Below are 144,179 nucleotides of genomic sequence, written 5' to 3' on the forward strand. Positions count from 1 at the left end.
ATTCTATTAACATCTCCTGATGTTGCGGAGACCTTGCTCTTCACCCTCCCAACCAATGACTTCAGTCATGCAATTTAGATTTCTTGCTGAAGTCCCTGTTACGCTACACCCAGTTATTAGTTGTTCACACCCGGTAAGAACTAAGGTACAGACTTACATATTCATTTTTAAATTCAAATTATATTTCCATAAATCTTTTCTCGACAAAACATTTTACAAGGGGAATATTAAAGTTCATTAACTTAAAGAATAATTGCAGATAAATACATAATTCATCAATGAATTGTCTATTTGATATAAACTAATGTCAAATATGGAGTATACCTATCAATTCAGAGTAGCGTATTCACTTATGTTAAATGAGAAACTATGAATGTATAACAAAATTATTGAAAGAATGCGCAAACGAGTTTACAATAAGATCGACATAATGATCATAAACATTCATTCATTCATAGTTATATTGTATCAAATTTCAACTTACTATGATAGAATGAAAGAATAAAAAAAACAACAATGCAAAGCAATACGTTATATGAATGGACAAACTCACCACTTACATGAAATTGCTGCCGCTGCTAGATGAGGCCTCGTCTGCTGCTGACGCTAATAGATGATGAAGTTCAGTAAGATGTTGCTTTGCAATGCCTATGACCGCTTATTACTTAATTATTATGTACACTTTAGAAATATTAAGGAAGGGATTAAATTATAGTATTTAAAATATTTAGTAATATGAATAGTATGGAATCTAATGCATTTTATATAAATACCACATTGAATGGATCTTGATGAAATTTTTATAAGTAGTCTGGAGTGATATAAGTCCGGAATTTATGTCACAGGTTAGAATAGGTCGCTAGCGATAGTTCGTTGAAATGCTGGCATGACCAGTATGTAGAATGAAAACAGGTTGAAACCATCTCAATTTGGGGGATTCTAATGTTGCCGCTTCTTTCCACACTTTAAAATATTTTGTGCCTGTGGAATTTGGAATTCTGGGACTTGCTCTGGAATTATTATAATATTTTAATTCAGAGTAGCGACACCTGAAACCGCTTCCGATGGTATAAATTGCTTTATGAGTTTAAGTATTTCGTTTTCCCAAATTGTCATGTACTTCGAGTTTCTTTAGACTTGGACACTGTGGAAAGCAAGTCACACAATTAGGCGGTGGATAGCGTTGGGACCCACGTGTCCTGGACTCGTCTCATGGAATAAGCAAATGAATCCAAAGAGCACGCCAAAAAGCGCCGTGTTCTTCAAATCAACCAATTTAGAAGTATTTTAAGCTATTCTACTCAGTAGAACTTCCAAATAAAGGAAATAGCTCAAATTCTATAACACGCGGGTCGCTGATCACTATGAGGTTAAGATTTCTGTATGGGCCAAAAATTACACATTTCACTGTTTTATCAAAATTTTGCACACTTTCACAAAAAATATATTTTACCTGTACAAATATTTGGGGAATTTGATTTTATTTAATTTGGTAAAGAAACTAAGTTTTTCTTTTTTTTTTTTATTATTTTTTTAACTTTCCTTTGCAAACTGTCTAGTTTGTTAAATTTAGTAGTGATTCAGTCTTCACTATTGGATGGTTGACAGAGAAAAGAACGTTGAAAGTCAGCGGTACCAAATTGAAGCCTACGGACAAGTACATTTGCTGCGAGCATATGCTTGTTGAGTGTGCGGTATTTGCTTGTGATTGTCGGTAATCTTAATTAAGGATTAGCGTGTACAGTACCCCTTACAATAGATTTCGGTTAAAATAATATCAATTCAAAAAATAAAAATTAGCTACTTTCAAATGTACGACACCTTCCAAAACAGTCATTACAAACCGCATAATGCTTCCATATTATGGTAAAGTATTATGAGGAGAGATATGAATTATGGCCGAATATCTTTTGCGTGATATGTACCTGTGTTGTTGCTATCTAGATCCTGTAGTATATAATAATGACTACCAATTTTCTCTTTAACCTTCGCCTTAATATATATAGGAGCTAGTTTGGCATTGAATTTCTTTTCTTGTGAGCTCTGAGCGAAGTTTCTGCGAAAAACTTCGTCGCCAACATTATAAGATATTGGGCGGGTTCTTAAATTATATTGCTTGGCATTGGACTCATATGCATGAGCTATATGCTCTTTTAATTTTGCTCGCATTACTTGCAAATCATCCTCTCGGCAAAGTTTAACAACTGGTTCGTTTAGACTTTCTAAATTTTTAAGAAGCTTATACGAGCTACCATGGGTGATCATTTCTAATCCAAACATAGCCTTGTATGGGGAGCATTTAATAGCCTGGTGTATGGTGTTGCGTAGAGAACAGCTTATGAAGCTTAGATGCTGATCCCACAAAGTATGGTCCTTACTCAAATAGCTTCGAATTCCGGCAATAATTGAGCGGTTAACACGCTCCGAAGCATTTGATTGCGGGGAGTATAAAGCCGTGTATATGTGAGTAATACCTAACGAGGTTAAAAATGCGTTGAAATCGTTGGCTTTAAACTGAGAACCGTTGTCACTAATGAGCATCTCTGGAACGCCATATATATGAAAAACTTGTTTTAATAATAGATCAGAAATGCATGTGGATGTAAATTTCTTTAAGGGAAACAGCCAATGAAATTTAGTTAGGTGGTCTAACACTATCAACAGCCCAATATGACCTTGGCGGCTGCGTGGATAGGGACCCAAAATATCTACATACATACGCTGGAAAGGTCTTGAAGTTTCTGTGGGTTTTCCCATATCTGGCTTCAATATAAAATTAGGGGCTTTGATTGATTTGCATGTGTCACACTGCTGGATGTGTTTTCTTACGTCTTGCAAAAGACCAGGCCAAAAAAAAACATCGTCGAATTAAGCTTAAAGTTTTAACAATGCCGCAGTGGGCGGATATGAGAGAATTATGAGCTCGAATGATGACACCCTGCCTCAAATCCTTTGGAACCCAGAGTTTCCAACAGGTTTCTTCTGCATCTTTATTGCCATTGTAATGGTCGGTACGTATATAAACGTACTGGTCTATAGTCTTTATGTCAGGGTATTTTGCGGGATCTTTTAGGATTTTTGAACGCAAGCTTTTATATTCTTCGCTTTGGAAAGATGGAGATTCCAAGTCGATTTCCGGTTCAGTGAGATCTATCGCTCCAATTTCTGGGATACGCGAAAGTGCATCTGGGACTATGTGATCCTTACCTTTCCGGTGTGTGATGCTAAATTTGAATCCTTGTAATTTAAAGACCCACCGTGCCAAGCGTCCTGTCAAGTCTGGTTGCTTCATTAACCACAACAATGATGAATGGTCCGTCACTACCTCGAATTCTTGAAGCTCAAGATAGCATCGAAATTTCTGAATGGCTTCAACGGCGGCTAAACATTCGCGTTCGGTCACGCTATAATTTCTTTGCGCTGAGGTAAGTTTACGCGACATAAACGCTATAGGCTTCTCGTTACCCTGTTCGTCCATTTGTAATAACACTGCCCCAATACCAAAATCGCTTGCATCACAATGCAGAAAGAACTTTTTGGAGAAGTCTGGATTGGATAATACAGGGGCGCTTGTGAGCAATTGTTTTAGGTGATCGTAAGCTTTTTGCGCTTCGTCTGTCCACTTAAATTTTCGTTTAGTAGACAAAATCTCAGTAATCGGAAACACAATATTTGAAAAATTTGCAACAAACCGTCGATACCAACCAGCTAAGCCTAAGAAACCACGCACCTGTTTGATATTTTTCGGCACTGGCCAATTCAAAATAGCTTCTACTTTTTGAGGATCTGTTTTGATTCCACCATTTCCGATTATGTAGCCTAAATAATTTGCTTCAGTTACACAAAAGCTGGATTTGGCAATGTTCAGCGTCAGGTTTGCTTTTCTCAGCTGTTCTGCCAATCTTACTAAAACCGTCAAATGTGTTGCGAAGTCTTCGGAAACCACAATCAGGTCATCAAGATACCCGAAAACGCAATTTCTTAAATCTGGTGGTATGAGCTGGTCAACTAGGCGGCACATTGTGGCAGGTGCATTGCAAAGCCCGAAAGGCATTACAACAAACTGATAGAGAGGTCTACCGGGAATGGTGAAGGCCGTTAAAGCTTTCGATTCCTCGGTTAGGCCAATCTGCCAGTATGCGTCCTTTAAATCTAGTTTTGAGATAATCTCGGCTTTGGGGAGCCTAGAGAAAATTCCCTCAATACTGGGTAAGGGGTAGGCGTCTTTCTTCGTTACCTGGTTTAACCTTCTTGCGTCAAGACAAAGGCGAACTTTATTAGGTTTCAAAACCAAACGCATGGGTGAGCTCCAAGATGATTTTGATGGTTCTATAACTCCCAGAGATAACATCCGGTCCACCTCCTGGTACATAAGTTTTTCTACGGCTGGGGACACCGGGTAATGCCTCTGTTTGACTGGAGTAGCACAATCAATATCAATATGGTGCTTTATTAGCTCGGTCCTACCTAGTCCATGTTTTTCGGAGTTCGGAAACAATTGTATGATAGTTTCTAACTGCTGACGTTGGAAGGGAGTAAGGGGATATTCCTTATTTGTGTTATCTTGTATAATTTCTGTAATTTCGGTCATACCGTTCACGGTGTCTCTGGTGGAGGAAGCAATAACATTGCCGAACAAATCGGGCGCTAGATTGAATTTTGTCCAGAAATCTAGGCCGAGAATCAATCTTTGACTTATCGATGGAATTATGAGAATTTTCAGTTTCTGACTTTGATTTTTAAAATACAATTGGACATTTAAATATCCCTTAACTTTTTGCATTACTCCGTCCGCAGTTTTGACGAAGGACTTAAGGGGTCTAAATTCATTACAACTGCTGAAATCCATATTGGCCAACTCCGATCCAATACAGGATATGTTAGCTCCTGTATCTAACAACCCTAATTCGGAAAATGACAAAAATTTAACTGATGCATAATATCGCCGATCGGTTGCATTATTTATTATGGTAGATAGGTGAAATTTCGAGGTAAATTTCCTTTGCCTGAAATATTGCCTAAATCTCAAGGTGGATCGTTTAATCGTCTTTTTTGGAACTACAGATAAATCAGCTGTTTCAAATATCGCCTTTTTCTTTGCTTGGTACTGTTCCCATCTTTTATGATATGGAAATGCGGGTGAAAGTAAGCTATCAGGGATTTTAGTATTATCACTTATAATATAATGAGTTGGTCGTGGAAGTATAGAGATTTTAGTACTTAAATCCAAGACATTGGAATTATTTGACCGTTCGATCACTTTATGTGGGGGTTTTGAAAAAATGTGGGATCTTGGATTTAAGGAGTTTTCTAGTTTTTTGACTTCCACAGTTTCCTTGAGGAACATTTGGCACATTGGGGCTTGTAGGTGTTTTTCTCACCGCACCCATAACAAAATATGTTACGTTCAGCCTCACAATCCTCCCAACAATGTCCAAATTCATTACAGTTCCAGCACTTTACGGGACGTGGAGGCTGTTGAACTGCATCAACTAATTGAACTTTATCCTCAGTGAAACTATCATTACAACCATCAAAGTCTATATCTGCTATTTTCCTAATGCCTTGATTTGGTATAATCTTTGCTGATATGCCTCTACGAAATTGGTCTTCTGATAGTAATGACTCTCTCATTTGTACCAGTTTTCGTAAGTGAGCAAGAGAAAAAATCGGCACATATAACAACTCATGCCTAATTTCAGGACGTAAGTTGCGAGTTAATATCTCTATAACCTCCTGCTCCTCCATCGGCTGATCTAATCTATCGAGCATCGATAAAATCGAGTCATAGAACGCCTCAAAAGTTTCGGTTGGTTTCATTTTTCGGCTTCTAATTTCCTCCTTTATATCATAGGAAGATCGAAACTCTTTATATTGATATTTTAGGGCTGCACAGAATGGGGACCAATCAATCTGAGGAACTTGCTTATGGTACCTCCAATACCAGTCCTGTGCTTTTCCCGATAATAACAAAGGTAGGTTTTTACAGAGCACTGAAAAATCATTATTCAAATTTTCTTTAGTTAACGTTCTAACCCTATAAAGAAATTCGTCTACATTGACTCCATTGTGTGATCCGTCAAAGCGGATGTTCCAGTCCTTGATGATGGCTGTTACCTTCTCAGGTCTTATGTTGAAGTTGTCAGTTGTAGCAGCCGAATTCCTATTGTTAATATTCGGATGATCAACTAACGTGTAATTATTAGATGCGGTCTGATTAGCATTGGTGTTGTAATGTGAAGATCTTTGATTTGGATTTTGAGAGTTATTCTGATCTAAGAATGTGGGTCTGGAATTCCTGTTCGAATTGGAATTCCGGGGAGGACTATTTCCTCGCTCTATGAACATAGGACCCAAATTTAGATTCTCTAACATTCTTGTCACCGCATTTTCCACTATAAAGCCTATTTGATCATAATCTATTTGAGATTGAGGTGCATTGGCCTTTTGGCGCGAATTATCGTGACTTGTGTTGGGTAAGGGAGAATTTGTGGGAGTGTCTAGGATACCAACTTCGGTCACATCTTCCCTACCGGGTTCCAAATCAACTGAAGTGTTCGGAAAACGACCTTGAAAAAGATTTCGTACCTGACTACGGGTTTTGTATGTCTTTGACATGGCCCCTCTGGGTCTACCACGATTACTACATAAGTTCTTCACTTTCCTAATTTCTGCCAGGGAACATTGTCTCTTGCAGGATGGACATTCTGGTGAAGTACATAGATGATTATCAATGCAGTTTCTGTGAAAGCTATGGTTGCACTCTGATAATGTTACAACATCTTGTTCCACCAGAATACAATCTCCACAAATTATACATTTATTAAAATTCTCTGTAGCTGAAAAATTAGCGTCCACAGTCGTTGCTAGAGTCTGCACTTGAGGAGGAGTTCGCTCCATTATGAAGGTTATGAAAATTATACAATTTCGCAGCGAAATTAAAGTTTAACTATTCGAAATACAACATGTTCTACCATGGGGTGTGAAACAATAATAATAACTGGTGAAATAAGAATGATGAAATTGACAATAAAACAAACCAATCTATTGTATGATATTCACTAACGACTTGTCTGTAACAAACCAGCTATACTGTACCCATTCCTCTAATTTCCTTGGACAATAATTCACAATCAGCAAATCTATTGTAATCCTAAGCTAAATTAGGTGCTGATAACTTAGTTACGAAACAAAAGCTTTGTGTATACCAATGGGACTTTAATCTAGTAGAATATATCGAAAATGTTAAGACAAACAATCAGAAAGAAATATAGTTGTCCTTCTAGTTGGTAGTCCAAAAATCATCAGACAACCAATAATCCAAGAGGCACTAAATTTTATCTAGCTTGAAAGTTCTTAAAGTCCACGAAATACCACTAAATTAAGTTTTGAAATAATTAAAGTTAAAAGGATGGAATTAAGAGGGCAAGAAACTATATTGGATTTTAATCGAATACAATGTCTTGGCCCCACGTTGGGCGCCAAATTTATGTAATGAACCATTTACTGGAATTAACGTTTAATGTCCAAACAGACAATAATCAGAGTAGGGCGAACCAACGGGAGTCATTAATATGCTAGCTTAGTCGGCTTGGGGGGTTCGTGTTCTCCCAAACTCTAATATAATACAAATGGTCATACACAAATAAATTTAGAGACTCCCTCAAAACAATTTTACTATTGAAGAAAACTCAGAACAAATCAAAATAAATTATAAAATGAAACAAATTGATCCCCTACCTTTCTGGTGACAGTTGAAATACCCCGGGAGATCAAATAAACCTGTAGAAACACAAATTATCAATCATCATTCTATTAACATCTCCTGATGTTGCGGAGACCTTGCTCTTCACCCTCCCAACCAATGACTTCAGTCATGCAATTTAGATTTCTTGCTGAAGTCCCTGTTACGCTACACCCAGTTATTAGTTGTTCACACCCGGTAAGAACTAAGGTACAGACTTACATATTCATTTTTAAATTCAAATTATATTTCCATAAATCTTTTCTCGACAAAACATTTTACAAGGGGAATATTAAAGTTCATTAACTTAAAGAATAATTGCAGATAAATACATAATTCATCAATGAATTGTCTATTTGATATAAACTAATGTCAAATATGGAGTATACCTATCAATTCAGAGTAGCGTATTCACTTATGTTAAATGAGAAACTATGAATGTATAACAAAATTATTGAAAGAATGCGCAAACGAGTTTACAATAAGATCGACATAATGATCATAAACATTCATTCATTCATAGTTATATTGTATCAAATTTCAACTTACTATGATAGAATGAAAGAATAAAAAAAACAACAATGCAAAGCAATACGTTATATGAATGGACAAACTCACCACTTACATGAAATTGCTGCCGCTGCTAGATGAGGCCTCGTCTGCTGCTGACGCTAATAGATGATGAAGTTCAGTAAGATGTTGCTTTGCAATGCCTATGACCGCTTATTACTTAATTATTATGTACACTTTAGAAATATTAAGGAAGGGATTAAATTATAGTATTTAAAATATTTAGTAATATGAATAGTATGGAATCTAATGCATTTTATATAAATACCACATTGAATGGATCTTGATGAAATTTTTATAAGTAGTCTGGAGTGATATAAGTCCGGAATTTATGTCACAGGTTAGAATAGGTCGCTAGCGATAGTTCGTTGAAATGCTGGCATGACCAGTATGTAGAATGAAAACAGGTTGAAACCATCTCAATTTGGGGGATTCTAATGTTGCCGCTTCTTTCCACACTTTAAAATATTTTGTGCCTGTGGAATTTGGAATTCTGGGACTTGCTCTGGAATTATTATAATATTTTAATTCAGAGTAGCGACACCTGAAACCGCTTCCGATGGTATAAATTGCTTTATGAGTTTAAGTATTTCGTTTTCCCAAATTGTCATGTACTTCGAGTTTCTTTAGACTTGGACACTGTGGAAAGCAAGTCACACAATTAGGCGGTGGATAGCGTTGGGACCCACGTGTCCTGGACTCGTCTCATGGAATAAGCAAATGAATCCAAAGAGCACGCCAAAAAGCGCCGTGTTCTTCAAATCAACCAATTTAGAAGTATTTTAAGCTATTCTACTCAGTAGAACTTCCAAATAAAGGAAATAGCTCAAATTCTATAACACGCGGGTCGCTGATCACTATGAGGTTAAGATTTCTGTATGGGCCAAAAATTACACATTTCACTGTTTTATCAAAATTTTGCACACTTTCACAAAAAATATATTTTACCTGTACAAATATTTGGGGAATTTGATTTTATTTAATTTGGTAAAGAAACTAAGTTTTTCTTTTTTTTTTTTATTATTTTTTTAACTTTCCTTTGCAAACTGTCTAGTTTGTTAAATTTAGTAGTGATTCAGTCTTCACTATTGGATGGTTGACAGAGAAAAGAACGTTGAAAGTCAGCGGTACCAAATTGAAGCCTACGGACAAGTACATTTGCTGCGAGCATATGCTTGTTGAGTGTGCGGTATTTGCTTGTGATTGTCGGTAATCTTAATTAAGGATTAGCGTGTACAGTACCCCTTACAATAGATTTCGGTTAAAATAATATCAATTCAAAAAATAAAAATTAGCTACTTTCAAATGTACGACACCTTCCAAAACAGTCATTACAACAACGAAGTGGAAACGGATACCTAATATATCTGCTTTTCTTCATATCAGCATATCCAACAGAACTGAAGCATTCCAGAGGGACAAAATATTTTGGCAATAAAAAGGAGCAAAACAAACGGCAATAGAAAAAAGATATATGGTAAACTTTTCAAATTGATCCGAGAGTTTTGAATCATAGGCAATAAAACTGTTTGGATTCAATACACGTAACAAATATTTTGAAAACACAAATGTTCGTTCCACGAGAACCCGAAATATTTGCTTAAAAGCTAATGCCATGTTTACGTTAGAACTTTTTTTGGGTAAACCTACTTTGAGCGGATTTATTTGAAGTAAAAGTAATGGGTATGACAATTTAAAACCAAATCCAGTGGGTTAACCCTCATATATATAAACGTACTATAAGTCCTCCAAATGGTAAAATTAATCTATAGATAGTTTTTTCCAGTCGGAATGACAAAATTATACTATTTTCTATATCATAAAAGAAAAAGCAGTAATCGTAGTAAAAACTTGTACATTCCTGCAGTTCTGGAACAGATCATTAATAAAGCAAGATGCTTTTCCTTGTGTGAACCTACCCTGAAATCAGTTCTTATTCGATGAGATTGATAAATCGTGATATCGTTACCTCATTTCGATTTTCAGATGACTAGTATTTGCCTGCTTATGCAGAAAAAAGCTTGTGTTATTTCACAAAATAAAACTTCAAAACTTACTAAACATCTCTGAGTGTAGCACCAGGTTTTATTAACAATTTCATAAAATTGTTACTATTGATTCTATCACACATTGTTGTGAAATAGTGTGAATAGGAGTACATACAATATAAACATTGAGTTGCGATTAGCATTTTTTCTTTTGTTCGCAATCGATTTTGCCCAAATGAGTAATTTTCATTTGGCTTTTTCGCTATAAATCTATAAATGTGTGCTTGTGAAAGTTTATAGAAAAATATCTAACGAACAAAAAGAGACAGCAAGAGAAAGAAGAAACAAAAATCCAAATATTATTTTGTTGCAATTAATCATGAAATTTGCTTCAACGACGACAATACTCGATAATAATACAACAATAAGCGAAATTAATCTGTCGAGTTTGCAAGAATTTTTCAATATAAAAAGGGACAGCCACAAAATCGAGTCACATCACAAACTGTGTTTGCAAAGACCCTCACCCTCCAACAGAACTGGAGTAGTTCTTAAAAGAAATAAAAAGCAAAAACAACAGCAACATTTGAATAGAAATTTTTCGACGATTAAAAATTGGAAAAATCAAAACTTTTGCAATTGCACGTCTTGATTCTAAACATAATCAGTGAAAAATAATAAGGAATTAATTTGTGTATAAAATTAAGTGCTGAAAACGAAAACCAAAGTGAACTTTTAATTGGCATACCTCCACCACAAAACAAAAAGAAAAAACAGAAACAAAGAAAAACAAATTTAAATACAACCCAAGAGATACCACAAAGTGAAGTAGACAATTGAACCTCGTGCTTTTGCTGTCACTGTTCTTTTTTTGTTCGTGTCAACCAGCCTTTACAAAAAAGCGCGCGCGTGTCTCCCTTTTTCCTGACAAGGAAATAATACATTTGTGTAGAAAACCTAAACCTATAAGAAAGACGGGAGTGCTACACAAACGTCGTCAGTAAGTCGGAATCCCAGAAACATTTCATCCTCCACCACGGAATCCTTATATTCCGTTAAAATTTCAAGAAACCAAGAGAAGTCGAAAGGCAAACAGAAATCAGCCAACAACATGCCACCGCGACGTAATAAGAAAGGAGGAAAAGGTAAGTGAGAGAAATAAATAGGGAGAGTGAGAGCTTGTATTAAGATATATAAAAACATATGTGTGTACATATTTATTACTACTAAACTGTTCCGCGATCTCAAATAATGATAAGTCAACATATATTTTAAATATAATGAAATCTTCGACAAACACGTCGAAGAACGATTGCATCATTCTTTTTTTTTAATCCATGCACAATTTTCCAATTTATTACCTTGTGCCTAAATGTGCGAGCTACATTTGAGGGGGGAGTTGTCATTGAAATGTACCCTATTACAAAATATGTATGTACCTAATCTTGTAATAGTAATGAATGACCATGAATATGTGATAAGGAAATAACACAAACATACTAATTCACACTACTGTTCAAATGTGCTTAGGCGATTTGCCTAAGATGATATGAGATGATATGTGTATCTTTGAAAATGTTCCAATATGAAATTATTATTGTCTTGTTCTTGTACCAAGGGCTGAAGTTTACGCTAGATATATGGAAGGACGCGGAAATTCCTTGACTTTTGAAGACCCAACAATTCAATATGAAGCCCATGAGGTCGGTCCACGGTGAAAATCGTTTCGAAGGAATATTTTAATTCTTACAAGTACACGATATTAGATGGTTTAAAACTTGAAAAGGAAAGAAAAAAAGTGTTTTTTCCTCAGGTATAGGCGGCAAAGCCCATAATGGAACTCGGTTGAAATCCTATATTTACTCAATAATTTGAGCTAGTTGTTACTGGAGGAAACAAAAATTGTTAGTGGAATAAGAATATAAAAAACACTGTTCAATAGCTCACTTTTTAGCTACCGATCTCTTATAGTCGCTGATTCGTGTACAAATACATAAAAAGCTTACTCATGACTACTACCGTAATAATAGTGTTGGCTGGGGCTTTCAAGGTCTTAAATTGTAAACGCTTTTTATGTTTATGCTCTTTAACTTGTTTCTTATAATAAATAACATTTTCTGTTTTAAAACAATTAGTTACTCTGTATGAATGTTTAAGGGGATATTTCTTATTTAGATTTAGAATAAATATTAATTTTAATTTCTTTATGAATGATTTTTCGTCATTCTTAGATTTATTTGGTGTGTTTGTGAACTCATAGACCTAATGTGTTTTTGGTCGTTTAACGATCAGACTCACCGTTGGCGACCTTGAAATGTCTTAAAATAATCAGAGCAACAACATTTTGTGTTGACAAGCTCTCGCACAAACACACTACGTGTTAGCTTCGAATAAAATTAATTTCAATATTTAATGAGAACGCGATTTTAGACAACAAAGAGATAGTAACGAAATAAAAAAAAAACGTAATTCGAATTGGTCTAAAGAAATATGTTTCTTTGTTCAAACTTTATACTAATTTATATTTTATTCAAAATTTGTAACAAATTATTGTTTCTTTTCTCATTACATTACAGGTCGCCAAGGCGATTCTAACTCTGAAGATGAGTCGTTCAATGAGAATGCCTCGGTTTATTCGTACATGTCGGAGAATGGCGGTGCCTCTTCTGTCAACGATTCGGATGAATTGTCTTCCAATGAACGTTATGAGGAGAAATTCATGCAGGCTTTGGAAAACGCCACTGAAAAATCGGCACAAACTCGTGTAATGGCACTGCAAAGCATCTGTGAAATATTGATGCATCGTTATATGCCAGACTTTGTTGATGATCGTAAAGTCACTCTCATCGACTGCATTGAGAAGAGTATTCGACGTGGCAAAGGTTTGGAGCAAGTCTGGGGTGCTAGATTGGCACCCTTGTTGGTTATCCAATTGGGAGGTGATGACGGCATTTCAAAGGCTCTTAATCAGTTTTTGCTTACCACTGTTCAAGACAAGTCAGTGTCATATGATGCCCGAGCAAAATGTTGCACAGCATTGGGTCTTTTGAATTTCTTTGGTGGCGAGGATATAGGTGACGTGGTCACATTGATGCAGTTTTTTGAAGCCATATTTTCTGCTAGTTATCTCAAGGGCGATGACAAGACACCGGTTACGGTCAGCCCTGAAGCCGGGGCTTTACATGCTGAAGCACTGTCAGCCTGGGGTTTATTGCTGACAATGATACCATCTGGAGACTTTGTTTCATGGATGACTGGCGGACAATCAATGTTGCCGTAATTTAATTAAAAATACAAACATGAATGTTTTATATTAAAATTTGTCCACATTAAAAACAGATCTTTCAAGAAGCTGATGGGACTACTGCAATCACCACATTTGGATGTACGCATGGCTGCTGGTGAGACCCTGGCCTTGATACTAGAGTGTGGTCGTTCACATGACGAAGACTTTTTGGAGGAGTACTTAAATGATTTAATTGATGCAGTCAAGCAATTGGCCACAGATTCTCATAAATACAGGGCTAAACGTGATCGCAAAGCCCAGAGAGCAACATTTAGAGACGTGCTACGTTATCTAGAGGTAAGCAAATATTTCCCTTAAAGCGGAAGTTTATTTTCTTAAATTGTTTTTTACACATTTTTGTTTACATATTTTTTGTACAAGTATGAACAAGCTGATGCCGACAATGCTTACCGCTACACTTGCGGTGATCGTGCAAATTATTTTTCATAATGACACATCCAATTTTGTTTATGGTATCCATATATTCTGTAAAGTTTGCTTTTTTCTTGAAAACATCTCCACCTCGCCAATGGGAATTGTTACCCGAGTTAATAAAGCGGTTTGAATCCGCAAATGATATTTTAAATGGCTTATATGCTTTAACACATTGATCGGAACTGTTCATCTGCTTGTTTAATTCCTCCATCACATTAGTTCTGAACTCGGAGCAAGGTTCTTTCTTTGTCAACAATTTTCTAGCATTCAATTTGCTTGTTTCATCTTCCTCTTTAAGAGATTTATATATACCTTCTGGATATTCTTGTATATTACAAAAATCTATTTGATAGGTCGTGTATAAGCGGTTCTCTTCCAGGCGCCTATTTAGCTCATCTTTGGGCATATTTTGCAATCTTTCGTAGAGGTCAGGGTATACAGTTCGCAATATTTTCAAAAAACGATTGGGTTGTTGTTTATTGCAATCATCTTGCTGGTCATTTGCTATGGCCTGAACTTGATCAGGTGCGAACTTTGTTGGTATAATTCGGGGATCAATCAAACGCCCCATGGGAGCTATCCCAGTCCATTCAACTGTTCCGTGCTTTGCAGTAGTATTTTGATCCTTTTCGGTGGTAGTTACACTATCACAAATACATTCCAAATTTTCTCGAGAATTTGTGCGGTTTTCTTTCAGGAAATCATAACGTTTATTGTTAGGTTTTATGAAATCGTGCTGATACGTCGTCAAATGCATTTTAGGGGAATCCAAAAATTTCACAAAAAATTTAAAATACTAATTATAACAAAATAAAATATTAAATTGTAAATATTTTTGATTGTAGATTCAATACAAAGTTGATTTTATATTTACAGTTTATAATTTTCCACAATGTTTATTTTTTTTTAAATAGGAGGATATATCCCCCGAAATAACTATACGTTTCGGTTCTGAGTCATTAGTTTTGGATTCATGGGCTGTACATCTTCAATACTCAGCACTGTGTACAATAATGGGCCCTGGAATGACATCACAACTACAAGAAAATGACTTTATACGTGATATCTTTGGTTTGGGTACTAAAGTCGACACAGCCAATGGTGCTACGAAACTTAAAGCGTCGAAACTTGAGAGAGTAAGTATTACTACTTGAAAACCTATGCATTTTACATTTCTAATCATTGTGTTATTTATTTCAGCACCTTGTAAACGCTGCTGCATTCAAAGCACGCACCATCAGCCGGGGCAAGAATCGTGATAAGCGTTCTGCAGTTTTTACGTAAACGGTTAGACAAGTAATAGCTAGACGATAGCAACATTGCAAAAATTATTATTAAAAAAAATATATCTTTACTCATTCGAAAAATAATTAAAAATTAATTTTAGTTTAAATTTGAATTGGTTTTTTTATTTTTTTTTTTAGTTTCCTGTTGGACTTTTTGTTATATTATTCTATTAAAAACTGAACACTGAATTAATTTTAATAAAACATATATATTGTTCTCAATATAAAACGTAACGTAGTACCGTATAAGCGTATAGATATTTATTGCAAACAGCAAATTATAAGTAGAATAAAACATATTTAAATATAATTGATGTATATAAATCATACAGTCAATGAAAAACACAAAGAAGTTTTTAAGTATTGAAAATATTTGTGAATAAAAATATTTTATAATTTTTATTGCTCACGTCCTCAAAATGAAAAACCACGTAGATCATAAGTTTAGCATAATATTATGGAATGTAAAACAACAAAGATTAAATTTAGCATTAAATATGTGTGGATTGTGCTTTTGAACGTACATGTGTATTGTATTTTCAAAAGTATAAACAAAAATGGAATATTTACTATCTCTCAATTTTGAAAGTCATACCCCATACCGACTTGCTAAGAATTGAGTTTTGATTTTTTAATAAAATATAATTTTAGTTGGTAGTTAAAAATGCGACACCTTAACTGTTTTGTTTTATTTATGCCCAAATAGTAACAAAAATATGTTTCCACAAAACACAAATGAAACACCCTATCTACCTAGCATCTGCGATTCACAATTAAAAATAAAATACGTGAGGAAAAGTTAAATTCTGTAAAATGGAACAAATAATTTGTCGATCTAAGTACATCCCCATAAAAGCGACTAAAACCAACAGGATTTAGCAAATGAAATATTTCGACGCCGACACCGTGGTCACGTTTGGGATGGCATCACTTGTTGTCGACATCTACACTAATTTGGTACTCCATAATTTGTGTCGACTACGACCAACAGAAAAAGGGTGATTGCGTTTAAACTTTTTTAAAAAAAGTAGTAAAATTTAAAAAAAAAATTACTACTTTGAAAATTCCAAAATCTCTTGGTTTACTTTTCCAACCCAATTTCTTAACATACAATTTTTTGATGAGCCGAGCTCAGCTCGGGGCTTTACATGCTGAAGCACTGTCAAGCCAATTGTTTGAACAAAATATTTTCTGTTTTCATTTTGTGGCAAAAAAAAAAAATAAAAAAAAATTATAGATGTGTAGCGAATGAAGAATATGAAACACAGCTTTCGGTATTCAAGGGCGATCTTGTCGAGTAGAAAGATTTTGTAAAGTCTAAAATACCTGTAGGTTAGATCGAACAATAAGGAATGTCCATCATGTTTGATGATATGCTCGATTTTCCAAAAAGGGTTTTACTTTATTGGGAACTTAATCTCGGTCCAAGATACTGCGATGGTGACTATTATAATACCAAGAAATCAATTTGAATCATGTTTAAGGGACGGCTATGGATTATTACCCAACTTCAGTTGTGTTGGCAAAAACTACATTGTTTATTATGTTTTTCCTTTGCTATGAAAGAACAAAATCGACCATAAGGATATTGGCCAATTAAAAAGTGTTCCAGAATAAAATATAAGTGTAAATTACGAAAACACTTTCGAGTAAGCGAGTAGGTCGACTGGCAAAATCAGCATATTGACTATTAAAGAGTGTGCTGTCATAATCCGTTATTAACCAGTATTTCTGTTATAAATTTAAAAGATACCTAGGGCGTCTCATTCCCTGTACGACAAGATCGAAAACAAAAAAATAAAAGATGAAAAAACTGCAGCCAACTTCAGACTGTTGTCATTTCTAAGCCACTCGTCCCAGTGAAATTTTTCCAGAAAAATTATACGTGATGGAATTCAAGCGTGACAGTGTGAATTCTTTATATTTGGCTGGAAACCACAAGTGGCTATCGTTAGAGCACTTCAACATTTAAATGTGAATAAATCTTTTGTGTCTCGTACCATCGCTCGTTACCGTGATACTGGTAGCGTAGCCCGACGTCAAGGAAGTGGACGGAAGAAAACAGCAACATCAACAGAAATGGTTCGAAAAGTAAAGAAGCGACTTGATCAAAACACCCGTCGCAGTGGCCGAAAAATGCCTCATGAGCTGAACATATCGCAATATTCAATTCGCAAAATATTGAAAAATTAGCTCGGGGTAAAGCCATTGAAATTCCAAAAAGTGCAATAATTCAAAAGAGCTAAAAATTTGCTTCGCTTGGCCGAAAGTGGTAAACTGCCGAATTTGGTTTTCTACGATGAGAAAACATTTGTTGTCCAGCAGTTTGTAAACAAACAAAATGATCGTGTTTACTTGCCAAAGAGGTCAGCTGAAAATGTGTACCTTCGGTTGGCCACCAGAACCCAACCGCCGGCCATGGTGATTGGGTGGGCCACCATAACAGCCGATGGTCGCTCTCCGCTCGTATTAATCCACGTGGCATCAGAATAAATGCCGAATATAATCTCGAAAAAATTCTGGAAAAGTAAAGAAGCGACTTTATCGAAACCCGCGTACCAGTGGCCAAAAAAGTGGCTCGTGAGCTGAACATATCGCAATATTCCATTCGGCAAATATTGAAAAATGAGCTCTGGGTAAAGCCATTGAAATTCCAAAAAGTGCAAGAACTTACACCTCAACAGAAAGAAAATAGACTCAAAAGAGCTAAAGAGTTGCTTCGCTTGGCCGAAAGTGGTGAACTGCCGAATTTGGTTTTCTCCAAATAAAATGATCGTGTTTACTTGCCAAAGAGGTCAGCTGAAAATGTGTACCTTCGGTTGGCCACCAGAACCCAACCGCCGGCCATGGTGATTGGGTGGGCCACCATAACAGCCGATGGTCGCTCTCCGCTCGTATTAATCGACGTGGCATCAGAATAAATGCCGAATATAATCTCGAAAAAATTCTGGAGGGTGTATTAAAGCCTTGGGCACGCAAATATTTTGGCCGCAGACCTTGGACATTCCAACAGGGCTCAGCACCATCGCACTCAGCACGCGCACTCAAGAATGATGGCAGAATGAGGTTCCTCACTTCATTTCCAGCGCACAATGGCCACCAAAATCTCCTGATACCAATCCGTTGGTTTACTGTGTCTGGAGTATTTTGGAAAGCAAGGTTGGTACTAAAAAATAAAAAAGTATCGTTTGACTTTGTTGCAGTTTTTTTATCTCACCCTTTATGTGAACATTTTATTTAAAATTGTGCACTTCTTAGGAGAGAGTGGATGTAAAGGACATCATCCATCCTCTCATTCATAAATTTGGTCGTTTGGATTTGTAGTAGTTTGAAGTGAAAAATTAAAAGAAATATTTGGAATATTAATTACAAGCTTTGTCATACTCTATTCAATCTCATAGATACTAGAAAGAGTTCATTGGCTGCACAGTATATTTCACACTGAATTGTTTTCAAAGTGGATGCAAAGGAATACTTTGTCGAAAATTTCATAATAAAATTTGTTGAATACCCACAATTAATTTTGATCCGGCTAGGTCCTCACAACATTCAGAGGATGTTCTAAGTCAAAGTAACTCTATATTTCTTAAAATATTTTTAGTGTGTTATGAAGAGCTACAAGGGAAACACAGACAACATTTTAAATATTTTTAAATTTTATTTTTAAATTTGTATCACAATAATTTATATTTTCTTATATTTAAAATTAATGGGAAATGTTTTTCATCGGGTTTTGTAAATTTGTTTAATCCTACTAGCAAATAGGTTTACTTTATCAATGATATCGTTACCAAAAAAAGTCTTATTGAAATACAAGAGGTTACTTAACTAAATACTTAATTAATATTCGTTTTCTGAATGACATGAATAACTATGAGATATGGGAAAAACACAAAATTTATAACATTCGCAATATTGTTTAATGCTTGTTTCGTACAAACCCTAATTTATATATATCTTTTATGTACTTGCCTAAGTATGAACTGCAAAATATATACTTTTGTGGGATTAGGCTCTATTATTGATATACATATTTGTAAAAAGTAAAAATTGAAAGCTTCCAAAGTTAAGTAATAATTGCATTATTTGATTTAAAATCTCCTTTCATTTTTGGCGATATTGACAAATGTGTGTTTTTTGTTTATTTCAAATGGGAGTGATGGGTGAGAGATGATGTACACGTTTTATCATTTATTAATATTTATTTGGTAGTTGTTATTTTTGAGAGTTTTTCTTGTATACTTTTTAGCATTTTAAGGAAGATTTGTTCTTTAGAGAATTTCTTATTTCTACGAAAGGTGATGATGGACCTACACTACATCTAGACAGATAGAGCACATTACTGCATCAATTGAGCAATATTTAGTATAAACGTGCATTCAACTTTTGTTACTTTTGTTTTTGTATGGACTAAAGTTATTAAGGTAAACATAAAATATGACATGAGTTGTGTATATAAAAGTTTTTAATTAGGCGGTTATTTGAAAAAAACTTTTAATGTAATCAAGGTGATTATCGTGATGTTTGGAAAATATAAAAGACATTCAGATTTTAAAATGTATACAAAGACGAAGACGCAAGATTAACATATACTAAATATATGACATCCGATGTCGTCAGTCACAAACATTTTGTTTAACTGCGTTTTTACGAGGACGAAGAGGGTGTATCGGCCGAGGTGACATCTTCACAGATGGTGTGTAATTTCTCCATTTCGGATTTTGTGACAATATTAATGCTGCTTACTTTGGCACGTTGGTAGGCTACTACGGTGTTTTCGCCCAAACACTTGATGCATACATATCCAATAAGGACGGCAATGCCAACGGTCATAACACGAATCAAGGGATCGACATACATTTGAATAACCACCCAGGCGGAGGCCCCCGCAATACACATTAGAGTTATTAAAATTACCGTTTTTGACCAGTGTTGTATGGTGAAACCTTTTTCCCAATCGAGTCTAATGCAAAAAAATAATCGCAATTAATTGTTTGGCATGGCATGGCAAAAAGCTAATGAAAATTTAAACTTACTTCTTGGATTTCTCTATTTCATAGGGAAAACCACACACTTTACACGATAGCTGAGCTTCGGAAGCACTACAACTTTCGACTAGCCAACGTTTCAGGCATTCATGGTGCACTGAGGAAACATCTCCGGTACAACGGCAGGGCTGAATAAGTGGTTCTGGCTTATCGCTGTCATAGCATATCCAGCAATCTTTCTTGTTTAGAAAAGATTGACCCTCCTCGGGCGAAAGATTTTTCGTTTCCGCTGACATTGTAGGTATCGACGGATCAATTTGGCGAGATATCAGTTTGCGAGGGTTTAAAATCCATAATTGTTCGGGAGCCATGGAATTCCACAGACAACAGGGGAACCATAAAGCAACACCAATTTCTACAATGCGAAAGACTATGTCATGCCAGTTTCTCGAATACACTGGGACTCTGCATAGGCAAATAAAAGGTCATAAAAAAAGCCCAAAACAAAAAAATGGTTTAAATATTTACTTTGTTTTCCAAAAATCTCCTAAGGTCTCAGACGTCAAAAATCCCACAATAACAATTAGCATAATGGCTTGTGATAAAAGACCCAAGCGAGACTGATGCAATTGAGATGCGTTGACAATGGCTTCACTAGGACCCAAAATCTTTCCCGTCTGGTCGTACACAAAACCACCACGAAGCTTGAAGAATACCTCCACACCATAGATAAGAAAGAAGACCACAACTATCAGCAGCAATGCAGCATAACAACCATTGAATATATGGGCATATGTTTGACGCTTCGAATTGATGAGAGATGAAAACACTTCTACACCAAATAGACTGTACAGCAGGAAATTGAAGGCTATAAATCCCAGAAAGCTTTTCGACAGAAATTGTGATTTCTCCCAGCGAATATCACGCAAATGGAAAATCTGAAAATTAGGAGACAGTTGATTAATTCGATTACAGGACAGGACTTAAAACATTTAACCGTAACGGGCAGCAATCCCCTACGAACACTATATGATTGTTATTTAAAAATGATTTAGCCATACCTGTTTGGCGTCTTGAAATACTACGCTTGTGGTATTTACTAATACCAAATAATAATAAAATATTAATTAGCCAAAAAGAAGTGATTAGATTACAGCAATGGTGAATTTTAAATATGATATGCCCACGGAGTGTGTATTATATATTTGATATCCATGTATGTACATACACAAAATATTTTTCAATAACTTCAGGTGCAATAGCACTTGAATACGTTTTTAGAACAAATAGAAACAAATTGCATTTCCTTCCTTAGTGAAAGCGAAAACTCTTGGAAAACTTATGGGTACATGTCAACGACATATAACAAATTACCAGCGACATCATTGATTGCCAATAAAAATAAAAAAAATCATGTACACATTAATAACAGAAAAGTCAATAAGTACAATAGCACTTGGACGAATACAAAACGTCCAACTGATAAACAAAAATTAAGCAACGACTTATATATGACAATGGACATAGGCGATACTTTGTGGACAAAAAGATATGTAATGGTCGATAAAAGACCGCGCCACAAATACCAGTATATGGAATTATTCATATTTTTTAATATTTATATCAATGGTTTTTAATATCTCTCTGAACTTACCTCAGCCCACATACAAACAATCAATGAAGCACAGGACATCAACAGGGGATAGTACGCCGACATTAGGGTCACTGCCCATTGGGGCTGCAAATCCAACTGTAAAATAAGAGAGGAAAGCAAGCGTCCTATTAATTGTGAAACCTTTGAAAGTAATTGCAAAATACATGTACATACCGGTGTTGTAAAATATGCACCCCGCAAAGACGCCGCCACGAAAACCATGAAATACAACATTTTCTGTGTGGTTATACGACATGCTCTTAATACCGATGGCTGTTTCAACCGTTGGTATTCCGCTACAATACATATGAACAATTGTATAACAGAGACCAATGCCACAAAATAGAATACACCCGATATGCCGGCATAGTAGGGCAAATTGAATCCGCTACACTCATCACCTGCATAGCGAATTTCACATAGGCATGTGCCATTCAAGCAGTCACCTCTGCCGGAACAAGTGGCCGAATTGAGATCGTCATGTTTATTGGTGAACGGTTGTGGTACCCCATTGCTGGATGTACCAGCGGTAGTTTGATGCTGTAGTACGCTCGTAGAGCACCTCATTAAGTTGTGAAAGCTAGGTAACATGCTCTATGAGGAAAATTGCCTGAAAATATACAAATTTAAATATCTATTAATATGTTTATAATATGATTGCTAAGGCGAAAGAGTTATTGTTAACATGCCAAAATAGTAATATGTTATTTTTTCATTGTCAAATTTTAACGATGAAAACAAAATTAAGTATACACATCAGAAATTCATAGCAGTTAAATAATAATACATATTTGAGGCGTTTTCATATTCAATATTTTTGGTATATGTATTTGGCACAACTAAAGAAAATATGTTATATTTTTTTAAAATCCACCCTAATATAATTATCATTCACCGGTGACTAACCCATTAACAGAAGGTTCCTATACACATTGTACTACAGAAATTAAGTACGCCTTTTTAAAATCCACCCTAATATAATTATCATTCACCGGTGACTAACCCATTAACAGAAGGTTCCTATACACATTGTACTACAGAAATTAAGTACGCCATGCATGACAATTAATATTGATAAAACACTATACGCTTTACAATATTCTCAATTTCATTCTTTATATAGTAACACACACACACACAGGCTCTTGAAGTGTTATGAGTTGTATGTGTGTACGATTCCATCATCTTCGAAGAGTGGGGCTTGCCTTTAACTAATATGCAAGTTATGGAATATTCATGTCAAAATTCGCAAATTAAAACATCTGTTATATTTTAATTAATAATAATTAATTTTAAGTGTAATAATGGTACAGTAAAAATTGTTTATTTCCTATGACTTTCGTTATAGAATGCTAAAAATGCAAAATTTTTAATGCCAATTCTATAATACAACATAAAGTGGAAAGTTAATAAAAAAGTATAGAGCGACGGCACAAAAAAACTAAATTAAAATCAACCAGGAAAGAAAGACCAAAATCGAGAAGGCCGACTATATGATACCCTACACCATTATGCATATTTAGTAGGGTTACCCGTAACAAATGAACTTTTATAATAGGAATTTATGTGAAGTAGATCATACCGACGATGAATGTGTATGATGGCTTTAGAGCGAAGAGAGAAAACTAATATAGGGAAGGAACATCCAACTCTGAGTCGATTTCTACCAATTTTGACGGAGACATTTGTACCTATCATACCAAATAGCATTGATATATAGTTAATGATATAACTTCAGGAAGGATTATATTAAAAAAAATATGTATCGATACATGGGAACCGAGTTTCACCAAATACTACATATTTGGTGTACAGGGTGAGATAAAAAAAACTGCAACCAACTTCAGACTGCTGTCATTTCTAAGCCAATAGTACGACAGTTGTTAAAATTCTTCCAGTGACAGCTCATTATATTGTTTACAAGCGTACAAAAGCATTTTGGTGGGAATTTTTCAGAAAAAAAGTTATTCGTAATGGAATTCAATCGTGATTGTATGATTTCTTCATATTTGGCTTGAAAACCACAAGTGGGTATCGCATTTAAATGTGAATAAATCTTTTGTGTCTCGTACCATCGTTCTTTACCGTGATACTGGTAGCGTAACCCTACGTCAAGGAAGTTCACGGAAGAAAACAGCAACATCAGCAGAAATGGTTCGAAAAGTAAAGAAGCGACTTGATCGAAACCCGCGTCGCATTGGCCGAAAAATGGCTCGTGAGCGGAAAATTTCACAATATTCTATTCGACAAATATTGAAATATGAGCTCGGGGTCCTTTGGACTATTGTGCCTGGAGTATTTTGGAAAGCAAGGTTGTCACTAAAAATACCAAAGTTTCGATCACCTCAAGCAAGCGCTTCGCCGGAATGGGCCAAAATACCGCAGAGCAGTGTGTGACGGTTTCATTGGCCGTTTGAAGGCCATAATTCGTGCTAAAGGTGACCCATTCGAACAAATCTAAACTTATTCTAAAATTTGATGCTATTTCTGACATTTTTGCTTTCATTCAATAAAATTTAAAAAATATGGAGTTTGACTTTGTTGCAGCTTTTTTTTATCTCTTTATGTACTATAACCCCGAAATTGGGTCGGAAACATATTATACATAGGAGATATATTTATATCTGAGCCGATTTTCACCAAGTTTGAAGTACTTGTTTCTAGGCAGAGTTCGATGGGATGTGCCAAAATACATTATAATTGGACGAATATTACACATATGACGTAGAATAATCGGGCGTAGATTTCAATAGGGTTCGTTCTGGTCCAAACAATTTTTTTCTGAAAAATAAACTATGAACCGTTCCTTCTTCATTATACAAGCAAGCAATAAAAATCCAGACAGTAAATATTCCATTTCTGTCTATTTATTTGTATTCCTTTTCCCCTTTTTCTACCTCTCCAACTAATTAGTCACCAACTACTACATTATAGAGAAGGTCCACTGTATTATAAATCAATTATTGAATATAGGCATCACGTACATTGCATTATAACAAAAATGGAGATAACTCAATAGGAAATAAAAAATACGATTTCAAGAATAATGTCATTCATCGAAACGTATATATATATAGTAGATTTATTAAGAAATTTCAATTACAAATCGTAAACAAAGAACATATGTGCGTCTGTGAAATTCATTAAGCAGATACAGGTGTCTTCTATTTATTTCAGTTAAAGCTATATTGGTATATAATGATCTCCATAGATTTGGAAACAAATTCAACTTAAGGAATTATCTCAAATGGTTGTCTAGGATATATCAGAAATGGTCAAGAACAAATCCAGTAGAGGAGGACAAGCCGCAGGTGTTTGGGTGATTTGTTTAATATAGATTTGATTTTCCACTCAGTGATAAGAACAAATTGTTTCACAGTTTTGGTGAAACAAAGTATTCAATTTCAAAAGTGTTTTATATTATCATTCGAAAATCGATATTGTTGACATACTAACAAAATACTAGAAAAGTCTCAAGCAATAAACGTCGAATATATTTAATTTGAGATTGATTTTAATTTAAAATTTCTCAATAACAATTTAAAAGAACTAAAAAGCCTTGCTATGGAAAATTTAATTTTGCAACGGAGTTTGCTTTTTCTCCAGAGCAGCACAAGTTAGAATATATCTTAGGTATTTATTTAATGTCGCAGTTTAAAGCCAACGTATATTTTTGTTTTCAACACATGTCTTCATTTGTTCTGGAATACTTTGATAGTAAATAATCCACAATCAGAAAATTACCTCATTTTTAAAATCTGTTTTGGTACGCTATGTCAAAGGTTTTTGACGTTCGTTTTTATTTTTGTTATCGCTTCTTTTTCGAAAACATTAATTATGGAAGAAATTTTAAATATTTTAAAAGACAACGTCCAGCGATATTCACTTTGGTTTCGTGTTCGATTTTCACGAGTTTACTTTAACTTTTATTCACTTGATGTTTAATCGAAAAACAAACATAGAAATGTCAAATGAGAAATAGGCAATTTATACAAACAGTTTTGCCAGCACATTGACACTTTGAAAACAACAATAGTAATTTGTTATATTAAATTAATAAACAAATAACCAGCGCTCTGCGAAAATTGTAAACTTTTTTTTTTGATTTTTTGCATTCATTCACATGACTTGGTTAACATTTTTCATAAACTTCGAGTTTTTTACTTAATACAATTGTGTTCCGTTTTTCCTTTAAAACAAGCTAAAACTTTGATAAGATAGCAGATAGTGGGACACACATTCACATGTACATATACAAATTTTAATAAATATTGCGGGAACAATTGTCCACAAAACGCTCACACATTCCCAATAAATGTTTGTACTCTGCTTACTTTTTAATTCGAAAATTTCACAATTCCATTTATTGAAAATAGAAATTTCCGCTATTACATTAAACACATTTTAGCTTCGAACAAATATATGTATGTTTACTAGCGAAAATTTTATGTCGTTTTGTTTGCGTCGATATGCTGCCTATGGATTGCTCAGCAAGACTACCATAGCCCGTTGCTGTGTTTAGTACAAACGTTACGAATGGCCATGGGTTTGTCGAGAACTCAATACTATCGAATACATTTAGACGTTCTCTTAAAATACTAACTGAAATACTCTTAATGCTATGACATAGCACCCGTCATGTCGAACAATGAACACTTGACGAATCATTCACCTCTTTGTAAGTGTAGACAAAGTGAACATTATGTGAATATTAAAGAATAGATAAATATATGTAAACGATCGAAAGTAAGAACATAATATGATTGTAATGTTTTTAGCTCTTTTAGTGCAGGAGGCTTGATATCCGAAAACTACAATGGTAACTTGAAAACGTATAAGAATTAAAAAAACAGAAAGGGAATAAATCAGCTGAACTGACTATATGGAGGACTACATCACTCAGGATGGTGGATCATTGTCGTAACAGATATATGAGAAATGGGAAGCAACAAACCTATCGTACTGGGCGATTTGGAATACGCAAACATAACATGGTTAATGTAATGCAGTATAATCGATGTAACAATCCTAATTCGATATAGGTAGGTACAAGAGTAAACATGAGGAAGTAAAAATATTAACAACTAAAACAATCCTCGAAGGGAATACAGGGTGTGATGAAAAAACTGCAACCAACTTCAGACTACTCGTCTAACAGCTGTTAAACTTATTCCAGTGACAGCTCATTATATTGTTTACAAGTGTACAAAAGCATTTTGGTGAGAATTTTGCAGAAAAAAGTTATTTGTGATGGAATTCAAGCGTGATTTCTTTATATTTGGCTGGAAAACCCAAAGTGGCTATCGTTAAAGCACTCCAGCATTTAAGTGTGAATAAATCTTTTATGTCTCGTACCATCGCTCGATACAGTGATATTGGTAGCGTAGCCCGACGTTAAGAAAGTGAACGGAAGAAAACAGCAACATCAGCAGAAATGGTTCGATGTGCACCTTCGTTTGGCCACCAGAACTCGAGCGCCGGCCATGGTGATGGTGTGGGCCGCCATAACAGCCGTGGTATCAGAATAAATGCCGAATATAATCGCGAAAATATTCTGGAGGGTGTATTAAAGCCTTGGGCACGCAAACATTTTGGCCGCAGACCTTGGATATTCTCAGCACGCGCCACCCAAGAATGGTTACAAAATGAGGCTCCTCGCTTCATTTCAAGCGTACAATGGCCACCAAAATCTCCGGATACCAATCCGTTGAATTATTTTGTCTGGAGTACCTTGGAAAGCGTGTTACGGTTTCATTGGCCATTTGAAGGCCATAATTCGTGCCAAAGGTGACCAATCTAAACAACAAATGAAATTTGCTATTTTCGACATTTTTTGGCTTTCATTCAAAAAAATTTAAAAAACAATGTAAAATTTATGGAGTTTGGTGTTGCAGTTTTTATCTCGCCCTACCGAGTTCACCTATTCTATGCACCAAACACGATACGTGTGTCCGATTCCTATGAAATTCGGCATGAGTGACTAGATGTTGGTACAAAAATAAATTTGTCAAATTATATTGAAATCGGTTGAGGTTTGGTTATACCTCCCATGTATATTTTCGGCCGATTTCGTATATTTGATGCGCCAAATACGCAATGTTTCTCCAATTTCAATGAAATATGCAAGGTGTGACGGAATTTGGTTTAAAAATAAATTTTGTCAAATTATATTGAAATAGGTTCAGATTGGGATATAATTTTATTAAGAAGCTGACCCACAACGCCTTTGCAATGTTATTAGGCTAAGAGTAAAGAACTACCAACAATTTAATTGAGGATACGATTATTACAGGGAAGTATGTTGCTACCTCGAATTCTCTAATAGCAACAAAAATGCCACTCAACTTAAAAAAATTAATAAATCCGAAGCAGAAACAGCTGACCACGAGAAAAGCAGGAACATGCCAAATTAGTCCATATACACGAAGAGTTTAAATATGGACTAAATTTGGTATGTTCCTGCTTTTCTCGTGGTCAGCTGCTCCTGACATGTTCACGCGTTGGTAGACAAAGCGATTTGTTTGTTTACGCTTTAAAATATTACAATAAATAAAATTACAATGGGGAGAGAATTATATAATTAATGTGCAATCTAAAATGATTTTACAATACGTAATGTATTCTAAGGAACAAAATTGCAATATATCAGCAGTTTAATTGATCAACAGAAACAAATTAGGCAGATTGAATGCTTCTACTAAATCCTATATTTTGAAAATCATCTAGACTGAAGTACCCACATAATCAATATGCGGTAGAAATGGTAATCTCTAATTTAAAATTTTGCTCAGATCCGAGTGTTGTTGTAAGGGTTTTTGTTTAATCCAGGTTTCTTATATTTGAAGTTGACTGATTATGGCACCTGTACAGGAAAATATGGAAGCACCACATTAATAAATTATTAAATCACAAGATTAACCTCACATAAAAAATGTTCACCTGACTATCCTGCTCAATCGTCGTTTATTAAATGATTAATTTGTTGCAGAGGATCTACAGAAAAATTTATGTTTATGAGCTCAACAAAAATTGAGAAAATGGCGTGCTCAAGAACCTTTCACTTCTCTATAAAAAATCCTTCATGCAAATACAAGAAAAATATAGAATTTAACTGTTTTAAATGAATGTTGATATCATTGCGTATGTAGATTATCTTGCAGTCTAATAAATTACAGTTAACATCTGCCGCGAAAATAATTAAAAATACTTCTAGCAAATATACCCTAGGGCATTTCAATAACAATAGACAATACTTTTATAACCAATTAAGCAACACAAAAACATGCATTTAGGTTATATTTGAACTAGACTAAAAAAAAAACAATTATACTCACAAGTTATTCTTCGGAGGCAAATGAATAAACATGTGCACACCCCTTTTTGACGTATTCTCAAAAATAATAAAACTGGTAGGTACTTATCACCAAAACACAAACATTATTGAAAGTCATTTAATTTCACTGAAATTGTTTTTTTTTTTTTGGCAATTTTACTATTACAAAAGTTTATAAGTTTGTAGTTGGATGAAACACAGGTACTGTCTGTGTTATTCATACGCCCACAAAATGAAGTCTAATCGAATATTTACTACGTACATTTGCACATTGGGTATCTATGAATAAATGAGGGAAACCTTATAATTACATAGAAAAATTACTGTGGAATTGTTTGTAAGAATTTAAATTTTACAGGAATTTGAAAAAGTCTTTAAGAAAGCAAATATTGAAAACTTTAAATGCACTTGACCCTTCAAGTCTTTTTTTTTTAAGAAGACTTGTTGCCTTACAAATTATAGTTGTTTTCTACAATTGAAAATATAAATATGTTTCATAAACGTTAACTGCGGGCTACTCAAACTAGGTTCTGGAATAAGTTCTTTCATCTTAAATAAGAGTAGGACATCTTAAAAATCTTGTTTTTGAACAAAACTGACTACCTCTACAAGGTAAAAAGCTTTCAAAATACAAGTTCTCTGCAACTCTTTGTAAGATCGGAGTTTGCAGTGCATTATATGATTGTATGCAGTGCTTCATTGCTATGTCGAAGAAAGCAAACTGCAAAAGCCAACACACGTTTATATTTAAACTGTAACCACATATGACGAGCAAATGTGACGCGAGTTTGCTGAAACTAATTTGGGGTCCAAGTGCTTTGTGAGTACATTGTCGGTGCATATGTACCCAGATAATAATAAAAAAATATATACGGTTGTTGTTTGTTGCTTGTACTGAATTTTTATCTTCGTAATTGTGACTGCGTCGTTGAACATTAATGATATTTAGATATATAATTTGTTAATATTGTCAAATGATGGAAGTTTTTATTTGTTAAAAAAATAGGGATTCAATAAAGGACTGTGGAAATGACCACTGAAAACAAAAGGAAAAGGAATAAAAACCTAAAAAATTAAAAAAAAATAATTGGCTTAACTCTAGTTTAGCAAAAACTCTTCATTTTCCATGTAGAGGTAGTTATTTTTACCCTGATTCCGAAGAGTTTTTACTAAACTAAAGTTGTTCCAAATAATATTTTGTCAACTTATAGAGTATTTTCAATGGACAGTAAAATACATGATATTAAATATTTAGAACAAGGACGAATTCGTGCATGCAATAGTATTGGTTCGCTGAATGCAGATGACATATTTTTTTTAAATGATAGATACTTTAAATTTCATAAAACAAAATGATATTTAATTACCTTAGATGCACTTTACAAATAATAAGCAAAACAAGCTGGTAATAATACAAACAAAAGGTGGGATAACAAATTCGATTGATGGACGATTAGTATGTATTTTCTTTTTGACCAATGCAAATTTCACCAATTGCCCTCTCTAACTGGGCCATCTAAAATCGGGCGAGCAAACATTTGTTTTTTCTTGTTATTTTGACGCAAAAACAAAACAATAACGAATATTCTACACAAATAATTTTCCACGAATTATGTATTATTTAGCTTGTTATTTTTTCGCATCTATTATTTAGCTGCTTTGTTTCGTATATATATTATTCAGCCACCACTTCACGTCACAGAATATTTGTTCTGTATCTAGCTAAAATATAACGAAATATCACTTTTATTTTTCTCGCGATGGAAATGTTTTTTTTGCAAATGCTTTTGACGTGTTTTTTTAATTTTTGATTATGATTTTTCTAGTTTTAGACAAAAATTATGTACTTTTTTCCTATTATTGATGACACACGACACAACTAACTAGGGATCTATAAATCGATATACAACTGAATTTGTTTGACAACCAGGGATCTAAAATAAAGCATTGCACAAGTTGATTATTCGTTGAATTTCAAACCAATATGTTTACACAATTGACCAATCACAAAAAAATTTAAATAATGTTATCGAAAAAATAGCTGAGCTAGTAGATTTTTGCAGGTTCTGGAACAGAGCAATTGTTATTTATATTTTTGTATACAGAAAAACAAATAAATTGCGACCACGTGCAATGTATTGCAATTTCCTTTCTCCTACAAAATGAGACCTGCCATAAGATAACTTAAATAAATAAAAAAACTTTAGATAAATTTTTAAACATTTTAATAAATTATTTAATTTTTTCGTTTACTCATTTTTATAGACTTCTCCCAACAACAACTTTTTCAACAAGAGAATTCTACGGAGGATCCATGGTAGAAAAATACAGGTAGATGCATCAACTATTGGAATCTTTTATATGTCAAAATTTTTAATTTTTTTTAAGAAGGTTTTTATAAGTTTTGTTATACGACACTAATCTGAGGTTATAATGTGCATGTTTTACAAATTTGAATAATTATTCATTCAATTTTTTAAATTTAATTTAGTAGGTTTGACAGTTCATTGCCCCAAGAACTGGGTCGATGCGACCGCCTGTATTCTTCTATCATGCGAGGGCCTTATTAAATAGGCGTTGGTCCCATTCTGCCTACCATGCCGTTGTCTCGTTTTTTTTTTTTTTTTTTTTTTTTTTTTTGTTAATAAGAAGAAAATTAATTTGGTTACAAAATCCACAAAATCCTACAGCTTGTTAAAATAAAAACTCCTGGAGATTAAAAAGGAAATCTTCACGTAAAATATCCTTAATTGTGCCTAACAATGTAAAACACTGTGTTTATCATATCATTAGGATAGCTTTTCTCCTCCTTCATCAATATTAATATTGTTACATGGGAGACTTGGTAGGTTCTGGAAGCAATCTCACATTTTTTCAACATTGAAACCTTGGTAGATTCTGGAAGCAATCTCACATTTTTTCAACATTGAAAAATTGAAATAATGCATACTACACTTTATTCAACCTTCTGTTCCAAAACCTGCAAAAATGTACTAGATTTGCAATCGGAGAATCGATTATGGTGGTAACAGTAAAATTTTAGAATTCTTCCTGTTTCTGGAGCATATCATATTTTTTCTTTGGATAAATTGTAAATGTGAATCAAGATTTATGTGAAAACACTACATTTTATATGTTGTTGCTTAAATACTGAAGACCACTTGTGTGATTTCGAGCCTATCTGTTGATATTTTTTAATTATTTCTGGAAAAATGCCGTCCATTTTGTATAATAAATTAAATATTCATCAGAATTACAGATTATGCAATTATTGTCTTTGAAAATACTGATGTACTTAATCGCCCCTTATAAACCAAAAGACTAAAAATAATTTGTTTAAAATTACTATAAATATCGATTATGGTAGTAACATTTTTAGATTCTTTCTAATTCTGGAATATATCCTTTTTCTTTGGACAAATTACAAATAGGAATCAAGATTTATTTGAAAACCTTACATTGTATACGTAGTTGTTTAAATACAGAAGGTCACTTCCGTGATTTCAAGCCTATATTTTATTTATTTCTCAAAAAAATGACGCGCTATTTGTATAACAAATTAAATATTTTATCAGGATTACAAATGATTCCATTATTATGGTTTATTAGCCCATTCGTTCGATATTGTTATCTACAATACAAAACGGCCGCCCAAATTCAATTGTGAACATATAAATGTTCTGCAGTTCTATTTACAAGTCATATTTTATTCATCACCCCCTATAATCCAAATAATAAAAAAACATTTGTTTTAAATTACTATAAAACGTCGGTTTTATTTACACATGATCACACCAATTTAGAAATTCCTGAAAAGTAATAAGAAAATGAATATGGTAAAATAAGTTCAACACTTCTTCGCGCTCCGTCTCAACTTACTTGGTGATCAAACCGTCTTTCTTGGCCAAACGGACAATGCAGTCATCGGATTCACCCATACGACGGATTTCACCGCAGATAGCATAGGTCTTGGAGCCATCGGTCATGCGTCCGGTTTCGGGGTCAACATCGACAATGTTGATTTGGACGGAAGCGTGATCCTTGGCGTGGATGATTCTGTTGGAAGCAGAACTGTAAAGGCATATCACCAATATTAGAAATTTGCACTTCCAAAAAAAATTTATTTCCAATAGGCGATGGCAGCTAGGTGCCGTAGAAACACGTGTTAAACTTACCATTTGCGGGGCACGTACAAATCAACATTCTCACCGGCGTCGTTCTCCATTGTGCTTAACTGCAATAATTTGTTTTCGGTTAATATTCATTGTTTACACCTGTGGTACATGATTTGTTGTATTTTCATTGATTTTAACTTACTTTTTTTAGAAATTAAAAAATTTGCGGACACTCTTTTATGGAGTTAAAAAAGAAAAGAAATCATCTGGGGTTGGTACCACTGATGGTTGCTTTTGCAAGTAACCGTTATGCGGGTGTTTCTGGTATTCGATAACAATGAATTTGTTGCATCGTTCACTATTGTGATTTATTGATTTTTTAACAGATGTTAAAATTTTCATAATTTCAATTTTATATATTTATTATAAAAATATACGAGGAAATTGACTGGAGAACATATTAATGCAAATAGTGAGATGAATTGTAAATAATTGATTGAATTTTTTGTTAAATTCTATGAAACTTTAACTTTGAAAAGATTGCAAGTATAGAGGTCTACCTTTTTGGCATTATTTTTAAACAAATGATACCAACAACAATATTTCACCACAAAAGTTGTAGAAAAGCCCGACTTTGAATTTTTTCAGAGCAATTTTTTATATATATTTTTTTTTAAATAAAAAAAAAAAAATAAAATTATATGGTATCATAGCCCTACCTTGATATTATTATACCATGTATCCTGACTAACGATAATTGCTGCGACCCAGAACCTGCAAGAATCTACTATTTTTGACATTTTTTCGATATCACAAAGGGAAATCCGTTATCGTAGTAAAAACGTCTTGCAGTTCTGGGACAGACCAAATGTACCAATTAATGTTTGTTTTCCAATGATCACTTTTAACCCGCATAAACATTTGTATGTAGATGCATATTAAATGTCACTTATTCCTCTCTTTTTAAAAACTCAATTTTGTCCGACAAATTCTATTGATATTTTTCGAATTCAGATGATATTACCGTTTACCATGGCCTACATAACGTTGGTCAGTAAGTCCATCTGACTACTAAGTTTGCCGTCAAAAGTCATATTGTGTTTTGAAATTCAAAGAAAGTCAAATCTCAATAGTGCAAAAATTTCTAAGTTTATTGTCAAATTGTTGTCAAAAGTAGTCTTCGTCATGATAGAATGATATCAAGGTAGGGCTATGATACCATATGATTTCAATTTTTTTTATTTTCTTGGCTTAATATGTCATCTTTATTTGTTTATGTATGTGTTTTCTTTTCAATAACAAAAAAATTGTTCAGAAAACATTCAAATTCGGATGTTTTCAAAATGTTTATTTCATCGTATGCATCGAAAAAATCTAGAGTTTTTGTAGCGAAATAATCCTTTAGAGATATATAGAACCTGGTTTTAAAAAGAAGTGTTGACCTTTCATTCAGTTTTCGCGGTTTTCAATTATTTATTCAAAATAAATGCAACAAGTTGTTTGATTTTTTATTGTTTTGATACTAATTCTGACATTACAAGCCAAACAGGTAGATCTCTATACTTGAAATTTTTTCAAAGTTGACCTACCTTCTCTTCATTGTACCATGGTCTTCGTTGCCGAACTTATGTAGGCCTTTTATATATAGGTACTTTCCATGGTAGAAGAATATAGGTAGACGCATCGACGCAGATCCTGGGACAATGAACTGTCAAACTAATTTTGGAATTAAAAATGTTGAATGAAAAATTATTTAAATTTGTAAAAATTGTTGAAAAATGAATATTTTTACAACCCACGATTTGTGTCGTATAAGAAAACATATAAAAATCTACTTATATTTGAAAAGAAATTTTAAAATTTTTGACATATCAAAGATCCCAAGCGTTGATGCATCCACCTGTATTTTTCTACCATGGTACTTTTACAATAAAACAAAATGGTAATTTTATCAGAAACCTGCAGTGCGATTTTGTAACCCATTTCTGATATTATGCCATTTTTTATCAATAGCTGCTCTGTTCCAGTACCAGCAAAATTCAACGAGTTTTGCAATTGGTTTCGATATCATAAAGAGAAAATGGGTTATGATATTAAACAGTTTTTACATTCTTGCAGTTCTGAAACAAACATTCATACCGTTATTCAGAAAACGAATAACGTTGTTCAAATACTAATGTGGACATGGTATTAAATAATTTATTCAAAGTTATCGATAACAGAAAGAATTATCCATCGCATTGTGAATGACAGATTGAATTGTTGAACAATCTCCAAAAGAATGTAATCTGTCAGAAGTGATTTGTTTGTTTCATAGTGTTAACATAAAAAAAGATTGTGCCTAAAAGTATGCAACGTTATGGAGAAAAGGTGAATATAAAACAGTTGAAGCTGATTTCCTTCGATACAAAAAAGGGAAAAGGTTTTCAAAAAAATTAAAATGAGACATGTCCATAAATCAGAAAAAAACTCCTTTTATTTATTGATTTTTTTTTGTGAAGTTATGAAACTTGCCTTTTTAACCGGAGTCATAGAACTTTAATTGGAGTGTTACATATGTTTTGTGGTATGTCATTGTGTGCAAGAGAATTTCATTGGAACACACACAAACACACGTGAAACCAAGGCAATATATTTTGTGGAAAATGCTGAATTGCTTCTTTTTTTGTTAGTTCTGTACATCCGCAATGAAGTTTTATGTGTGTCTGGTCATGTCTGATTTAAGGTTTATAAATTGTATATACTGACTTACATATGTATGTACACGATTGAGGTTTTTCCCCTTTCAGGTTGTGAACCCTACCATTCAGTTCTATTTGTAAAAATGTACACTACCACCCACCCATAATGCATATCATGTTGAGAAAAAAAGTGAACATTCAAAGGACTTGCTTCGTTGAATGGGGGTGAGGTGAATGTTACGTTGATTTGTTGGCTCGCGAACAATTCATTGAACTGCGTTTATAGTCCTTTCAGTTGTCTTTGTGTATTTATAAATATATTTTTAAATGTAGTGTGAAACACAGAATATACACAAATGCACCCACATCTACACAGAAGTTTGTTTTGAGTCGATGTCTTTGAGGTTTCTTGTAAACTGTTGCATGTTTTCTTTTAAAAAAAGGCGGGGGTGGAAGAGTTTTCTGTGTACGTGCCCTTAACTTTTATAAAAGTCTTCTATAATATAAAAATTAAATGTGGATATGCAACCCCGAATATGAGAGCTTAATGAAGTCATAAATTGTAAATAAATGTATATGTATATAAAAACATGTGAATAATGATTGCCACTAATATTAGGCTGTTGTGCTTTACAAAAATTGCTCATATTTAAAATTGAGATCGGATTTTTGTCTATTTTTATACCCCCATCTTGGAAAGGAGAGTATATTAAAATTGTCATTCCGTTTGCAACATCCAAAAATATTCGTCGTAGACCCCATAAAGTATATATATTTATGATCAGCATAAAATTCTAAGATTTGTCTAAAAATTTGTAATTGTAGTTCATAATGGGTTCTAGCTCCGGCGGCGAAACTTTGTATGTACAGTTCGTCCACGCTTTCCAATAGCGCACATATAATGATACCTCCCGAAATACGGTATTTTGATAATCCTAATCACATTTACCCACGAAATTGTTTCAAGTGTGGTATTAAAGAAGATTTGGCAGATGACAATCCTTGAAGTATAAAATTGCCTACATACAGGGTGAGATGAAAAACCAACTTAAGACTGTTGTCTTATCTAAGCTACTCGTCCGACAGCTGTTAAAATTATTCCAGTGACGTACAAAAGCATTTTGGTGAGAATTTTCCAGAAAAAAGTTATTCGTGATGGAATTCAAGCAAAATAGTGTGATTTCTTTATACTTGGCTGGAAAACCACAATTGGCTATCGTTAGGGCACTCCAGCATTTAAATGTGAATAAATCTTTTGTGTCTCGTGCCATCGCTCGTTACCGTGATACTGGTAGCATGGCCCGACGTCAGGGAAGTCAACGGAAGAAAATAGCAACATCAGCAGAAATGGTTCGAAAAGTAAAGAAGCGACTTGATCGAAACCCGCGTCGCAGTGGCCGAAAAATGTCTCGGCAAATATTGAAAAATGAGCTCGGGCTAAAGCCATTGAAATTCCAAAAAGTGCAAGAAGTTATATCGCAACAGAAAGAAAATATGCTCATATGAGCTAAAGAGTTGCTTCCCTAGGCCAAAAGTGGTAAACTGGCGAATTTGGGTTTCTCCGATGAGAAAACAATCGTTGTCCAGCAGTCTGTAAACACAAAATGATCGTGTTTACTTGCCAAAGAGGTCAGATGAAAATATGCACCTTCGGTTGGCCATCAGAACTCAAGCACCGGCCATGTTGATGGTGTGGGCCGCCATAACAGCCGATAGTCAATCTCCGCTCGTATTAATCGACCGTGACATCAGAATAAATGCCGAATATTATCGCGAAAATATTCTGGAGGGTGTATTAAAGCCTTGGGCACGCGCCACGCAAGAATGGTTACAGATGAGGTTCCTCGCTTCATTTCCAGTGCACAATGGCCACCAAAATCTCCGGGTATCAATCCGATGGACTCTTGTGTCTGGAGTATTTTGGAAAGCAAGGTCGGCACTAAAATATACCAAAGTGTCGATCACCTCAAGCAAGCGCTTTGCCGGGAATGGACCAAAATACCGCAGAGCAAAATTCGGGCAGCGTGTGACGGTTTCATTGTCCGTTTGAAGGCCACAATTCGTGGCAAAAGTGACAAATTCGAACAAATCTAAACTTATTCTAAAATTTGATGCTATTTCCGACATTTTTTGCTTTCATTCAAAAAAAAAAAAAAAAAAAAAAAAATTAACAAAAAAATAAAAATTGTGGCCTTTGACTTTGTTGCAGTTTTTTATCTCACCCTATATAGTTTTAGGTATTTCTTTCACCACTTCAAAATTGTCCATTTACGTGTTAAAACAAGTAGAAACACATCAAGTACGGCCTGACCGTTGTTATATAAACATATCCGAATTCAAACGTGTTTTAAAAAACCACAAAGTGTGTGAGTCCGTTGTATGGGGGCCATACTAAAACGGGAAACACTATAGACAATTTGATACTTCAAGGATTGTCACCTACCAAATCTTCTTAAATACCGATTGTGGGTAAATGTGACTAGGATTATTAAAATACCGAATATCGGTGGTTATCGTTATATGTGCGCTATTGGAAAACGTAGACCTAAATATTCAATGTTCTGCCACCAGAGCTAGCCAAGTTTTACACAAATCCGTGGACAAATGTGGCAAAAATCATAAAATTTCCGGAGGGGGCTAAACGAAAGCGTAGATAATGTTGTGCAGCTAGAACCCATTATGACCTACAAACGCAAGTTTTTAGACAAATCCGTGCAAAAATTAGGCGAAAATCTTCAAAACACTGAATATGTGGAGGTACCGTTACATGGGGGATCTACCAAAACATGGTCCTATATATACTATGTTCTGCCACCGGAGCTAGAATCGATTGCGAACTACAAATACTAATTTTTAGGCAAATCCGTGAAAAAAAGTGGCGAAAATCATCAAAATACCGAATATCGGGAGGTACCGTTATATGGCGGTTATTCCAAAACGTGGACCGATATATCTCATTTTCAGTACCAGCCATCCTAGACACAATACATGTTGTTCGGCCAAATTTTGAAGCTCTACGTCAAATAATATGGGCTGTATCGTGACTCCCAGAGACAGACGGACATCGTTAAATCGACTTAGAATTTTATATGGGATCAACGACGAATATTTAGGGATGTTAATAGGGCTTCAAGGTGTAGGGTATAAAAAAGACTAATTGAATTGAGAATTTGTTTCTTAGCGAGTTGGAGGCATTCTTGACAAAAATATTCAATATTGGTCCAGGTTTTGTTGTAGTCCTAAACACCGGTACATTCTCATTTCCAACTTTTTGTCAATTTAAAATTGTGCGAAATTCTTCCTACAAAATTTTACTCATCGACATTGCAAATATATGAATGAACGAACGTACTCATACACATGAATGTATGCATTTTACTACAATTTGTTATGAAAAAACTCACACATCTAAATACTACTAAATCGAACTGTTCACATGAGAAATGCCCAATAGGAAATCGGACTGTTAACTCATTTATGTCAAAATTTGGTTGGTGTTTCCTCTGCATCCACACAGTTCTCGGAGTATGTTTTTCTACCATTGCAAGCAATGTTAAATAAATATTTTATTTTTTATCAATTTCCTTTCGAATTAGAAACATATAATTTATCGATTACGCTCGTTAGGACACTCTCAAAACATACCAGTTTGTATGCTTCTCTCTGCCGGGTAGCACAGCAAAACAATGTCATAATCAAGAGAAATAACATAGCTGATAGTAAAAACCCAGTCACAACACAGTTCGTCCACAGAGAGCTCGCGTCTGCTATGTTAGTTGCATTTTAGCGGCGAACGCTTCACAACGCGCTTCGTCTAGTACACGTTTTCGTTTCTCGGGCGGCAAAAAGGTGTTTGCTCATCAACAACTTATCTAATGAATGGCAAACAGAACAGTGTGCTTTAGAAACAAAATATAAACAAAAGCCAAGAATTGTTATTGTTTTTTTTATTAACATAATATTGTTAAAAGCTTCTTTTATGCAAATATCCAAAAAAATTGTTTAGCGGAACAATGCGGGAATCTCAATAAATTTGAATAAATTGGAGATTTATATTCAAAATGAAATGTAAATAACCGCTGCGACAAAATTTTGGTATTAATTCTTAATTTGAAAATGATATCATAACTGTGATTTGGGTTATTTTTGAAACGTCTTACTTTGATCAGTTCAATAACAGAGAGCAAAAAAATAAATATAAATATTTCAAATACCTCTAAATAGTGCCATTTACAATTTCCGTAGATAAATAACAAAATAATAATGCAGCAGTCGTGATGTGCTGGAATCGTTAAATTAAAACAACAATGACCCGCTTTGTTTATAGCAACACACACAAACGCAACAACAAAATGCACCAACGAATTGCCACTAATTAATATGCAGTTTTACAACAACAAATTCTAAAAAAATTGCTGAGCCACCAAAGTGCCAGTGTAACCAAGAAATTACCGGTCGCAAATGCTGAACTACCCCATTAAGTGAACTTGGATGTGAAACGACCTTCAATTACACAGTGCCACAGAAATTCCAAATAAAAATAAATATTCTGTCTAAAAATTGTTATTCCAAAGTGCAATTTGTGATTATCTGTTAAATTCCTGGAGAGAAGGGGTTATATAAATTACAAAAACAATCTTTGTGCTGGAAATTTTCAAACTATTGGAAATCGTTTGGTAAAGAGAATGTTGACCGATTGTAAACGAGAAATGCGAAACGCAGACTAAAATATTCAAAGTGCTTTACATCAAGAAGCAACTTTATACACCGTCTTTAACAAATAATATCTGTCTATATTTGAATTCTGTACACTAAAAAGTCAAAATTATAACATACCAGAAATAACAGGCAATTCGATTAAAAAAAGTTTACCTTAAACCGTCAAAGTTTCTAGAATCGTGGGTGGGGGCTTCTAACAGATAGTTCATGATCCTTTTAACAACATTATTTTCAAGAAGGCTGTAACTGACGTCTCGAGTTCTCAATGCGTCTAACACTGAGAACTCGAGACGTCAGTTACAGCCAATTAAAAATTTAAATTTTCAAACCAAAAAAAAGTAAACCAAAAAGTGGGTAAGGCCGGGGGCCATACCAAAACGGTAACTTCTATAGACAATTTTATACTTCAGGGACTGTCATCTACCAAGACTTCTTAAGTACCAAATTTGAAACAATTCCGTGGGTAAATGTGATTAGAATTATTAAAATACCGAATATCGTTATATCCTTATATGTGCGCTATAGGAAAACGTGGATTTAAATATTCAATTTTCTGCCACAGGAGCTGGAACCCATTACGAACTACAAATACGAATTTTTGGACAAATCAGTGAAAAAATGTGGCAAAAATCATCAAAATACCGAATATCGGGAATGTTTCGCCACCGGAGCTAGAACCCATTATGACCTACAATTGCCAATTTTTAGACAAATCCGTTAAGAAATTGGGGCTATACCAAAACGTGGACCGATATATCTCATTTTCAATATCAACCATCCTAGACCTAATACAAACTGTGTTCAACAGAAAGACGGACAGACAAACGTTGGGACATACAGACAGACAGACTTTCTTAAATCGACGTAGAATTTTATGCTGATCATGAATATACTTTATGGGGTCTGCGACGAATATTTAGGGATCTTACAAACGGAATGACAAAGTTAATATACCGTCCTTTTCAAGGTGGTTTTCAAAAAAGGACAGTTGTGTAGATTTCCACAGCTGATCATTTAGACGAGTTGTCAATCACAATACGATTTTGAAAATTTATACTTAACGGTCTACGTTATAGCCCTAGCGGTGTATTGTCATCTCGAGCATCACAATCGTTTGGGAACTTGAACATAATGCGGAAATGCTTAAATTAGGATGGGACATTTAAATGGACGTCATACCAAGAGAGAAGAGAAGAGAAAATGCGGCCAAGACCTTCTAAAATTTTGTGGCAAATTTTTAGGGCCAAAGGATATTTCGAAGAGAGCACCTGGCCTTACTGTGTCATCATGTAAATACACATTGGTTATACCAAACCGGGTATCTAAATTAACAATATTTGCAAGGAGTAGGTTTATAAAATGTCAAAAAAAAGTAAAACATTAAGTTCGGCCGGGCCGATCTTCGAATACCCATCCACAATTTTGAACGAATTTGAAAATTTTCAAAAAAATAAAATCCGTTAAAAATTCTCTTAAAATCTTAAAAATACCGAATATAGCCGTTATATTGGGGTCTATACGAAGACGTGGGCCAGCTTAGGCAACTTTTGTCATAAGCCATTACAACATTTAAATAGCAAATTTAAAAAAAAAAATGGTGTAGCTAAAATCTTCAAGAAATTGAATATAGGGAGGTATCGTCATATCAGGATCGGCATAGACAATTTTCTGTCACAGACTGTAGAAGCTATTAGAAACTCTAAATACCAAATGTCAAACAATTTCGGTGAATATTGTATCTAAAATCGTCAAAATACCGAATACAGGCAGGTACTGATATATGGGGCCTATACGAAGAGCTGAACCAGCATAGACAATTTTCTGTCATAGGCTGCAGTACCCATTACGAATTCTAAATACGAAATTTGAAACAACTCCGGTGAATAATGTCGCTAATATTGTCAAAATACTGAATATTGGGAGTTATCGTAATATGGAGGCAGTACGAAGACCTGGACCTGCATAGAAAATTTTCTGTCATAGACTGTAATACCTATTACGAATTCTAAATACGAAATTTGAAACAACTCCGGTGAATAATGTGCCTAAAATCGTCAAAATATTGAATATCAGGGGGTACCGTTGTATGTGGGCTAGACGATATCGAAGACCTATATAGATTTTTCTCTTCCTGAGGGTTAATTGCTAAGAAAGAACTACTAGTATGAACTTTTAGTCAATTCCATTGAAAAATGTACCTAAAATCATCAAAATATCGAATATAGGGAGGTACGGTAATGTGGGGATATTCGATATTGTGGACCTATATGGACAATACGCTACCAGGGGGTAAAGTACCGAGAAGGAACTCCTTGTGTGGATTTTCAGACAATTTCATTTGGCTACAATCATCAAAATACCGAAAATGGGGGATACCCTTATCGCATCCTCGAACTTAACATGTCTGCAGACAAAATACTGATCTGTGCAAAATTGTCTTTATTCGTTTTGACTCTAGCGTAATTACAACGGACAGACAGGGCTAAATTTAGAATTTTACACTGATCAAGAATATATATACTTTGTTATGTCTAAAATTATTATTTCGATGAGTTACAAACGGAATGACGAACTTAATATACCCATGCCTATGTATGGGGGAGGTATAAAAATGTAACTGTAATTGTTGCACAGTGTTCTGTTCGATAACTTCTGTTCAACAACATTTCAAGAAAACTATTTTCTTCACTTATGTAAATAAAAATCGGACTGAAATAAAGATCAGCTGATGGAAATTACAAATAATGGGAAATATGTAAGTGCTCTCTCACTCAATTGAGAAATGTACTCTCAATTCAGGCTCTTTCACTTGACTTTCAATAAAGGAAGGAACAAAGAGTATCAAAGTCCATAAAACCTTTAATTGTGGCTTAGACTTTTGTATTTTTTTTGTATAAAAATATATTGACGTCACATAAAATGTTGAACCTAGTCATATGTTGTATTGTATCAGTATGGACTAGCTTTTTACCCTCTGAGGTTACTATTTTTAAATGAAGCACAGTGTCTTTCGAACATTTATGTGTATAACTTCCGAAAGCGGTGTCAAAAAAATTATATTTTTGTTATGGGCTTTAGCTTAACTTTCTTCAATGCCACTGTTTTGGAATTATTGCCCATTTGTAATATTTTTAGTTTTTCTGTATTCAAAAATAAAATTGTAAAATATTTTGTTGCTTTTAAAATTCTATCTTTGGAGGCCATATGGCAGCTGGCCAATTGTTGCCAATATTTTGTTTATGTTTTATTTTCTTCTGCTTTTTTGTTTCGAGCAAAGCCAGCAGGGCTATTGTGCATGCGTTATAAATAAACTCAAGTGCTGGTGACCAAAGAAAACAAAATCCAAAAGAAAAACATAAAAAGAACTACATATTTGAAAAATAGGTATTATAATGCCCATTTCGAGTTGAATTGAGTCCAAATGGATTACATTTCTTAATAAGTTTCCTAATGGAAATCAATTGAAAATGGCTGGAGTTAATAAAAAAAAAAATATGCAAGGCTAAATGGTTGTTGTTAATAAATAAAGTAAGCAAGGCTATTTTTTATTTTGAATGAGAATTGCTTTCATCAATTTTGGAAATAAGTTAAAGTAATGAGAACACTTTCAGGTAAACATATACACACAATAACATACAAAAATTGTATTTATTAAATACTTAAAATATTCCAAGGTCGCTGGAAAAGGTGTGAGAATTGGCTGATTTCAAATAGCAAAAATTTGTTCTTAGCTACTCAGCATGATTTTAAAATAAGATTATTTTATGGGAAAATACATTGGGAAATAATAATCCATACGTCATATCTCCAAATTAAACATCGGAAGCTAAAATAAATATTTTTTAGTACGAGAGTTCTTTATTACTCGATATAGATACCATGAAGGGTAAGTTATATAAACTCTTCATGTAGAAAATATGCAGTGTAGGTCCATTGTTTGGTATAGTTCCCACAGAGTGGAATTTTTGATATTCGGTATTTTGAAGGATTGTTAACAGAGTTGACTGTAATTGGGTTTCTATTGAAGCCAAAATCTGACTTAACTATATTTTTGCTGGCTATAACCCTCCAGCTCAAGGAACTGTATTTTGATATTTTGATACTTTTTAAACTTTGGATAAAAGTAGACCTTTTAAAAACTTGCTCGAAAAGAGTGAAACTCAATCGACTTCGAGCGGTAGCACTCCTGAGAGCAGAAAAAAAATCGAGCAAACTCTATTTTTCGATTTCCCTTGAATAGGAGGAATGTTTTCCTCGTTTTTGAGTAGGAGCAAAATTCGTTCGAAATCGAGCAGATTCTCTTCTTGCCGAGCTCTCTTTTGGTTTTTACCATAGCGCTGTTTTTTTGTACACGATCATACGCCCCATCTTCCTTCCTCTACCCGTTTCTCCCCTTCTTTCCCCTCTTCCCCTCCTTTTCACTCTTAGATCAAACTCTGACTATACTTTCAGCGATTCTGCTCCCATTCTAATTTTTCAAACAGGAAGCACTGCGACATAAAACGAAACAAGTAAAAAAACAGTTAAGTTCCAGGCCAGACCGAACTTTTTATACCCTCCACCATTTGAAATAAACATACAAATTTCAAAAAAAAAAATTCGTCGAAAAATACCGCTAAAATGAATACCGTTATATGGGGCTATACGAAGACGTGGTCCTGCATAACTAATTTTGTCATAGGCTGTAGTAACGGTTCCGAACTTCAAATACGAAATTTGAAACAATTCCGGTGAATAATGTTGCAAAAATCATGAAAATACTGATTCTGGGGGATACAAAAATGTGGCTAAAGTCATCAAAATACCGAGTATCGTGGTGCCGTTATATGGGGATATTACGATATCCTGGACCTATGTAAACAATTCTCTTTAAGGGAGTAAATTAATCATAAAGAACTCCTGGCGTGGAATTTCAGACAATTCCATTGAATAACATGGCTTAAAACGTCGAAATACTGAATAAGGGGGGGGGGGGGGTGCGAGGTGGTTTAACTTTATATGGAGGCTATACGATATCGTGGACAGATATAGCCCATCCTCGAACTTGACCTACCTGCAGACAAAAGACACACTTGTGCAACATTTTAGCGTCATATCTTAATTTTTTTTACCCTAGCGTGATTACAACAGACGGACGGGCTAAAACGTCTTAGAATTTTACGCTCAATTAAATTATTTCGATGAATTACAAATGGAATGACGAACTTACCTTCCATACTATGTATGGTAAAGGGTATAAAAAAGGGGACTAGACACCGTAAAAAAACTCCTAATCTTGAGCAATCCTGCTCGCGAGTAAGGTTCGCTCCCGCGTGAAAACGGGTTAAAACCTCCTCGCAGAAACACTTACCTTCCAATTTAGTTAGAATTTGGCATATCGTCAATGAAAGCCAAGATTCTAGGCTTTTCGAAGGGCTTCAATGTAGCATATGAAAGAGAGAAGAGTTCTAATTTATGGTTTTTATTGGGATTTCCTGCCTCCACCCTCATTCTTTTTTCTTTCCATTTCCAATTTAATGCAAAAATTTATTAAAATGAAAACAAAACTACATTTTAAGTGGATCACTTCCTAAATGCATTCATCTCACACTGATTATGCTCCTACACACATGCAGTCGCACACACACACATCAATACCTTCCCTACTTTGCACGGCCAGATGTAATTGAAAATTGATTGAAAATCTTTTCAAATGGACAGAGCAGCAACAAAAAAAAAAGCTTCAACATTATTCAATCCAAAGCAGAGAATCCATGGCATGAATGGGCCGCCAATGTGATTTCCTCCATGGAGTTGTTGTTGTTGTTGTTGCTTTTTTTACCGGTAACAAATTGAGTCGACAATAATTACATCACGATTTTGATTTGTGTTGCTTGAACGATTTATCACAACGCCAAGCGATGGCACCCAGAGAAAGAGCCGCAATGAAAAGAAAATTTAGAACATTCGTGTGGCATGGTGGAGAACAGCAAAGACGAAGAAGAAGAAGCAAAACACACATTTCATTGAATCCCGGTAGGAAAAGAAAAAGTTGCATTGCAACATTCGATAAATGACGCTGGCCATTGAGAAGCATAGACCACATTTCTAACCGAGATCTCTGATGCCTCAGTGATGCTCCAATTCTTTTTGCTAAACGGCCAACTGTTATTATGACTGACTGGCTGGCTGGCTGGCTGACTCACTATTTTATAATTGAACATGCCCCAAAAAACCTGTTACCAACATAACAGTCACACATTGCCAGCAATAGCAACAAAAACAACAGCAACACTATTGGTAACAATTTGCTTCTTTATCGTGGCAAGCCAAAGCAGAAATACAAGAAGATGCTGCAAACGTTTCTCTTTTCCAATATTTCCACATAATATGTGTTTCTAATTAACGTCATCAGCATCTTTGTCGTCATCATCATCATCGCCGTCGTCGTCATCGTCTTAATACGAGATGACAGTTATTGCTCTGTTGTCTGGTATTTCTTTGGAATTATTAATAATTTCGTAATATTGAATGGATACAAGAAATATAAAGAAGACGAAGATATGACATCGGTATCCAGTTCATCATATGCATATCAAAAAAATAAAAATAAAAATAATAATAATAAATAATTGTCGATTTGAAAGAGTTTGAGAATAGCCATAACTGTAAACGATTTAAATATACATGGGTAAAAACTTCAAAACAAACAATTTTTCTCAAGAAAATGAAATGATTCTATTGAAAGAGTTGGAAAAATAGCACCCCTAGACAATTTATGCATTTGAGGAGAAAGGGTCTTTTTATACCATCCACCATAGTATGGAGGGTATATAAAGTTTGCCATTCCGTTTGTAACACCTCGAAATATACATTTTAGACCCCACAAAGTATATATATTCTTGATAAGCATAAAATTCGATTTAGCGATGTCCGTCCGCCCTTCCGTAGGTTCACGTCTTTGTATAGCCCCCATATAACAGTACCTCCCGTTATTGGGTATTTTGATTATATTAGATACGTTATTGACCGGAACTATTTCAAATTTAGTATTTGAAGTTCGTAATGGACACTACAGCCTATGACAGAAAATTGTCTGTGCAGGTCCACGTTTTATAACCCCATGGTACCACCCGATATTGAGTATTCTGATGATTTTAGCGACATTATTCTCCGGAATTGTTTTAAATTTCGTATTTGAAGTTCGTAATGGATACTACAGCCTATGACAGAAAATTGTCTGTGCAGGTCCACGTTTTGGTAAAGCCCCTATCTCTAACAAATTTTAAATTTCTATCCTAAATATTGCGAAATTTTTCTTAAACTATAAGGGTACCTTTTTATATGGTCAAAACTATATAACAAAACATATCTTGTATCTGCAGTATTACCGAAGACGCTATATACCTAAAATGAATGGATTTCTGTGCGAATCTTAGTGCGTATATTTCCAAAAACATACAAGAGGGGCAATTTGCCAACTCTGTTTATTTTGCTTAGCGATGTAAACTTTCAAAACACCGATACACGAGTCTTCTTTTTATATCCATTTGCTCCAACTTTGCAAATCCTAATATTTCCACATATCGGCAATATCGGTCCACTCCTTCTGCCCCTACATACCCCACAAAAGGTAGAAAAAATACTTCACATAAACTTAAGGATGATCCGCTTTTGCTCCAACTTTGCAAATCCTAATATTTGCGTCAACGCTAGGTCAGATGCGAAAATGGACAATATCGGTCCAGTCCATCAATTACCTATCCCCGCCAAAGAGTCAAAATGTTGAATAATTATAATTCTTAAAATCTAAATTCTAAAATGTGAATTACACACATCGCAAGATTTTTGCTAACGCAAGCACAGGTGTGAAGATGGAAAATATCGGTCCCCTCCTTGTAGTACCTCCCCCACAAAAGGGTCAAAATTTTCAACATCCATAAAATGCGAATTTATCTTCCAAATTAATTCAGACTTGGCACATCTCAATGTTTCCATCAGCACAAGATCTTTTATGAATATGGTACAGATCGGACCATTTCTTCTAGTACCTCCCCCACAAAACGATTATAAACCCGAAAAAAGCATCCGGTTCTCTTGACATTTCACAGATCCCATTACTTCTACTAATACAAGATCTGTTGTCAGATTTGGTACATCTCAATATTTTCATCAACACAAGATCTGTTATAAAGATGGTAGAGATCGGACCATTTCTTCTGGTACCACCCCAGGTTCAAAGTTTTGAGAAACCAAAACGATTATAAAATTCGAAATAAGCATTCGGTTCTCTTCATATGTCACTCATTTCATTATTTCAACTAACTCAAGATATGCTGTGAAGATGGAATACATCGGTCCACTCCTTGTGGTACCTCCCACCAAAAGGGTAACATCCATGCAGCTCATAAAACGCGAAATTAACATCCTATTCCCCTCTGGCTTGGTACATCAACACAAGATATGTTGTAAAAATGGTACAGACCGGACCATTTCTTCTCATACCTCCCTCACATAGGGTTCAAGAATTTGACAAACGAAACCCTCAAAGAAAGGGAAATAAGCATCCAACTCCCTTCAAATCTCACACAAACAAAGATTTTTACTAACGAAAAATCTGTTGTGAAGATGATATATATCTGCGAACCCCTTCTGGTACCTCACCCACAAAGGGGTTACAACTTGCTGTATCTAAACATTTCCCTCAACTCGAAACCTGAGATGAATGTGGATTGGAAGTGAGAACCTCAGAGGCAGCATTAATGCCCTACACCTTTGACCAATTTTTGGCCTCGTGCAGCCAAGTCGGACAACCGCTTATAGGAACATTCCTAGTTCAACTAAAATCGTTTATAACCACAATATGTAAATTTTGATGCAGAATATCTATTGGTTTGAAATTCACAGAAAGATTGGGTAATTCTTATTAACGCTTCACAATACAGAAATTACGCTTAATATGGTTATTTAATTAATAATTATTAATTTAAATTTTTTAGTTTAAACTTTTCTTTCATTTTAATAGCAAAATTATTTCTATTCTCTATTCTTAAATTCTGCAAAATTCCGAAGAAATCTCCCTAAAATGAAATTTGTAACATTGAAAACATTTTTCAAACACAAAATTACAAATCCTAGCAATGTGAAAATCTACAAATTAGTATACTACCTTGTGCTGTGTGATATAATAAATTGCCTCCATCTGGGTACTATGACAACGACTGTTTTATATTTTATCGACATTCTCCACTCGCTCTCCGTTTGCTTTCTGCTTCGAAAACAATGTTCTGCCTTAGATTACGGCTCGCATAATGGAGTGCAAAGTGAATGTTTCCCATGTCGGTACGTTAACATAAGGAAAACGAGGAAAAACAAAAACATCTAAAGGAAAAACCTTTTATTCGTTCAAAGCCAGCAAAAGTCTGTTGAAAGGGGGCACCAGCAGGCCAAAAGAGACTTAGAAAGGAAACAAAGGAAATGCTCCATTTATAAGTTAATCATAGTTTAGTGTATGTTGATCACAGCAGTTTGGTGTTGTTGTTGTATATATGCATATTTGTATGTATGTATTTGTATGAACACAGTCCCAAGGGGTAATTGCAGGTTTGTTAGGTAGGTTCACATTTATATATATTTTAATCTCGTCCATAATTTATTTAAAAGGAGTTTTGAAGAAATTTGGAGGGTTAAAAAAATAAAAACTGTTGAAGACATTTTACCATTTCCGGCAAATGTTGTGTTTCTGTACGTTTTTCATTGTAAAAATTTTAAAGAGAGAAATGTGAAATTTTCTCTGAGAGGATTATGTTGCCCAGAGGGTTAAGGTAAATATGTAAAAAACTGACGGCAAATCATTCAAAATCTACATTTCCGTAAATCACAAGCTGGCAGTCATGCCATTATTTCTCTCTCGAGCAAATTTGTGTAGGAAATGGGTTTTTTGAAGATAACGTAATCTGCCGCAATACAATGTAGCGCTACAGGAGCTAGAACCTATTATTACAAAATAATGAATATGGGAAGGTACCGTTATATGTCGGCTATATCAAAACGTGGACCGATTAATCTCATTTTCAATACCAAACAATCCTAGACAGAATACAAATTGTGGGCTGTATCGTGATTTCCACAGACAGACGGTCATAGTTAAATCGACTTAGAATTTTATGCTAATTACATACAGGGTGAGATGGAAAAACCGCAACCAACTTCAGTCTGCTGTCATTATTAAGCCACTCGTCCGACAGCTGTTAAAATTATTCCAGTGACAGTTCATTATATTGATTACAAGCGTACAAAAGCATTTTAGTGAGAATTTTCCTGAAAAAAAGTTTTCGAAGACTTGATCGAAACCCGCGTCGCAGTGGACGAAAAATGGATTTTGAGCTGAACATATCGCAATATTCCATTCGGCGAGTATTGGAAAATGAGCTCGGGGTAAAGCCATTGAAATTCCAAAATGGGCAAGAACTTACACCGCAATAGAAAGAAAATAGATTCAAAAGTTCTAAAGAGTTGCTTCGCTTGGCCGAAAGTTGTGGACTGCCGAATTTGGTTTTTTCCTATGAGAAAACATTCGTTGTCCAACAGTTTGTAAACAAGCAAAATGATCAGATTTACTTACCAAAGAGGTCTGCTGAAAATGTTCCCTTTCGGTTGGCCACCAGAAATCAAGCGCCGGCCATGGTGGTGGTGTTGGCCGCCATAACAGCCGATAGTCGCTCTCCGCTCGTATTAATCGACCGTGGCATCAGAATAAATGCCAATTATTATCGCAAAAATATTCTGAAGGGTGTAATAAAGCCTTGGGCACGCAAATGTTTTGGCTGCAGACCTTGGATATGCCAAGAGGACACTCAGCACGCGCCACCCAAAAATGTTTACAAAATGAGGTTCCTCGCTTCATTTCCAAATACCAAAGTGTCGATCACCTCAAGCAACCGCTGAGCCGTGAATGGGCCAAAATACCGCAAAGCAACATTCGGGCAACGTGTGACGGTTTCATTGTCCAATTATGCCACCAGCCCATAAACGGCACCAAACTTTATGCATGCATTGGGGGATTTTGCAATTCTTCTGCCTGATTTACATTCCAAAATCAGGAATTCTGCCTTTTTACGTTCCCATTCATCCTACAATGAGCTTTGCCATAAAATGGAAAAAACTCGTGATTAACTTTCTTAACAGAGCACGCATTTTGATAATGACATTCAATGATTTGCTAACTTATTTGATTGTAAGATGACGGTTATATTACAGACCAACTCGAATATATCTGGCCGTGAAACAAAACACGAAAAGTACATATGCTGTCAAACCAGTGTTGCCAAAAAGATAATAGCTAAAAAGTTACCCTATACTTCTAGATTTTCGGTATTTTGAAGGTTTGGCTCCGATATTCAATTAAATCCGTTGTAATTAGACATTTTGGGTTTTCAGTGGAAAGTTCAACTCCTCCCAAAAATTAATATTTAATATGTGGCCAATTTGACCAAAAATAAAGTTTTCACATGGAAAAAAGCCGGCAATATTTTAAAGAATAATTATTTTAGATCTAAATCCTCTTTACGAAAAGGATCGAATTTTAGCCTATGAAAAGTGTTTCCAAAAGTGAGATATTGAGATGAGCCAGGAATAATCAAAATCACAATTTTGAAAATAGTGTATTCTAAAATGGACCTCTTTTCTTGATAGTTGTGATCTTGAGTTGTGGCACTAAAATATAGCCTCTTCACCTTTCTAGACCCTTTTTGATTTAAAATCCATTTTATTATTAAACAACAAATACTTATAACTCCATCAGATGCTGTTTTCCATTTCATGTTCATATATCTGAAATCAATTGCATTCTCGTATTGAATAAAACCACTAAAATGGAATAACATGCAAATAAATGCAAATAAAGTAGAAAACTAATAAACAACTCTATAAAAAATCAAACTAGCAAACAAATTGATATCAAATCACCGGACCAAATTGGAAAAGGGGACGAAGTGAGACGATAATCATACCGTCACGTGTCTTTTTGGTTTTGTGAAAGGAAACCAAACAAGGAAAGCACAAAGTTAAACACACACACACTCAAATATCCATAGACCGCGCCAACCACATCCATCCAGATCTTATCCATCCAACCATTCAACGTTCGTTCGCCCGTTCGCTTGTTCGCTCTGCTATAAATGCTTGCCACAAACAGTTAATAATAAATAATACACCTCAGAAAAGAAAAGCATAGAAAACCCAAATCTCAAAGATGTCACTAAAGGTAAGATAATTTTCTTCTTCAATGTTGATTTTGCGCTGCGAATTTTTGCTGTGGTTTTCTTTTTCATTTTTCTCAGTTGAGTTCTATTTCTTCATCGTTCGCACCAAGTACTATAATTTCTGTTACAAGCTTCACGGCTGTAGTTTTCTGTTTGAATTGCAAGCACCTGTTGAGACTACCGTTAACTAAGCGATAATTGCGTGCTGATAAAATGACAATTATAATTATCTTGTGATATAAAAGTTTGTGAATATGGGGAATTACACAGACACACATACACACGTGGAGCCATTATCGATACACTGGGAGAAAAATAATTTCTAAATTGGTTACAAATTTCTAAGCGTTCAAAATTTTACAACATTTGGTCATATATTTCCTATTTTCTTGCAAAAATTAATCATTTTTTTAAATTGATTCGAATTCATTACAAAATTTTCCAAGTGTATTCATATGAATACCATTGTATTTGTATTTTTCCCCTATTCGTCTGTCATATCTAAGCATTAATAATTGCTCAGTTTATAGATAACATTGTTTTACAAAATCATAGCCAGCTTTTCGCACGGATTTTTTTTATTTTCATAATAGTTGAAATGCTATGGCTTTGTTGTTGTTGTTGTTTAATTATCCAACGCACTTTGTTACATTTTAGCACCCATAATCAAACAAACAAACGATGTATAAACACAAACAGTTTCCATTAATTCACCATTTAGTAATTAATTATTACATAATGTTACATTTTTTTATCGATAAATAGCTTTTAAGAGATGTTTTTCTTTCGGAAAGCAGGAAATCGAATTTGCGATTTGATTGCTATTTAGGTCAAGGTTTTTGGTTTTTCTCAGCTATTTGAAGATGTGGATATCCATAAAATTATCAAATATACCCAATTCGTTAAGAATCTTTTTTAATTTTAAAATTGGTTTTTCAAATAATTAATTATTTTAATCATTAATTATCCAAATCAAACAAGTAAAAAAGCAGCTAAGTTCGGCCGGGCCGAACTTTAAATATCCTCCACCATTTGGAAGGAACTTGAAAAATTTCAAAAAAAAAAATCCGGAAACTAGCACTTAAATGAAAACTGTTATATGAAGACTGTACGAAGATGTGGACCTACTTACGAAATTTTTTGTCATAGGCTGTAGTACCCATTACGAACTTCAAATACCAATTTTGAAACAATTCCGGTGAATAATGTCCCACAAATCATAAAAATACCGAGTATCGGGAGGTACCGGCACAAATACGAAATTTGAAATAATTCCGGTAAATAATGTCGCTAAAATCATGAAAATACCGAATATCGGGAGGTACCATTGTATAGGGCCTATACGAAGACGTGGACCTGCATAAGAAATTTTTTTCCAAAGGTTGTAGTAACCATTAAGATCTCCAAATACGAAATTTGAAACGATTCCTGTGAATATTGTTGCTGGAATCATCAAAATACCGAATATCGGGAGGTACCGCAATATGGGGGCTATACGAAGACGTGGACCTGCATACGAAAATGTTTGTCATGGGCTGTAGTACCCATTACGAACTTAAAATACTAAATTTGAAATAATTCCGGTAAATAATGTCGCTGAAATCATGAAAATATCGAATATCGTTATATGGGGGCTATAAGAAAAAGTGGACCGACATGGCCCATTTACGAACCTAACCTGCCTACTGGTAAACTATGCATGTATGAAACATTTTAACTTTCTATCTCAATTCGTTCGAAAAATAGCGTGATTACAACAGACAACCAGACATCGCTAGATCGTCTTAGAATTCTACGCTGATCCTGAATATATATACTTTGTAGGGTCTATTATGAATGTTTCGAGGAGTTACAAACGGAATGACAAACTTAATATACCCTTCATAGAAAGGACAACATTTGTGCACCTATTACCTGTTTTATCTGCAGGCAGGTCAAGTTCGAAGATGGGCTATATCGGTCCACGATATCGTATAGGCCCCATATAACGACAATTTTTTTAGCCATATTTTTCAACGGTATTGTCGGAAATTCTACACAAGGATTTCTTTGTGAGCACTTTACCCCCGAAAGAGAATTGTCTATACAGGTCCACAATATAGTATATCCCCCATATAACGGCACCTTCCGATATTCGGTATTTTGATGATTTTAGCCACATTTTCCAATGGAATTGTTTGAGAATCCACCCAAGAAGTTGCTTGTGAGTACTTCATCCCCTGGAAGAGAATTGTCTATATAGGTCCACGATATCTTATATCCCCAATATAACGGTACCCCTCGATATTCGGTATTTTGATGATTTTGCCAACATTTTTCAACGGAATTGTCTAAAATTCTACACAAGGAGTTCTTTGTGAGTACTTTACCCCAGACATAGATTTGTCTATATAGGTCCACAATATCGTATATCCCACCATATATCGGCACCTTGCGATATTCGGTATTTTCAAGATTTTAACAGAATTTTTAAAGGATTTTATTTTTTTGACAATTTTCATAATTCGTTCCAAATGGTGGAGGGTATTCAAAGTTCGGCCCGGCCGAACTTACTGCTTTTTTACTTGTTAAATCTTTAAAATTTTAAAAAAATATTTACAATAAAAGGTATCAGTTTTGCTGACAGATGTATACCCTCAGAATATAGTAGATCAGATATATTTTGGGACTATACCAAAACGTGGACCTATGCATGCAATGTTTCGCCATATGAGCTAGAACCCATTATAAACTAGAAATACCAATTTCTGGGCATATCTGCTAAAACTGTGGCAAAAATCATCAAAACATCGATTATCGGGAGGTCCCGTTATATGGGGGGCTATACCAAAACGTGAGTCCATGCATACAAAGTTTCGCCACACGAGCTAGAAACCATTATGACCTACAAATACCACTTTTTAGACAAATCCGTGGAAAAATGTGGCAAAAATCATCTAAATACCGGATATCGAAAGGTATATGGGGTTATATGGGCACTATACCAAAACGTGGACCGATGTATCTCATTTTCAATACCAATCATCCTAGACACAATACAAATTTTTCTGCTAAATGACGCTCTACGCTCTACAATTATATTTGATCTGTTCCAGGACTGCAAGAATTCAAAAGTTTTTCCTACGATAACTGATTTCTTCTTAATGATATCGAAAAAATTGCAAAAGTAGTAGATTCTTGCTGGTTATGGAACAGACCAATTGTCAAATTCAACGAAATCGTGGTCTGGTGTAGACAAATTTTACAAGGGAAGGTCGAACCTATTGCGAACTTTAAATACTAACTTAAGAAAACTTTCGTTGCAAATTCCGACTAAAATCATAAAAAAAAACCCAAATATCGGGAGGTACAATTACATGGAGTGTATGACACAATTAGGATCTATTGCAGGAGAATGAAATAGGGTTTGAATAACAGCTTTACAACTATTTTCGAAAAACGTTTGTTTGTGTTTTCTTATCAATTTAAAATGAAATTATTATTTAATATTATTAAAGTACACTCGATGATGTTCACTTAGATAACGAACGGCACACCTAATCACCCAGCGAGCGAGTTCGCCTTGTTAGTAAGCTCTAATTAAACAACTGAAGTGCTTTAATTTTCAAATAAATCGCATTGACATAATAACGATGACAATTGACTGTTTGCAGTCATTATTAAAGTGGCAATAACAACAATTACAAATGAAATCCCCCCAACAAAACCTACAAGTTTTCCAAAACACCAGCAGCAATGAAGCCAACGAAATTAAAAGTCCAAAAAAATGTCAGCAAAGAATAAAACAATGCCAATACTTCATAAGGTTTGTCTATCTGTCCGTCCGTCCATCTGTCTGCCTGATGGTATTCGACATTAAAATGTTTGGCGTTTATGAGTTGAAATGCCAAACGGGTTACGTCTTGAAATTTGGGAAGGGCGTCTGGCAGAGTACGAACGACCCATCACATTTACACTTTAAATTTTCGCTGCCTCAGCATTTATTTTTTTGCCTCAGACAGTAGCTTGGTATTTGCAGATAGTTCCTCCTCCCCTCTTCTGCCCTAATGCAGCTGCTATTAACGACAACATTGTCTGTTGAGTGCTGGGAAAAAATTGCAAAGCTAAATACAATTGACTGTAAACAAAACAACACCGAAAAAAAACCCGGCCAGCTAGTGTGGGTTGCTTGTTGAGCTCCTTGCTGATGGCATCAGGTGCACTTTTGCCGATTCCCACCATACCTGCTACCTTTTTTGTTTGTTGTCTATGGAGAAAAACAAAAAAAAAAACGCTTCTTTGTATGTCTCAGAGGGGGTAGGACATGTCGTGCATGGATATATTTTGAACAAATTACAGATGTATATTTACAAGGCAGGGCGATTTGATTCGAAATACAGTACATGAACTAAATATCAAAGAGCTTTGCTTTATATCGCTATAGACTTACTTTGTTATTTTGTTTTTGTAAAATAGTCGGGCTGTCCTATTACTGCTGTTTTTATAAAAGCCTGACTCTTTGCGAAGACAAGGCGTAATATTTTATACATTTTTATACCCTACACCAGATTGTGGTAAGGGTATGGGTGATAATGAAAAAGGAAGCGAGATGGATACATAGTTACTTTTGAGGAATTTTTTCACATTTGACCGAAGAAGCAATATAGCAAGATATAGCAAAATCTCCCGCATATATGTTTCGTCCAATTTGGGGTTCTAAGTTCCTTACTACGCAATATGCACCTTACAACAATGATATTTGGTACCAGATATCAAATACAGCTCTTAAATAAGTGCCTAAAATGTTGTCAAAAATTCAGGATCGGTTCAGATTTGGATCTAGCTCTTATACTTATCTTTATCCGATTTTCTTATCAGCACAGACGGACTGAATTTTGGCACATCCGAGCGAATTCAGACAAGAAGCAAGTACTTCAAATTTTGGTGAAAATCGGTTCAGATATAGCTATAGCTCCCACATCGTGTTAAAATCCCTCACATGCGTGATATACACTCCACAACAAGGATATTTAAGACCGGACATTAGATACAGCTCGAAAATACCTATGCCATATTTTATCGAGATCAATTCAGATTTGTAATACATCTTCATCCGAATTTACCGTTATTGTCCACCATATATGTAATATCAACTCAAATTGGATAGATTTTTTTATATTCAACCGAATTTTTCCATTTGGTTAAACTCGGTCCGGTATCCAGAATTTTTCATATTCAACCGATTTTTTTCCATTTGGTGAAGCTTGGTCCGGTATACCTCCTATAAATATTTTTTATTATAATTCTTATCGAAGTCAAATCAACCATTTGTACAGCAATGTTAATTGGTTTATAGTTGGTATGACCTACTTCACATATATTCCGAATGTAATTTTTTGTTACGGGAGCTATACTAAATACACATAGTGGTGTAGGGTATCATATAGTCGGGCTCACCCGACTTTTAACCATTTCTTACTGGCATTGTTTTTAAAATTGTTATAGAAAAAAGAGCCCAACTCCAAGTTTATTTTACTTAATTTCTTTATTACATTTAAATGTAGTATAACATAGCAAAATGGTGCTAAGATATTATAGGGCCATATCTTGGGAAAATGGGTTAACCGGATACATTCTTTTACTTATTATAACCGAAGTTGTATTTTGAAAATCATAAAACGAGGAACCTATCATATCAGTAGCCATTTAAATACCCCTTCCCAGTGAAATTGGCCAGCCACTATGAGGCAATACAAACAATTCATTTGTTTTCTCGATGTATGGATGATACGTATCTTCGATTGCACTTCAATGCAAATGTAGTTTTTTGTTGTTGTTGTTGTTGTTGTCATTGTTGAAATGTATTTTTATTGAATTGTAGCTGCTTACAAATATTTAGTATAGTTCGCTTGTTCGTCATAGTCAACTAGCAACAAGTTGTTTGTTTTTTTTTTGAGGATTTTCTTGTTGACCCCTGACACTTGTTGTTGTCGTTGGTTATGTTTCAATGTAGAGAATATATTGAAAATGTTTCTGTTTTGGTTAGTAGAAAAATAACATCCTCCTGTGTGAGAAAATAAAATGAATAAAAGTGTTTTTAAATCTGTTTTTCTTTGGAATTTTAAATTTCAGAAAGAAACACCTTCAGATGTTTTGCTGCATTTGGCTGCGCTGAGAGGGGATGACATTACCCTGCGACGTGTCTTGGATAGCGGGAAGGTGCATGTGGATTGTAAAGATGAGGTGAGTGAATATACCACTTAATATTGGCAAATAACTAATGTTGAACCAGCCATCGGCTCATTTAAAATTGAACTTTTGACTGCTCCAAAAATAATGCTGGATTTTAAAGCGAGAAGATTCTTTCTTAAAATATGATACCCAGGAACGTTTTCAGGCTTAGAAAGATGATGTTTAGTTGCTTTTTTTGTCATGTTACTATGCAAGAAAAATCAGGTTGTCTAGGCTCTGGGGATCAGCCCTTAACTGCCACGGATCACTTCCACAAACTTTAGTCTTAGCTTCGAATTTCGCCATCTGCGTTCTAAAAAGCAAACTACAGACGGGTCTAAATACAATGCTGAATATTAAAGAACTATAATCAAGGAACTGAGTCAATCTTACCCTTTCTATATGTCTGGGGTTTAACACATCTTTGTATTTTTTTGTCAGATAATTAGGACCCAACACCTGGTATTAAATTAGCTTATTTCGCATTTTATGAGGGTTATGATTATTGAATGGGTGGACTGAATATATACCACATAAATACATCTATGATTGGCAAAAACATTGAAAATGTATAAGAGCTATAATTGTTCCAAATGTCGATCCTTTTGTAGGGTTGATACTATTTTCTGTTTTGAAAAATTCTATTTTGTTTGAAAATGTTGACGTTTTTTTGGTTGAGGTACAATAAGGAGTGGACCGATACTGTCCATCTCTTATCTCGATTTAAGTTAGATAACAATACAACGATGTACCAAGTTTGAACCATACGGGATACTCCCTTCGAAAGCTATTGTGCCCCCCCCCCTCCGCCCCATCCAGCAAGATATGAAACCAAGGAAGTTTTACATGATTCTCGCCTCGACGACTCCAACCATGACACACCATTGCACCGGGGTCGATATAGGATGCTTCGCCCAGCGCTCCTTTGGAATTATCCAGAGTTCTACCACTAAGCCCTCCACAGAGTTCCAGGTATATTCCGTAGGTACCAGCCGAAAGCTCAGCTAAATGGCTCTACTCCCTTTTGACTAGGGATTGAGGACTTTCTTACACCTCTGCTGCTCTATGGGTCACAGTACCCGGTTGAGAATTAAACTCCACATCGAGCCGAAGCTCTACCAGCGATTTAGGTATAAACCACAATGAGCCCTATTTACCTCCACTCTTCCGCTGGCGAACGGCACCCTATTTAGTTTTAAAGTGCTTCAATAAAGACCGTGAAGATCTGTGATTATGATTCAGAGAGCTGAGATTGCCTACCACCTGCGGTACAAGAAAAGACCTCTGGTAGCCGAGTTATTTCCAGTTTCGGTTTCATGCGACCACGGGACAGGTAACCCTCCGTTACCCTGTATAGCCCCACAAAACAACATCAAAACAGAATGACCTACATCAAACAGGGGTCATGTAGAAGAAATATTTTCATTTCTGTGCTGTAGAGGGGGGAAATATTTCCCTTTTACTAAGTTTGTTTCTAAATTCTCTTTAAGATTTGTTAGATCTTTGCAAATAGCTGAGTAAATGATTTCACCAAGCAATGAACGCTTGAGAAAAACTACAATTAGCAACAGTTTCTGCGTAAATTTTTCGGAATAATTAAAGTAACTAGCCGCCAATAAAGGCTTATGAAAAGAAAAAAAAAAACAAAAACGATACAATGTTAATTTAATTAATTAACAACAAAAAACGGTCACGCATGCTCTCGTTTTCTTCTTCGTCTTCCTTTCATCGTTGTTCATAATCGCGGTCTGTTTGTCTGTCTGTCGGCGGGACTGGCTATCTGTTATGTGCAATTGACCGTGCGGTAACAACATCAACCAATCGCCAAAAAAAAAGTAGCAGCTTGAAATAAAAACCTACGCCAATGTAATGCTAATTTGTTGACGTAGGTTTTGTTTCTCGGCGCAAGTATAGATTTTTGTGGTTGTTGTTGGAGTGGCTTCTGAATTGTTTAAGTGAAATTGAAATTATTTTCATTTATTTCATGGCGGCCAGTGCTTTTGTTGCTATTTTCGTTGAGGGGGGGATACTATTCGCATTTGGGCATTGAAGCGCAAAATAGTAAACAAATAATGAAAAGGCACGTTCGGATATTTTTTGGAGTACTTTTTTGGGGCAATATTGAGAATACAGTAAATTCTGCTTTACGATGTGGTTCCTGTTAATAAACTAGCACTACAATATTCGTAGTACTCTTTAATGGTACTATGCTTAATGGTGGGTGTTGTGCTTCCTATATCCGTTGGTCGAAAAATTATTTTTGTTTTTTTTTTTTGTTTACATTACCCATCCATATCGCAATTAGCTTCCAAGTACTGTATAAACCAAAAAGCAGAAGCAAATTAGCTGTAAATAATTCATCAAACTATTTTCATGCTTCTTGGCGTAGAGTTTTTGGCAAGTGTTGTTTGTACGCTGCCATGTTATGAATTGGTCTAATGATTGAATAGATGATGCAGCTTGGTTTACTGTCTATCTGGCAGGCAGGCGGGTGGTGGTATTGTTACATGCCAAAACAGAGGTTTGAGGTTGTTTTTTATGTTTTGTGTTGGTGTTGCTCTTTCAGTTTTGTCCGGAATTACACAATTATTACATTTTCGAGCCACAATGAAAATCGAATGCAATTTGTGGTTACTTCGAAATGTGGAAAATTTACAAATATTTGCTAATTGTTTTTCTTTTTTATTTTTCACAATAATTACAGGATGGCACAACACCACTTATATTATCTGCAGCCGGAGGCCATACAACATGTGTACTGGAACTTTTGGAACAAGGAGCCGATCCAAATAGTCGCCGCGCAACCGGAACTACACCATTGTTTTTCGCTGCCCAGGGTGGTTACTTGGATGTGGTGAAAATACTAATAAAGGCTGGGGCCAGTGTGGACACACCATCAGTGGTAAGAGAAAATGGAATATATGAAGAAATTTTGGCTAGCCACGCCCGTTTTTTGATTATTCTCAAACAATAACAAAATTCTCAAAAATTCATTACTTGACAAATCCACAATTAAAGAGATATAGATAGGCCTTTAGAAATTCACGATTATAGCTTTGCGGACCCTTGAGAATAATTGTTAAAAAAGCTATTAGCTTGGTTTATTGAGCCTTGTTAAGGTGTCCGGACTATACACAATTTACGTTGGACTTCAAAATATACTTAAAATGTCAAGATGATAGTTCTGTTTAAAAGGACCACATTCCCTGAAAGATATTCTTAAAAAAATCAAAAGATATGAAACTATTGGTTCTGGAAAGATTTTGTTTAAAAAATATTGAAAAATTAAAAAATCCTTTAAAAACACCAATATTATAGCTCCCTTGGTCCTTGAAAATTTTCTTTTCAAAAATCCTCAATTAAAAAATATTCTGAAAAAAAAATATACGATATACCTCTGCTGGCCCTTGGAGAAACTTCTTTAAAAAATCATGAGTAAATTTCCGATGGTCCTTGAAATCTTGTTTATAAAAAATACAGAATTATTTGTGCATGAAGAAATTTAATTTTTATACCCTCAGTCATATGACTCAGTCATAGACCCTAGGTCTCTTTGGGCTAAATCCGTTTTTGGACATTTATTTGTTTTCAAAAAAATATTTTACTGCACAGAAAGAGAAAGGATAATTCGATTTCGCTCCAACTTTGCAAATCCTAATATTTGTTTCAGTTATATCAGTCTACTCCATCAAGTACCTCAAAATGTTGAATAATTACAACTCTAATAAAATGTGACATATGAATCAGATTGTCTTCAAATTTCACACAACACAATATTTTCATTAACCCAAGATCTACTATAAAGATGGGAAATATCGTCCACTTCCTCTGGTACCTTACCCACAAAGGGTCAAAATTTTTAATATCCATGAAGCCCATAAAATGCGAAATTAATATCCGATTTCATTCACACTTAACACATCGCAATATTTTTATCAACACAAGATCTGTTATAAAGATGGTAGAGATCGGACCATTCCTTCTGGTACGTCTCCCACAAAGGGTCAAAGTTTTGAATAACTAAAACGATCATAAAATCCGAAATAAGCAACCGATTCTCTTCATATTTCACACATCACATTATTTCTACTAACACGAGATCTGGTGTGAAGATGAGCTATATAGGTCCACTCTTTCTGATACCTTCCCCACAAAGGGCTAACATTTTGAATAGCCATGAAGCTCGTTAATCGCGAAATGAGCATCCAATTTCTTTTAAACTCGTCATATTTATTTTTTCTTATCAACACGAGATCTGCTGTTAAGATGGTAGTAAACGGCCTACTCCTTCTGGTACCTGCCCCACAAGGGGTCTAAATTTTGAAAAATTATGTCTAATAAAATATTCTTTAAACACATCTCCGAAAAACTCGTTTCAATTTGAAGGAGTGAAAAGGACAGGATTTAAGCTTTGCTGATCCTTGAAAAATATTTTTAAAAAATCTTGAACATTTTTTACCTTAAAATATATAAATATTCTTATCCTTAAAATGTAATAAAAAGACCAAGATATAAACATTTTTGATGCTTAAAATATATTTCGAAATTTGTTTGAAACATAGTCTGAAAAAATTTGTGAAAAATTGATAAAAGTGTGAAGGTATGTAATTCACTCGTGAATACTCGACACTTCTGGAGCTTGCTTTATACTAACATCGTCGTAAAAAAAGCTGAAAATGCCAGGTGCCTATTCCCTTTGCCGGGATGAAATCATGATCTTGTTAGCGATCACCATTGTAAATCTGTCAGTTTCGTTTTGAAAAAAAAAAATGATTTCTTTAATAGAGTGCAATATGAAGTATAAAAAAATTGGTCCTCGAAAAATTTCGTTAAGAAATCTAATACTAAAACTCCGTTGGTCCCAGAAAAATAGGTTTAAAAAATGACGATAATATCCCTATTTGTCCTCGGATATAATTATGTAGTCAACATATTTTACCTTAATTTTGAGTTTAAAAACATATATTAACTAAATCCAATCATTTTTCAGGATGGAGGTACACCCTTATTTGTAGCCGCCCAGGGAGGTCATGTGAAATTGGTCAAGGAACTCTTGGACTGCGGTTCAAATGTAAATGCATGTATGAAGGCAAGTCGGAAGTAGTTTTGCAATAAAATTATTCTTCAATAATAAATTATGTAATTTTTCGTTTTCAGGATCGTGCCACACCAGTATTTATAGCAGCTCAAAATGGCCATAGAACAGTATTGTCACTGCTGCTGACAGCTGGTGCATATCCCGATACGAAACGGATAGATGGTGCCACACCCCTTTGGATAGCAGCACAAATGGGCCACGATCACATTTGCAAAGTGCTGCTACAAAACGGTGCCAATGTGGATGCTGTTCGATGCGATGGTGCCACACCACTGTTCAAGGCGGCACATAAAGGTCATGCAGCTGTGGTCACTGAGTTACTGAAACATCGTCCAAATTTGGGGTTACTACCGGTAACAGAATTTGAAATGAAAATTTTTGTAATTAAATAAATAATTTTGAAAATCTTCACAGAATGGTGAAACCGCACTGCATGCAGCTGCCATGTTTGGTCACATGACCGTGGTAAAGCAGCTAATCGCGGCTGGAGCCGATATCACGCAGGTCAATCAGGATGGTTTAACGGCCCTACAAGTGGCTCGCCAGCAGAAATATTCCTCCATTTGTGACTACTTGCAGGAGAGATTACGAAATTTGCAGGCCCGTAATCAGCAAAGCTAAAAGCCATCCCCTAATCGGAACCCCAACAAAAATCAATAACATTTAGAAGCAGAGCTTACATAAATAGAGCTTTTATTTCGTCCCTACAAGGATACAAACTCGAACATAAACATAACATGCAAATAACGGATATTTCGACACAATTTCACATTCACACACATTCATACACAGACACACTTGCAGCTTTAAGAGTTTACAAAAACCTTTGTCGAAATATCCCCAAAACGAATCCATTTTTTTGTGGATGAAAAAAACCCTATTCGAATATTGTCTAAAACCACAAACCAAACAAACAAAACAAACCGAAAATTTAACGGATGACAAACAATTTTTGCCTTTTTTATCGATAAGTTTTTTGAGTCTACAGATTTTATGTGGAATGCCTCGAACACTAAATGATTAAGCACCGCGTCCATTTATTGACTTTATTATTACAAATTTATAATAAAAAACAAAAAATAACACAAAAACAATAACAACATCCTTTTCTAAAGAATCTTATGATAATCATTCATACCTTAATGGTTATTTATATATAATGATAATAAAACACAATATTGTATTGATAATAATAATAATAATAAAAAATGATATTGAATCCCCCCATTGTTTGTAAATATCTATAAAAAAAAAAAACAAATAGCAACAATAAATACTAAAGCTAAATTAATTGTTAAACCTTAATGAAATAATAAAGCAATTGTTGAACTTGTGCAATATTCCTCGTAACATAATTTATTAAATTATATTAAATTATAAGAACACAACTAATCTGATCTAAAATCAGTCCTTTTTTTAAGTTTAACTTAAATCAAAAAATCCTATTGTAAATTTTATTAAAATATTTATTGTATTTATAAACTAATATTTATTACCAAAAGAACAATTATTTCATAAAAAAAGAAAATATCAAAATTAATTTAATAAAATTTTCAAAATTCTAAAGTGCGAAATAATTTATTTCGGGGGTGGAAAATTTTAATTTGAATGGATTTAAAATTAGTAAACAGTAATTTTTACTCTATATGTTTTTTAATTTATTTTTTTTATTTTTATGCTCACTACTCCCGAGGGGAGAGATCTTCTCCGTAATAACACGAACTGGGTAAAAAGAAAACCTTAGTTTCTAAAGTGTATTTTTTTTATTTTTGAAAAATATTTTAGAAAAAAAAATGTATTATTCCGGAAGAAATACCAAATATTTAAAACACGACATTTAAATGCTAAAATGTTACTTAATTTAATCAAAAGATGGCGGTGTTGTCGATTTATTAACAACGTTGCCATGGCGTTGACAGAAATATAGTGGATTTAGTCTTGCGCCTAAAAGTATGCCCAAATTATATAAAATATCATAATTAAACAAACAAATTACTATTTTTAATGCAATTTCAAACTTAATTTCGTTTGTAATTGAATATCAAATCACTTGCATAGCGCCTGCAGTGACGAGAAAACATTTTAGTTGTCCACAATTATAGCCCTGTTAGTTCTTCAAAAAAGCTTTAAAACCACACAATTCTAGCCCTATTATCTCTTGAATAATATTTCTCGAAAACTATTCTTTAAACAGTACACAATCATACCTCTTTGGTTATGAAACGTATTCTTTAAAAAATCTACAATGTTGCTTCTCAAAAACTATTATTTAAAAAATCCACGATTACATTCTTTTGGACCTTGAAAAGTATTTTTAAAATTCCTCGATTGAAAATCTGTTAGTCCTGGAAAAATATTCTTAAACAACTTAAAAATGTAGTATATGAGAAAATACTGGGGAAGGAGTTTTGAGTTCATAAGTTAGTATCTGTATTTGTAAACTAATGAGGGTTGGAGGCTTTTTTCCCGAAACTATGGCCAGACCTTCCTAACCTTATATTATGAATGATATATTCGTTTGTATTTTTTCTCGAAATAACCATTTCACTTCAAACAAAGTATTTTCAATCTTGATTAGCATAAAATTCGGGTCTTCAAGGACCCCGCCCCTCCATACTTAATACCCATATTAGCCAGACATTTAATGTAGTTATAGTATCAACATTTCGCTGGTTTATGCACTACGTTCTCAGTTATTTTACGTCCACATAAACCCGTCTGGGCTAGAGCTCTCTTATGCAAAACGCATTGAGAGAGACGAAGCATCACGAATAAATTCGTATTTCACCCTACCTTTCTCACTGTCTCACCTTCACCTATCAACAACTCATTACCTCATTACCCATTCCTAAGAATGCTTTGTACCGTCTAACATCTTCATTTACCAGATCAGTCCCACAGTTCTAGTCAGCTTCTCTTTGAAATGATCGAAGTGCACAAGGAAATTAAGCCTATCCGTTATATGGATACCCATGCACTTAATCTAACTCGCCTAATTTATGCCACGTTCGTCAGCTCGTAAAAGCGAAGGTCGACTATGAGCAAGTCTGCCTGTCAGCATTAACAACGATTTCTTATCATTCGCGGCCTCAACGCCAACTCGGACTCCATGCTTGCATTATGCGCATTGTCTGCTTACAAAGAGTACTCAGTTCGGGGCGAGTCAACCATAATGAGCTGGTAATCAGCGTATGCACAAACCTTGAAGGACGCAGAGAGATCCATCATAAGATTCCAAATATATGGGCAACAGAAAGACCCCTGAGGCCAATTTCCTAGCAACCTATCGATAACAGCCTCGTGGATACATGCCATAAAAGGAAGTCACTATCAATTTTGCCAGCGACATACTATGGACATAGGTCCCATATAATAGCAACCAGGACATCAAAATTTTTGCCCCGCAGAACTTTTCTCGGTCTCACTTTTAACTTTGTCATTCCATTTGTAACTTCTCGAAATATCCATGTCAGACCCAACAAAGTATAATTTTGGTTCAGCGTAAAATTCTAAGTCGATAAAGCGATGTCCTTCTATCGGTCTGTTGTAATCATTTTCGAACGAACTGGGATAGAAGGCTAAAATTTAGCATGTACCTTTTGCCAGTAGGCAGATTAAGTTCGTAAATGTGCCATATAGGTCCACGTTTTCATATAGCCCCCATATAACTGAACCTCCCAATAGTCTGTATTTTGATGATTTTAGCAATATTTTTACAGAATTTCTTTTCAAATTTCGTATTTAAAGTTCGTAGTAGGTACTACAGCCTTTGACAAAAAATTGCGCGTGTAGTTCCAAGTCTTCGTATGGCCTCATATAACGGTATCTCCCGGTATTCCGTATTTTGATGATTTTGGCGACAACATTAACCGGAATTGTTTCAAATTTCATAGTTGAAGTTCGTATGTTCAGGCCCACGCTTCGTATAGCCCCCATATAACGGCACCACCCAATATTCGGATTTTTGGATGATTTTAGCGAATTTAAATTTTTTTTTTTTAATTTTGTATTCAAAGTTCGTAATGCTTACTACGACCCATAACAAAAAATCGCGTATAGATGTTGTCGTATCTTCGTATAGCCCCCATATAACGGTATCTCCGTATATTCGGTATTTTGATGATTTTAGTGGTATTATTCACCAGAATTGTTTCAAATTTCGTAAAGGAAGTTCAAAATGGGTTCTACAGACTATGAAAAAAATATTTATGAAGAAAACGTCTTCGTACAGCCCCCATATAAGGGATTCCATTAGAGACGTATTTTTTGGAAAATTTTTGTGTTTCTTCAAAATGGTGAAGGATATTAAAACCTCTGTTTAGTTTGCACATCATGTTAGAGTCATATGTAATGGGAATTTATGCATTTACCTTTAGCATTTTTATATTAGGATTTTAAAGTTCTTCCTTTTTTTAAATTATGGAGAGCGGATAAATCTGATATAAAAATGCTAAAAATAAATGACTTTTACTCTAACATAATGTGTAAACTAGACTTAAGTTTGATCCTAGTCAACACAAAATTGACCTGTTCAAATCCTTATTTTACTCTATACATTCGAATGTGTAGCATATTTGTTTGTGCTAGGGCCTAATTTTTCAATTACTTCATCAAATAATGATCATGTTTTCGTTAGTTAGCCTAGACAATGGACGGTCTTGACAAATATTCCCTCCACAACAGGGCCATCCGAGGAGATTTCAAACAATCAAGTGTCGATGTGTGTGTGTGCGTGTGTTTGTGTTTGCCAACACATTTCTTGCAAATTTAATTAAAATCTGGTAGGTTGTGTTCACAGTTGTTCAACAATACGGGTATTTGGAAGCGAACGTATGTACACATGCCTAGACAACAACAACAACAACGGCAAATACACAAATGTATACATTTAGACCTGCAACAGATGCAAATATGTTGCCTCTTTTATTATTTAATCTTTGCGAGAACATAATATTGGCCAAAATATGGATTACATTTTTACACTTGGAGAAATGATTTTTAAAATTTGTTAACATTTCACAAAGGAAGATCAGAAATAAAAAAAAAAAATAATACGGATCAGAGGATCTAGTGTAGGTAGGTCTAGGACATATGGCGTTCTCCATTACGTTTGTAACTCATCGAAATAATAATTTTAGACATAACAAAGTATGTATATTCTTAATCAGCTTTAAATTTTAAGACCATCCGTCTGTCTGTTGTAATCATGCTAGAGTCAACACAAATAAAGATATAAGCTAAAATTTTGGACAGATCAGTATTTTGTCTGCAGGCAGGTCAAGTTCGAAGATGGGCTATATCGGTGCACTATATCGTATAGCCCCCGTATAAAGGTGCTCCACGATAGGTCCACAATATACTATAGCTCACATGCAACGTTACCCCCCGAAATTCGATTTTGATGATTTTAGGGACATTATTCACCGGAGTTGTTTCAAATGTCTTATTTAGAATTCGTAATGGGTACTACAGCATATGACAAATATTGCGTATGCAGGCCCACGTCTTCGCATAGCCTCCACATAACGGCACCTCCTAATATTCGGTATTTTGATGATTTTAGCGACTTTATTCATTCCGTATTTAGAGTTCGTAATTTCGTATTAAGAGTTCGTAGTGGGAACTACAGTCTATGAAAGAAAATGGTCTTCATATAGGCCCCATATATCAGTACCTCCCTAGATTTGGTATTTTGAAGATTTTAGGTACAATGTTCACCAAAATTGTACCTAAACCCGTAAAAATACCGAATATGGGGAGGAACTTATATATGAGGCCTATACGAAAACCTGAAATTTCCCATTTGAAGTTCCTAAAAGGTACTACAGCCTGTGACAGAAATTGTCTATGCAGGTCCAGGGCTTCGTATAGCCCCAGTACCTCCTGATATTCGATATATTGAAGATTTTAGTTACATTTTTCAAAAGAATTTTCTAAAAATCCATACTAGAAGTTCTTTCTAAGCACTTTACCTCCTGAAATAGAAATGTCTATATAGGTCCCCGATATCCTATAGCTCAGATACAACGTTACAACCCGATACTCGATTTTGATGATTTAAGCTACATTATTCAAAGATTATTTTCAAATTTCGCATTTGAAAATTGCGATGTTTTATGACAAAATTTGCCTATGTAGGTCCATAAACACCCCAATATAACGGCTATATTTTTAAGATTTTAAAGGAATTTTTAATGGATTTTTTTTCAATATTTACAAATTTGTTCCGTATGATGGAGGGTATTTAAAGTTCGGCCCGGCCGAACTTACTGCTTTTTATTTATTTGTTGTCTTTATGTTCATTTGTCTAAAACGTTCATCTTTTGCGGATTTGAAAACTATTATCATTCTCAGTGTCCTCGTACTTCCAATCCTATATGTGATACCTAGCTACGTGTGTGTACGTATTTGCCGGTCATGGTACACAATGTACATAATGTGCTTTATGCCCGGCACAGTTCATTTGCATATGTTATCCCCCGAGGGGGGAAATGTGAAAAATAAACTTTCTTAATTAACCGGAAATTTGGTCGGATTTAAAATAAATTTTAAAGGAAATTATTATTTAATTAGTAGACTTGCAACAACGGAGATGTTCTTAATTAATATGTAAATATGAGTGTGTGTGTGCGATACTATTTCAAATGCTCCATAACTAATACAAATAAATGCAAAAATGAAGATTCATAGACATCACATCAAAAGGGCCGAGCGTCGAAATGTAAAATTAACAACACTTCGTTGTAAATGCAAATCCACTACTGAAGCTTCATTACCATTCGTAATTGCCAATCCGGTTAGTTGCAGGCCGGAAATGAAATGCAGTTGCAATTAAACGGAAAGTGGGAGTGAGACTATGCATGGCTTGGATTATAAAGTATAATTGTATTTTCCTCTCACACAGAATGCGGAATATTTGAGGCTGATTGTGTTCAAAGAAATGTTGTGTTCCAGAAAATTGCCAGTTGATTTTGTTACAAATTGTTAGAAAAATGGCTCCGAATAAAATTTTGTAGGAGATTAATTAAAAAACAGATAACATTTTTTGGTTAATATTCAGGAATACGCAGTAGAGCGACCGATAGGGGATGACGAAAATTCTAAGTTACGGTGTGGGAAGACTTTCCGATCTCAGTACTTTTTTAAGATTTAGTCACAGTTGCAATCCTCCACCAATAAAGTTTGTATTTCGTTTATTACAGATATAGCCCCGGTACCCTCTGATTTACTTGTTTTTTAATAATTCGGTTCCAAATTTCCACCAAATCAGGTGTAACTTGACAGTTTAAATCCTTATCCTTCTCATATTCACTGTAGATTAACTTTTTGGTACAGTCTTTCTTCTCCCAATTTTAGTATTTTTAAAGTACGGAATTCATTACCTCTAAACAAATTTTCAATATAAGTATAGGTCTAAATTTTGGAGATTTGGAGACGAAATCCTGTTTACTGTTATTTATTAGTGAGACAATTTCAAATTAGCATGACGATAGGTCGATAGAAGACTAGTCCAAATGAATCATTGCATTCTCGAGGAAAGCAAAGTTCTACGAAGTTTTAGCAATGTCAGTCCGTACGTACAATAACTCTAGATTCTTAGTCGATTGAAGAGTACAGAAATAAATTTTGCTGAAATGTATTGAAACCGGACCATATGATCCAATTTCTTTTTATTACCCATATATGTAGGCCGATGCTGTGGAATATTCTTCAAATAGCGATATCAACCGGTTCAAGGTATTTTGGTCAAATTTACAAACCAGCCGCAATTTGAGTAAAATTTGCAAAAATTCAAAAAATAACCATTCTGGAGCTCCCAGGCCTTCTCTCCGTTCATCCATGCCATCATATAATCGATTCTCCCTTTTTTGAAAACTGTTGAAGGTCTTGGATGCGTTCAACCAAATCTGATGCTGGTCACTTAAAAAGCTGCAATTTTATGTTTTAGATTTTTCAGAGGATGCAAACTTATCCTGGCGAAAATTTCCGAACTATATCTAGAAATTGTTGTAGCCTCCTCACACAGTGGTCCCACCTGATTTCGGTATTTTTACGGTTACTGCCATCCTTACTTAACGAAATCTGAAATATAGGTTTGCTTACGAAAATATTTCAACATTGATCTATGTTTCGTCATTAACTCCATATAACAGATCGTGGGCTTTATGAATGCCCTTGGCGGATTCTATCCACTACTGAATTTTTATTTTTTTTTTAAATGTACAAAAAATGGCAGTAAAATAATAAGAGATCCGGAGCTCGGACGGAATCCCTATTTTCAAAATTTGAAGGTTTCCAATGTATTTTCCAACCATATCACTTGAATTTTAATTGCTCAGATTCACAAAGGATACGAATCCTTCATGCAGAAAATGTCAATCTCTTTTCCTAACATTGAGGCAACCACATGAATTTAGGTAGTTTTAACGAATTGGTTGTAATTAAGCCCCATAAAATGGATTCGGTCGGCTGTGGACGTTATGATTGCCCTCGGCGTATTCTGTACTGGATGTGGCAATCATTCAATATTTGAAAATCTTTAGATAGAAAACATGAAAAATGTAAAAAAAAAATTTGGAAAACTGCAACAATTTCGAAAAACATACGGCCACATGTAAACATCTCTTCCTACTTTGAAATTTTTTAAGGTCTGGTGTAGCCCTCATTCTAAAGTAATACCTCCCGTATTTATGCCATATGTTTACAAACGAAATGGTTCTCTGGAATGCAAATGTGCCTTACGAGCAATTTTCAATTTCGATATCGGCCGACTTTGGACGTTTTCAAGGTCCTTGGCGTATTATCCACTGGAAGTAGGTCTAATTTTATATTTTCAAATCCTAATAGACAGAAGGCATGTAGTATGTAAAAAAAATTCAAAAATGTAAAAATATCCTTGAAATCCCGGGACCCAGGCCCCTTGAGTATGTCTCTATCCCCAAATAATAGTCTATCTCTATTTCAAAAGATTTTTAAATTTTTAGATCTATTTTCCCACCAAATTAGTTGCAATCTAGGCTCTAAACTTGAAGCAACTTCCACTATTTTAAGCTTTAGGCCACAATTTCTACATGAAATGGCGCCAAGTGCTCATCTTAAGCTATCATAGAATGACTTTCGAATCACTTTTCGACATAAATCCTATAAAGCAGGGCTGGGCGGTTTTGGGTGATTTTAATTTCCTAGCCGCATTTTCATCAATAAACCGCCAAATTAAGATATAAGGTTCTTAGATATTCAGGTTCTTTTTCAAATTATTAAACTCTTATTAAAGTTTCAACATTTTTCACCCTCCTTAAAGTATTACCGAAAATTCGCCTACCTTGAAAATTCATTGTCCACTCGTTCCGTCGTTTTCGTTCGTTTTGAGATAAGTGTCACTTCAGACCTTTATATTGCCACTTAACATATCATCAGGGTAATCTGCAGCCAGCATAGTTATGCATTCCGAATAAGAAAAGGTCGAAATGGTGCAAACGGAATGGACTCCAGGTGAGTGTTGTCATGAATTTTAATCGAGTGCCGAAGACAAAAAAAAAGGTGTCTGATTATCGTCGGCCAGTTTGGCAGGACAAGAAAATGAGTTTGCTAATTTGACAAAGATTTCATCGCAAGGCAACACCATAGCCATAAAGGAATGACACCGACGACGGAGGTCAGAGACCGTATCAACTCGTTTATTGTCGGCCTGAGAACTGAAGCGGAGAGTTGGATGGCTGGCTTCATTTGCAAAAGCATGAAAATATATTGCAGACACGTGTGACCATTGCAAGATGAGGCCAACAAAACCATTAGCAGGGGAAAATGCGAAACTAAAAAAGGAAAATCCTGTTTTGATGTCAAATCAATACCATTTGGGCTATTTTTATCTGCTAATGTGTTGTGGAAAATTGTTTCATTTCATGTTCCCAAAAGATTTGAAGTGATTTCATTTAAAGTGAATGAGGCAAAATTGTCCATGGCTGAGTACTGTTCCCACCTATGGATAAATGTTTTAAAATGTTTAGCAAAACTTTTGCTGTTGGTGGTACTTGATTTGCATTCATATGAAATAAGTTTGGGTGCAGTTGTAGTTGGTGTTGTGCTTTTGAAAATGCACCACCACCACCACCAGCAACCATTTTTCATGTCAACGTTGACCACAGCAGAACAATGAAGCCAGTATCCATACATGTTTATGACAATGTCGATATTAGGTGGGTGAAAAAAAAACTTTGTTGTTTAGATGTGGTCATTTGAGAATTTAAAATAAATTCATGCAATTTTAGCTGCATTAAAAGGTTGCTTAAAATCTTCAATCCAGATAGAGACAAGAACATTTATTTTACAAATCAGACCTAAGCTTCTAAAAATACCAGAAATTGAGAAGAGTTTTTTGAGAAGCTAAAAAGTTAGATAAAAGGGGAAAGTCAAAAAAAAATAATAAATAAAAAAGAGGTTTGCCCTGCATGGCTTTTTAAAATCCTCCACTATTCGGGGGAAAAATTGGTGCTTCAACAGACAAGCCAATAAGGAAAAGCAGGAACCGTTAAAGGAATTTATCAAAACCATGACGTGTATTGTCCGGAGCACAGACTTGCTCGTTTTCACTTGCTCTCGATCGGGTGCGATCGAAGTTTGGTATCTTTTAACGAAGTTTACTATTTACTCTTTTGTTGTATGCGGGAGAGCTCCCGAGTTACTTCCGTTTAAAAAAAATAGAAGGGTGTCGAAACGCTCAAAATATAACAAGGATTTGCTCTAAGGGTGAAAACGAATGGAAAAAAAAATATTTTTTTTGCTGTTTTGTTTGCAACTGTATGTTGAGAGAAAATAACATATATAGAGATGCAACAACGGTATGTCAAGAACTTGACAAGAGTAACTTGCTCGATTTCGAGCGAATATTGTTCCCACTCTAAAACGAGCAAAACATGTTCGCGGCTATTCGAGCGACATCGAAAAATAGAGTATCCTTCATATATTATTTCTGCTTCCAGAAGTGCTCTCGCGCCAATTTCAGCAAATTTTAGTCTCTGCCCGAATTCCAGCGTGTTTTTCGGAGGTCCGATATTAACCCCATTCTTTAGGAATCTTCGTTTGCTTTTAAAAAAATCTGAATATCCAAAATTCTGCTAATTACATTTAGAAATGTCCTACTCGACCTAGAACCATAAAAATACCGAAAAGCGGAAGGAACCTTCCTATGGGGGCAACATTGCCCCAAATCTTAATGCCAAACAAAATGTGACTAAAATCCTCAGAAATGGTTTTGGACCCTAGGTCTCTTTGGACCAAATCCGTTTCAGGACATTTGGGGTCGATCTAGCGATGTTCGTTCGTCAGTCTGGCTGGCGAGCACCATAACTCTCGAAAAGAGTACCATTTTCCTCCAAACTTGGTACATCATAATATTATTATCAAAGTTAGATCTATTTTCGAAGATGGACAATATCGGTCCATTCCATCCAGTACCTCCCCCACAAACGTTCGAAATTTTCAAAACATATATTTTCTGCACAAAAAGAAAAACGATAATCCGATTTTGCTCCAACTTGCGAATCTTAATATTTGCATCAGTGATATGTCAGTTCGAAAATTGACAATATCGGTCAAAGGTTCAAAATTTTGAATAATTATAAATCTTATAAAATAAGATGTAAGAGTCCGATTGTCCTCAAACTACACACATCATAATATTTGTATTAACCATGGTCTGGTGTGAAGATGGAAAGTGTGGGTCCATTCCTTCTGCTACCTCCCCCACAAAGGGTCAACATTTTGAATAACAAAAACGATTATAAAATCCGAAATAAGTATCCGGTTCTCTTCATATTTCACAAATACGATTGTTTCTACTACACAAGATCTGGTATGAAGATGGAATATATCGGTTCACTCCTTCTGGTACCTTTCCCACAAAAGGGTTTCAATACTTTTATCTGTCATCTGTCGGACAAAAATGAACGTATTCCAAACAATTGGGGGAAATTGTCCCGTAATTACTTCATTTTGCAATGTAAATTTTCTTTCATAGTCTATGAGTTTTTTTGTAATCATTTTTGTGTTACACAGTGTAATTGTTTTTTTTTTAATTTTCATTCCAAATTTTAATTTTTAACCCAATTTGTGTCAAAATGTTTCAGAAAATGAAAGCTTGCAGATAATTTTTTCCGGTTTAGCGATTTTAAAAATGGGAGCGTCCACTGGGGGAGGGACACACCGGTTCGGGCCTTCTTTCGATATGAAACACACATTTCCTCTTTAGAACAATTTCAGGATATATATTTACTACATTTCTTGGAAAATCTATCGTAAGACCATAAAACTCCCCGCCTCGAACTCAATGTTGTAGTGTCCTCCCCAACATTACATTGCGTTTGTGGTAATAACATGTTTCAAAATCGCCGCAAATTTAACATGTTCGGCAGAAATAATGTGGTATTGGTTGCTCTTAATTCGTTGGTGTAATAGTAGCCACTAGCCATACATATTTCCTGTTGAAAACGGGTCCATGTTATACACCACACACATACATACATTTATAGTGCGAAACATCCTTGTTACATTTTAAACAGAAATGAGAACATCTCCATTAATACTAACGCTGAGAGTGTGTGCGTCCCTCTCCCACCCACATTTCAAACAAATGTATCCTCTTCTAATTAAATTGCACTAAGCAAAAGGGAATGATTACTAATTTGATGCAATTCATTTAACAACTCGTAGCAATAAAAATGAGCTGCTTAATTTAAAAAGAAGGGGATCCCATCTTCTGGACAATTTCTTGCACTACATTTATCTTCATTTCCCTATTAATAGTGGCCACTTACTTGGATTATGGTCACTTTGTAGCCAAGCAGACAGGACCTTTAAATTGTTGCAGAAGGTTTCGAAGGAGAGCGTTCCATGACCTGCTTCTTTATCGTATCAACTTGTTGTTGTTGTTGCTGCTATTGTCTCCAAATGACATAAACATGAGCATGCAATCATGGCTAACTTCCTTTGACTTTGAGAGGGAAATCGGATAGCCGGACAGACAGACAGAAGAAAACATCTGGGTACAATGAAGTAGGAAAAAAAAGAAACCAACATAAGTGACTTTGAAAAATTGCAGCAAATCAAATTAAGGCCACCTCCATGCACAATAACTAAGAACGAAAGCTATGAAGACAAATCGGAAGCTTTTATTGTATATGTGTCATAGCAGACAAGACGATGGAGAAGAAGCCAAATATACCACACCGCCCGCACTCACACATATATATACACAGAAACACCAAAGGAACAAACAAACCTCAGAAAAGAAACATCAACAACAACAGCAACATTACTAGGACAAACAAAGCGGTTTGTTTTCATTCCCACCACAAGGGTCCACGCCATCCCACCACCTCCCACTGCCACTTAACAAAAGAAAACAACTATTGTTTTAAGTGGGTTTTTCGACTGGAGCTCTCCTTGGCGAAATACACTCGAACATAGTTAAGGAGAACTCCTTGGCTACCAAAAACAACAACAACAATAATAAAAAAATATTTGCAACTAGAAATGAATTCCAGCAAAATGGAACATTAGAGGAGCCAAAGGACGAGAACCAGAACAAGAGCTAAAAAGAACCCAAATTGAATTTGTTGGACGTTTTTCTCTTTCACATAAAATGTTGTTTTGCGATTTCTTTTTCATGGTCGGTCATGGTTTTATGGACAACAACAACATCCACAAAATATAAAACAAAAGAAATGTCGTCGCACAATCAGATGTGAAAAAGATTCGAACGGAATTCCTTCATAATGCGAAGCTATAAGAAAAATAGTTAGCAAATACCACAATTTATCATTGCATTAAGTAATGGAAACCGTTTGCCATTGACATGTTACTCCAAGCGCTTACTTAGCTTGAGTGTTTTTTAACCTTTTTTGTTGTTGGCTATTTTTCTGGGTTTGGGTCCCCACATTGAGTGGTAATTTTCTTGTGGATTTATTACATATTAAATGGGGTTTCATTATTGAACAAAAAAAATATATATATATATATATATATATATATATATATTCAAAATTGACATTAAGGAATGTCACTATTCAAGATTTATTTATATTAGGAAGTTTTGTAGACTATTTCGTTATAAAACTTCAACATCGTGCATCCAAGAAAGTGACCGAATCAAAGCTCTTTCATTGACTTGGAGATATAAAATCGATTAATAGAATAACTATATGATAAAAGAAGAAATAACCAGCAGATTTCAGGTCGATCTTTAAAAAAAATGCAAATTGGCGACTTAAGAAACCCCCTTAGAACTTCGAAAAAGTTAAAAAAAAAACTATAAAATTATGTCCATAAATGTAGAAAACATTTTCATTCCCTTCTTAATAAGAGTTAATTTTTATTGTAAAGCTTGGATCAAATCGGACACGTACTTTACTTCATATACATTTTCCGATTTTCAAATTTGAATTGTAATTTATAATTTTAAAAGAAAAGTCCACCTTCGTACTTTATTTAAAATTGAAAAAAAAAAAACAGGTATTATGCGTCCAAGTGGAAACGTCATATGTGGTGAAACTAGCATTGCCCGCTGTTTCGTCAGTAAACAGTACACCTAAATATTTTAGGTTCATTCCAACAGTTCGTGTTAGGTCTTTTTAGTACTCAAAATTCATATTTTCTTCAGTTTGACAATTTTTTTACTCAAAACTTCATGCATCGTACTAAATTTTAGACTTTCAACGTTTTATATATTTTACAAGATTTTTCCTTTTTTGGATAGGGAAATAATGTTTACCTTTTACTCCATAAAGTCTTCAAAATCCTCCATTTTGAAGTTTACGGAGGTGGATATTAGTAAAACCATTGCATAATGGATAGACATCCAATTTTTCTCCCCAAAACTTTTTCAACGTCTCCATATGTAAACCCTAGAAACCAATAGTGACCTCAAAAGCAAATTTCGGAATTTTAAAATTTCAAACTTCACCCAATACCAAATTTAAAAGCATTTACGTATATCCAAAACAATCTACAGCTCTCCAACCTAGAAAGAAACAGGGATCCAAAATGAGTACTATTTCGTACTTTTCGTACAATTAGAGTTCACATTTCCAAAACCATCTCCATATCTCAATTCAATTCTCAACAGAGACCTCAATACCTAACTTGAGGATTTTAGCCCTATGCCTTGACCCAATACAAAATTTTGTACCATTTAGTACTTTTCGAACAAATATAGGACGCATTTTCAAACCACCGTCTCAAACACAGATGCCATTAGTAATCTAAATATCAAATTTCTGAATTTTGTCTCTACCCATAAACCAATACCAAATTTAGAACCATTTAGTATAAATGGAAGATGAAAAAACTGCAACCAAATTCAGACTGCTGTCATTTCTAAGCACTCATCTGACAGCTGTTAAAATTATTCCAGTGGCAGCTCATTATATTGTTTACAAGCGTACAAAGGCATTTTGATGAGCATTTTCCAGAAAAAAAGTTATTCGTGATAGAATTCAAGCGTGATTTCTTTACATTTGGCTGGAAAACCATAAGTGGCTATCGATAGAGCACTCCAGCATTTAAATGTGAATAAATCTTTTGTGTCTCGTACCATTGCTCCTTAACGTGATTCTGGTAGCGTAGCCCGACGTCAAGGAAGTGGACGCAAGAAAACAGCAACATCAGCAGAAGTGACTTGATCGAAACCCGCGTCGCAGTGGCCGAAAAGTGGCTCGTGAACTGAACATAACGCAATATTCCTTTCGGCAAATATTGAAAAGTGTGCTCGGGGTAAAGCCATTGAAATGTAGAAAAAGTCCAAATACTTACACCGCAGCGGAAAGAAAATAGACTCAAAAGAGCAAAAGAGTTGCATCGCTTGGCCGAAATTCGGCAGTTTCTCAGATGAGAAACATTCGTTGTCCAGAAGTTTGTAAACAAACAAAATGATCGTGTTTACTTGCCAAAGTGGTCAGGTCAGCTGAAAATGTGCACCTTCGGTTGGCCATCAGAACTCAAGCGCCGGCCATGGTGATGGTGTGGGGTGCCATAACAGCCGATGATCGCTCTCCGCTCGTATTAATAGACCGTGGCATCAGAATATATGCCGAATATTATCACGAAAATATTCTGGAAGGTGTATTAAATTAACCTTGGGCGCCCAAATATTTTGGCCGCAGACCTTGGATATTCCAACAGGACTCGCCACCCAAGAATGGTTACAAATTGAAGTTCCTCGCTTCATTTCCAGCGCACAATGCCCACCAAAATCTCCGGGTACCAATCCTTTGGACTATTGTATCTGGAGTATTTTGGAAAGCAAGGTTGGCACTAAAAAATACCAAAGTGTCGATCACCTCAAGCAAGCGCTTCGTTGGAAATGTGTCAAAATACCGCAGAGCAACATTCGGGCAGCGTGTGACGGTTTCATTGGCCGTTTGAAGGCAATAATTCGTGCCAAAGGTAACCAATTCGAACGAGTCTAAACTAATTCCGACATTTTCTGCTTTCATGCAACATAATTTAAAAAAAAATTAAAAATTATGTCGTTTTACTTTGTTGCAGTTTTTTTTATCTCACCCTGTATGTCCTGCGATTGTTCAAATTCAATATTTGATGAAATCTTGTTATTGCAAAATGGTCAGGCTTATCCCTTTATTGTTGTTTTTATAAAAACAACGTTTGTTTATTAGTGGAGAACGATGGTAATGTTTACCAGGGGGTAAGGCAGGGAATACCTAGGTTTCGGAAAGAGCCACCAATCCTCATAAGTTCCCTTGTTTTTTTGTCTGGGATATTCTCCCCAGAAGTTATTTTAAAAATAACTTCTATGACAAAAAACATTTTGAAATCTTCTTGTTTTCCCAAGGAAAAGATCTGGCTGAAAGGAAAAACGCTATATTGTGGAAGTAAGCCGACCTGCAAGTAACCTTTTTCCATTAAAGGAAAAAACCAATGGAAATTCGCCAATTTTACAAAAAAAAAAAAAAAAAAAAAAACTTTCAAATGCTTCATTATACTCTCCACTACTTTGTCATTCCGTTTGTAACACAGGTCGGAGAATATAAAGAATATGTATTAATGATCAGCATTTACCCATTTTTGTCGGTACGTCTGTGATAACTGAAAAAGGTGTTTGTAGCACTTCTATATCGGGCTACATTTAAAAATACCCTCCTTATAACATTAGCACCTTACTTTATGTATTAAGAAGATTTTGGTCCCAAATTCAACCACATGAAAAAATATTCAATTTTGTTTAAATAATCCCCATATACCTACTGATTTTCGGTATGTTGAATGATTTTTTTATACCCTCCACCATACTATGGAGGGTATATTAACTTTATCATTCCGTTTGTAACTCCTCGAAATACTCATGTCAGACCCAACAGAGTATATATATTCTTGATCTAAGTCGATTTAGCTATGTCCGTCTTGCTGTCTGTCCGTCTGTTGTAATCACGCTATCTTTCGAACGAATTGAGATAGAAGGCTACAATTTTGCACACGTGTTTATTTTCCCAGTAGGCAGGCTAAGCTCGTAAATGGGCCATGTAGGTCCACGTTTTTATATAGCCCCCATATATAAGTACCTCCCCATATTCGGTATTTTAATGAATTTAGCGACATTATCACGGGAATTGTTTCAAATTTGGTGTTTGAAGTTCATAATGGAATGCAGGTCCAGGTCTTCGTATAGGCCCCATATATCAGTATCTCCCTATATTCGGTATTTTGACGAGTTTAGGTACAATATCCAAAGAAATTGTTTGAGATGTGGTATTTGAAGTTCGTAATGGATGATACAGCCTGTGACAGAAAATTGTCTATGCTGGTCCAGGTCTTCGTACAGCTCCGATATAACGATATTTTGATGATTTTAGCTACATTGTTCACCGTTTATTGCATGTTCCGAATTTGAATATGGTAGTGGCTTATGACAAACAAGGCCTAATAACGGCTACATTCGGAAATTTTTTTAAGGATTTTATTTTTTGAAAATTTTCAAATTCGTTCCAAATGGTGGAGGCCCGGCCGAACTTACTGCTTTTTAACTTGTTAAAGAATTTTGATGTAAGCCGATTTGTCCAGAAATATAGTTTTGACATGGTTTAGGATTTAAAAAAGTTCGGTTCATTCGAACTTAATCTCATATTTATCTGTTTTGTGTTTATTGTTGAAAAAATTTTCGGATTGGATTAGGTGAAACTTGACAGTTGGTAGGGTAGGTCATTTTTTCCACCTCTTGACAAAATATTTTGAATTTTTCTTAATTTTGAAGGGCGGATTATATAGATTATGAAGCTTTATGCATTCACTGCTCTTAGCGCTCTAAAAATAGTTATAAATTATTGGACCCCTTTTTGATAACAGAACAATACATTACACCATTTAAATGACTGTTTTCCCCAATGAAACATTCCAGCAAAAATCCAATCATCTTAAGTGAAAAATCTTTACTACAAGATAAGCGTTTTCAATTGCATGTGAATGACAAATGTCATATCTATCTATCGATGATAAGACGACACACATAAATGCCAACATCTTCGGCATTGCTTTTCATTTTCAGCGTGCTAAACTTTGCACATAAAACTCATTGATCTTAATGCTTCAATACCATTTATATAACAGCTGTTACACTGTGCTACAATACACAAATGCAATTAATATCAACTGAAAAATACGAAGAGGGATAAAAAGTAAACATGTCTAAAAAAAGGTTAAAAAAATCTATTCATCTGAACTGTGAACAATCCATTTTTTCAACTTGGTACTAAAAACTGGAAATACTCAAAAGGGAATCATCGAACCACATGCTTAGGTGATGTAAAGCTATCGGCTAATTCAAACTTGTATGACAATTTTCTTCCAACTTCTCATAGAAGGCATTAAGCTTTACTCCGCTCATTTAGGAATAAAGAGAGCAATTTACAACTCTAAAAATCATTCTATGCCATTTACATTTTTTTTGGGAAAAATCCACAAAATATCACCCAAAATTTTGTAGCCCAGTATTGTTATAATGATATATGGCATCGACGATAGTTAAGTGTTTTCTATTAAAAATATATACCCAATGCACACACGCACACACATTAAGATATACAGATGTTTATAAACATGACATCGATGTCAGTTGGTATATTTATACAAGTGCCAACTATGTGTAACGTCGACATAAACACACGCACACACACACACAGACACATGTATTGCAACTTCTTATCGCAGAAAATGCCAAAAATATTACACATTTATTTACATCACATACACATACGTACATAATAAAATCATGTTGTACGGACGTACATACACTGTGTATGTATGTGTGTATTGATAAATAACGTACATGTCTGCAATTTCTTTCCATGGCACATATGTGTGTGGGTATGCACATACGCCTGGCTATGCTGCCAGTACAACAGAATGTAAGTAATGTATGTATGTGAGTATGTAAGTAAGTAGTAGAACTGCACGATTTTCATTGAAGAAAAACTGTAAAGGACCGTAAGCTGACGCGGAAGGAAGCAGCTGTGTCGCTCGGCTTTCTTATGATATTTGTAATATGCATTAAGTTGTTGTCTGTCTGTCTGTCGGTCTCTGTCTATGTGGTTGTGATTTGTCTTTGTCATGGCAAGGTTTTTTGCTTGTAAGCTTACAACTTTGTTTACCAACATATGCACACTCACTCACTCACACATGGACATGTACATGTTTACATGTTGTGATTTACATTCTCAAGTAACATTGAATTTTTAATGGTATTTTCTGTAATTCGTTATTAACTTTCTAACAAAATTAGTCAATTATCTGTTCATTTAGATTTTACGTGTGTGTGTATTTCTAGGACACAGTTATTTTTCTAGAAAATAAATCCTCTGCAAAAATAACCAACATTTTTTATTTCTTTTAGGCATTTTACAAAGTATGCTTTTCTTCTGCACTTAATATATGGCAAATATGTGGTCATTGTTCAGAAGGGACTTTAGAAGCAGTAAAATAAATGAGCAATTATACTTATGTAGTATAGTTTGTGAGCTATAAAGAAAGTTACTTTGAAATTTGGGAGACATTCATTAAATCTGACTGAGAATCTAGGAATCCACTAAATAAAGCCATGAGTAACGTGATTATTGCTTGTATCAATGGTAACAACAACAACGCTAACAGCAAGACCGCAAAAATATGCGATGACAGCAATGATAACAGCATCAACCAACTACCCCAGTATTTGTTGACCGCCTATTGGACAATTTTGCTTTTGGTACTATGCTGTTTATCGCATAAGGCGAATATTTCTCATTACTTGGTAATGCCGATCACATATAGCGTTCGGTTTGTGTTATGACGAGGAAAGCTTGCTACTGCAGGGGGCTTGTCAAAGAGTAACTAGTGATTTTCTGAAACATTTTCTTTCATCCGACTTATAGAATCGTTAGTGGCGAATGAACTGGTTCTGGTTATGTTGAGTGGCAGATAGTTCATTTGCATATTTGCTTAAGCTTACTGTTCTCCGGGAAAATCGGCTTGCTGTTCCTTAGGAGTTTCGGCTCGCTGTTCCGCATGAGTTTCGTCTCACTGTTGCACAAGAGTTTCGGCAGGCTTTTCCTTCCATTCGCTCTTTCCCAGGTACTTCAGCTCGCTTCGGCTCGTTGTACCGTGTCATAGCTTAAAAATTGGTTGTTAATGCAATCTAGAATAGTTTTCTAGCCTTTATCGACGATCCAAACAGCCTAACCCGAATATACCCACAACAGCCGAATTCGAGCAATTTAAGACGACCTGAACGCCTTCCCCCGAGTATCTCTACAGTGCACTGCCGTCTCCTACAGATTATACCGCGTATCCCCGACCCGCCTCCAAAGACCTGGTCATCAACATCCCAAACACCTACATCGTAAACCCCGATAATCTACCACTCGTCAGCCCGATCGTGATGAAATTCAAGCGGGATAGTGTGATTTCTTTATATTTGGCTGGAAAACCAAAAGTGGCTATCGGTAGAGCACTCCAGCATTTAAATGTTAATAAATCTTTTGTGTCTCGTAACATCGCTCGTTACCGTGATACTGGTAGCGTAGCCCGACGTCAAGGAAATGGACGGAAGAAAACAGTAACATTAGCAGAAATGGTTCGAAGTAAATAAGCGACTTGATCGAAACCCGCGTTGCAGTTGCCGAAAATGGCTCGTAAGCTGAACATATCACAATATTTCAATCGCAAATATTAAAAAATGAGCCATTGAAATCCCAAAAAGTGTAAGAACTTACACCGCAACAGAGAGAAAATAGACTCAAAAGAGCTAAAGTGTTGTTTCGATTGGCCGAAAGTGGTGAACTGTCGAATTTAGTTTTCTCCCATGAGAAAACATTCGTCGTCCAGCAGTTTGTAAACAAACAAAATGATCGTGTTTAATTACCAAAAAGGTCAACTGAAAATGTGCAACTTCGGTAGGCCACCAGAACTCAAGCGCCGGTCATGGTGTGGGCCGCCATAAAAGCCGATGGTCGCTCTCCGCTCGTATTAATCGACCGTGGCATCAGAATAAATGCCGAATATTATCGCGAAAATATTCTGGAGGTGTATTAAAGCCTTGGGAAGGCAAATATTTTGGCCGCAGACCTTGACATTTCAAAAGGACCCAGCACCATCGCACTCAGCATGCGCCACCTAAGAATTGTTACAAAATGAGGTTCCACGCTTTATTTCCAGCGCACAATGGCCACCAAAATCTCCGGATACCAATCCGTTGGACTATTGTGGCTGGAATATTTTGGAAAGCAAAGTTGCCACTAAAAAATACCAAAGTGTCGATCACTTCAAGCAAGCGCTTCGCCGGGAATGGACCAAAATATCGCAGAGCAACATGCGGGCAGCGTGTGAGGGTTTCATTGGCCGTTTAAAGGCCATAATTCGTGCCAAAGGTGACCAATTCGAACAAATCTCGCTGTTCGCAGGTACTTCAGCTCGCTGTTTCCCAGACGCTTCGGCTCATTGTACCATGTCATAGCATACAAATTGGTAGTTAATATCCTCCAAAACCTGAATATCAACATCCCAACCACCCACATCGTAAATCTCAATAATCTACCAGTCGTTAGCCTGATGGTCATTCATTGAAGTTTCCGATTGCACCACGAATATAAATATCGTAGTTCTTAATAACATTCAACTCATCAACAAGCGACGACCATAAAGTTCCTGATTGTCATTGAGTCGTCAACATCTTGAACACCGACATTTCTACGAACATAATCATCATTAATCCCGATCTCCTGCACCAAATTACATCCGGCGACCATCTACCGTTTCCCGATTACCTTCAAATCGACACCAACCCAAACGCGAGAGTTACCTGAACATAAACGTGGTATTTCCAGATCTGCCGCACCAATCAAGATCTGGCGACCATCCATAAGTTACCATTTATTTTAAAATCGTTACCATCTCGAATGTCAGCGTCCTCCGAACACAAAAATCATTATTTCTGATCTTTCTCATTTGTTAGCATTCCGATTACCTTTGAATCGTCGGCTAATCACATATCACATTCACAACCCGAGTACCAATCGCGAAGAACTCTACATTGCTACATGATAGTTCCCGATTATGCACAAGTTCCTCTCCCTCTTGCCTACAAGATATCGTAAACGTTGAATGCGCGCTTAACGCCTCATTTCAACATGAGTAGAGAGTAGAGAAATATAGAAATCTTCTTACATGATAGGGCTTAGTGGGTCCTTATTGGGACACTGGGTACAGCTGATCATACCTCAACCGACGAGAAAACTACCAAATTTGGGAGTCAGAAACAGCTAAAAACTTTCAATTAATGAATAGAAATTTTGGATCAGATACTTCTTCATAACTTATGCTGCTTACCGAAATATTAATTTTAAGTTGATAAATGACGAACTATAATAATCTCCACTAAGCCAAGGACTTTTCAGCCCAATTATGTTAAAAAGACATTCCTATCACTCCAAGCCAAATTTTCTTCAATTTGTTCTGTATTGTTTCTGAATAAATCTTTATATTCCTCGTGATGTGAACTCATTCCAAGTAGCAGCACAACACACTCAAACAAACACACACACACACACATTTTCTTAATTTCGCAGTTGTATCGTTGTATCGAATTAATCCAATGGCATTATTATTCCGTACAATTGCAGACTTAAGAAAAACTTTCCAGCTCAATGAATCGAATACAAGAAAAGAAAATGAAAATTTTCTTCCATGAGACACAATAATCCAGTGGAAGGATAGCCAGCCAGCGAGAACAATGCTCGAATGTATATTTAATATTTTAGTGGCAAATGGTGAACTGTAGATATGTGGCTCGGTACACCACTGCCAATTCCACAATGCAGCCGGTTACAATCAGAAACCAGAACAAGAACAGAATTAAAGACAATTAATTTTGCAAAGTAAAACACGAAAGAAAGAAAGAAAAAAAAAAAAACAAAAACACGAGTTGAGAATTACAACTTTAACTGTTCGATAATAATTTAAATCTTTGGTAAAAGTTAAGCGCTTTATGAAATGTTAAATATATTTCCCATGAAAGCAAACACAAGAAAAATCCCCCTGACCATCCCCCGCTACTCCATGGAGGTCACATGTTAATTTGTATGCAACCGGAAATAGCTGAAATGTTGAAGAACACTACAAAACGCAGGAATTATTGACGGGCGAATGATTGATGGATGGATGGTTGAATGGATGGATGGATGTGAAAGAAGCGTTATTGTGGTCATCTTGCCTGACACTGTTTATGTTTGTGTCGCCCATTGATGTATTGTCGTTGTGACGTGACCATCGAAGGTTGCAGAGATTTCAAGCGAGCTCTTGCCCACCCTCCCAACAATATTGTACTAGTGGTTGGGATTCTGGTGACTGAATGATGAAAATGGTGAGGGCGTAGATTATTGGTGTTTGGCAACATGATTGAATGACAGTTTGAAATGAAAGCAGCGTCCGTTCGACATCAAACCCGGTTTCATTTCATTTGTTTTGTGTGTTGACAAACATTGTCAAAATTTTGGCAAAGAAGAGAAGCGACGAAAATGTGTGTATAGCAAAAGAAAACTCGAAAAAAAATATCTAATGATTTGAGTTTCATAAACTAGAATACAACACCTACACTCTTTGTGCTGATATGAAATTTGTGTACACGGGAAAAACAATTTTTACTTAGGAAATAGCGGGCATTTGGGTGTGTATTTCTGAATTCTGTGTCCTTGGTTTTAAAGCTTATTGAGACGTTCAAAAAATCCCCAATGAAATAATGCGTTTAGGTTCCATATATATTCGGAAAAAATACATATTTAGGATATTTAAAGACCATATTTCCAAAGAGGATATGTATCATTTAATACGGCCAAAAGGTGTCTCATCGAAATAATGGTTTAACCCTACGCCCCTTTGAACCAAATCCGTTTCAGGACATTTGGAGTCGATCTGGCGATTTCCGTCCGTCCGTCTGGCTGGTGAGCACAATAACTTTCGAAGGGAGCATCCGATTTGGTCCAAACTCGGTACATCATAATATTACTATAAAACTTGGATCCAGTTTGAAGATGGACAATATCGGTCCACTCCTTCTTGTACTTCCCCCACAAAAGGTCGACATTTTCAAAAAAATAATTTACTGCACAGAAAGAGAGGATAATCTGATTTTGCTGCTACTTTGCAAATTCTAATTAAAATGAAACTAAAAATGGACAATGAAACTCCATCAAATACCTCCCCCACAAAGGGTCACCTTTTTGAATAATTATAACTCTCATAAAATGTGAAGTAAGAGTCCGATTGTCTTCCAATTACACACATAACAATATTTTTATTAACCCAAGGTCTGCTGTGAAGATGGAATATGCAATATAAGGGTCAAACTTTTTAATGCCCATGAAGCTCATAAAACGCGAAATTAATATCCGATTCTATTCGGATTTGGCATATCTCGATGTATCTATCAACATAAGTTCTGTTAAGAAGATGGTAGGGATAAGAAAATTCCTACTGGTAAACCCCCCCCCACCCAAGAAGGGTCAAAAATTTGACCCCATAGAGGATCAACAATTTGAGTAATCATAACGGAATTCAAAATATATTTAAATAATCGCACATTGGCTAAGGATATACATCTCTCGGCAAAACCGACTGATACTTATTTACTTGTTACTATCTCATTTCTCTCGGTGTAATTGCTTACCTTTGGCGTATAAGACAGACCATTAATAACGCAATATACCGACCATTATTTATATGACACAACTTATTTCTTTCATTTGATATTTTAAGGGGTCATTTGTTTGATTGCTCCTTTTGTTGTTATGTTGTCCGTCGGCGTTTCTGTTTTCGAGTGGTTTCAATTCATTCAAGAAAAAATGATACATTATTCAATTATACTTTTTTCGGGAGAAAGAGTGGGAGACATAGAGAGCCTATGAGTTTCAAAATGTTACAAAAACAAAGCAACGAGAAGAAAGTTTAATGATTTTTATAAATGATTCCATAATGGCGATTTGTTGAATGGACGTATGAGTAATATTTAATGATTGGATACATTAATCATACGCCATACATAAATGCCTTTGACAATGGCAGTGTATCGGAACAATTACATTTGTAGTTTTGTGTGCTGATTTTTTAATGTCATCACGTTCCATAAAGATTCCTAATCAATAAATTCTAGGGCTAAGTGGAAGAAGGAAAATATTTTATACTTATACAAACTTCGAAAAGGGTCCCAGATATAATGCAAGAGTTTGTGTTGTATGACTTGTGGTTTCTAAGTCTCTTAACAAAATTGGGTGCTATTCCAAATCGGAAACTATTTCTGTATTTGTCTTTCTCTTTGTCTTTCGCCACTTACTATTGGTATCAAGTTTTGAAAAATGTCTTCTATTTTTGTCCAATTCTACAAAGACCCAGGCATAATGTACGTCATACTGTTTCAGAAACCAACCTATTTACTCAATCTGGACTACCTACTACATCTATATAAATGAAATTCAGACAAGTCGTCCGCTTAGCAAACTGCGACAAAATTAAAAATTATCAGTCGGTTTTGCCGACAGATGTATCCATAGTATGACGGTTTATGAATTACCAGATATAGTGAACCAAAGAATTCCATATCATCTAAAATTGTTAAAAATATTGGGGTGTGCAAAATTTTAAGAAAATCAGACATCTTTCACCATTTTTTTGAAATAATTGTTAATTATAATTTTAACCCTCTGTGGGATGGTATAAGAGAGGAGTGAGCCGAAAAAATCAATTTTTTTATATTTTTTGTTAAAAAATGTGAATTTTTAAAAGGAACGCCAAATTGCAAATTATGAGAGTTATAAATATTGAAAATTGTGACTCTTTTTGGGAGAGCTACCAGAAGGAATAGGCTGATCATCTATACACTAGATATTGCGTGAGTAAAAATATTGGAATACACGAAATTTGAAGCGGATCAGATGCATATTTCGCATTTTATAAGAACCATAAATATTCAATATTTCGACCCGTTGTGGGAAAGGTATCAGAAGGCGTGGTCCGATGTATTCCATCTTTACACCTAATATTGTGTGGATAGAAATGTTAGGATGTGTCGAGTTCGAAATAATGCGATGCTTGTTTCACGTTTTATAAGCTTCATGGTTATTAAAAATTTTGACCCGTTGTGGGAGAGGTACCAGAAGTAGTGGATGGATATCTTATTAACACCAGAGCTTGATTTAATAAAAACACTGCGATATGTGAAATGATAGCAAAATCGGATGCTTATTCCGCATTTTATGAGAGTTATAATTGTTAAAAATGGTTACCCGTTGTGGGGGAGGTATCAGAAGGAGTGGTCGAATATATCCCATCTTCACATCTAATTTTGTGTTGATAAAAATATTAAGATGCGCCGAGTTTGAAAATAATGCGATGCTTGTTTCGCGTTTTATAAGCTTCATGGTTATTCAAAAGTTTGACCCGTTGTGGGGGAGATACCAGAAGTAGTGGACCGATATCTACAATCTTCACACCAAAGCTTTTGTTAATGAAAATACTGGGATGTGTGATTTCAGGATAATCGAATGCTTATTTCGCATTTTATGAGAGTTATAATTATTGAACATTTTTGACCCGTTGTGGGGGAGGTATCAGAAGGAGTGGTCCTATATATTCCATCTTCACGCCTGATTTTGTGTTGGTAGAAATATTAAGATGTGCCTAGTTCGAAAATAATGCGATGCTCGTTTCGCCTTTTTTGAGCTTCATGGTTTTTCAATATTTTGACCCGTTGTGTGGGAGGTACCAGAAGTAGTGGTCCGATATATTTTGTCTTCGCATCAGTTCTTGTTTTAGTAAAAACATTGTGATGTGTCAAATTTGAATGCAATCGGACTTTTATTTCACATTTTATAAGAATTATAATTATCCGAAAATTTGAGCCTTTGTGGGGGAAGTACTTCGAACCTGACATAGCGCTAATAAAAAATTGTGATTTGCAAAGTTTGCACAAAATCTAATGATCCTTTCTCTTTCTGTGCAGTCAAATATATTCTTTGAAAATTTCGAGCTTTTATGGACGAGGTACCAAAAGGAGTGGACCAATAATGTCCATCTACGAACTAGGTGTAAGTTTGACAATATTATTGCAATGTGCCAAATTTGGACCAAATCAGACACTCCTTTCGAGACAGACTGACGAGCAGACACTCCTATATCAACTCTAAAGGTCCTAAAACGTATTTGGTCCAAAGAGACCTACGGTCTAAAACCGTTTTTAATGAGCCACGTCTCAGAAGTATCAGATGACATATAACCTCTCTTGCCATATGGCTGAGGGTATAACAACACGATAGCCGGCCGGGTGTAGATAGGGAGATCTAGTTGATCTCTTTTTAACGCGATAGGTTGGTCTTTGGTCAGCTATGCGGCCTTAGTGTATTTTTCGAATAAAAGTGCTGGGCTGTGGTAGAACATCCAGACCAACAAGAATGCTGCCCTGCGAACAGCGACAGGGAGCCTCCCCATGACACCAGTGGACAATCTACATGGGGAGGCGACACCTCCAGGGGTGTCAAAAATTACATTCAAGATATAGAGAGAGGTCTCTAGACGAAGAAGTATATCGGGCCGGCCTGAGTGGCATTCACATTGATGCAGTCACAGATGTCAACAACAATTAAAGTATGAATACCTCCATTGCAGCTGAAGAACGTCGGTTGCCTAAATAATTCAGGTTAGTTTTGGCGAATTTATGTTCAGGATTTTGTCATCGTCTCAATTCGTATTGGTCTCGAATTGACGAAGACATACGAAAGGTCTGCCCGGCGTGTGATACAATATGCTACCCCTCTTTAATTGCCCCGCCATACCTACCCCACTCACCCCAGAAGATCTACGGTTACTCTGACTCTGGGTTCGTTTCGTGAAGAAATGGTGAATGGTTCGTGATTTCGTACACTGAATGTTCGTCGTGCCTTACTGTACTGAGCATTTTTGGATTTTCTTCAGGAATTCAACCAGTGATGATGCTTTGGAACTTCTTTTTGGTCGGTTGAAAAGCTACATAATCTATCAAAATTATTTAATCCATGAGAGTAATAAATTTTGGTCGTTGCATTCTATAGTCGGCTTAAATCTTCCGCCCAGGTCACAGCTGTCTGCCATACGATTATAAATATGGAGAAAGTTCTGAAAGCTCTTGTCGCCACCACTTGGGGACCTAAGAAGGACACCTTGTTTACATTTTAAGGCCTCTTTTCACACCATGTTAGGGTCATGTGAAAAAATAAAGACTTCCTCACATTTTATGTTTGGTATTTTGTATAGCACCCTCAAGGACGCTTCGCATCAATATTCAATCTCTGAACAACTATTGCTGTAAATATATAATTAAAAAATTCTCATCTGCCATTTGCTTCATTAAATCAAATTGCCTATATTCAGTGTCGAAAGCCATCAACGATGTTATGGTCACTTTTAACCTTGGTGTATATGGTTGGACTTTAGTGCTCTCATTAATCTAATAAATTTTCCCTTAATTGATATTAAAGCCACGTTTTTGTTTTGTGTTCAATTTTTCTCCTGCTGGCCGCCTATTAAATATTGTGGTTGAGAAAATAATTCTATTTTTTATTGAATCTGTTGTTTTTCACTCCACAGTTTTATTTGTATGGAACCACACAAGAGCCTATTGAATAAATAACTACATGAATGAATTATTTAATGTCAAAGCAGGATAAGCGAGCATATATTCGAACATACATACTTTGGCGGTTGGCAAAACAAAATGAGATAAGTAGACTTTTTTTGGTTACAAAGGAAAATAAAATATGAATTTGCATGGTTTACATAAGTAGGACTCCTTTTTGAGCTGCCAACTGTACACCAAATTAGATAAAATGCATTAGAGCCTTTTGCATTTGATCATGGAGTGCAAAGGGAAAACGGACAAGTGAATTTCAACGCCTGATGCCAAACTAGCATCACTTTCAGCTATGACAATTTAAATTTTATTTTCTTTATTATTCATTTGCAATTTAGAAGTTATGACAGCATTGTCGTTTGGATCCAAGCACGGATACAAATCCTATTCAATTATCACTTTGAGAGGCAGACCGACGAACGTACACACACACTCAGACAATTTATTTAAATTTAATATTTTTGCAACATCACCCCATCGCCTCCCCCCGAAGAAGGCAAAGTTTTCTAAAGAAGTCTTAATAAAAAATGTATAGAAAGAAAAATCAACATCTGCTTTGTATAGCCCCGTACTTTATGCAGCCGCAATATTTCAAAGCAAATATACATAGAAACTAAGAGGAAGATGAAGAAAAAACGTACACTTTTGCAATTAAAAAAAATCCGCATGCGAGCATGCGAGTCTGCCAATTCCTACAGAAATTGAGAAATACCCAGCCTCACAACATTCTGTGAATTGACATTTCGTTGTGTTGGGAAGTTTAGGATCCTTGAAATTGAAGCTAAGTTTTTTTCTTATAAGGAAGTATCACAGTGTCCTTGAAGGAACAAAAAGCGGAAGGTCTCAGGTTGGAAAGGCAAGCAATGGAATTAAAAAATATATATATTAAGTCAGGTTGAAAAGATCCATATCCGAAGAGGACATTATTTAACAAATAATGTCTAGTCAAAAAAAAAAAAAAAAAAAAAAATATGAGAGTTATATCTGTTGACCAAATTTGACACCGTTGATCAAAATCAGCGTTGTCTTAGAACTTAATCTAGATAAAGGATATTCAGATATTCTGAACATTTTCTGCTAGGAGCTTTTCAATCATCTTATAATTTTATGGTTATATTAATGTTATGGGGTTTAAAATAATTATTTTGAGGAGTTACAAAAGTATGACATGGCGTGATAAACATAACGTCATGTCATACAAGCAAGGTATGCCATTACATACAAACAACTTCAGGCTGCTATAATTTCTAAGCCACTCTTCCGACAGCTGTTAAAATTATTCCAGTGGCAGCTCATTATATTTTTTACAAGGGTACAAAAGCATTTTGGTGAGAATTTTCCAAAAAAAAAAAAATTATTGGTGATTAAATTCAAGCGGGATAGTGTGATTTCTTTATATTTGGCTGGAAAACCACAAGTGGCTATCATTAGAGCACTCCAGCATTTAAATGTTATAAAATCTTTTGTGTCTCGTACCATCTCTCATTATCGTGATACTGGTAGCGTGGCCCGACGTCAAGGTAGTGGACGGAAGAAAACAGCAACATCAGCACAAATGGTTAGAAAAGTAAAAAAGAAGCGACTTGATCGAAACCCGTGTCGCAGTGACCGAAAAATGGCTCGTGAGCTGAACATATTGCAATATTCCATTCGGCAATTATTGAAAAATGAGCTCGGGGTAAAGCCATTGAAATTCCAAAAAGTGCAAGAACTTACATCGCAACAGAAAGAAAATAGACTCAAAAGAGCTAAAGAGTTGCTTCGCTTGACCGAAAGTGATGAATTGCTGAATGAGAAAACATTCGTTATCCAGCAGTTTGTAAACAAACAAAATGATCGTGGTCAGAGATCAGCTGAAAATGTGCCCCTTCGGTTGGCCACCAGAACTCAAGCGCCGGCCATGGTGATGGTGTGGGCCGCCATAACAGCCGACCCGCGTCGCTTTGGCCGAAAAATGGCTCGAATAAATCCCCAATATTATCGCGAAAATATTCTGGAGGGTGTATGAAAGCCTTGGGCACGCAAAATTTTGGCCCCAGGGCAACATTCGGGCAGCGTGTGACGGTTTCATTGGCCGTTTAAAAGTCATAAATCGTGCCAAAGGTGCCACAGCTATTTGCGATAAAATAAAAAGTAGTAAGAAGGTCCTCAAGGCGCTAGCCGGCAGCATTTGGGGTGCGGATAAGGAAACCTTGTTGACCTCTTATAACGCGATAGGTCGGTCTGTGGTTAGCTATGCGGTGAAAAAGACCTGCCAGAACGCCGCGCTGAGAACTGCAACAGGGTGCCTCCTCATGACTTCTGTGACCATTTACATGAGCAGACGAAGGTTCTTCCCTTACGTCAGCATAATCATATGCTTTCGTTGCAGTACCTGCTTGGGTGCTATCGTGGGAGTCACCCTAACCACCATATGGTGAATGGAACTCCCCCACCCAGGCGTGTCAGGAAGGACCTGCATGATCTAGAGAGAGAGGTTCAGCGATCTAAGAGAGAGCCCCTAGATCATGAAGCCTATCAAGCGGATCTGAATAGCATTCATACTGAAACCTACTCAACTACGTCCAGAGGTTCTCTGGCTACAGCCATAAAGGTAGCAGAATTCCTAAACCTGGACATTGAGGAAGAGCCGGATTAGTCAGAATATAAACAACGGAGGATGTTAAAACTGCTACAACAACAACAACAACAAATCTAAACTTATTCTAAAATTTGATGCTATTTCCGACATTTTTTGCTTTTATTCAATAAGATTTAAAAAAAATGTAAAAATTATGGCGTTTGACTTTGTTGCAGTTTTTTTTATCTCACCCTGTATATGGGGGATATACGATATCGTGGACCTTTATAGACATTCCTCTTTCAGGGGGTAAGGTGCTTAGAAAGAACTTCTAGTATGGATTTTAAGACAATTCCATTGAAAAATATAGCTAAAGCATCAAAATACCGAATATAGGGAGGTACCGTTATATGGGGGATATACTATATCGTGGACCTATATAGACAGTACTCTTCCAGGGGGTAAAGTACTTAAGAGGAACTCCTTTTGTGGATTTTCAGACCACTTCCTTGAAAATGTTGGCTACAATTATCAAAATACAGAATATCGGAGGGTACCGTAAAATGGGGGCTATACAATATCGTGGACCGATATAGCCCATCTTCGAACTTGACCTGCCAGACAAATGATGAATAAAGATAGGAAGCTACAATTTCGGCTTCTTAAATTTATTCGTTTTTACTCTAGCGTGATTACAACAGACGGACCGCCGGACAGGACTAAATCGTCTTAGAATTTTACGCTGATCAAGGATATATTTACTTTGTTATGTCTAAAATTGTTATTTAGATGAGCTAAAAACGGAATGATGAACTTATTATACCCTCCATATTATGTATGGTGGAATAAGGTTAGTAACACTGTTACAGATCTTTCAACAATGTGCCCTAATGGAATTGTGGGCCCATCATCCCTCACAACCACAAACTCACACATCTGTAACCGCACACACATACATCGAAAAAACAAAACTTTTTCTTTTGATTTTTCGTTTAGAGCCGTAAACTTTTTAATGACAAAATCAAATTTCGTGGCTGGCAAGAGATATTGGAAGATAATATACGTACAATTACATAAAAACAATGTCCTTCGATCATAAAATGACATTAAAATAATTTAAAGAGTTTTTCTTGTGAACCACCCGCCTGCCTCTCCCGGCTTCTTTTCTTTTAAGCTCATAAGAGAAATGCAAGAGAAAATTTAATCAAAAATCTCCCCAGTTTTTTTTGCAATAAAGTTTAATAGAAGTTTTCTGCTCTACGACATCAGGACATCATAAACACATACACGCACACACACACTCGCACATGCTCCTGTATGCCATTAAAGTATGGCTGCAATTGCATTTCCGTTCTGCCTAAAGTTTCAAGTGTTTCCACTTGTATTGTCTTTGGCAAGCCATTCATCTTCAAGTGTTGCATGACGCTGTGTGCAGTGTCCTGTGCAATGACGTTGCTGTTGTTGTTGTTGTTGTTGTTGTCTTAATGGAACACGGCATACTAAATATCCAGCTATTGTCCCCCCCTCTTTGATTCTCTGGCAGTTGTTGGTGTTTTCATAGCATCAAACCCGCTACGACAAACAATACGAAAACATCCTTTGTGCGGTGGCAAAGACAAACATAGAAGCGGCGGACACAACCATGTTATGGCCACCAACATAACTCTAAACATTTGTATGGTGCACAAAACTAGGCATGTTACGGTATGCGTGTGTGTGTGTTCATTTCCTGTTGTCCTTTGTTGGGTTATCTGTTTGGATTTCAAGGGTGGAGAGGGGGTGGCAGGGAAGTGAAAAATGGAACAGGAAATTGTAAAATAGCAATACACAGTCAGGCTATGGCTGTGGTACCATAAAAAGGATTTGAAATGAGACAAGATTGTGTTGGCCATTGAATGTGATTGTCTTTTTTCTGTTGCATGTGTGTGAGTGTGTGTGTGAGTGTGCGATGATAGAAACCCAGATAAAAAGTATTTTAGTAGTGTTCCAACAACTATTTTTGTCTTACATTTTTTAGGGAAAGCACACACAAAAAAAAGAAGAGACACAGAAAAGGGGTTACTTTGAATGAGTATAAAAAAAAAAACACACACACACACGTGCAGCCATAAAATAGCCAACAAAATGCCTACAACTTGAAAAAACAAACAAGCGATGAAAGCAAGAGAAAAAAGGCAAAAGATTGCTAATATTAAGTGACAAGTAAACATCGTTCTAATGCTAAACATTGTTGACACCTTTGTGGGCCAGAAAAAAAAGAATGAGGAATCTGAGATTTTTTCGTCATGTCATTCAAGTGAGTGCTAATGTCGTTGTTTTTTTTTCTGCCAAATGAATGGTATTTTAGGATTTGAAAACATATCATGTCACAGAGAATCTAAATTGCATTGGGACATGTATGCAAATTTGTTTTTAAATTTTCCAAACTTGTTTTAAAGGGACCTAAAATTTTGGTTTCAAGTCAAAAATGTCATGAAATTTGACAGAGACTAAATTTGTGGATTGGATGGGATAAATGTATTAGATTAGACAGCTGCAAGTTGAATGTCAACCTTGTGAGGGAAATTGAGGGTGGATATTATTGTCAAATATAACTTTTATTGGTCGTAATATTATTGATTTATGTTAGGAGCTATAAATATATATCATTATGTCTAACAATGGGTTGGTGTGATAGCTGTAGGTTCTTGGGGTCATATTGGTGATTACAAAGCGTGAAACCTTTGCTGTTATATATATATATATATATATTGGGTAGATATTAGTTTGCTTTAAAAGATTGTAACACACCGATATAATGACCCACACGAATCCTCAGGTTTTTTCGACTTCAGTTCGCCAGAGGTCTGATGTTTTTCCTCTAGAAACAATTTCGATCTCAGTTCGCGGAAGGTCTAAGATTCTCTAGAAAAAATTTCGACCGCAGTTCGCCTAAGGTCTGAGGGTTTTTCTCTAGAAAAAAAATCGACCTCAGTTCGACTGAGATCTGAGGTTTTTTCTCTAGAAAAATTTTGACCTCAGTTCGCTTGAGATCTGAGGTTTTTTCTCTAGAAAAACAAATCGATTTCAGTTCGCCTGAAGTCTTAGGCTTTTTCTCTAGAAAAAAAATTCGACCTCAGTTCGCCTGAAGTCTGAGCTTTTTTCTCTAGAAAAAAGTTTGAACTCAGTTCGCCTGAGGTCTGAAGTTTTTTTTCTAGAAAAAAATTCGACTGCGGTCCGAGGTTTTATCTCTAGAAAAAATGTATACCTCATTTCGCCTGAGGTTTTTTCTATAGAAAAAATTTCTACGTCAGTTCGCCCGAGGTGTGAGGTTTATTTCTAAAAGAAGTTCGATATAAGTTCGCCAGAGGTTTTTTCTCTAGAAAAAAAATCGAACTCACTTCGCCTGCAGTCTGAGGTTTTTTCTCTAGAATTTCTTTCTATGGAAAAAAGGTTTTTTCTCTAGAAAAAATTTCGATCTCAGTTCGCTTGAGGGCAATAAGGGGATTTCCCCCTTTCATATGAATAATCCCTCCCTACGTATAGCGGAATTTCCCCGACTTATTGGTCGGATGTCTGAGGTTTTTTTTCTAAAAGAATTTCGACATCAGTTCGCCTGAGGCTTTTTCTCTAGAAAAAAATTCAACCTCAGTTCGCTTGCAATCTGAGGTTTTTTCTCAAAATTTTTTTTCCTATGGAAAAAAAGTTTTTTTCTCTAGAAAAAATTTCGAATTCAGTTCGCTTGAGGACAATAAGGGGATTTCCCCATCCAATATGAATAATCGCTCCCGACGTAGAGGGGAATCCCCCCGACTTATAGGGGAACCCTACAAACGTATTGGGGGGCACTCCAGACGCATAGGGGGAATCCCCCGGCACATATGGTGAATCCATCGACCAAAAGCGAAATCCACCCGAAGTCATAGCCCGCGCTCCCTGGCCTCTAGGTAGTCATAAACTAAATTTCCTGGCCTCTGTTACGTGTAGATGTACTTCCTTACTAAGAGATCCTCGTCTAAATAAAAAATTGGTCTCCAGCTCGTCTATGTGGACTCCGATGTATCCAACTTGTCTATATGGACACCCTGGCATCCAGTTCGTCTATGAGGACTTCCTTACATCCAACACGTCCATATGGACTCCTTAGTACCCAATTCGTATATACAAACACCCAGGTCTCCAGCTCGTCTATATGGAATATTTTCCTCTAATTCTTCTATATCGACTCCTTGCTTCCAGTTTCTTTAAATGGTCCCTCAGTTCTGGAGTGTGTCTATATGGACTCTCTAAATTAGTCTATATGGACTCCTTAGTCTCCAATTCGTAAATATATACTTTCTGGTATCCAGCTTGTCTAAATAAATACCCTGACGCCAGTTAGTCTATATGAACTCTCTTTCCTTTAATTTGTCTATATTGACTCCCGGCTTCCAATTCGTCTAAATGGTCTCTAAGGTCTCCAGCTCGTCTATATGGACTCTCCATCATCTATTTCGTCTACATGTACTCCCTAGCATCCAACTCGTCTATATGGACTCTGTGGCCTCCTATGACCTATTTAGCATCCAATTCGTCATTATGGACTTCCTGGCATCCAGTTCGTCTAAATAAACACTCTGATCTTCAGTTCGTCTCTATGGACCCTACTTTCCTCTAATTTGTTTGTATTGACTCCTAGCTTCGAATTCGTCTAAATGGTCTCTATATGGACTCCAGCTCGTCTATAGGGATTCCCCAGCATCAAACTCGTCTATATGGACCTCCTATACTCCATCTCGTAGCATTAAACTCGAAAAAATTATTTGCTTTAATGTATTGCCATAGTTTTTTGCTTTTAATGAGACTTTTAAAATTTCAATAATGCAAAATAAATCTCAAAATATATTTATATTTGCAAACTTGATTGGCAATTTAAGTTTGGTATTTATCAAAAATGTTAGAAATAATATCTCATTATAAAATTATGGTGTCAGATGGTGTATGAATTACAATTGCATTTGGACAGGGTGGACTAAATGGAATGGCAATGATGAACATAAATGAAATACAAATGTTGTTTGATTAGGCTTCAATAAACACTGGGATTCTATATTAAGTGTTAAGCTGTAATTCGTAGTCATTTGTCTCATTTCCGAAGGTTTATCTCAGATGTGATTTTGGAAGATTTGATGGCTAAATAATAAGATCCACCTGATTGATGATCTTCAATTCAACGAACTCAGTTTTCACTACAATTCATATCAAACTTGTAAAAGAAGTCACAACGCAAAGTGTAAACACTGTATAGTCGATCTTGTGGCCAGGTGACCAATATCGACTAACTAGAGGCCAGCAGTTTATATACACAAGTTGGGTTTTAGGGAGTTTCATATAGAAAGACTGGATGTCAAGGAATGAAAAAAAAAACCGTGGAATTTATTTAGACCAGGTGGATACCAGGTTGATAAGGCCGGGTTGAGGACGGCTATGGATGGAGAAATTCCACCTATGAATCGGGGTTCTCCCAATGGGCCGGGTGATTCCCTGAATTCAATAATTTTAATGATTATAAATTATAAGAATATATAAATATATTTTTTAAATATTTTCCAAATTTCTTTATACATTATTAAAACCCATACATCAATTCGGAACCACCCTGTCGCAGAAAAATAATAAAATTATATTTCACTCGCAAAATATCCCTCCATGATATATTGCGAAAAATATTTGCCCATCAATCGATCGATACAGCTTTGAAAGCCATGGCACTTCGCATCGGGCGGCGGCCCTTAACGCAGTGCCATTGACAAAATACAATTTTAATCAATTTTAGTTGTTGCTGTTATTGTTCTGCCAAAACAAAACAAAAAAATGCTATTGTTTGCGAATATTTCATTCTCCACTGAATGCGCTGAACAAATACCAAAAAAAAAAAAAAAACAAAAGTTTTTAAGAACACAAAAAAAGAAGGGAAGAGATTTATTACAGATTGGTAGCAGATATTCTATTCGTAAATTGTCAATAATTTTTTTTATTCGTTGTCACCAAGCCAAAGGCATGTAAGAGGAAAAAATGAGTGGAGCGAAGGGAGGGGAGAGGAGATGAGAGGGAATGAGAAAAACAATGGCCCGATTACAAGGCCATGGCTTGGGAATATTTATACTGAAGGCTTGATAGGTCATTTTATTAATTGTAATTTTTATTATATCTTCTCCAAATAAAAAGGAATCCGGATGAGCGGGCCTGTATACATCAAGGAAGAAATATTTCTCAATAAATAAATAAATTCATTTTTTAATTGTTAGGCGGGTAAGGGGTATATAAATTCTTTATACTCAAGAATTCTTTGGAGGGTATAAAATTTGGTATATTCGATTTTGGTTTTATCAGTCGAAAATGGGACACCTATTTCAATGTCTTCTGTAACTACCACCCCCTCGAAATTTAAACTTGTTAAAAATTATAGACACAGGGTGAGATGAAAAAACTGCAACCAACTTCAGACTGCTGACATTTCTAAGCCACTTGACAGCTGTTAAAATTATTCCAGTGACAGCTCATTATATTGTTTACAAGGGTACAAGCGCATTTTGGTGAGAATTTTCCAGAAAATTCTGGAAAAAAACCACAAGTGGCTATCGTTAGAGCACACCAGCATTTAAATGTTAATGAATCTTTGGTGTCTCGTACCGTCACTCGTTTCCGTGATACTGGTAGTGTAGCCCGACTCTAAGAAAGTGGACGGAAGAAAGCAGCAACATCAGCAGAAATGGTTCGAAAGGTAAAGAAGCGACTTGATCGAAACTCGCGCCGCAGTGGCCGAAAATGGCTCGTGAGCTGAACATATCGCATTATTTCATTCGCCAAATATTCAAAAATGAGCTCGGGGTAAAGCCATTGAAATTCCAAAAAGTGCAAAAACTTACATCACAACAGAAAAAATAGACTCCAAAGAGCTGAAGAGTTGCTTCGCTTGGCCGAAAGTAGTGGATTTGATTTTCTCCGATGAGAAAACATTCGGCGTCCAGCAGTTTGTAAATAAACAAAATTGCCAAAGAGGTCAGCTGAAAATGCGCACCTTCGGTTGGCCACCAGAATTCAAGCGCCGGCAATTATGATGGTGTGGGCCGCCATAACAGCCGATGGTCGCTCTCCCCTCATATTAATCGACCGTGGCATCAAAGTAAATACCGAATATTATCGCGAAAATATTCTGGAGGGTGTATTAAAGCCTTGGGCACACAGATATTTTGGCCGCAGACCTTGGACATTCCAACAGGACTCAGCACCATCGCACTCAGCACGCGCCAACCAAGAATGTTTACAAAAGGAGGTTCATCGCTTCATTTCCAGAGCACAATGGTCACCAAAATCTCCGAATACCAATCCGTTTGACTATTGTGTCTAGAGTATATAGGAAAGCAAGGTTGACACTAATAAATACCGAAGTGTCGATCACCTCAAGCAAGCGCTTCGCCGGGAATGGGCCAAAATACCGCAGAGCAACTTTCGGGCAACGTTTGATGGTTTCATTGGCCGTTTGAAGACAATAATTCGTGACAAAGGTGACCAATTCGAACAAATCTAGACTTATTCTAGAATTTGATGCTATTTCCGACATTTTTTGCTTTCATTCGATAAAATTTAAAACAAAAAAATGTTAAAATGATCGCGTTTGTTTGTTGCAGTTTTTTATCTTACCCTGTAGATATGGTATCATCCTAGTTTTGCGACCGTCAATTACACAAGATTTAAATGCGATATCAGTTAATTTCTAAAACCAGCAAATAATAATAATTTTATATTTTTGTCCTGCCGCCCATTTTGTCCTGACCCATAATTAGGATGGACGTATACTAATAAAACATTTTCTTTGTCTTAAATTGCAAATGATGCATTTAATTTTAATCTTTCATGATTACTCAGCCATTCTCGGGGCAGTGTGATAATAACCTGATAGTAGTGGCCCTGCCGTAGTTGCCGCAGATTGATGCCCCCAAATGAAGTAAAAACATTTAATTAATTTCCAAGTTTTAACAAAAATAAATTTGCCAACCTTTTTGTTCGGTAATTATGTGTCGGTTTCATTTTAAATGCCATCCTGAGAGGAATAATAAGTTAGATGGCCATTTGCAATGGAATCCCAGAAATATTTCAATTTCATTTTGGCTTAGTTGGGTAGTTTATCTTCGGACAACAACAGGCTGGCGGACTGACCACAGACATTTTCGTCCCCCTCCTCACTCTTTTTTACTCTCCCATTTTGGCTAAATGTTTTGTTTGGCTACTCACATGGCAGCTGGGCATTGTTTCGAGCACACAAAATCCCTCCTCAAAGTGTATCTTCAAATCATAAAAACAATCGTAAACATGTACGAATTATTTACTTTTGCGTATTCTTTGTTTGGTCGACATGTTTACTTTGAGTTTTCTCTAAATCCTGGTGCTGGTGCTGCTACTGATGACGTTGCTGATTCTATTGGCCATGTTTCCATGTTCATTTTATGTCGTTTATGTGAATGTTCAATGCGGTGGCATTATGAGCCTTAAACAAATAGCAGAATATGCTGAAACCTGACAAAAGGATAACATGGAAGGATTACGAAAGCAAATCAGAGATGAAGTGTAGAAAAGTGTTTCTGATTGAACAAGTTATCGAAAGGAGGGAATTCGTTAAGTTTGAGGTGCAGAGGAGCATTACCGAGAAGACTAGCAATAAATTCGAGAAAAATAAGAGTAATTTTTGTGTTTCTATTAGCTTGTATCTTAAAGGTATTGAGTGGAGATTGCTGGAGAAAATAGGTTTTGTGAAAATTCCAAACATTTTAATACTTGAAAAAAATTTCTCTTGAAAATATTGACATTTTGTATGGGAGGTATCAGAAGGAGTGGACCGATTGCTCATTTTCGAAATCGATCTAAATTTGACAAAAATATTACGATTTACCAAGTTTGGACCACATCGGGTACTCCCTTCGAGAGTTATCGTGCGCATCAGCCAGACAGACAGACAGACGGACGAACATCGCTAGATCGACTCCAAATGTGCTGAAATAGATTTGGTCCAAAGAGACCTAGGGTCTAACACCGTTATTTCGATAAGACACGTTTTGGCCGTATCAAATAATATATACCCTCTCTAGCCTCTCTCTAGCTAAGTTTTAGTTTAACCTTTAATACCCTCCCCCATTAGGAAGGTATTTAAAAAATTTCAAAAAATTCCGCTTCAATGAAAAAAGTTATATATGGGTTATAAGAAGACGAGGATCTGCATAGATAATTTGCTGTCATAGGTTGTAGTACCCATTACGAACTTAAAATACGATATTTGAAACAAATCCTATCTGTAATGTCTCTAAGATCATTAACATACCGAATATTGGGAGGTTCTGTTATATGGGAGCTATATATAGGCTGTAGCACCCATTAAAATCTTCAATTACGAAAGTTGAAACAATTCCGATTAATAATGTCTCTAAAATCATCAAAATAACAAATATCGGGATGTATGGTTATAAGTGAGCTATATGAAAACGTGGACTGGCATGGCCAGTTACTGCCTACGGCAAAATACGCGTGTGCAAAATTTAGCCTTCTATCTCAATTTGTTCGAAAGTGATTACAACAGACGGACGGACATCGCTAAATCAACTTAGGATATTACGCTGATCCAGAATATATATACTTTGTAGAGTCTACCATGAGTATATCGAGGAGTTAAAAACGGAATATAAAAATTAATGTATACTCCATTGAATGGTGCAGGGTATAATAATCAGAGTAAGTCCTAGTTTTGATAAAGGAGTTTAATTAAGATACCTCCTGGTTTAAGTAATTGCGTGGGTGTTGGCCATATTTTCCAATCGACTTGGTTTAAGCTTGGTTTTTTAAGCTTGGGAATGAACCTTGGCTCCGAGAATCTGAATCTTAAAATGCAGTTAATTTTTTTTCGAAAATGTATCAAATTCTTTCGAAATACTGTTCTGTTCAATAATGACATATGGTTCATCTCTCCTATCTATCTCATGCACAAAGCTAATGGTTCCCAATGTTAAATATGGAACACGATTTTGTCACGCTATGTTACTAATCAAATGAAATTAAATCAAAGGAAAATTACAGTATTAAAGACAGCCGATTGGGTCATCATGGCCAGATAATATTTCTTAGTTGTTCGAACTTTTGGCGGGGTTTAACTTCTTCCCTTCCCTTTGTGGGGAAATGTATCAAATACATACATTCCAGAATGGACTTCTCCCATTCAAAAACTTTTCCTTTCGAATATGCAACATTGTTTGTCATTCCTTATTCCATTACACACGTAGGGTCGAAAAATTTAAGGATTATATTCTCGGAATACATAGTCAAATATAGGATCAGGAGAACAATGGAAAATGTGCTTTTAAAGTCCACACCATATCAATAGCCCAAGGGCATAATTCTAAAACTTTTTCTCTTTGTTGTATTCCCCCAGGCTCCACCACAACATCTGTAACGTCATCTAATCGAAATTTTATTTATTACCATTTATACACAGCAATTTAACAACATACATAACACATAAATAGAGAACAAGAAGGGGGAGAGTGGGAGAGGAAGTGGTCACAGATATACAAAATCAACACGTTGCCTCTTCTACATGTTACACAAATAACAAAAACACAAAGAGAGTGTAAAACATTCTGGTACTCAGAGTAAAGTTATTCACTCTGTTTAGCATACCCTTGGAGCGAGCATTCGAGGCAGCAGAAACAAAAAAACACGCCGAACAAACTTTGTTACAACAGCTAAACCACGTACTCTACCTTTGACTTTAAATTCTGGTACATGTCGTTGCCAGTTTATGTCACAGCCAAGCAGCCAGCAAACAAACAAACACTCTTCTACACACACAAACACACGCACGCAAGTACACACGTACACATCCACAACATATCCACGTGCAATTGTAACGACCGCCATTATGTTGAACTTTTAAACGCAGCATAACCAAAGTTTACATAAGCACACAATGAAGCTGCTGCTGATGATGATGATGACGAGCTTAGCTGCTGTTGGCTAAGAGAGAGAGAGGAAGTTATGTTTTTTTTTTTGTTTTTCTTGGCCAGTTACTCCGTTTATGTGGAAGATAAATGTCATGTTCTCTGAGAGTTGTTCGTTCGTCAGTTTGTTTGCTGCCATTTTACAACATTGTTTTTGTTCAGCTTCAACAAGTTCAACAACAATAACAACAATGCGTGACCAAAAAATTATTCGTACTTTTTTGTTGTTGCTGGTGAGTTGATTCCTTTATCCCCGGAAAACAAAACAAGAAAAACTTCTGTTACGTGGACATGCGTGTGTGTGTGGGCACTTCTGTGTGTGTCTGGTATGCATAGAATATCCTGTAACAAGTATGTGTGTGTGTGCGTGCGTGTTCATGGAAATCCCTTTGTTCGTGTATTGGGTCAACTAGCCTCAGGTGATGGTAACGAAATTTTTATCTGGATTAAAAGCCAAAAATAGCGAGAGAGAAAAAAGGAAGGCAGGAGAGAGAGAGGGAGAGAACAATTCAGATTTCTGTTCAAAAGAGATATGCGAATGAGTTTCCGCTAATACAGAAAGTGCCAAAAAGTGGTGTTTAATATAAAATGATAACAGAAAGTAATAAGGTTGTAGGGAGGACAACTGTTGATAAAATATAAGGAATATAACTTAGCGGCAATAGAAAATTTAAAAAGAAATCATTTAATAACCTCATTACCCAGTTAGGGAAACCGTGAGTATTAGCATAGGTCTGAAAACTATAGGCTCGGTAGAATAACGATTTCAAAAATTTTTTTTTTGTTTTTTTTTTACATTTTCCTAACTGATTCCCAATCAGGCAAGCAGAAAATTTTTTTGAAAAAATAAATGAGCTATTGGTCGATTTGTTCCCTTACCCACATTTCTGCTGCCATGAAAGTTAGCTAATCTGGACCGGTTTGACTTCGTTCATACTTCTTCGCAATAGGATGAAAGACCATGGCTGTGGATATCATTACAGATCACTGAAGAGTTGTATTCCTACGTTATCACGAGGATGAAGTTGCTGCCGAATATGTGAGTTTGAAGTAGAACTTGAAGATATACTAATTCCGCTTCAGGACATTTGGCGTCGATCTAGCGATGTCTGTCCGTCCGTCTGTTTGTCAATCTGGTGCGCAAGATAACTCTTGAAGGTAACTCCGATAACTCCGGTTTGGTCCAAACTTGGTACATCGTAAAATTTGTATCAAATTTAGATCGAGTTCGAAGATGGTAATATCGGTACAATCCTTCTGATACCTCCCCCACAATAGGTCGAACTTTTCAAAAAAATATTCTACTGCACAGGAAGAGAAAACATAATCCGATTTTGCTCAAACTTTGCAAATCCTAATGTTTCCATAAATTCATAGCTCAGGTGAGAAAATGGACAATATCGGTCCACTCAATCAAGTACCTCCCCAAAAAGGTTCAACATTTTGAATAATTATAACTCATATAAAATGTGATGTAAGTGTCAGAAAGTCTTCAAATTATACACATCACAATATTTTTACTAACCCGAGGTCTGGGGTGAAGATGGGATATATCGGCCCACTTCTTCTAATACCTCTCCCACAAAGGGTTAAAATTGAAGCTCATAAAACGCGAAATTAACATCAAACTCCGTTCAGACTCGGCACATCTCAATATTTCTATTAACACAAGATATGTTGTAAATATGGTAGAGATCGGACCATTCCTTCTGGTACCTCCCCCGAAAAGGGTCAACGTTTTGAACAACCAAAACGATCAGAAAATCCGAAATAAGCATCCCGTTCATTTCATATTTCACACATCCCATATTTCTAATAACTGTTGTGAAGATGGGATACATCGGTCCACTCCTTCTTTAAACTCCCCCCAAAGGGTCAAATGTTTAAATATCCATGAAGCTCATAAAACGCGAAACGGACCATTTCTTCTGGTATCTCTCCCACATGGGGTTCAAGATTTTGAAAAGCTTACAAAAATTTGAAGTAAGCACCCAACTCTATTCAAATTGCACACACACACACATTATCTGTTGTGAAGATGATTTATATCTCCGAACGCCTCACCCACAAAGGTCACAATTTTCAACGCTTTTACCTGTCATAACCTGCGAAATAAGTCAGCGATTCTTTACAACTTGGTTTATCTGAGTATTTCTCTCTACCAAAAACCTGTGATGAATATGACATTTAATATGTCGCATAAAATTGGATATGGATTTTCGAATTTCTTGAAATTTGCCCATACCAATATTTTAATCTGTATTAGATGAAGTATGAAAATGGAATACTTTGGTCGATTATATCTGGAATCTCACGCAAATTTTTAATTTATTTAGTTCCGATACGAAATGGACAATATTGGCCAATACTTCAGATCGACAATTGGAATAATCACAACACAAATCAAAATGTATACAAATAATCGAACATTGGGTGATACTGATACGACTGATACTTTTTAACTTGTTATATTCTAACATATATTATATTCTTTTTTGTAACAAATCACGTACTGTTACTAATTTTAAAATTAGATTGCCTCTTGGAATGATACAATCCATGAATTTATTGGAAATTTTCATGACATCCTATGGTACTTTATTTAGTCTTTATCATTGGTAAAATGTATTTGATTTTCAAATAACGTCGCTTTTTGCCAAACAAACAACTTGGCAACTCCAGAATTACATGCTCTCTATAATAAACAAAAAATCAGAATCGTGCAAAAAACTCTCTCTATCTCATTGTATCGCTCTCAGAACAGCACATACATAGGCAAAAACCACATGCTGCTATTAATGTTTATTGTTATTTTCTCCATTACAACGTATTTATGTATGTATGTCTGTTTGTTCAACATTTGTGGAGCTCTTGGGTTTCCTTGTTTGCACTCTCTCTCGCTCGCAGAGTATACATTTTCTGTTTTGTTATTTGACGCTCTCTCAACCACTGTTGTTGATTAATGAGAGCAACAACGGATACGTAATGTGCAGAAAGAATTTTTCCAGGGGGTATTTTATCTTCAACAAATCTCGCAAAAATTTTCAGTTTCATCTGAGACGTGCGGTTAAACGGTCAAAAAAAAAAATAGCCAAGAAAAATAGTGGAAAATTGTTGGAAAATAAAAAAAATTGTAAATTTATTTTACTGGAATTATATTGAATGTCTAAATTTAACAACAAACAAAAAATAGAAAACATAATGTGTTGATTTTCTTGGTATTAGAAAAAATAGTGCTCCTTTTAAACAATATTAAATTAAATGTTCTGATGTGTGCTAACTAAATTAAGTGCGATTTCATGTTACACGGGTGTTAGTTAAAATTATCCCACAAAAACACATACACACACACACGAATAACGGGAGTATTTACTTTAATAACGATAATATCAAGTGAATGTGTGTGTAAGCGCAACATTTTGTGTGTGAGCGTTTGTTTGTTTTTTCTTTCGCTTGCTTGCAAGGAAGAAATTAAAAAAAAGGAACATAAAAATAAGCTTAAGAGGAATAAAACAAGAAAAATCCTCAAAGAAATCCTTTGAGACTTTGCATCCTGTGCTGCTGGCTGCTCAATACAATGCCTATGCGGGTGGCTAAGTAAAACAAAAGAGAAACCCAAAAAAAAGAAACCTTAGCTTCCCACCATAAATTACTTCCACAAAGTGTGTGTGTGTATGTGTGTGCATCTGAACAATGCCAACGTGCGTTTGTTTGTGTCAGTGCGTGCGTAATTTTGTTTAAATAATTTTCTTACGTTTTTTTCTCTTGTTTAACCGAACAATTGCAAAAAACAAGCGAGAATAACTAAAAGAAAATAAATGTGCTTTCATTTGCTGCCGCTGCCATAGAATTCAAATTTCACACGCAGCCCAAAGCACAAGTTGTGAACAAAACCCAAATAACTTCCGTTTCCGGCAGACGTTGTTATTTTCATTTCAAGTGTAATCGTCGGTGCTGTGACAGTGGCTGCCACTTCAATTGTTACTCGCTGTTGCCGCTGCTACCGCTACGACTAATTAGTCTTCAAGTCTGGATTCCATTGCCACTTATCATAGAATGACACGCGTAAGGCGTATTGTGGTAAGTTGATGATTATATCTTTTGTCAAGGAAACAGTTTAACACACAGCAAATGGTCATATATACCCTGATTAGATTTGTAGTCGAAATTAAAAGAAGAAAACTCACAACTTGTAAATATTAACACTTTCTCGTTGTACAATAATAGTTAATTGTCTTTAAACCCCATCAAATACATGTACTAATGTTAATATATTTGTTTCCACTTACCTTACATTGTTTTATTACTTTGGGCTTTGTTCGCACTATCTTATGAATCCATGCAATATTTACTTGATGCTAAAAAGAAAAGAAAAAACAATATTTAAAAATTAAGTTAAAGCAAAGGTAAAAATGTGAAAACGGCGTCAATATTTTTGTTCATCAATTATGTGAAACTCAAATTATTGTGAATTATAGTGAAATATATATTGTAAATTATAGCTGAAAATGTGGGCAGGACTATCAAAATACCTACAATTTGTGGGTCTACAATCTACGACCTAGACTTTCGATTTTTTTATTTGAAAATGTGTTTTGTTCTTTAAGATTTAAAAAATGTCATGTTACAGAAACTTGGAATGGAAAGTGTACGCAACTACTTTTTATTGGGTGAATTTTCCTTCAATAATAACCTGAATTGCAAAAGTATAGCCAAGACTGAGATTTTATAAATACCAAATATTAGGAAGTAGTATACCATATGGAGGTAATACCAAATTGTAGACTTACATTGAAAATCAAATACGTCCACAGTAACACATTTTCAAACCATTTAAGAAGTGGACCTAACTGGCAAAAAATTATCTTTTCCATTCGAAATATACAAAAATTGGCAGAAGAGTGGCGTTCGCAGTGCAGGGCCCAAACTCAACCCACATAATTCGTACGTTCTTGTTGAAAATTAACTGCAGGTAAAGTTTATACCCCCTGCAGAACACTCCGAATCGGGAGGTACGATTAAGAGGGGTCTTAACGAATTGGAGGTTTTTACAAATATCATTTCCATATAGTGCGTATTGCACCTCTTAGAAGGCTTAAAAATAAAATCGACATATACATATGAGCTTAGCTATACATGCATCGGTTTTATCCAAATTTGCTGATTTTACTCGAACTGAAAAAAATGTTCAGTGTTTGTCATATTTTCAGAATAGCTCCTTATATAATGGTAGCCGCCAAATGTTTGTATTTTGAGCGTCTTAGCCACATTTTCCTGCCTAATAGATTCTATATGGAAGTTTTTGTTTTGTAACGGGGAGATTTTACAATATCTCTTAAATTATGGAGATTTAATTTTTTACCATCAGCCATATGGCTAGAGATGGTATATATGGTTTGATTCGGCAAAAACGTATCTCACCGAAATAATGGTTTTAGACCCTTTGTCTCTTTAGACAAAATACATTTCGGGACATTTGGAGCCGATCTGGAGCTGTCTGTCTGTGCATCCGTCTGTCTGGCTGGTGAGAACGATAATCTCTCGAAGTGAGTATCCGATTTAGTCCAATCTTGGTACAACGTAAATTATTATCAAACTTAGATCGAGTTCGGAGATGGGCAATATCGGTCCACTCCTTCCTTCTAGTACATCTCCCCACAAAAGATCGAAATTTTCCAAAAATATATTTTATTGCACAGAGAGAGTAAAGATAATCCGACTTCGCTCCAACTTAGCAAATCGTAATATTGCAGCAATGTTAGGTCAGGTGAGAAAATGGACAATATCGGTCCACTCCACCAAGTACCTCACCCAAAAGGGTTTAAAATTTTTAATAATTATAACTCTAACTCTATAATTTTCGGACTGTCGATTCTAGTCGCCATTCAAATAGAAGTCAGTTGAGGTTCTTTCGAATAGGGAGCAAGCGAAGCCTTTCGTTAGCCTAAGTGTAGCAGCTTTTAAACATTACCTCAGTTTAAGAATAGTGTTCTTGAGGAAAATTTATCAACAAATTAAAAAATGAATCAAAAATGTTGTTCTGTGTCGATTTTAGAGATTTTTGATATCGGATACCTGTCAAAAATTGTTAAAAATTTGCAAATTTTTACGTCTTATTTCGGGAGCAAAGCTTTAAATATGTTGGATGGTATATTAAGATTATCATTCCGTTTGTAACTCAAGGAATTAATCATGTTTTAGAACCAATAAAGTTGATAAAGCCATGTCCATCTGTCCGTTGACAGTCCGTTGTAACCACGGTAGAATTTAATAGACTTGTGATGGGAATCCTGGCCCAGGGCTGACTTTTCTTTCTGAAGGCAGGTTAAATTGGAACATCGGTCCACGTATCAAAATATCCGTAATAATTATTTTTTAAATGTCTGGTTAACACCCAAAAAAAATTATCCGTAATGAGCATCAGCGTCTTTCTGACCTGTATCGGTCCACATTTTCGTATAGCCACCATATAACAGTACCCCCTGTTATACCCAATTTTAATGATGATTTAAATGATTGTAGTAAGTCTTTGGAATTTAAATTCCCTGAAGTTTGGTATTTGAACCTCGTAAAGAAAACTCATGTCTCTCAGAAAATTGACTACATTGGTCAAACTTTTTCTTTTAAGTTAAGCCAATTTTTTTAATCGATTTACCTTGAATTTGGTTTGTAAAGTGTTGAGTGATGAGGTATCAATCCCTCCAACAGAAATAAGTCCACACATGGTACAATGATATCAAGGTAGGGCTATGGTACCATATAATTTTAATTTTTTTTATTTTCTTGGCTTAATATGTCATCTTTATTTGTTTATGTATGTGTTTTCTTTCAATTTTTCTTTCAACATTCAAATTCCGGTGTTTTCAAAATGTTTATTTCAACGTATGCATCGACAAAATCTAGAGTTTTTGTAGCGAAATAATCCTTTAGAGAGAGATATATGGGATATATAGTACATGATTTTGAAAAGAAGTGTTGACCTTTCATTCAGTTATCGCGGTTTTCAATTATTTATTTAAAATAAATGCAACAAGTTGTTTGATTTGTTATTGTTTTGATACTAATTTTGACATTACAAGCCAACCAGGTAGACCTCTATACTTGCAAATTTTTTCAAAGATTGCCTATCTTTTCTTCATTGTACCACGAGTCCACATATGTTTACAGATTTCATATAACGGCACACACGAAATTAAGTATTTTGAAGCTTATGGTGAAGATTTTTTTGAAATTGCCTGGAATTCGATACGTGAATTTCTCAGTAGGTTCTCAATCGAATTTAAGGTTAGATTTTATAAATAAACATTTTGAATTATTAAGACAGTATTGATTTATGTTGGCTCAGCATATTTGTTATGGTCAAGGTCGTTAAGTGGAATCTAAATTTTGATGGCATAATGGCTTAAAATAGAAAAAATATTACATTGTATTACAAAATATTTGAATAATTTACAAAAAATTTAAATTTGTTGTTTTTCAAATTCTTCATAGATAGATAATCAACAAATCATTATTTTTAAACAAAATTTTGCAAAAGAAAAACCACACGTCTTTAAGTAAATATAGATCGCATGGCTAAATAGGATAGTGGAAATGACGCTTTGACGCTAACCGCAAATAAAAACAGCCAATACAATAAACATAAATAAATAGACACACACAAAGGTAGTCATCACATACGTACGTACAAACAGACGAACAAACAAACAATAGTAAAAACTAACAAACAAATCGACGAATATATTCCAAAAAAAAAAAAAGAAAGTGAAAAAAGAACCACTGCAGACAAAATGTTTTTTTTTTGGTGAATACCCAGACAAACATTAACTTACGCACACACATACACTCAGTCACTAATATCAACATTTTAGTAGCATTTTTATTTAATACCCATATTGGACTCCTGGTGTATAAATATTTTTGTTTCATACGTTCGAATGAATGTTTGTAAATAAAAGAAAAAAAAAAAAACGAAAATTTGTTCAAGTTATTTTATTGTAGTTTGTGTCAATCACCATATACACATGGATATTTCAGAGAGTGTGTGTGTTTGTGATCAATAAACAAATCTGAAATCACTGCTGTCCCATAACCTGAGGTAAAAATATGGTGTTGTGTTTTTTTTATTTATTTTCTGCCATCGAGTAACCGATATTTGTAAATAATTAAATGTGTTTTAATAAAAAAACGAGTGTGTGTGTGTAAGGCAGTTCTTGTGCCTATCACACGCTTTAAATAATCCATTAATGTTAATGTAATGATATTAATGTTATTTATATACAAAAAGTTATTTCAGTGATTCATTCGCTCACTTTTCACTGTCCCATCTCCCTTTGTATTTGTTATTGTAGTGGTCGCTCTTTGCAATAATTGTATTATTTAATGTTTAATTCACTTAAATAGGTACTGCACATGTCGTATACGTATTGTAAATAATTCGCTGTCCTGTAATTATAATGTATACGACACACCACCCCGTCTCCCCACTAACCCCTATCCGAGCTAACTGGGATTTAATTGAGTACGAAGGCGTTGAAATTAATACCACTTGATCTGAATTAATGCCGGCAAAGCTGACATTGCAAGTCCATACATATTTATTTCCTTTATCCGGGATTTTTGTTGTTGTTGTTACAATTTGCTGTTGTTGTTGTATCTATGTTGGTATATGTGTGTGTGTGTGGGGGTGTTGTGTTTCGTGGTATCGATACTTACGTGTAATTAAGTTAGCATATTGAGCGTAATTAAAGGCTATGATATTCGTTATTATTTAAGAGTTCAGCACGGAATAATAAAAAATATTGTACAGAATATGGGTGAAGGTGAAGTCGGCAGTGGCATATGCTACCCTGGGGAAACTGGGAATACATATTATTTTGAGTCGAGAAAATTGGGCCATGATAACACTGATCAGGAACGGGATGTTTTTAAATGAACCAAAAATAGGAAAACTAGACCCATTATCCTGCTCCGTATATTTTTGTATTTTGAAAAATGAAAATGGATAAAATTAAACTACATTCCTTAATTTATTATAACCTTTGCAGCACATCGAAATATTCATCGCAGACATCTTAAAAATATAAACGAATAGAGTGACGAGTGAGTGAGTGACTAACTGATAGATTCACCACCGCCCAGGTGAAACGACTGAAGATAGAATCTTAACATTTTGCATTTGAGTCAATTTTGGTGCGTAGGGGTCAGATAAGTTTGAATGAGGATCGCCCATGGGATATGGAATAGATAGTACTAAAAATCCCTCAATTTAATGAGGAGATGGTTTTTGAAAAATGTATGCTAAGCATAAGAAATGCACTAATGGTACTAAATTTGGTATAATGCGAGTTTTGCGAATATTGGGGTTATTGTTAGTTTGTAAGATTGAAATTTAAAAGAATTTTTAGGAATATGAACTAAAACAGGACGGAAAGTACAAATTGGTACTAAATTTGGACTCAAAGAAAGGATAGAGTTTAAAAGACCTTTCAAAGGTCTTTTGAAAACGTTTCATTGGTCTTCTTGTAAATCGAGGAACTGCAAAAGACCTACCATTATAAGAACGACCACCAAATTCTAGGAATATCTTAACTTACGAAAATCCTACCATTTTAAAGAAAAAAATTCAAACACTATAAAACACCTTGATTTCGAAAGGTCCTCTATTCTACAGGAAACTCGAAAAATATATTCTACCGAATATTTTTATAAGACCTTCAATAGTTCACCATTCTACATTTTCCTACAGAAGGCCTTTCAGGCTGATATATGAAGGTTTGGAAATACGCCATAATTTTTACATTTTTTTAAATTTTATTCAATGAAAGCAAAAAATGTCGGAAATAGCATCAAATTTTAGAATAAGTTTAGATTTGTTCGAATTGGTCACCTTTGTTGCTCTGCGGTATTTTGGCCCATTCCCGGCGAAGCGCTTGCTTGAGGTGATCGACACTTTGAAATTTCTTAGAGCCAACTTTGTTTTCCAAAATACTCCAGACAGAATAGTCCAACGGATTAGTATCCGGAGACTTTAGTGGACATTGTGCGCTGGAAATAAAGCGAGGAAACTCATTTTGTAACCATTCGAGGTCTGCGGCCAAAATATTTGCGTGCCCAAGTCTTTAATACACCCTCCAGAATATTTTCACGATAATATTCAGCATTTATTCCGAAGCCACGGTCGATTAATGCGAGCGGAGAGCGATATTCGGCTATTATGGCGGCCCACACCATCACCATGGTCGGCGCTTGAGTTCTGGCGGCCAACCGAAGGTGCACCTTTTCACCAGACCTTTTTGGCAAGTAAAGCCAAAGCATTTTGTTTGTTTACAAACTGCTGGACAACGAATGTTTTCTCATCGGAGAAAACCAAATTCGGTAGTTCACCACTTTCGGCCAAGCGAAGCAACACTTTAGCTCCTTTGAGTCAATTTTTTTCTGTTGCAGTGTAAGTTCTTGCACTTTTTGGAATTTCAATGGCTTTACCCCGAGCTCGTTTTTCAATATTTGCCGAATGGAAAATTGCGATATGTTCAACTCACGAGCCATTTTTCGGCCACTTCGACTCGGGTTTCGATGAAGTCGCTTCATTAATTTTTAGAACTATTTCTGCTGATGTTGCTGTTTTCTTCCGCCCACTACCTTGACGTCGGGCTACGTCAGGGTAATGAGCGATGGTACGAGAAACAAAAAATTTATTCACATTTAAATGCTGGAGTGCTCTAACAATAGCCACTTTTGGTTTTCCAGCCAAATATAAAGTAATCAGACTATCACGCTTGAATTCCATCACAAATAACTTTTTTTCTGGAAAATTCTCACCAGAATGCTATCGTACGCTTGTAAACAATATAATGAGCTTTCACTGAAATAATTTTAACAGCAGTTGGACGAGTGGCTTTGAAATGACAACAGTCTGAAGGTGGTTGTAGTTTTTTCATCCCACCCTGTATGTTTCAACCGATTTGATGTTTAAATTCCTCACTTTCGTAATATGCACTGTTCAACAATGGTATTTGGTACCAGATATCTAATAGAGATTAGAAATACCTTTGGCAAATTATATCGACATCGGTTCAGATTTGGATATAGATATAGCTTCCATAAATATCTTCGACCGATTTCAGGATTATTGTGCGCCAAATGTGTTATATTCGTCTTTTTTGTTCTGGAAGTTTTACTAAATATGCATGGTGGTGGTATACTCTTTCTTTACTGATTTTTTTCTCAAAAAATGTGCTTGCCTAATCGCCTGAGTCTCTAAGTAAATGTGGACTAAAATTGTAAATATTTCTTATTAACAAGCAATCTCGGTTTTTGGCTAGTTGCTCTTGAAATTTGTGGATAAAAATGCATTTCTAAACCACAAGTTGTTTAAAATAGGAAAATTAATTTATTTTCTAAAAACTATACATTATTTTAATATTTCTTAAATTAGTTCGAAATATTTAATATGTCTGTTCTGAGAGGTTAAACGATATTTAATTTAGTCCCATTTTACTTAACTTATCCCCATGATTATTTCCCGTTTAGTAAAATGCCATCCAATCAGAGTTCTTAACCAATTAAAGGTTCAATATTGGACATCAAAGGCAGCAGTCTGTATGGGATTAGCTTCGACAAGGAAATGTCGAAATGTGTCTCATAGGGAGGCTTTCATTTTTGCATGACACATGGAAAAGTAAACAAGATTTTTCCATTTTCTAAATAAAATATTTGGAAATATAAATATCAAAGCAACGACAAGAAAAAAAGGAAAAGTAAAAACAAATGTCTACCCTTGTCAACTCACATATAATCCTTACGGTTTTCGATTGATGTTATCCTTATTGTCTGAAATTAGCCTGTGGAAAATGAAAACATGCTCGAATAATGCTCAAGTGCTTACGCCTGGGCTGGCCAAAGCAAATCAATGGGAAATAAATAACAAGAACAACAACAATGCTAATGACATTCATATTTTCTGTTCTATTTTTGAAAAGAAAACAAGTTTTGGACAGAGACTGCTGGATAATGGTCTATTTTAGACTTTGAAGCCAGAAAATACTCTTTTATTTTGAGCATTAGTTTAATGTCCTTGCAGCAAGAAAATGAGCAATTTAAAATGGAATCCTTAAAGCAAATATGTCATTAAATTTGATGAGGAGTGGATTTAAATGAGATACTAAAATATGTACCCTTCGCTCCTACAATTTTTATGGGTAGATGGGCGGCAGTAGGACAATTTGAAATATTAAGCCAATGTTGACATTGTGGCAGTGGTTGAGAGATTCAAAGTAAAAATGAATGAATTCTTTGAGGAGGAATTTATTTGACTTTAAGAAGAGAGGATTGAGGTCTGAGGCTTTGCAGAGAAGGTATAATAACAAGGTTATATGTTTTGTTTTAAAGTGAGAGTCAATTGATTTGAAATAATTTGAATTTAATTTTTCAGAAAAAACTGTAGTTAAAATTTATAGGCGATGATAATTTGTGGTCGAAATACGATTTGAAGTACCCAAGTTCCGCTGGTAATTTAAGACGCCCCATTACCTTCCGTATCTTTATAACCCTGTTAAAGAAACTACAAGAAATCTAACTCAATTTGTTCCATTAAATAGTACACCGACAGAAATAGAGGAAGGGAGGAGGAAGTGGTCAAGGGGATGTGCCAATGTTGTTTAGTAATTGCTCTTCATTTATTTTAACATCGATGATGATTATTGCAAATTACTACTTTTTACTTGTTTCGCTTCGCTAACTTCGAATGGAAGAAAAGCTTTCCCGTGTTCGGGCAGCCCCCGGCAGACAGAGGCAAGTCAAGAGGATGGACAAGTCATCTTCGAGGCAAGTGAGTTGGCACAAAAACACTTGGAAATGGTAATAAAACACCACTTCATTGCTCATTGAATAGAATTTACGCACGCATACACCTAAAGCATACATAATCAGCCAGACTTCTCACCGTCTGGCACAGGCACAGGCAGCAAGAGAGGGAGAGAGAAAGAGCGAACGAATGAGAAACAATACAAATCCTTGTAGAAATTTGCCTTATTTACTCGAAAAGGAAATGAAGCCCAGCAGGAAAGAAATCGAAATAAAACAGCAGCCTTTTTGGGGGCCATAATAAAGGCATCTTGCCAACGTCCATCCACTTCAAAGCCCATGACAGATATTGAGAACAGCATTCAGGGAATGATGAAGCATCGCTGAGAGAAAAAGGGGAAAAGTACTTTTTTTTTGTTAATTTTGGGCACTTCCGTTATGGCCAAAGTGCGTGGGTTGCGTTACAATTGAACGTTAAAATTTCCAGGCAACCCTCTCTCACGCATTGTTTACCACCACCCTTCCTCCCATTATAAGGTGGACAGCTAATAATTTGCCGCCCGAAAAAAAAAAAAAAACTCCAAAACAAAAAGAAAAATCGAAAGGTGTGAAATTATTTTAGGCCGTTTGCTTATTTGAAGGTAAAAAATGAAAATCAGGAAAGCATGGTTGGGCGATTGTGGACATTAGGGATTATTTGCATTTTTCAATTCACCCCGCCTCCTAAACAGGTGGGTGGGAAATGAATTATTAATTTGAATAGCAAATGAAAAATATTTTAATATAAAACAACAAATATTGGATTTTTGTCGGCCTAACGAAATTACAGGAAAAGAGAAATATTGGCATTTGAAAATTAGTTTTTATGAGGGGGAAATGTTCAGGATGGGGGGAATATTTTAGGCTGAAGTAGCAAAGAATAAGGTGTGGGTTGATTGTATTGTTACAAATGGAAAATCTCAGGGATAATATACCTACATTCACAGTAGAGAGACAGAAAATTGCCATGCTCCTCGAAATTGGAAATGGGTCCTCACTCAGAGTTCCGGTCAGAAAAAAACTCACACCCACGGATATAGATCATATGATCATGTTTTTTGCCATAAGATATTTTTCGAATTAGGTATAGTTTTGCCATAGAATATAAAAAATGCAGGTCCTTTCATAAACAACCAAAAAGCCATACATACTATATATCGAATAGAAAGTCTATTTATAGGAAACTTTCAAATCTGTTATTGAAAAAAAATTTGAAAAGTAAAATTTTAACTGTTGATGAGTAGAAGCGAGTTAAGGTTGTTTTTTGGACTATACAGGGTGAGATGAATAAACTGCAACCAACTTCAGACTCCTGTCATTTCTAAGCCACTCGTCCGATAGCTGTTGAAATTATTCCAGTGACATCTCATTTTATTGTTTACATGCGTGCAAAATCATTTTGGTGAGAATTTTCCAGAAAAAAAGTTATTCTTGATGGAATTCAAGCGAGATAGTGTGATTTCTTTATATTTGGCCGGAAAACCACAAGTGGCTATCGTTAGAACACTCCAGCATTTAAATGTGAATAAATATAAATATTCCGTTCGGCAAATATTGAAAAATTAGCTCGGAGTAAAGGCATTGTGCAAGAACTTAAGAAAATACACTCAAAAGAGCTAAAGAGTTGCTTCGCTTGGCCGAAAGTGGTTTTCTCCGATGAGAAAACATTCGTTGTCCGGCAGTTTGTAAGTAAACAAAATGATCGTGTTTACTTGCCAAAGAGGTCAGCTGAAAATGTGCACCTTCGGTTGGCCACCAGAACTCAAGCGCCGGCCATGGTGATCGTGTGGGCCGCCATAACAGCCGATGGTCGCTCTCCGCTCGTATTAATCGCTCGTATTATCGCGAAAATATTCTGGAGTGTGTATTAAAGCCTTGGGCATGCAAACATTTAGCCCGCAGACCTTGAACATTCTAATAGGACTCAGCACCATCGCACTCAGAATGCACCATCCAAGAATGGTTACAAAATGAGGTTCCTTGCTTTATTTCCAGCGCACAATGGCCACCAAAATCTCCGGATACCAATCCGTTGGACTATTGTGTCTGTAGTATTTTGAAAAGCAAGGTTGGGACTAAAAAATACCAAAGTGTCGATCACCTCAAGCAAGCGCTTCGACGGGAATGGGCCAAAATACCACAGAGCAACATTCGGGCAGCGTGTGATGGTTTCATTGGCCTTTGAAGGCCATAATTCTTGCCAAAGGTGAGCAATTCGAACAAATCTAAACTTATTTTAAAATTTGATGGTAATTCCGACATTTTTTTCTTTAATTCGATTTCAATTTCATTCATTCAAAAATATCTAAAAATTATGGCGTTTGACTTTGTTGTATTTTTATCTCACCGAAAGATGTACACGGCAATACCGACTGACACCTTTCAACTTATTTGATTATAAAAATGTATTCGTGATGAAGGCTACTTTTCCTGGGAAGGGGTTAAAAAAGTCAGTCAAGTTAAGAGGTTGTGCTGAATATTAAAATCCGTACTTTTGATGTACTAAATGGTGCACAAAGTGCCAATACAGAGAAATAAAATATTGAAATTTGGATAATTGAAATCCGGGTCCAAATCGGTATAAAGCTCTGAATGTAAGGTGACATTTACAAAATGAATACGTATTTGTAAAATACGTAATTTAAATATGGCTTTTTAAACTTAGTGAATTAAAATAAGTGAAAATCGAATTTCGTACCGAAAACCTTACCCTATGATAGGTTCCATAGGGCTAGATATGCCATACAATACCACCCATTTTTGATTATCGTCAAGTAGGAAGCCTCATTTGCACCTGACTTTTCTCAAGATGTTTTCCCAGCTTTAAACGCCGAGCTATAGATTCTTCGAGACGGAGCTTAATTACATTCCCCGACTTTTGTCAAAAATTTACAACTTCGCAGTTCTGTATATTTAAAAATTTTTAAATAATAAAGATTGTTTCTATTTTAAATTTTAGTAAAATAATCATAAATGTTCCAACGGAATTTCCATGTAACTTATTTTACCCCTGACTAATCTATGAAGGTTCGAATAATTGAAAGTGTAAACATTTTATTTGCACTCCGGCAGGAAGTAGAATAACACAATGTTTCGTTAAGCGACAACAGAGAAGTTACATCATTATTTTGTTTCATGCTGAAGATCTCACTTTTTCCCTTTTCGCCATATCTACCTCAGAAATGCTGTTGGATAATTTAGCCCCAATTACTGGTAATTTATTCATTACAATTCAGTGTATGGCAGAATTGATGAGCTATGCATGTCTGCCAAACATGTGAAGTAATGTGACCCAAGCAAGAGGCATGTGGGGTCTAGCTTCTGTTGTCCTTAAGCCGAATAAGGTTTTAAGCAAAGATGGGGGAGGAGGAGGAGGAGGCGGAAGCAACTACAAGATACATGATGAAGGAATAAAGAATGAAATGTTTCCTTTTTTCATTTTCTTGTCGTGCCTTCTTAGAGATCTTTAGCCCTGCACATGGAAATGCTCCTCTTCTTTATCTTCCTCCACACCGTTTGGAGGGCAAACACAAAGGAAATTGGGCCGCTGCCTATAACAGCAACGGTGTTTATATCTTTATACATATGCAAATTTTAAGATGATGATAACATTTCATTTTACCTTGTTTCGTTTTTTTTGTTGCTGTATTTTTAGTTAGTTATTGCTTTACCAAAAAATAAAGAACAACAAAAAAAAAAAAAAAGAAACAAAACAGTCACCCACTTTATGAAAGAGTGTCAAAATTGCAGCTTTATTTGGCTGAAGAGTCCTTTGAAATGTTGCTGTAATGACTTTTTAAGGACACTCTGGATATGCATACTTGATTGGCGGATTAAATTCTGCAAATACCGAAGAGAATGAATTATGAATTTGCAAAAGTGAGAGAGAGAGTCTTTGAAGATATACCCAGAGAGTGGGTGTAGTGTGGGTGTATGTGTCTTAAGCTTTTAATGCTGATATTATATTGGCATCCTTATGAGCTACACGACAGCGGAGAAATTATGATTTCAAAAGAAATTAAAGATGTAAAGAGAATAATAGAAGATCAGGCTAGAATAATTCCTGTAAAAATATGGCACTCCTTGACCAATAAAATAGTGTTATAAGGATCTGTAAACCAAACCGGCATGCAAAGCACAAGTTATGGATGTTAGATGGTAATTTTCGGATTTTTAATTCCTTCTTATATATGTGGTTCTTAATATCAGAATTCATATCTAAAAAAACCCCAGGAAATTTAATTTTATGTTGGCATATCTTTAAAAATCTTATGAAAAAAATTACCTTCTTCATCATTCTTATGTGGGGAAAACCATCAAATACTTTATTATGTATGTTTTAGCAATTATTTAGCTAGGTTTTTATGTTGGCGGGGAGGGTAGTAGCGTTGCTGTCATGGAGTTTCTTTGTTACATTCCAAGTACACATGTTCCAAGCGGCAGACATGCTTGAATGAAATCCTGACAAAAGTAGCCAACCGGAAACTGTGTTGCATGTTGGTGTATGGTTTTGTGTATGTGACAAGTTTGAATGTGAATTTTTCCTCCCCCCCACCTCCGTGGCAGTTAGCAGTTATGACATTTGTAAAATTCTTTACATAAAAAAGTGGTGTTCTTTGTGCGGGTTAATTCCATGGAAAGTTCCAAAAAACTCAAACCCACTCTCTCTGCCACTGCCACTGACGCTGACGATGTTCGTGTTGTTGTGGCAATGGCAACACATGCATGAAATTATGACTTATATGGAATAAAAGTTTTATGATCTAGAACGTGTTCAAAGTTTATAACTGGATTGCTTTTTCGGCTTTGTTTGGCATGTTTCGAAAAGATTTAATGATTTGTATTGTTAAGCGACTATCAAAGTCATTAAAATATATATTTATATTGGAGGGTTTGATGGCGAAATAACCCGTATATTAGGCATAATTTAAACTAACAACAAGGGAAGTTTTTCTCTGGCAGGAATAGGCTTCCTTTCTGTAGTTTTGTTACACACCCTTCAACCTTCTATAAGAAATAATAACGTAATAAAATAAGCAACAAAAGAAAAACAAGTAAGTGCGGGGAAAATGGATGTCATGCTGAAATCATTAAATATGACATTTTAAAACATAAAACTACCCTAGAAGTAGTAAAAAAGCAGCTAAGCTCGGGCAGACCGAACTTTAAATGTCCTCCACGATTTTGAAGTAACTTGAGAAATTAAAAAAAAACTCCGTAGAAAAATATCTCCCAAATGAAACTTGTTATAAGGGGGCTATACGAAGACGTGTTCCTTCATAAGCAATTTTTGTCAAAGGCTGTTATAGCCATTACGAACTTCAATTACGAAATTTGAAAAAAAAAATCCGGATAGTAATGTCGCTAAAATCATCAAATTATCGTTATATGGGGGCTATACGAAGACGTGGACCTGCATATGTGATTTTGTCACAAGTTGTAGTACCTGTTACGAACATCAATTACGAAATTTGAAACAATTCCGGTGAATAATGCCGCCAAAATCATCAACAAATCGAATATACGGAGGTATAGTTATTTGAGGACTGTACAAAGAGGAGGACCTGCATACGCTATTTTTTGTCATAGGGTGTAGTAGCCATTACGAACGTTAAATAAGTAATTTGAATTAATTCCCGTAAAAATATCCTTAAAATCATCAAAATACCGAAATAGATATGAAAACGTGGACCTACGTGGCCCATTTACAAACAGACAGGCAGCGGGCAGACGGTCGTCGCCTAATCAACATAGAATTTTACGCTAATGAAGAATATATATACTTTGTTGGGTCTGACATGAGTATTTCGAAGAGTTACAAACGGAATGACAAAGTTAATATACCCTGCCCCAATATACCCTACATCATTTAAGCAAAATCGGAATATAAATGGATACTTCAAACCTCAATATACTAAAATTAATGTATTAGGCGTCGAAGTGATGTGTCTGCAATCGATGTCGGAGGCTTTTTTAATTGTGTTTTTTCGTATCGGTTATAAGCATATATTCAGACTTCAAATCCGGTTTTGACAAAAACATTTTTCGCACACATTTTGTTGTCAACTCAGAATCGGATATACATATTATCATACAATTTCGTGCACACATATGATTAAAATAACTAATTGTATTAGGAGGTTCGAAGCACTGTCTTTAATGGTGCGAGCTCTATCGCAATAATAACCATACCTCCGAAATGATCACAATTCGAGTAGAGATTGAAACTCTCTAGAGTAGACTATAATTTTGAATTTGACTCGAATAAGAAAAGGAGAGAGAGAGAGAAAGAGAGAGAGAGAAAGAGCAGGATTTGTTCGTTTTCGATCTAAATCAATCAGAGCCGAGCACTCTTTTATATTTTGTCATACTATTGTTGCATTTGTATACTCAAAAACCATCGGCCCCTTGTTTGTTCTGGTTTTCATATGGGAATAACTCTCGCTCTTCGGGCACTCCTTCTGGCGAGCAATTTTTACTCGCGAGTAAAATCAAGTAAATCTGAGCTCTGGATGCTAATTAAGTCAAAATCATTTTCAAGTCCGTGCGTTGTGGACTTCTATACCCTCAGCCATACGGCTAGCTTGATACGGCCAAAACGTGCCTCATCAAATAACGATGTTAGACCCTGGGTCTCTTCGAACTGGTGTGCACGATAAAGGAGTATCCGATTTAGTCCAAACTTGGTACATCGTTTGGTACTTTTGGTACTAGCCCCACAAAAGGACAACATTTTCAAAAACAATTTTTTGCTGCACAGAAACAGAAATGATAATCCGATTGTGCTCCAACTTTGCAAATCCTAATAATTCTACCTGTGCTAGGTTAGGTTCGAAAATGGACAATATCGTTTCACTCCATCAAGTACCTCTCCCACAAAGGTTCAAAATTTTGAATATCCATAAAGGCATAAATCGCGAAATTAATATCAAATTCTACTCAGACTTGGCACATCTCAACATTTCTATGACCACAAGATCTGTTATAAAAATGGTGGAGATCGGACTATTCCTTCCCTTACTTCTCCCACAAAGGGTCAACGTTTTGAATAACAAAACGATTATAAAACCCGAAATAGCCATCCGGTTCTCATTATTTCTACTAACACATGAACTGCTGTGAAGCTGGGACACATTGGTCCACTCCTTCTGGTATATTTTACGATTTTCTTGTAATTTTGCCAATACCAATATTTTTATCTGTATTAAATGTAGTGTGAAAATGAAACACTTCGATCGACCATATTTTGTACCTCACGCTCATTTTAACGTTTTCTAAAAATTATCACACATCTCATATAAAGTGATGGAAGTAGTCGATATAGTCCGAGCCTGGCACGTCACAATATTTGTATCATATTTAGAGGATGAAACATTTTAATAATCGTAACAGAAGTAAAAATATATTGAAATAATCGAACATTGGCTGAGGGTATACATCTGTTTTTTTTTTTTAAGGAGTTCGAAGCCTTTTTTCTGTATGACAATATGACTGGGGCAACTTTTAGAAGATAACTTAATTTGGGTAATTTTTCCCCTATTTAAGTGTACTCCTGTAGCATAAAATAAACCTTACATTTTTTCAATAGATGCAATTTTCCACCTCTCTCTCTCTCTCTCTTTCTCGCAACTATCCTATTCTTATTGCGTATACTTTATAAAATATGAAGAATAAATTAAATTTACCACTCATACGATCCCCTCTACAACCAACAACAACCGCTACTCTTACATAAAATATAACAACTAAAACACTTTCATAAATTGGCCCTTTGGTAAACTTTGTGGCTACCTTGTTAGATCAACATGCACCTATATGGAATATAACATTAGCTTAACATTACCCAAAAATGTTGTTAACGAAATTTTTCCCAAAGAAAAATATTTGTAGACCACCACAACAACACACACGCAAACACATACTCCGAGCGAGGCAAGAGTCTAACTAGCCAAAATGTTTGTCTAACTTTAATACACAATTGTTTGCAGAGTAATAAATCAAAATGGGCGCTACGAAAAAAAAAGAACGCCATGAACTTTGTTCTAAAATCTGAATGGGAAATTTTCACCCAGCATTAAGGAGGGATATGCATACCTACTCTCACTCATACATACATATTTCCGTTGACGTGGTAAAAAGTTTTTATTCTTCATGAAAACAAACAGTATTTTAATAAAAATCAACCTTTTGGGGAAAGTTGAAAGAAATAATCCGCGGCATGCGACTTCCACAGTGTATTCTTCTCTACTTGGCTGGTTTTTAGGGTTGCAAAAATAACGCGCGGTGATTTTTCCCCACTGCGCTTTTCTATGAATTCTGCTTTGCACGAAACGAACGAAAAAGCAAAGCTCCAGCTGCGATGTTTCCTGCCGAGGTTTTGATTTCATTTACTTTGCCAAACTACAACAGCAGGCAAGGTGGCAGCTATCATCATCATCAACACCTAAAGGTAAAAAAACAACAACAGTAGCAGCAGTGAAACCAATTGAGCGCAAACAGCATGCAGCCGTTCAGCTACAGCATCCGCATCCATATCTCAGTTAACGGCTTAAGGTAAACATCGCAGAACTACAACTGAAGTTGAGAACTTTTCCCGCACTAAATTGTCTCGAATGCGAATGGGAAAGCAAAGGCAAAAAGTTTAGCTTAAAAACTAAAGTTTTAGGATTTGCACAACAAAAGCGAGCTGGTGCGCGACGGAATGAACTAGGCAATGATGTTGGATAAACCAGACCAGACCTTGGGCCAAAAACGAAGTTCCGCCATTCCAAATGAGATGCTAATGACGATTATTATAATGTTTAGTCATACAACGGGGATTGTGTTGTTGTAACTTGAGTTGTTTTTCTTAAAGTTCATTTTGCCCTTTTTTTCTTGCTATTGTAAACAGTTGAGCCAAGAAAAAAGTTTGTTGGCATGTGTACATAGTATTGTTGTATTGTAACAACAACGCGAGCATCAGGTGTGTCTGTATGAGGTGTAGCTGTTGCTAATTTTTTTTAAATAGGGGTCAAGTTGTAAGAAAACATGTTAATGAGTTACACATTACAAAATATATTTTTTATTAAATAACTAACTAGCCGTAATTTAGCCGTAAATATTCTTAGAAATTTTCCTAACGAACGCATGGAGATATAAATTAGGCTACTGGTCTCGATGGTAAAAGATTTGTGTTAATACGATTATATTCGATTATTTAAATAAATTTTGACTTCTGTTATGAATATTCAAATTGTTGACCCTTTATAGACTAGGTTCCGAAGAAATAGACCAATAAATCCTAAATAAATATTATATAAATATTACGACGTGCCAGGTTGGGACTATATTGGTTTCTTCCTTCACTTTACATGACAAATATGATAATTTTTAGAAAATGTTAAAATGTGTGTGAGATACCAAATATAGTCGACCAAAGTATTCTATTTTCATACATCTTCTAATACAGATAAAAATATTGGTATGGGCAAAATTACGAGAAAATCAAACATTAATATCCGATTATATGCGAAATCATAAATTCCATATTCATCTCAGAGGTCTGATTGAGAGAAATATTTAGATATGGCCAGTTGTAAAGAATCGCTGACTTGTTTCGTAATTTATGACAGATAAAAGTAATGAAAATTTTGATATTGTGAGGTATTAGAAGGTTTTCGCAGATATATATCATCTTCGCAACATATACTGTGTTAGTAAAAATGTTTGTGCGTGTGAAATTTGAAGGGAGTTGAATGCTTATTTCGCTTTCTTTGAGCGTTTTGTTTTTCAAAATTTTGAATCACCCCTTGTGGCGGAGGTACAAAAGGAATGGGCCGACCTCTATCATATTTTTAACAGATCTAGTGTTTATGGAAATATTGAGATGTGGTAAGTTTTAATGGAATCAGATGATAATTTCGAGCATCATGAATATAAAATTTGTGAGGGTGGTACCAGAAGGAGTGAAGCGATATATTCCATCTTCACACCAGACCTTGTATTAATGATAGTATTGTGATGTGTGTAATTTGAAGACAATCGGACTGTTACATCACATTTTATAAGAAATGTAGTGGTTCAAAATGTTCACCATTTGTGGGGTAGGTACTTTGTGGAGTGGATTGATATTAGGGTTGAAAAGTTGGAGCAAAATCAGATTATCCTTTCTGTTTCTGTGCAGTAAAAATATATATTTTTTTTTGGAAATTTCGACCTTTTGTGGGGCAGGTACCAAAAGGAGAGAACCGATATTGTCCATCTCCGAACTCGATCTTAGTTTGTTAATAATATTACGATGTACCTAGTTTGGATCAACGGACATCGCTAGATCGACCCCACATGTCCTGAAATGGATTTGGTACAAGGAGACCTAGGGCCTAAAACCGTTTTTTCGATTTGACCGTATCAAATGATATACATCCTCTGTATAAGTTGATAAGTTCTGCCTCAACTTCCCGAGTCCAGTCAATCACGGATGCTGATTGACACCACGGGCATCTCCTCGGTAACTTCCCTCGGCGGAGACCGTAGAGCGCAGATGCCAATGGACAGTGGTTGTTGAGTTTGCTCTCCTTGCTTTACCCTTTATCTTATTGAAATTTGGTTGTAGTAGTAATCGGCAAAGATCCTCAGCGATCACCGTGATCCTCTGTGATTGCGTGAATCTCCGCGCTTTTTATCGTTCAGTGTCGCGCATTAACCCCTCGTTTACGGTTATACTAAGCAGGCCTCTGACGCCACCCCAAATTACATAAGTAATTCACCTCTCACCATCACATAATAACTCTGGGAAGCTGTTATTCTGGTGCTATCGAAGCTTTCCCTCCACTCCCCTGAGTAAAACACCCTCTTTAGTCATTTAGCTGAGGGTATAAAAAATATACGATTTTGTACTGAATCCTTACAGAAATTGGCAATTCGAGTTCTTATTCTCAGTAAGCCTACTGTTACTAATGTTTAGATCCCACCAAAAATTCGTAATTGATCACATCTTTATTAAAACTGTCTCTCAAACTTTTGATGACATTTCAGCCCCTTAAAGAGCTAAAATTTTTGTAATATCTATTCTATTCTATTTTGAACAACAAATTACATATTGTTCTTACTTCTCCACATTAAGACAAAATACAGCATCAGTCCCACTTGACGTATAACTAATAACCATGCTCATACGCCATGATATCTGCTTATAAATAAAAGAAATTTAATCCTCCTCGAAGCCAATCTTATTACTTTATCTCTTTTTCTCATCTTGTTAAAACAACACAAGAATTTCAATTAAATAGCAGAAACATTGAAATTTCGTTCATAAACTCTTTTCTTGTTTACATTTGCAAGCCACAAAATTGAATACAATTTCTCCAAGAAAGACAGACAGACAGAGAGATTTGTGATAATCAGCAACAATTTTAATTTCCTTGTTACAGAAGAAAAAAAAAACGAAAAAGTGAGTTGGTGAAAAGTTTTAAATAAATTTTTCATAACCTTTCTTTTTCAACTGCTGCGAACATACACTTATTTATTTGTAATTATAAAAGCTTGAAACACTTCTCCGGCAACAACACCAACCCTGCCAAGCAGGAAATGCAAAGTTTTATTGTCAAGATTTTATTTTGTTTTAAATTAGAAAACTTTCCCACGTTTTTTTTTTTTTTTGTTTGGTGTTGAGCCTTAAAGTAGGCATGGCCTGGCAAAGCCAACAATGCCATAAATAAGTGCAAACGCACATACAAACATATTTATTCCGCAAACATTCATTGTTTTCTAATGCGTTTGCAGCGCTCGCTCGTTCATCCTCAAGCGTGAGTTTGTTACTCGTTCCATTACTGTGAGAGAGAGAAAAAAAAAACATTAAATCACTGGTGCGAGAAGCTTTGAGTGTGATAAAAAAAATATGAAAAAATGTGTGTTTGCTTAACTCTTTCTGTGTGCGCTGCTGTTGTTGTTGATGATGTCGAGAGATGAGTAAAAAGTCGAACAAAGCCAGTGATAAATGTAATGTACAGGCTCAGCTATATTTAGTTTTAAAAACGTATATTTGTTTGGAAAGACATATTTAGAGCCGGAGTATGAAAATAGGTCGTTACAGTCGCTTATTAAGTGACCTACATTTAAGACGGTGACCTGTTAATGTTTATTTTTTCATTGTATGAAAATATAAAAAATTAGCCTAAAAATATTGCGCCCACACGGAACAAGAAAGAAACACTTTATATTTATCGTTACTTTTAAAATCGGTTATTATTGTCATATGAAGGTTTCAGCAGGACATTACAGGAGGTAAACAAAAACATAAAGATTTTGCCGGTGTAGTTGTATGTGTTTTTTTTCTGCACATACAAATGTTGATTTTTTTAACATTCAATCAAATTTCAGAGCTGTTTGGTAATATAATTTGATATTGATTTTGAAAGGTTTTCAGAGCTTAATCTTGGACTTGTTTTTAATATTTTTTCGGCGGAACAGTCCTTATAAAGGAACTTAAAGATTTCTTAGATTTACTATGGAATAACATTTGATGAGAAGCTTGGAATATATATCGTGGATTTTCATACATTTGGATAGGAGTAACAGGGCAATCCAAGCTACATTCGGGTTGTTTTTTTAAATTTTATGTATCGTATATTTTTATTGTAAATGTTGTGGAGGAGTGTCGGTTCTGTATAATAGCATATTGTCACCTGCACCATAAGGGGATGTATTAATACCCTCATTTGGTTTGTGACTACTCGAAATATTCATTTTTAATTCGACCTTTGATAAAGTTTCAATCTTTATAGTCACAATATTAAGGTACATTCCAACCATTTGAGTATTTGAATGATTTTCTATTTTCGTAATGGGGTTTAAAGTTGGTAATACTAACTCGAAATTGTCAATATGGGTCTCGGATTAACTAAAGGCCTCATATAGAGGGTTCCACCCCATTTTCTCTAGCCATATGGCTACAGAGGGTATATATCATTTGATACGGCTAAAATGTGCCTTATCGAAATAACGGTTTTGGACACTATGTCTCTTTGGACCAGTTTCGGGATATTTGAAGTCGATCTAGCGATGTCCCTCCGTCCGTCCGATTGTCTGTGTGACTTGCGCGCACGATAACTCTCGAAGGGAGTATCCGATTTGATTCAAACATGGTACATCGTAATGTTATTGTTAAATTTAGATCGGTCCACGTCTTCTGGTACCTCCCCCACAAAACGTCAACATTTTCAAAGAAAATAATTTAGTGCACAGAAAGAGAAATGATAATCAAATTTTGCTCCAACTTCGCAAATCCTAATATTTGCATCGGTTCACTTCATCAAGTACCTCCCCCACAAAGGGTCAACATTTTGAATAATTAAAATCATTATAAAATGTTATGTAAGAGCCCGATTATCATCAAATTACACACATCACAATATTTTTATTAATCCAAGGTCTGGTGTGAAGAAGGAATATATCGGCCCACTACTTCTGGTACCTCCCCACAAAAAGGGCCAATATTTTGAGTATCCCTGTAGGTCATAAAACACGAATTCAACATGCGATTCCATTCAGACTTGGTACATCTCAATATTTCTATCAACACAAAAAGTTAATATATATCTGCCAACCCCTTCTGGTACCTCACCCACAAAGGATCACAATTTCCAATACTTATATTTGTCATAACTTACGAAATAAGTAGGCGATTCTTTACAACCTGCTTTATCTAAATATTTATCTTAGCCAGAAAACGTATATGAATTTTCCTTCCTTCAAATTATGCAAATACCAATATTTTTATCTTTATGAAAATGGAATACCTCGGTCCGCTATATCTATTACCTCATGCATATTTCCACATATTTCAAAAAATAGCACACATCTCACATAAAATATAGAAGTAGTCGATATACTCCAAATCTCCAAATGAATAATCATAACTCAAGGCTGGAGATGTACATCTGTCGGCCAAAAAGTCTGATACTATTTTACTTGTTTTGATGTATAATTGAATTAGTCTCCTCAAATGACGCTTTTTAGGAGAATTTTTGATAAACTCGCATGAAGTACGGGATTACCCCTAAAATATTCCTGGTGTGTAGATAAGATTTAAAATTTTGATGTCTTGGAAAATTTTAGTAAATTTTATGATAAATAATTTAGTAGAATATTTTGACTTGACCATGTTTTGAAAAAAATGACAGAAAGCGGGATAAAATTTCCGACCAGTGTAATCCTCGTATTGTTATCTGTAATACTGCCGAAAACACTATATACCTAACGGATTCCAAGAAATCTTAATACGCAAATTTCAGAAAATATTGAAGGATGGTTAAATCGGTTACTCTGTGTTGTATACTTTCCACAAGTCGATACACTTATATTCCATGTTGAGTGCTATTTTTATAATTTGCTGGATTTTTTGTAATTATTGTTTTGTGGCACAGTGTTATTGAAAAAATGTATTATCAGTAGTGGCATTATCTAATTCATTTTTTTAGTAACCGACAAAAGTTGGTTAAATTTAAATACTTATAATTAAGGTAATTTACGAAATTTGTCGGTAACTTAGCGACGGAATCAAAATAGTCGCTAACACCTGCCGATATATGCCAATGTTCTTCTCTTTTATATTAAAATTTTGGGTTTCAAAGTTACCGATTTTTGTCGGTAACCCAAAAATTAGTTAGAGAATCCCACTTAAGGAATATTTTTGTTTTTAATTCAGAAATTTGAAAAACAGCCCTGTCATATTGTCCTATTCTTTAAATCATAATTTTCGAACATTGCATTACATGATTTATCCTTATTTCCGAAAGTTACCAATTGACCCGCAAACTTAACATATCCACCATCCCCTCATAAAGGATGTAAATAGCAATTGTTTACAAAAATACATTTACATACAATGTGCGTGTGTGTGTGACGTTTTATAAATGTCAAGCCTTAATGGGTTTAAACATGAAATATCCTTTTAGAATTCATATGTTTCGTTTATTTGCACATTCATTACGCGATGCGATAGCACAAACGGCTACAAGACCTCACGCCCCGCCCCCGCCCCTCACATCAGCCAGCCCATTCATTAATGCTGCTTTAATTTAAAATGAATGAAATTCAAATGGGAAAGGGAATTACGAAGAGATGCATTATAACTATTTGTGGCCAAATTACAAGGAAAAACTTTTAACGCTGTCATGTATCTGCTTGCCGGATAGTTGGGTTTTATTTCAATAAAATTTAAAAATAACTTTTTTCTGTTACTCTTCTTTTTTGTTTGGTTTGGCAATTCAGTTCCAGGCACACGCACAGAAACACTACAACATAATATGGAAACAATGTCACTGATGCGCCAAAGAGGAAGTGGGTGTTGTTAGAGTGTGTGTGAGTATTTAAAATTAATGCGTTAAACTTATGGCCAGATATAATACCATCAACAAACCATTGAATGATTGCCGCAAACGTAAATTCCGCCATAACAAACCAAACGACAACTGTTGTTAAATTACAACTGTTTGCAATTGAAATGGCAATAACAAACTTAAACCTTGCAGGACACACATACACACAGACGCACACACCCACCCCATACACACAACCACAAATATACATACTCAAACTAGTGATTTTTGAATTTAACGGCATAGCACCAACGTCGTGACACACTGCCTCTCACTATCTTTTACGCCAGAATCATTTGCATGGCTGGCAGGCAGGCAGGCCAGTCAGTTAGCATACACAAACACACACACACACATACATACAATTTTACATATGAATGTGGCTTGTGGCAAGCATGTAACTGACCATGGTGTTATGTCCTCTCTCTTAGCAGTTGTTGTTGATGTTGTTGTTGCTGTTGGCCCTCTTGTTGCATCTGTGCGTGTGGTGTATAAATGCCAAGAGTGTGCAATTGGTTTCATTGCTCCATGACATGGTTTGTGTGAACACACCTACATGCATACATATGTATGTGTGCCTGGTATATTTCCATGCACTGCAATGGACATTTCAAGCCATCGGTTGCACAGTGTGATTATTTTGAATTCTCAAAATGAAATATGTATGTCTTTATTAATGCAAAAGAATGAAAAAGAAAAAAAAAAAAAACTCTGGGATTGGCGGTTGATGCTGGGCGTTTGATTGCAAAAAAATTAAAATAATTGTTTTGTTGTCTTTTTTTGTAATTTAAATGTTGAATATTGTATTTGGTTATATTGAAAAACTCAATGTGGAAAATGTTATTTTTAAATGACCCTACGAAGCGCTTATCATTTTTAATTGGAATAAATTTAAATGGACGACAATGACAGGCAGTTACATTTTGTAGCCCATAAAAATGGGGTTTGGGCAAAATTAAATTATTGCATTCAAATATTAGGCAAAAAAAGTAGACTTATTTAGTGTATCTTTCCAAAATGGTTTGGTGACATATCAGAACTGCTAAATTCTGGAACACAAATTTCTCGAGAATTGCCGAGAGTAATTATCAGATGACGGACAAACTCAGCAGATAATATACAAGGAACCGGATCGACACAAAAAGCCAGATCTCAGGTCTATCAACACGCGGACTTCATATCCATTTGAGGAGTTTGGAGTAACACTTCTACAAATGTAAAAGATTAATTACAAGTCGAAAGGGTTCGAGTTGGTCCAACTTGGAACTTCGTAATGTTATTGTCCAAAACTATTTCTGTTCAAAAACATTTCTGTTGATCCGGCCATATTCATACAACTAATGTGTTGTGTGAAGTGGAGACTGAATCAGGGGCTCGGTAATGACAGGTTTCTTCTTTGGCTTGATCAAGATCTTCCGGGTTCAAGTGATGGTGATTCCTTGGGATTTACAGTATTCATCGAGATCTGGATGGTACGCGTTTCAAGGGAATATGAAAACCTGGTTTTGAGGGACCAGAGGCCTGAGTAATTACTCTGACCCTCAAAAGAATTCGGCAAAGATTTTCACTGAATACCAAGGACTATATAAATTAAGAAATAGTACTACAGGGTTGCAGGATACCATTATAAGGACTCAACCACGATTCTTCGAAAAGATTCAAAGGACTATAATGAGAGAGAAATTAATTATTATCAGCCAGTATAATGCGAAAGAGAACTTTATAAATACTCAAGCAAGGGCCTTCAATAATACTACTGTAATGGATATTAATAAGAATACATGTACGGATGCTGTCGACAAATGTTATTGACTCTACCGCAAGAGGTCTTAAGAAGTACTTAAACAAGGATCAAGAAGAATACACATTACCAGGATATGAGTGGTGAAGAAAAATCCACAAGATTATGAAATGCAAGGACTCAAGCCAGGATACTACTTCAAGGTACCCCACTTAATAGTCAGACAAGGATCTAAAGGGATATTAAAGAATATTGTTGTAATGGATCACAATAAAAACTCAAGAGACCTAATAACTTCTCAAGCTAAGGAAAAATAAGTATATATATGCTTTTCTAGTATCTATACAAGAACCGAAAAGGAAAGACAAGACTCTTCCCGAAAGGGATCTAAATGAGTACTCAAGAAAAATTCTACAGGATTATTATAGGCAAGGACTCACACTAGAATACTACGTCGAGATAGCCGATCGAATAATCAGACAAGAATTGAAATTAATATGCAAGAATATTGCGACAAGAGATCTCAACGAGAAGTCAAGGGACCTTAATAAGTACTCAAGAAAGGATCTACAAGTATACACAAGGATATAACTGCAATATTTTACACCGAGAGACCTTAATAAGATCTTAAGAAATTATATGCAAAGATTTTACTGAAAGATATTCATAAAACGTCTATGAGTACAAGCAAGGATATTGCTAAAGGTAACCTTGATAAGAACTTAAGCAAACATCTATAAGGATTTTACTGCAAGAGACCTTAATAAGTAAGGATATTTCGTGAAGAGCAAGGATGCTTCAAACAACTCTTAGGAGTCTAAGGAAAGATAACTGATAAGGTATCTGAAAGAATACTACTGCAAGAGACCTTTTTAAATGCTTGATTCATAAAGATATTGCTACAAGGGACCTTAAGAAGAATTTATAAAATGGTAAAAAAGGATATATAAGGATATTACTGAAAGAGACATTAATAAGTACCCAATAGGGATAAAAAGTACTTGAATGTTTTGAAGATCCACATTCAAGTACTTTTTATCCCTATCAGGTCTTCTAGTACAATAAATCTTAATGTTTACCTCAGGAATAATCTATAAGAGTTTCTAATAAGAACAGGGGCAAGAATTCTGAGTAGTGAAAGTTATCAAGTAAAGATTTACAAGGACACCCAAGGATACTACTGCAAAGACCTTAATAAATATTCAGACAAGGATCTGTATGGCTATTGCTACAAGAGACCTCAATATGAACTCAAGAAAGGATTAGCCAGGAAAAGAGATGGAGATATCGCAAGAGACATTAATATGCATTTAAGCAAGGATCCACAAGGATAGAAAAGGTTTTTACTTTAAGAACGCATAATGATAAGCAAGGACTTGCAAGGATACCTCTACAAAATACCTTAATAAATATACAGACAAGAATCTAAAAAAATTAAGAAAACCTAAACAATTGTATACGATTGTGGTAGCCAATAAATACTAAACCAGAAACTACAGATATATGCTTGGAACCTAAGTGTATACAAGGATCGAATACCTATAAATCTGGATAAGTACTCTAAGGCAGAATTAGTTAGTTTCAATTGATCCTTTACCATGCGAGCTCCAATGTTGTCCATACGTGTGGGAGTTGCCGCAAAAAGTGGAACGATGATGGAGGATTTTAAGAAAATATTCTAGAATTAACTCTAAATAAGAATAACCCTAATCAATAAATTCTATTTTCAGAATATTCAAATCTTTAATAATGGCACTTTCATTTTTAGAGATTATTTTTGAATATTTATAAGGCTAACTTGGATTGTTAAAAATATACTTTTCATTATATCATCTTTATATTTTTAATTCCATAAATATCTGAAACTCATATTTTCATAATTAATTTCCAGAAAAAATTCTGATCACCCCACTGTTTTCTTCCACACACACACAAACAGCGACCCTGTAATCAACCATGTTGGTGTTCAAATGCAAATATTTGAAATTATTTAACTTTATACAAGTAGAAAAATGGCAAACGTGGAATAAATAATCAACAATTCATATCGGATAATGTATTCAATATTTTTTTTTTGTTCAGTACTGATATGTGTTTGTGTGTGTGTGTGTGTAAATAGTCAAAGACATTCGATCGATAACTTTTAAAAACAGGAAATTACCATTTTCTCTGGCATTCGGTTACAGAGACAGCCATAGACTGGCAGAAATTGTAGCCCTTAAATGTAATTAAATTGCTGCTGTTGCTTGTCAATATAAACATTTACTATAATTAACCGGCAAAGGATATATCTTCATTTTAATATTAAATACTTCATATGGATTCGGTAATGGGTAATCGAATTTTCTTTTATTTAATTATATATTTTTGAAAGAGGAATATTTTATTTAAAATAATTAAAAGAGGAGAATAATAAAATAATTTTATGAATTATTTAAAAAAATAATTTTTTGCTCTGATCATAAAAAAATTGTGTTATATTCTGACGAATATTGATATTTATGTTTTTGGACTAATATTTTTGAAGGTTACCCAAGATTTTCCAATTTAATATATATCTCCTTCTCTTTTTTACATTCATTTTTTCCAAGATTTTCTCACTTAAATAGAATGCCTTCAATATTCAATCTACTTCTACGACAATTAATTTCTTCTCGATAATTATCTTAAAAGCACTTCGTTTAAGTAATCGCGAAAGGCCCGTTCTGCCATAGATTACAATTACGATATCTATTTGTCAAAATAGATTTTCTTTATGTGGAGCACATTTCTTTTTCTTAAGACGTCTTTTATCTTAAGACAAAGTGATATCTAAGAAGAAAGCAATGAACGTGTGGATGTGCCAGCATCTGTTCAATGTTATTTCAAAATAGAACGAAGCAACAGAAGTTACTTTTAAGGCAAACTACTGACACAATGAACTGAACAAAGATGCGAACGATTGAACCCATATTGTCTTGGAATGAAAATTGCTACAACATTAAATGGCGAAACAAAGCAAAAAGGGCAGAAACAAGAAACTGCGAACAGAAACACCAATGTTTACATATGTATATGATACCATTAGAGGAGATTGCAAGCCATTGTAGGAAAGTTTAATAGTATTGGGTTGCACTCATAAACCTCTTGGTGAGAAAACAACCAGAAGCCAAAGAAAGTTATTTGCCATCTGTTTTTTTTATAATTGTGAATGGAAGATCTCGAAATGTTAACCCCCTTTCGAAGAACGTCAAGATATTTTTCAAGGACCGACAGAGCTATAATCTTGGATTCTTCAAAGATATTTCTTTATTGACCAACAATTACCAGACCCCCATAAGTATGTAAGCGATGATTTACAAGGATTCTAAAGACTACTACTGCAAGAGAACTTAAAAAGTATTAAAGCAAGGATCTAAAAAAGAGTATGAATTGGTACTACTTTTAGAAAATATTAGTACTGCTGAGTACTTTACTCAGGCAAAGATATTAAAGGGTATTGCATCAAGAGACCCTGATAAAAATACAAGCAAGGGTTTGGAAATATACGAAGTGCTAAAAGGTACTAAATAAGGGATCTATGTGCAAGGATACACAAGGGAAGTACTCAAGCATGGTTCTACAAGGATATGCTACGATACTACTGCAAGAGACCTTAATAAATTTTCAAGCCAGGGTCTATAAGGATATTGTCACAAAAGGCATCAGCACATAATCAAGCAACGACTATAGAAACCAAAGATCTAAAAGAATACGCCAGCAACCAAAAAAATTATTTGCCATTTGTTGATACCTTCAGCCATATGGCTAGATCGTATCAAATGATATATACCTTCCTTTGGTTTTAGACCCTAGGTCTCCTAGGACCAAATCCCTTTCAGGATATTTGGAGCCGATCTAGCGATGTCCGTTCGTCTGTCTGTCTGGCTGGTGCACACGATAACTCTTGAAGGGAGTATCCGATTTGATCCAAATATTAATTAATATTAAAATGATTGTCAAACTTAGATGAAGTTCGGAGATGGGCAATATCGGTCCACTCCTTCTGGCATCCCCTCCCCCACAAAGGGTCAATATTTTGAATAATTAAAAGTCTTATATCCGGTGTGAATATGAAATATATCAGTCCACTCCAGTCTTAAGTCAGATACGATGACCCCATAAAGGGTCAACTGTTTGAGTAATCATAACTCAAGGCTGGGGGTATACATCTGTCGGCAAAACTGCCTGATACTATTTTACTAGTTTATACTATTTTTAAGGAATAGCAGAGCAATAACTGCAGTTTTTTTTTTAAAACTGTTTTAAGGACTGAGATATCAATAACGGTGGATTTAATAAAATGTTAAAGGACCTATATATCTTTAGTGCTGGATTTTTTAACACTTTAAGGGCTAACAAACCGAAAATACTGGATTTTTTAAAATTATTTTTTCCAAGTCCAGCAGACCAAAATTTATGGATGTTTTAAAATAATAATTTTTTTTAATAGTTTTTAACAACTATCAGACAAAAACCAAAATTTGAAATTTTAAAAGTCATAGCTTTTGTGGATATTTTTACATCTTTTCGGGACTAACAGGGCAACTTTCTAAATATTTTCTAATAAATAAAATTTTCTTCGTTTATGAAGACTTCTTTAGAGGGATAAAATTACAGGTTCTTCTGAGGAAAATGGTTTCTATAGAACATCTTCTAGAAAGAAGATTATAAGAAGTCCATTTATAGGTCTTTTATACATAAAGGTCCTTATACGTTTGTTCTTAATACAGAAAACAATCCAAGGATATTTGTTGCTTCTTTAAATGTGTCCTATAAAAAAGCTTTCTAAAAGATATCCTCCTTCAACTAATCTCTTTTTTCTGTTGATGAATTTTAAAACTGTTGTAGTCCGATTTAGATTGAATTTTATCTATAGAAGACTTCATAAAAGGGATTCCACAGATTGAAGATCTCAACTCGTGGGTCAAGTCCCAGACATATAAGGCGGGTTATTGGAGATCCACATTTTTGTAATGTACATAGGAAACCCCACATTGGTCATTTTAACTTTCACGATAAATCTACAAAAAATGCTACTTTTCGAAAGGAAGCTTTCTCAATCTTCAACATTAGCCCATACCTAAAGATATCCCTTGCAAAGGGGTTAAACAAACAGACCCAATGCCTTTTTCCACTGGCTGCAGTTGAGACGATAAACATATTCACAGACGGACGACATGCTGAGCGTAACATCGTAAATTTCTATGAATGAATGGATTTTTCCCTGGAGGATAATGCCAGCAGCCAGATGATGGTAGTTTAATTCACAAATCTTCATGTTGCAGACACAGGCACACACACACGCACACAGAGTGTGCTTTTCATTTGCTGGATTTAGGATTGAATAAGAAAAGAAACACAGGCACACTCATACACACTTATGCGACTACCAAGGCATCTATCCCATCATTATCATCTTCGTCGTCATCGCCATCGTCATCATCATAAATGGTAATGGAAATTAAAAGTTTTCCAGCAACAAAGTTGATTTAGAGAAAAAAGGGAGGAAGTCGTAGCATCAGCATCACCAGACTTTGGCTTAATATTCACAACTATTTTATGCAACTGCAGACACTCTCTGCAAGGCGTTGAAAGATAAACAGCTTAAAGGCACCAAAACTGAATGGAGAGTGACGGTAGTAGTGCATCAGCAAGCTCATAAAGCTCTTGTGTTTTCTTTTTGTTTTGTTGCGAAAATGCTGTGTCAATGATAAGAAGTTGAATGGGGCAGCAGCTTCCGTACGCTGCAGCAATAATCAGGTAAAAACACTTGGGGGATGTCATAAATGGAATATCAGATTATCAATTAACACTCACCCACAAGCACGCACGCGAAATTGTGCAGGATTTGCCATTTAGTTTATGTCTACGGTGGATGATTTATGAAGTTTTGAGAATATTAACGCGAGGTGAAGATATGTGGAAAAATGAGATGGGGTTAAATTATATTAAGATTTAAAAGTTTGGAATGGCTGAACTTTTTGACAAGATTTATAAATGGGCTTGAATCAGCAACAGTGAGTATGATCCAATATTGCCCATATCTAAAATCAGGGATTATCGAAGTTGTATCAAAAATATTGCAAAATCTAAAAATCATCGTCCCTCTGTGGTAATCCCTCGATTCAAAATTTAATTAAGTTGTTTAATTTAAATTATAAGTTTTATCTTCCTCATAATGACTTCTTCCGATAATCGATATTTTAAGATTTGAAACAGGTTTTCAGAGAATTTTTTTCGACTTTTTAACAGAACTGAGTATGTAATGGACATTAAAATTCTCGCTTATTTTGAATATTTTTCAAAGGAGCTGTCTGCAATTTGATATTCTGTGGTAGGTATTTCAAGGGTTGTAATGATATTTTTAAGCCAAATTGAGTATTATTAGAAATTTGGAATTCTTAAATAGACAGATTAGCATAAACCCGAAATCAAGCCGGGTACAAAACCGAAGTAGTGAAAAAAAAAACAAGTTATATTTGGCAGGGCCAAAATATGAATACCCTCCATCAAAAAAAAAATTGTCGGTCATAGACTGTAGTAACCATAAAGAACTTCAACGTGAAATGTTAAACGATTCCGATGAGTAACGTAGCCAAAATGAAAATACCGAATATAGGGAGGTACCGATATAGGGGGTGACTATAAGAAGACTTGAACCAGGCTGTATTACTTATTAGGAACATTAAATACGAAATTTGCAACAATTCCGGTGAATAACGTTGTTAAAATCATCAAAACACAGAATATAGGGAGGGGGCCTGTACCTAAAAGTGGACATATATGGCACATTTTACAATACCAAATATCCTGCTGGCCAAACACACATTTGAGTAAAATTTTATCAACTTACTTCGATTCGTTCGGAAGTGATTTCCACAGACGAACGGACATCGCTAAATCGGCATTGTGGGGTCTAAAATGTATATTTCGAGGTGTTACAAACAGAATGACAAGCTTAATATACCCTCCATACTATGGTGGAAGGTATACAAATATCAAAAGCAAGGACCATAGGGGAGAATGCTCTTCAGAGTGTTTGGTTTGGTGAGAAAATAAACATCCATTCAGAGAGAGCCAAACATGCTCCCTCACATTCGAGCGACATCGAAAAA

General features: G+C 35.3%; 6 protein-coding genes across 17 annotated transcripts in view; 3 read left to right on the top strand and 3 right to left on the bottom strand.

Annotated features, from left to right (window-relative positions):
• The first annotated feature begins 10,315 nt into the window (after window positions 1–10,315).
• Window positions 10,316–15,987, top strand: LOC101887334 (interferon-related developmental regulator 2). Of its 2 annotated transcripts, XM_059125141.1 has the most exons (6): window positions 10,316–11,447; window positions 12,879–13,578; window positions 13,642–13,885; window positions 14,938–15,159; window positions 15,224–15,310; window positions 15,448–15,987. In XM_059125141.1, exons 1-5 carry the CDS (start codon window positions 11,414–11,416, stop codon window positions 15,305–15,307), a joined length of 1,284 nt encoding a protein of 427 aa, XP_058981124.1. In that variant the 5' UTR covers window positions 10,316–11,413; the 3' UTR covers window positions 15,308–15,310; window positions 15,448–15,987. The 2 variants fall into 2 exon arrangements, with proteins under 2 accessions (XP_058981124.1, XP_005182560.1); XM_005182503.4 differs by having other exon boundaries at window positions 10,317–11,447; window positions 15,224–15,987.
• On the bottom strand, window positions 13,881–14,899 carry LOC101901796 (uncharacterized). Its single transcript, XM_005182502.4, has one exon. It carries the CDS (start codon window positions 14,778–14,780, stop codon window positions 13,950–13,952), a length of 831 nt encoding a protein of 276 aa, XP_005182559.1. The 5' UTR covers window positions 14,781–14,899; the 3' UTR covers window positions 13,881–13,949.
• Window positions 15,988–19,315: 3,328 nt separating the features above from the next.
• Window positions 19,316–31,179, bottom strand: LOC101901632 (RING-variant domain protein). Of its 4 annotated transcripts, none has more exons than XM_011293794.3 (6): window positions 30,652–31,179; window positions 22,126–22,561; window positions 21,952–22,047; window positions 20,826–21,235; window positions 20,346–20,762; window positions 19,316–20,272 (listed from the first exon to the last, which is right to left on the bottom strand). In XM_011293794.3, the coding sequence occupies exons 2-6, from the start codon at window positions 22,540–22,542 to the stop codon at window positions 19,957–19,959; spliced, it is 1,656 nt and encodes a 551-aa protein (XP_011292096.1). In that variant the 5' UTR covers window positions 22,543–22,561; window positions 30,652–31,179; the 3' UTR covers window positions 19,316–19,956. The 4 variants fall into 4 exon arrangements, with proteins under 4 accessions (XP_011292096.1, XP_058981123.1, XP_011292097.1 ...); XM_059125140.1 differs by lacking the exon at window positions 30,652–31,179 and adding an exon at window positions 29,286–29,417; XM_011293795.3 differs by lacking the exon at window positions 30,652–31,179 and adding an exon at window positions 26,286–26,452.
• A 1,850-nt stretch (window positions 31,180–33,029) lies between these two features.
• On the bottom strand, window positions 33,030–33,745 carry LOC101901468 (small ribosomal subunit protein eS21). Its single transcript, XM_005182500.4, has 4 exons — window positions 33,602–33,745; window positions 33,460–33,518; window positions 33,164–33,355; window positions 33,030–33,093 (listed from the first exon to the last, which is right to left on the bottom strand). Exons 2-4 carry the CDS (start codon window positions 33,507–33,509, stop codon window positions 33,084–33,086), a joined length of 252 nt encoding a protein of 83 aa, XP_005182557.1. The 5' UTR covers window positions 33,510–33,518; window positions 33,602–33,745; the 3' UTR covers window positions 33,030–33,083.
• Window positions 33,746–35,647: 1,902 nt separating this feature from the next.
• LOC101890679 (ankyrin repeat domain-containing protein 29) lies at window positions 35,648–65,432 on the top strand. Of its 7 annotated transcripts, none has more exons than XM_059125147.1 (7): window positions 35,674–35,769; window positions 52,723–53,043; window positions 59,153–59,263; window positions 61,956–62,153; window positions 64,242–64,340; window positions 64,409–64,702; window positions 64,764–65,432. In XM_059125147.1, exons 2-7 carry the CDS (start codon window positions 53,032–53,034, stop codon window positions 64,968–64,970), a joined length of 921 nt encoding a protein of 306 aa, XP_058981130.1. In that variant the 5' UTR covers window positions 35,674–35,769; window positions 52,723–53,031; the 3' UTR covers window positions 64,971–65,432. The 7 variants fall into 7 exon arrangements, with proteins under 7 accessions (XP_058981126.1, XP_058981130.1, XP_058981127.1 ...); XM_059125144.1 differs by lacking the exon at window positions 35,674–35,769 and adding an exon at window positions 39,853–40,148; XM_059125149.1 differs by lacking the exon at window positions 35,674–35,769 and adding an exon at window positions 39,879–39,929.
• Window positions 65,433–109,799: 44,367 nt separating this feature from the next.
• LOC101889438 (venom dipeptidyl peptidase 4) overlaps window positions 109,800–144,179 on the top strand; it is a 106,270-nt gene continuing 71,890 nt past the window's right edge. The window contains exon 1 of one of the 2 annotated variants that reach the window (XM_059125138.1): window positions 109,800–111,183. The gene's annotated coding sequence lies outside the window, so the exon portion shown is untranslated. The remainder of the gene's footprint in view (window positions 111,184–144,179) is intronic. The other variant, XM_059125139.1, reaches the window with a different exon arrangement.

This window comes from Musca domestica, unplaced genomic scaffold, assembly GCF_030504385.1.
Source record: "Musca domestica strain aabys unplaced genomic scaffold, Musca_domestica.polishedcontigs.V.1.1 32, whole genome shotgun sequence".
Taxonomy (NCBI): Eukaryota; Metazoa; Arthropoda; class Insecta; order Diptera; family Muscidae; genus Musca; species Musca domestica.

Bases quoted from the DNA above. Each gene is read 5' to 3' on its own strand.
- LOC101887334 (XM_059125141.1), top strand. From the start codon at position 11,414: ATGCCACCGCGACGTAATAAGAAAGGAGGAAAAG. The intron at 11,448-12,878 runs GTAAGTGAGAGA...ATTACATTACAG, and splicing joins TAATAAGAAAGGAGGAAAAG to GTCGCCAAGGCGATTCTAAC. The intron at 13,579-13,641 runs GTAATTTAATTA...CATTAAAAACAG, and splicing joins GGCGGACAATCAATGTTGCC to ATCTTTCAAGAAGCTGATGG.
- LOC101901796 (XM_005182502.4), bottom strand. From the start codon at position 14,780: ATGCATTTGACGACGTATCAGCACGATTTCATAAAACCTAACAATAAA.
- LOC101901632 (XM_011293794.3), bottom strand. From the start codon at position 22,542: ATGTTACCTAGCTTTCACAACTTAATGAGGTGCTCTACGAGCGTACTA. The intron at 22,048-22,125 runs GTATGTACATGT...CTTATTTTACAG, and splicing joins GTGCATATTTTACAACACCG to TTGGATTTGCAGCCCCAATG. The intron at 20,273-20,345 runs GTAAGTTTAAAT...TTTTTGCATTAG, and splicing joins GAAATAGAGAAATCCAAGAA to ACTCGATTGGGAAAAAGGTT.
- LOC101901468 (XM_005182500.4), bottom strand. From the start codon at position 33,509: ATGGAGAACGACGCCGGTGAGAATGTTGATTTGTACGTGCCCCGCAAA. The intron at 33,356-33,459 runs GTAAGTTTAACA...ATGCCTTTACAG, and splicing joins TTGTACGTGCCCCGCAAATG to TTCTGCTTCCAACAGAATCA.
- LOC101890679 (XM_059125142.1), top strand. From the start codon at position 59,020: ATGTTTCAATGTAGAGAATATATTGAAAATGTTTCTGTTTTG. The intron at 59,264-61,955 runs GTGAGTGAATAT...CAATAATTACAG, and splicing joins ATGTGGATTGTAAAGATGAG to GATGGCACAACACCACTTAT. The intron at 64,703-64,763 runs GTAACAGAATTT...AAATCTTCACAG, and splicing joins CAAATTTGGGGTTACTACCG to AATGGTGAAACCGCACTGCA.